General features: G+C 48.9%; 1 protein-coding gene across 1 annotated transcript; it reads right to left on the bottom strand.

Moving 5' to 3' along the window:
* Positions 1 to 1749: 1749 nt before the first annotated feature.
* HSD17B12 (hydroxysteroid 17-beta dehydrogenase 12) lies at positions 1750 to 118015 on the bottom strand. Its single transcript, XM_073658168.1, has 11 exons — positions 117723 to 118015; positions 40962 to 41008; positions 36075 to 36150; positions 24507 to 24617; positions 21009 to 21073; positions 19986 to 20030; positions 15143 to 15177; positions 13455 to 13536; positions 12248 to 12313; positions 4064 to 4213; positions 1750 to 3654 (listed from the first exon to the last, which is right to left on the bottom strand). Exons 1-11 carry the CDS (start codon positions 117889 to 117891, stop codon positions 3547 to 3549), a joined length of 954 nt encoding a protein of 317 aa, XP_073514269.1. The 5' UTR covers positions 117892 to 118015; the 3' UTR covers positions 1750 to 3546.
* Between the last annotated feature and the right edge of the window lie 26164 nt (positions 118016 to 144179).

The following is a 144179-nucleotide window of genomic DNA, read 5'->3' on the forward strand; positions in this document are numbered from 1 at the left end:
CGCCATGGTATACATGGCACTATGATAATAATACGTGTCACTGGGTTTTACTAATCAGAAGAGGTGCCAGGGATACGGACAGGTAGTATGAGGCTCATAGTGATCTGGTCCAGCTGCCATTGGCTACTGGACCAGCGTCGTGCAAATCTTTCTGCTCAATTCTATTTTTGATGTATTTTTGTAGTGTCCTATCCACACACTTTCTTCATGTTCCATGTAGCGTATACATTGCGCTTGTGTGTGGAACATCCGGTGCAAGCAAAGCGGATGTGATTTTGTGCGCCCATTTTGAGCTTTAAAGATGCTGCGAAACTGCGCGTCTTCAGGCGCTTCCCCTGAATGAAATTGCATTTAAAAAAAATAATAAAAACACAATAATCAGAACAGGCGGGTATCAAATATTTTGGGGTGGAAAACATGTAGAAAAAAGCTGTAGTGTTTCCACACACGGAAGCATGGCGTTGCACAAAAAACTGCAGCGTGTATGCAATGTGTGAATATGTGCACTCATAACGGCGGGATGAGCTGTATATCATAACTATCATTATCTTTAAGCAATTCTGTTTTTTTTTTGTATTTTTAATGCCCGCTGAGCTTTTCTTCGTATCGTTCCCTGCTTGGTGGAAAGTGCCGGCGTTACGTGCGTGGTTATGATTATGGGGATAAATGTGTATATATTTTTTTTTTGTGCTGGTATTAAAATAAAAAAAAATGCTGTAAAATTAGTTTAATAAACTCTGTTTTATCACTTTTAGTCCCACTCTGGGATCTGCTGATGTTCTATATTGCCATTGTATAACCAGATATAACAAATTAAAGCCGGCCACCAGTGAGCCGACAGGTAAAGACATGGCCATAATATAGATGGCTTAGAGCTGTGGTCCCTTGGCAACAAATCTGCGTCCCACATCTCAGTGAACCCTTCTCTGTTTAACCCACTAGATGAAGCAGTCACTCCCCAGGGGCTCAACTGAGTATTCATACCATCTGTGTTTTTTTTTTTTTTAAAGGGCAGTGAAGGGGGATCACAGTCATCCCTCGTGGTCTGGGGCAGTAAAGGGGGATCACAGTCATCCCTCGTGGTCTGGGGCAGTAAAGGGGGATCACATAGTTATGTCAGGTGCAGTGACGGGGGAATCATGTGAGCGTCCCTGGTGGTCTAGTGAAGGAGCTCATGTAAGCATCTCTGGTGGTGTAGGGCCATGAAGAGGTTAATAACAGATTCCTATTAAACCAGGAGACAAGCTGCAGTAAGAGGCAGCCGCCCAACTTGTACCCGTGTAAACATGGAGCACTGCTGTCCCTCATAGTTCTGATTGGCGGGGGTCCCGGAGTATCCCTTTAACAATATGGCTATAAAGGGGATCAGTTAGAAAATCACTTTAAGGAGTGGATGTGCACAGTTTTCTCTAATAAGGGCGTGGAGTTGGGTCAGGAGCCTGCACGGCCGGTGTGAAGGCAGCCTTATACATACGCTGGAAACCTGCAAGAGTGGAAAAACATATCTCACAGCTGAGCGTTTGTCACAGTTGTATCCACAGGAGACAATAGTCTTTATTCACATTGATAGATCAAGGTAAGATCATAGAGACAGACGACCGTGCGAGGCTTCTCCCCTGCACCGGGGGCCAGCAGTATGCACAGCCGGCAGCCATATCCCTTCACCTCCAGCATTACCGGCCGCTGTGATAACTTCCCATAGACGTGAAGCAGCAGCAGACGACGGATACAAACCAAGGACGCGACATATTGCCAGAAACTTACTTTATTAGTATAAAACTGAATCTCCCCAAGTCTTTACAGACGACAACTTGTTCCTGGTGACTCCCGACAGCGGCGGGATTGTCACCGTACAACAGACAATGACCGGCCGCTCGCTCTGTCCCAGTGTCCGAATCAGGACAGGAAAACACGATGATGGGAGGAGGAGGACAGGAGGATCGCCAAAACTGTACGAGAAAGAAACTGCGGCCATATCCACAGCGACCAATCAGGATGCAGCATTCTTATTCCCAAAGGAATTTGCAGTTGGACTGTGATTGGTTGCGGGGAACGTGCGCCATTTTTTTTCTTTTGCATTGGTTTTGATCATTTTACTCCAATGTAATGCAACGGGACTTAGTCTCGTCTAGTGCAAAAATGTACCGCAGTCAGGAAGGTAGGATGCCTTATAGCAGTGGTAGAACTACAAGTCCCATAATGCTAGATCTTATACACACACAAGAGACAGTTATACAGAGAAGAGGCCGATAGTAAAAGAGGATAATGCCGAGACAAACTGCACAAACTAAACGTTCCCCAAAAAAAGTTAGGTCCCAAAGTTTTTTTTTTTGACCTATGACATCTCTACCCTCCGCTGTATTACTCAGGGGTCCAACAGGGGCAATTTTCAGCCGCCTGATTGGTTCTGGCTATTTGTGCTCCCTCCAGATTGGACCCTAATAAAGCAGCGGTTCTGCAGAACTGTTTTGAAACTACAACTCTCAGCATTTAGATTGGATGATCAGGTCCCGGACCACCAGGTGTCCTCTCCGGTCATCGGCTCATCCACCATCGTCCTTCTAGGTAAAAAAATGGAATAATGTGCAATTATGACACCAATCCCTTACAGCTTATGGCGAGTAATACTGAAAATCACATGGGGGGGGGGGGCAGGGTCGCAGACATGAAGGGGGTTGCAGATTTTGGTTTGACATGAAATATATGGGTGAGACACAAAGGATAAACTATACAGGGACTTGTATTTGTCCTGAGGGTTCAGCGTCCACACACAAATTAACCACGGCCGATTATAATGTGGATCAGCATCAAACGGCCGACGTGTGGAATGTGAATCTGTCGCCCATTTGCTTTATGCTGTGGAAATTTCGGCACGGCCTGGATGAGATTTGTTAAGAATTTACCCACCTTACTGCTACTGTAATACAATGTGGATATCCCACCTTCAAATCCGGAGTGTATCCGCCGTGTGTGAACATAACCCAAGTCTAAAAAAGTTGATAAAAATGGAGGATTTCAACCAAAATGATGACAATTTAGCAATGAATGAATGAATGAATGACCCACCCCCTAAGCGAAAAGTCTGTGTCCGGCCAAAAGGTCACACAATGGAGGGGATGAGGCGGATGCACAAGGGGGGACCTGTGCATGTTGTGAGACCCGACGCGCGCCATGTATCATGTAAACGGTTGGGTTTAATATTGATCTTTGGATAAAATCCTTTGGAAATTCAGTAAAAATATGAGGGTTACTGCATAGATTATTAATAGTTAATGTCACCAGAGCTTTAGCAGCTAGTTGTTAAAGGGGATGTGTTGTGCATTAGGTATAAGGCAAAACTACAACTCCCAGCATGTCAGCGGGAACACCCCCTCATGTCAATCCTTTAAAGCAAAACATTCAGGAAAAAAAAACTAAACAACAAAATCCTAAAAACATTCTGGCGCAAGTTAGTCTGAGGGTCTAATGACGGGGTCCTCGTGTTGCCGTCAGTCGTTAGAGACCTGAGGATTCGCACCGATTTGGTAGTAATGGAGGAGCGTCTCTCTAGTTCTTCTTTGCTCTCTTCAGGAAACGAGCGCGCAGCCCTTTGTTCATGTTCATGGCGAGCTTCGTGGAGAGGCAGGCGGGGAGCAGCGATCCGGTGAGCCAGCCCTGAGGAGAAAAAACACAGACGTGATGGGGAGCGGGCAAAAATGCCACAAAATATATCAGCTCTCCACATTCTCAGAATCAGGAGGTGTAGATGTTATAAAGGTCCATAAAACGAGCGTGTGCTGCAAGTGGCGCAGTCCCATCACTGCAGATTATGTGAATGATGGGTACCTGCTGGCACAGGACATGGCAGGGGTGGGCATAGGGATTACTCAGGGTATAAGCCCCTCATAATCACATTATTAGAGCTCGAAAAGACTTCATCTGGTTTAACCCCATCCTGTCACGGCCATTTTTCACTTTTGCATTCTTTCCTCCCCTTCTTCCAAGAGCCGTAACTTTTTTTCCTCCATATGACGGTCGGTGTGTTGACCGAAAAATTGCAGTTTTATATTGAGTATTATCATACCATGATGGCGTGAGGCAGGAAGCCATTAGTCCGGCTCTGTAAGCCCACCGTGTTCAGCGCGGACCTCACGTAGTCTTCTGGTCTAGGCTTGTCCCACGTTGCTTTGCGGATTCCACTCATTTTGGTCGCCACATAGAATGGAAGAACGCTCTGCAGACAGGAGAAAAGGCACAGGATGTCAGGACGGGGACTTTTGTGAATGTTGGGTCCTTTTATACTGGTTTGACACACTTTGCTATATGCATCTATTTAATATGAACGTCTTATACAACCCTAAATCGGGAGGGACCTGGCCCTTACTGCCTCCTGAATGTATGTCTAATGCATCATACCAGCCCTGTGTTATATAACAGGACGGACTAATGTAGTCGCGCTGTAGTTATATGCTGCGGCCACTAGATGGCAGCAGAAGACTGCTAAGGCCACGGCTGACCTCCGCATACTCCTTTATGTGTCGTGACATGCAGGGGTCGGAGGGCGACAGGGCCCCGGATCGGACCACAGCTTGGATTCGTTGGTAAATGATTGTATACACTGAGGGTATACAGCACAATACAACACTTTATTCCAGATTTATGGAAGGCGTGGTCTGACCACAACGCTGCAGACAGACCACCTATATGCTTTTGTACGCTTATTAAGGGGCAATATTCTACAGAGCTGTGTTTTTCTGACATTAGCCCCACATGGGTGTGCTGTGCCGCCGTGGACCCTCTAATCCGGGCGGTGAGGAGTGACTGCAGCGTGGACGTCAGGGACCCCTCTCCACCTGGTTTCCCAGTAGCAGGATGCGGGACAGTCAGCCCTGAGGGTCTAGGACCCCGTACAGAAGGGAGGTCAAACTCAAATACACACAGAGCCAAAATTAAAAACTTGGACAAAGTCGCAGGTCAACCTTGATATTTATTAAAAAAAAATGTCTGCAATTGAGAGTTTATTTCTTATCAAATATAATGATGAAACTTTTCAAGTGGAAAGAATTAAAACTTACTTTGTTCGTGGGACACGTCCATTAAGTTTAATAGATCTTAGAATAAAATTAGCACATAATCATAAATGGGGCATGGGGCATAGTGGAATAATATAATGTGTTATACAAGAGCAGTAAAAGGCACGTGGCCCAATGGCCTAATATAAATATATAATAACAAAAGTATAAAAGGTACCTTGAATTAATAAGTAATACAGATAATAAAGTATGATGCCAACAAAAGTGCCCCCCAAACACAGTATGATACCCCCACACGCACAGTATGATGACCCTACTGTACCCCCCCAGCAAAGTATGGTGACCCCAACACGGTATAATGGGCCCCACAGAGTCCTCCATACGGTATAATGGGCCCCACAGAGTCCTCCATACGGTATAATGGGCCCCACAGAGTCCTCCATACGGTATAATGGGCCCCACAGAGTCCTCCATACAGTATAATGGGCCCCACAGAGTCCTCCATACAGTATAATGGGCCCCACATAGTCCTCCATACAGTATAATGGGCCCCACATAGTCCTCCATACAGTATAATGGGCCCCACATAGTCCCCCATACAGAATAATGGGCCTCACATAGTCCTCCATACAGTATAATGGGCCCCACATAGTCCTCCATACAGTATAATGGGCCCCACATAGTCCTCCATACAGTATAATAGGCCCCACATAGTCCTCCATACGGTATAATGGGCCCACAGAGTCCTCCATACGGTATAATGGGCCCCACAGAGTCCTCCATACGGTATAATGGGCCCCACAGAGTCCTCCATACGGTATAATGGGCCCCACATAGTCCTCCATACGGTATAATGGGCCCCACAGAGTCCTCCATACGGTATAATGGGCCCCACAGAGTCCTCCATACAGAATAATGGGCCCCACAGAGTCCTCCATACAGAATAATGGGCCCCACATAGTCCTCCATACAGTATAATGGGCCCCACATAGTCCCCCATACAGTATAATGGGCCCCACATAGTCCCCCATACAGAATAATGGGCCCCACATAGTCCCCCATACAGAATAATGGGCCCCACATAGTCCCCCATACAGAATAATGGGCCCCACATAGTCCCCCATACAGAATAATGGGCCCCACATAGTCCCCCATACAGAATAATGGGCCCCACATAGTCCTCCATACAGTATAATGGGCCCCACATAGTCCTCCATACAGTATAATGGGCCCCACATAGTCCTCCATACAGTATAATGGGCCCCACATAGTCCTCCATACAGTATAATGGGCCCCACATAGTCCTCCATACAGTATAATGGGCCCCACATAGTCCTCCATACAGTATAATGGGCCCCACATAGTCCTCCATACAGTATAATGGGCCCCACATAGTCCTCCATACAGTATAATGGGCCCCACATAGTCCTCCATACAGTATAATGGGCCCCACATAGTCCTCCATACAGTATAATGGGCCCCACATAGTCCTCCATACAGTATAATGGGCCCCACATAGTCCTCCATACAGAATAATAGGCCCCACATAGTCCTCCATACAGAATAATAGGCCCCACATAGTCCTCCATACAGTATAATGGGCCCCACAGAGTCCTCCATACAGAATAATGGGCCCCACATAGTCCTCCATACAGAATAATGGGCCTCACATAGTCCTCCATACTGTATATTGGCCCCACATAGTCCTCCATACAGTATAATGGGCCCCACAGAGTCCTCCATACAGAATAATGGGCCCCACATAGTCCTCCATACAGTATAATGGGCCCCACATAGTCCTCCATACAGTATAATGGGCCCCACATAGTCCCCCATACAGAATAATGGGCCTCACATAGTCCTCCATACAGTATAATGGGCCCCACATAGTCCTCCATACAGTATAATGGGCCCCACATAGTCCTCCATACAGTATAATGGGCCCCACATAGTCCTCCATACAGTATAATGGGCCCCACATAGTCCTCCATACAGTATAATGGGCCCCACATAGTCCTCCATACAGTATAATAGGCCCCACATAGTCCTCCATACAGTATAATGGGCCCACAGAGTCCTCCATACGGTATAATGGGCCCCACAGAGTCCTCCATACAGTATAATGGGCCCCACAGAGTCCTCCATACAGAATAATGGGCCCCACATAGTCCTCCATACAGAATAATGGGCCTCACATAGTCCTCCATACTGTATATTGGCCCCACATAGTCCTCCATACAGTATAATGGGCCCCACAGAGTCCTCCATACAGAATAATGGGCCCCACATAGTCCTCCATACAGAATAATGGGCCTCACATAGTCCTCCATACTGTATATTGGCCCCACATAGTCCTCCATACAGTATAATGGGCCCCACATAGTCCTCCATACAGTATAATGGGCCCCACATAGTCCTCCATACAGTATAATGGGCCCCACATAGTTCTCCATACAGTATAATGGGCCCCACATAGTCCTCCATACAGTATAATGGGCCCCACATAGTTCTCCATACAGTATAATGGGCCCCACATAGTTCTCCATACAGTATAATGGGCCCCACAGAGTCCTCCATACAGTATAATGGGCCCCACAGAGTCCTCCATACAGAATAATGGGCCCCACATAGTCCTCCATACAGAATAATGGGCCTCACATAGTCCTCCATACTGTATATTGGCCCCACATAGTCCTCCATACAGAATAATGGGCCCCACAGAGTCCTCCATACAGAATAATGGGCCCCACATACTCCTCCATACAGTATAATGGCCCCACATAGTCCTCCATACAGTATAATGGGCCCCACATAGTCCTCCATACTGTATATTGGCCCCACATAGTCCTTCCATACAGAATAATGGGTCCCACATAGTCCTCCATACTGTATATTGGCCCCACATAGTCCTCCATACAGTATAATGGGCCCCACATAGTCCTCCATACAGTATAATGGGCCCCACATAGTCCTCCATACAGTATAATGGGCCCCACATAGTCCTCCATACAGTATAATGGGCCCCACATAGTCCTCCATACAGTATAATGGGCCCCACATAGTCCTCCATACAGTATAATGGGCCCCACATAGTCCTCCATACAGTATAATGGGCCCCACAGAGTCCTCCATACAGAATAATGGGCCCCACATAGTCCTCCATACAGAATAATGGGCCTCACATAGTCCTCCATACTGTATATTGGCCCCACATAGTCCTCCATACAGTATAATGGGCCCCACATAGTCCTCCATACAGTATAATGGGCCCCACATAGTCCTCCATACAGTATAATGGGCCCCACATAGTTCTCCATACAGTATAATGGGCCCCACATAGTCCTCCATACAGTATAATGGGCCCCACATAGTCCTCCATACAGTATAATGGGCCCCACATAGTTCTCCATACAGTATAATGGGCCCCACAGAGTCCTCCATACAGTATAATGGGCCCCACAGAGTCCTCCATACAGAATAATGGGCCCCACATAGTCCTCCATACAGAATAATGGGCCTCACATAGTCCTCCATACTGTATATTGGCCCCACATAGTCCTCCATACAGAATAATGGGCCCCACAGAGTCCTCCATACAGAATAATGGGCCCCACATACTCCTCCATACAGTATAATGGCCCCACATAGTCCTCCATACAGTATAATGGGCCCCACATAGTCCTCCATACTGTATATTGGCCCCACATAGTCCTTCCATACAGAATAATGGGTCCCACATAGTCCTCCATACTGTATATTGGCCCCACATAGTCCTCCATACAGTATAATGGGCCCCACATAGTCCTCCATACAGTATAATGGGCCCCACATAGTCCTCCATACAGTATAATGGGCCCCACATAGTCCTCCATACAGTATAATGGGCCCCACATAGTCCTCCATACAGTATAATGGGCCCCACATAGTCCTCCATACAGTATAATGGGCCCCACATAGTCCTCCATACAGTATAATGGGCCCCACATAGTCCTCCATACAGTATAATGGGCCCCACATAGTCCTCCATACAGTATAATGGGCCCCACATAGTCCTCCATACAGTATAATGGGCCCCACATAGTCCTCCATACAGTATAATGGGCCCCACAGAGTCCTCCATACAGAACAATGGGCCTCACATAGTCCTCCATACTGTATATTGGCCCCACATAGTCCTCCATACAGAATAATGGGCCCCACAGAGTCCTCCATACAGAATAATAGGCCCCACATACTCCTCCATACAGTATAATGGCCCCACATACTCCTCCATACAGTATAATGGGCCCCACATAGTCCTCCATACTGTATATTGGCCCCACATAGTCCTCCATACAGAATAATGGGTCCCACATAGTCCTCCATACTGTATAATGGGCCCCACATAGTCCTCCATACAGTATAATGGGCCCCACATAGTCCTCCATACAGTATAATGGGCCCCACATAGTCCTCCATACTGTATATTGGCCCCACATAGTCCTCCATACAGTATAATGGGCCCCACATAGTCCTCCATACAGTATAATGGGCCCCACATAGTCCTCCATACAGTATAATGGGCCCCACATAGTCCTCCATACAGTATAATGGGCCCCACATAGTCCTCCATACAGTATAATGGGCCCCACATAGTCCTCCATACAGTATAATGGGCCCCACATAGTCCTCCATACAGTATAATGGGCCCCACATAGTCCTCCATACAGTATAATGGGCCCCACAGAGTCCTCCATACAGTATAATGGGCCCCACAGAGTCCTCCATACAGTATAATGGGCCCCACAGAGTCCTCCATACAGTATAATGGGCCCCACAGAGTCCTCCATACAGTATAATGGGGCCCACAGAGTCCTCCATACAGTATAATGGGCCCCACAGAGTCCTCCATACAGTATAATGGGCCCCACAGAGTCCTCCATACAGTATAATGGGCCCCACAGAGTCCTCCATACAGTATAATGGGCCCCACAGAGTCCTCCATACAGTATAATGGGCCCCACATAGTCCTCCATACAGTATAATGGGCCCCACATAGTCCTCCATACAGTATAATGGGCCCCACAGAGTCCTCCATACAGTATAATGGGCCCCACAGAGTCCTCCATACAGTATAATGGGCCCCACAGAGTCCTCCATACAGAATAATGGGCCCCACAGAGTCCTCCATACAGAATAATGGGCCCCACATAGTCCTCCATACTGTATATTGGCCCCACATAGTCCTCCATACAGTATAATGGGCCCCACATAGTCCTCCATACTGTATATTGGCCCCACATAGTCCTCCATACTGTATATTGGCCCCATATAGTCCTCCATACTGTATATTGGCCCCACATAGTCCTCCATACTGTATATTGGCCCCACATAGTCCTCCATACAGAATAATGGGCCCCACAGAGTCCTCCATACAGAATAATGGGCCCCACAGAGTCCTCCATACAGAATAATGGCCCCACATAGTCCTCCATACAGTATAATGGGCCCCACATAGTCCTCCATACTGTATATTGGCCCCACATAGTCCTCCATACAGTATAATGGGCCCCACATAGTCCTCCATACAGTATAATGGGCCCCACATAGTCCTCCATACAGTATAATGGGCCCCACATAGTCCTCCATACAGTATAATGGGCCCCACATAGTCCTCCATACAGTATAATGGGCCCCACATAGTCCTCCATACAGTATAATGGGCCCCACATAGTCCTCCATACAGTATAATGGGCCCCACATAGTCCTCCATACAGTATAATGGGCCCCACATAGTCCTCCATACAGTATAATGGGCCCCACATAGTCCTCCATACAGTATAATGGGCCCCACATAGTCCTCCATACAGTATAATGGGCCCCACATAGTCCTCCATACAGTATAATGGGCCCCACATAGTCCTCCAAACTGTATATTGGCCCCACATAGTCCTCCATACAGAATAATGGGCCCATATAGTCCTCCATACTGTATATTGGCCCCACATAGTCCTCCATACTGTATATTGGCCCCACATAGTCCTCCATACAGAATAATGGGCCCCACAGAGTCCTCCATACAGAATAATGGGCCCCACAGAGTCCTCCATACAGAATAATGGCCCCACATAGTCCTCCATACAGTATAATGGGCCCCACATAGTCCTCCATACTGTATATTGGCCCCACATAGTCCTCCATACAGTATAATGGGCCCCACATAGTCCTCCATACAGTATAATGGGCCCCACATAGTCCTCCATACAGTATAATGGGCCCCACATAGTCCTCCAAACTGTATATTGGCCCCACATAGTCCTCCATACTGTATATTGGCCCCACATAGTCCTCCATACTGTATATTGGCCCCACATAGTACCAAGCATCGAGGGCCAAATATAATCACCCTGAGGGCCAGAGTTTGACATGTGTGCTGTAGACTAACGGCCCATTAAAAAGCGCCAATACTGGAGAATTACTAAAGTGAAAAAAACAGACCGGAGCCGTTCCTCCAATGTCGGCGCTGGGTCTCCCAGTGGTCACCTGCTCTTGATAGGTCACGTGACTGCTGCAGCTAATCGGTCGCTGATTGTCTGCAGCCTTTAATATTCCATCAGAGCAGAATAATAGGTTTTCTACATTACCTGTTTTTCTTTATTATGTCTGATAATAATTTTACTTTTTACTATTTGCTATTACTGGATGATCCCATTAATGAAATTTAAAAAAATGCATTAAAAATGTAATAATAATAAACTCTTATTATAATAAAGTGTTCTCTTGTGCACCGATATCCACGATCCGGTGACAATGAAGAAGGAATTTCCCAGGTCGGTGAGTCCGGTTTTGGTCGACGCCACTAATTCTTTTTATAGGATTTGTGTGTATGGGAAACGATCTGACGAGATGATCCCCATCTAGGAAAGCGGCCGGCGGCCACTGATCATCTTCTAAATACTGAGGACGTCACGACAGTTGTCAGTCATTTTTTGTATCTTATGCTGATGATCATTATATGGGGGGAGGGTCACTAAAAACCGCCCCCCCCCAAAAAATAATAAAGAAAGACTGAGCTGAAAAAAATGCTCAAATTAAAAAAAATAAATAAAAAATGGAATAATTTAGACCAACTGGAAGCCGAGGACGTCACGCACTCCTGTGCTTGAGAACGTGATCTCCTAGTTGCCAAGACAGCCGCAGTTGCCGTGGAGACCACACAATAACAAGGATCCTCGGCAGCGACGCGCTTCGCTCACCTGCACGGTGACTCCCTTACTCTTGTACTCGGCGTGCAGACCCCGCGAGAAGAAATCCACAAAAGCCTGAACAACGACATGAAGGAAAAGAGGGGAAAAAAATGGTCAGAGGCGAAAATCTCATGTGATGATACGTTAGCAGAAAGCACTACAACTCCCAGGAGGCACAAGAAAAAATGCCTTACCCAATCTATAAGGAAAGCTTCTTCCCATGAATATAACCCCCGACCCTGCCTCCATCAGGATGAAGGACCGTGCACACAAGACCCGACAGCCCTGACATCGCCCATGGCGAGCCAGACCCCACTGAACCCCCGCCATGGCGAGCCCTAACCCTGCCAAACCCCCGTCATGGCGAGCCCTACCCCACAAAACCCCCGTCATGGCGAGCCCTACCCCACAAAACCCCCGTCATGGCGAGCCCTACCCCACAAAACCCCCGTCATGGCGAGCCCTACCCCACAAAACCCCCGTCATGGCGAGCCCTACCCCACAAAACCCCCGTCATGGCGAGCCCTACCCCACAAAACCCCCGTCATGGCGAGCCCTACCCCACAAAACCCCCGTCATGGCGAGCCCTACCCCACAAAACCCCCGCCATGGCGAGCCCTACCCCACAAAACCCCCGCCATGGCGAGCCCTACCCCACAAAACCCCCGCCATGGCGAGCCCTACCCCACAAAACCCCCGCCATGGCGAGCCCTACCCGACAAAACCCCCGTCATGGCGAGCCCTACCCCACAAAACCCACGTTATGGCGACCATAGCCATCCGAACCCCTGTCATGGTGAGCCATAGCCCACAAAACCCCCGTCATGGCGAGCCCTACCCCACAAAACCCTCGTCATGGCGAGCCCTACCCCACAAAACCCACGTTATGGCGACCATAGCCATCCGAACCCCTGTCATGGTGAGCCATAGCCCACAAAACCCCCGCCATGGCGGGTGTTGGCTGGGGTATGGCTTGCCATGGTGGGGGTTTTGTGGGGTACGCCCTCCGAACCCCTGTCATGGCAAGCCATACCCCACAAAACTCCCATCATGGCGAGTCATAGCCCTCCAAAGCCCTGCCATGGCGAGCCATACCCCACAGGACCCCCGCCATGACGAGCCCTACCCCACCCAACACATTCACCATGGCGAGCGATGCTCCAACAAACCACATCCATTGTGCCCTAGGACATTTTCGGACGCAGCTCCCCCGCACCTTAGTAGCAGAATACACCGTAAGAAGCGGGATCGGGTACATGCCGCTGGCGGAGGAGATATTCAGAATCACACCCTTGGACCTGAAACACAGAAATATTATACACTAATACACAGCTTCACAGAGGGAGATTGTGCAACACATCTCCTCGTCATCCAATAATCTGGAATATCCGATAATTCACCGCCTGCTATAAAATACTAATCTAATGCTGAAGTCTACAGGCGCCTCATACATCAGATGCGAGTCCAGAGAGACTCGGCCACTGATACACTCAACATAGAAAGGGCAGCAAGAAGAAGGAAAAGTGGGGGAATTATGGATCTGGAAAGGATGGAAAATGGGAACAAGATTTTCACAGCCTCTGGATTATGAGCCACGTGCAGAAATCCCAGCTCCTCCAGCCTCGGCTGCTATCACTGAGGTTATTAATGGTCGTCTGAGGAAGGTTCTGCCGCTGAATGCACTGGGAAAAATCATCAAGATCCGCTGCTGGCAGCTTCTTTATAATCATCGACCAATGATATCCCAGATATGCTCGATGGAAGACAAGTCCGGAGACTTTACAGCCATGGAGCAGGCTTTGGCCACACAGGCGGCTCACAGTAGTACAAGCAACATGCGGCCTCATATCTCTGAGTCACGTGAGGGATATTTGGGTTAAGTGTACTTGCAGCTCCATTTTTAGGCTTTGTGTCTATTCGATGGACCTGCTAAGACTCGAACCAATCACGAGAACGCTGCTCTATTCAAAGGGCAGACACCGGACCCTCCTCTTATAATTAGGGAGACTCTCTGTTATACCAGATACTCACAGCTCATTGTGGTATAACCCCTTTAAATGATAACATTCTGGCTCCCTGCAGTCACCACTACAGGTAGCCCATAGTATGCAGTGATGCTGTGAGCTCCCCCTAGAGAACAGAACTTGTATTTATCTCAGAATTCTTTAATCAGAAATAAAATGAAGCCCAGACTTCTGTATAGATATAAGAAAATAAAAGGACATGTAGAGAAAAAAAAATTTGTTTTTCCGAGTTGTTCAGAATTCGGATACTTTCCTTACGATAGGTCATCAATGTCAGATGGGTGGGAGTCCGACACCAAAGGGAACACAACCTGGCACTGGCTCCCATGACTCGATATCCCTAGGCCCGTAGGATTGGGCACTGGGGGTCAACAGATGAAGGTCAGAGCCCTGCCCCCGTCACTATGGTGGGCAGTGACCAAGAAACGTGAAAGTCAATGACCTCCATTGTCCCTGCAGAGGGCGCTCTCCGTGCATCGCTGCTTTGTTTACTTGCTGCCATCTCTACAATGGCTGAAATGCTGCAGCCTGACGGCAGGTAATCCCGAAAGATCCACCCACTCCCCTTCACTGTAATTCCCCCCTAAGAATAGAAAGCTGTTGAGACTATTGATGACTCAGACCCAGAGGTTTTTTTTTTCTTTTTTAATTCTGTTCTAACAAGAAAAATCACCACCGAAGCGATGAGGAGAAGTGAAGGATTCCACGATGCCGATGACTCACCTCCGTCCTCATGACTCACCTCCGATCGCTCCATCCGCACCAACATGGAGGCCGCACGCATTACTCACCAGAATGAACGCTTCAAAGAAAAGGATTCTCCCCTATAAATAATAATGAGGTCCTGTCTGGCTACTGCTTATTTACCGGAGTGACTCACCTCGCCAGCATCCCGGGCAGCACCAGCCGTGTCATCTACAAGAGAGGAGGACAGCAGTGAGGAGAGGACAACACGGGGGACACAGGAGGGGAGACAAAACAACACTAACACAAGGTCAGAATGGTGAGCGCAGCTCTGGAGTAGAATACAAGTAATGTATGTACACAGCAGAATAGTGAGTGCAGCTCTGGAGTATAATACAGGATGTAACTGAGGATCAGTAATGTAATGTATGTACACAGTGACTGCACCAGCAGAATAGTGAGTGCAGCTCTGAAGTATAATACAGGATGTAACTCAGGATCAGTAATGTAATGTATGTACACAGTGACTGCACCAGCAGAATAGTGAGTGCAGCTCTGGAGTATAATACAGGATGTAACTCAGGATCAGTAATGTAATGTATGTACACAGTGACTCCACCAGCAGAATAGTGAGTGCAGCTCTGGAGTATAATACAGGATGTAACTCAGGATCAGTAATGTAATGTACACAGTGACTGCACCAGCAGAATAGTGAGTGCAGCTCTGGAGTATAATACAGGATGTAACTCAGGATCAGTAATGTAATGTATGTACACAGTGACTGCACCAGCAGAATAGTGAGTGCAGCTCTGGAGTATAATACAGGATGTAACTCAGGATCAGTAATGTAATGTATGTACACAGTGACTGCACCAGCAGAATAGTGAGTGCAGCTCTGGAGTATAATACAGGAGGTAACTCAGGATCAATACAGGATCAGTAATGTAATGTATGTACACAGTGACTACACCAGCAGAATAGTGAGTGCAGCTCTGGAGTATAATACAGGATGTAACTCAGGATCAGTACAGGATCAGTAATGTAATGTATGTACACAGTGACTGCACCAGCAGAATAGTGAGTGTAGCTCTGGAGTATAATACAGGATGTAACTCAGGATCAGTACAGGATCAGTAATGTATGTACACAGTGACTGCACCAGCAGAATAGTGAGTGCAGCTCTGGAGTATAATACAGGATGTAACTCAGGATCAGTACAGAGGTTGTATGAAAAATTCCTTTTCCCTAGCATCTGATAATCCATAAAACATGGACGTCAAGCATTATGACTGCAATCTAAGGTTTTTCTCTCATTGATCACGGATTAAAGGGCAAGTTCGGTACTTGGACAACCCCATCTTAAATTAAAAAATGCCCTAGGTAAAATAAAAACAACATACGCCTAACGGACTGGTATTGTTCCAGTGATGTTGGCGTTGTGTCTGCCAGAGCTCGTGTAACATTATTATTATGTCACGTGAGTGCTGCAGCCTATCAGCGGCCAATGATTGGCTGCAGTGTTCACAAATCACTAATCAGAAATGTTTTTGTTCAAGGGAACGGAGACCGCTGCAGCCCATCAGTGGCCGCTGATTGATTGCTATGTCACATGAACGCTGCAGCCCATCAGCAGCAAATAATTGCAAAAACAAAATTTAGAACCAGGGAAGTGAGAGCGCTGCAGCCCATCAGCGGTAGCAGATCTCCTGCACTACTTGAGTGATAAGTCATGTTAGTCCCAGCACATATAGGGCCGACATCGCTGGGATGGCACTGGTCCGGGAGGGGAGTGTACGAGTTCTTTAGGAACTTCATTTAGGAAGATGCGTGTCCAAAAAAAAAAAAAATCTCAAGGCCAAGGTTTTTCTATTGTAACTGATCTTTATATTTGTCTAATAACCGGTGATCCTAATGAGACGGCAGCACAAGCTTGACATCGCCGGTATCAAGGAAAGGAAAAACACCCGCTCGTAAACGCTTGTGTAAAACAGAGCAAATGCTGAGGTATTCCTTTCCATGTAAGATCATGGAGAAGCAAAAAATGAAGAAAAAAAAAAAAAAAAAAAAAAGATGCTGTCCCCCCCAAAAAAGTGAGGGGGGTGCGAGAATGAGAGGCAGGCTGGGATCGGTGCTGGAGCCAGACGTGGAGACGATGGGAGGGGAGTGGGTGATATGCACTGTGTGGGCGGAAGCTGTGTGGGTGGGTGAGCGCTCGCTGCGTAGGCGTCTGTTTCAGACATTCCCCTGAACAACACCAACTAACAAGGACGTCTTCCTCCAGTAATAGGGAGTGCGGGGATTAGGAAACCGGCTTCATGATGCCGCGGAATAACAAAAAAGCACAAAAACGGGAACAAAAAACAGGAAACAACTTTATAAAAATATAAAAAGAAAATTACGAAAAAAAAAAATATCCGACAGTTTGGACTGGAAAATGGTGTGATGGCAAAACACAGGAGAAAGCAGATGGTTCAGGGAGAGAGGGAAACACAGACGGCGTCTGAGAGCAGCACCGCGCGCCGTCTGTTTGGCGATATTCCTGGTGCACACGGGAAAAACACAGGAGCAGCTCCCGCTAATTTGCCCCCTTCTCCTCCAGGAGAATTTACACTGTAATCTGCAAACTGCACAGATATAGGTTTGGATTTTGCTTCCAATTTTATTTCGGAAAATAGATTGTGAATTAAAAAAAAAAAAAACACATTACTCCCCCAGTCCGGTCTGTTCTCCATACAACATGGCCTCCTGCAGTGATGACTGGCTGCAGCGGTCACATTGTCGTCATCACAGAATTATTTACTTGAACAAATTCTGATGCAAAATCCGCAACAATTAGGGGTTGTTGCAGATTTTGACTTGCACCCAAAAAGGGGAAAAATCTGCAACAATTCACGACATACATTGACATGCAGTGTACTTAAAATCTGCGTGTCAGCGTGTGCACGGATATCTTACTGCAGCACTTTCCTCCTATTGTACAGTCTACATCACTGATTTTCTACTTGAAAATCTGTACTAAGTGTGAATGCACACCACATGTTTTTCTAGTGGGCGATCCCACTAAGTTTTCCCAAGAGGAAGGCACTTCAGGAAACGGCAGCATTTTTCTTCCTGAACTGTTTTTTTTGCCATTTTCTTCCTGATTTTTTTTTTCTCGTTGTTTTGTCGGTCTACATTTTTTTTAGTCTTCTCATTGATTGAATTGAAAAGTACAAAGCATCTTCAGAGCAGATGAAGAATGGACCGGTCACTTCTTTTAAACGCTTGGCGTCTTTGGAAAAGTGAAATGGTTAGAAGTTGCTAAAAAAAAGTCTGAACATGTGAACAGTGAGTTGTTTTTACAGAGAAATGCAGATCTTTTTTGCATTTTAGCTAGTTAAATGTGGTGAGCACATACTCTGGTGACCGTAGCGTGAAGGCGGCCGTACATCTGGGAGCTGTCGGCTGAACCGCCCCTTATAATGTTACCCTCGGCTCGGCATTTCAATAGGGAGAGGGGAGTGAGTGGCTGCAGACGGACGGATGTGACATATCCCGAGAACAGACCGGAAGAGGGGTCCCACAGATGGTCCAATTACAGACCGTGACACATGGACGTGGGAATAAGCAGTCTCTCCTCTGACCCCCTCCAGACCCCACTGTCCACTTCCAGACCCTCTCTGGCACCAGCACTGTCTTTACATACTGGATCTGGAATAACGCTATAAACGATACCCGTCTTGTAGAGATCTGATGTGCCAAGGCTGAGAAACAAAGCTTTGAAGCCACATGCAAATTAGCCTGGAAGTGTATTGGAGGCGGGCCAATACCCTGAGTAGATTGACACGCCCCCTGTGAACCTCCAAGCTAATTTTAATGTGGCTTTAAAGCTTTATTTCTCATCGGATCTCTATAAAACAGGTATAAGTCCCACTGTTGGACTAGGACCCATACTGATAGTTTCAGGTGTAAAATCGCCCTGAAAAGTTCACCTCCATGTCCCTAGTGTAAGCGACCCTAAGAGTATGTATAATAGTAGATTATATTATAAAAAACATATACACATACACACATATACAGTACAGACCAAAAGTTTGGACACACCTTCTCATTTAAAGATTTTTCTGTATTTTCATGACTATGAAAATTGTACATTCACACTGAAGGCATCAAAACTATGAATTAACACATGTGGAATTATATACTTAACAAAAAAGTGTGAAGCAACTGAAAATATGTCTTATATTCTAGGTTCTTCAAAGTAGCCACCTTTTGCTTTGATGGCTGCTTTGCACACTCTTGGCATTCTCTTGATGAGCTTCAAGTGGTAGTCACCGGAAATGGTCTTCCAACAATCTTGAAGGAGTTCCCAGAGATGCTTAGCACTTGTTGGCCCTTTTGCCTTCACTCTGCGGTCCAGCTCACCCCAAACCATCTCGATCGTATCCACCAGACTTCTGCACAACACAACTGATGGTCCCAACCCCATTTATAAGGCAAGAAATCCCACTTATTAAACCTGACAGGGCACACCTGTGAAGTGAAAACCATTTCCGGTGACTACCTCTTGAAGCTCATCAAGAGAATGCCAAGAGTGTGCAAAGCAGTCATCAAAGCAAGAGGTGGCTACTTTGAAGAACCTAGAATATAAGACATATTTTCAGTTGTTTCACACTTTTTTGTTAAGTATATAATTCCACATGTGTTAATTCATAGTCTTGATGCCTTTGATGTGAATGTACAATTTTCAAAGTCATGAAAATACAGAAAAATCTTTAAATGAGAAGGTGTGTCCAAACTTTTGGTCTGTACGGTATATATAATGTATGATAGATAGCGAGATAGATATATCTCTCTATACACATACACACGCACCCACATATAATATAAAAAATAATAATATAAATAATATAAAATAATAATAATAACTATATATTATATATACACGTGGCCAGGACACTGCACAGGATGACCCATATCCGTATTCCCTATTCCTGGGAGAGCTCTATGCACACAGATTTAGGCAGCAAAATGGATCAATTAGTGAGCTCTTTACTTACCTTACAAACAGACGTGACGTTCACGGTGATCATCTTGTCGAGAGTCTGAGAAAACAAAGCGAAATACAATAAGGAAAAAAAAATCTGCTTTAAGAAAGTGAGACTGTAAAAAGTACAACCTGGTCACCTGTCATCTCTACAATACTTATTATTTACGGACATCTTTATTACACGGTGCTCCTGCCATCATGAATACATATACACCAGGGCGAGTCTCTGGCTAAGCAGCACATCTTCTCCCGAGCGGCTCGCTCTCTAGTGCTCCGCCAGGCGGTTCATACACGACATATTGTGAAAGTGTTGGTTATTATTCGAAATCCTTGTGGAAATTTAATGGATGGGAATTCTGGACGTGTACTGAAGTGTTGCTGTACCCTGAAAAATGCAAAATAGGACACCCGGCAGCACGTATTCTGCAGCACAGTGTCTTTTAAGGTTGCAAAGAACAAGCCTGGCACAGGTGTCTGATGGCATCCTGGTGCGAGTGCCCGGAGGTCTAATGACAGCGAGCTCCTACTCTAGCATCTCTGATCAGGGGGATATCAGATCCCGGCTATTCAAAGCTTTTGTAAACGTTGCCCCCGTTTGCCTTCTACAGCCTCTGTGTTGCACTGTCTTTCGCTGACTGCGAGTGAAGTGAGAATCTGTCAGTGAGCTCGTTCTAGAGAGCTTTGTAACTTTTTTTTTTTAATCAGCCTTTTACTGAGCTTCTCTCAGCTGATATACGACCACAACAAAAGGAGATCAAAACTTTCATGTGGTCATAAATCAGCACAGAAAAGCTCAGTAAAAGACAGATAGGTATAAAAAATCCCCATCACAATGAGCTCACTGACATTTTGTCAGTTACCTCATTCTGCAGCCAGCAACAGACAGTGGAACATGCAGGCTGAAGATGGCATTCAGAAGCAAAATATTAAGCCCCAACTACATGCATTTAAGAAAAAATAAAAAAAAGGATCCCTTTTTTAATGGCCTGAACATTAAAAGGGTCAATATCCTTCTGCCTGGAGGACTACTCACATTATCCAAGTCAGGAATATCAAGAAAATACTCCGGATATTCGTAAGAAACTCCCACGTTGTTTACTGAAAAGAAGAAAAAATAAAAAGGAGATTTAATGTAATCTACAGGAATGAGGAAAGAAACAGACACTGATATATAATATATATTCCACCTCCAGCCACGGTCACAACGTCCGTGTCGGATGTCACCGACCCCTACTCCACAAGGACAGAGCAGCCACGGAGGACTAGTCCTGCCCGTACATTACATGGCCGGCCTTCGCTGGCCTCCCGGGGTTACAGATCCCGGACCTGTGGAGATCAGCTGATCGTCCGGCCGGCTTTAGCCTTTACTGGACATCTCCTTTAAGGAGAACCTCTTGTGAACGCTTTGTTTGTGTTACAAACTACGGAACCACGTTGAGACAAAAAGGGTAAAAAGAGCAGAGACTGGGCTCCTCCATGAAGCCCGGGAGACTTTGTGACAACATGATCTGCTAGAAATGGGTAATGAGTCCACGGCGATGAGACAAATACTCACCTACAGGCCAGCGCCCATCCTCCATATTTTGCCACCCCGACCATCCTCCATACTGTAGACCGCGTCCATCCTCCATACTGTAGACAGCGTCCATCCTCCATACTGTAGACAGCGTCCATCCTCCATACTGTAGACAGCGTCCATCCTCCATACTGTAGACAGCGTCCATCCTCCATACTGTAGACAGCGTCCATCCTCCATACTGTAGACAGCGTCCATCCTCCATACTGTAGACAGCGTCCATCCTCCATACTGTAGACAGCGTCCATCCTCCATACTGTAGACAGCGTCCATCCTCCATACTGTAGACAGCGTCCATCCTCCATACTGTAGACAGCGTCCATCCTCCATACTGTAGACAGCGTCCATCCTCCATACTGTAGACAGCGTCCATCCTCCATACTGTAGACAGCGTCCATCCTCCATACTGTAGACAGCGTCCATCCTCCATACTGTAGACAGCGTCCATCCTCCATACTGTAGACAGCGTCCATCCTCCATACTGTAGACAGCGTCCATCCTCCATACTGTAGACAGCGTCCATCCTCCATACTGTAGACAGCGTCCATCCTCCATACTGTAGACAGCGTCCATCCTCCATACTGTAGACAGCGTCCATCCTCCATACTGTAGACAGCGTCCATCCTCCATACTGTAGACAGCGTCCATCCTCCATACTGTAGACAGCGTCCATCCTCCATACTGTAGACAGCGTCCATCCTCCATACTGTAGACAGCGTCCATCCTCCATACTGTAGACAGCGTCCATCCTCCATACTGTAGACAGCGTCCATCCTCCATACTGTAGACAGCGTCCATCCTCCATACTGTAGACAGCGTCCATCCTCCATACTGTAGACAGCGTCCATCCTCCATACTGTAGACAGCGTCCATCCTCCATACTGTAGACAGCGTCCATCCTCCATACTGTAGACAGCGTCCATCCTCCATACTGTAGACAGCGTCCATCCTCCATACTGTAGACAGCGTCCATCCTCCATACTGTAGACAGCGTCCATCCTCCATACTGTAGACAGCGTCCATCCTCCATACTGTAGACAGCGTCCATCCTCCATACTGTAGACAGCGTCCATCCTCCATACTGTAGACAGCGTCCATCCTCCATACTGTAGACAGCGTCCATCCTCCATACTGTAGACAGCGTCCATCCTCCATACTGTGCCCCCCCACCCTCCATACTGCACCCCCCTTCCCATCCAATATGCTCCCCCTGCCCATCCTCCATACTGTGACCCCTGCCCATCCTCCATACTGTGCCCCCCCAGCCATCCTGTACACCCCCTGCCATCCTCCATACTGCCCACCCAACCTCCATACTGTGCTCCCCCACCCATCCCTTAGCATCTAGCACAATGCAGGTAAATCCCCAGGTGTATAGAAATCCATGGAGTTGCAATTCACAGTCCACAAAGTGTTCGCCCCGATGTGCTGTCTCCACAAGTCATGACAGGGGGATGACATTCGCTGAACACAACATGGACTGACCCATAACCGATGCAATCAGCAGCCACCTCTATTGTCCGGCTTGTAGCGGCCATCAATAAAGCTGCAGGCAAAGTCTAAGACCGGCCATGGCACCCAGAGGATAGACAACTCGCACTTAAGACTGCGCCATCTGTCCATGTGCTGGGCAAATCAGAGTCACCGGCCATGTTCTATAATGTGGTACAGCACTAAGGCTGCCATAGGCCTCGGATAAATTAGCAACTATTCCTCCAGGACCCCTACTTAATACAGCTGAGTCTTCATGTGTTCTCAATAGGAAGAGAGGAGTAAGCTGCTGCCAGACCCCCCTCAGCCCCCTCCATGACCTACAGACATCTGTCCCACCCTCCAAACCCCTCTTAAGGATTGGGCATGTTGAAATCCAACATGCCTGATCTTTATTTTCCTGACATCTTCCATATTGATGGTCAGCAGAAATCCTTCTCCATCTGCCCCATGTGTATTTTTGCCTGCAGACCTTCATCTGATATCACAATACACCTGGCAGAGACATCAATGTTGAGATCAGGTTCCTCTCTTTTTGCCTTTAGAGCACGTAATGTTGGGGATGATATTGGGGGCCAATATTCCTTTTATTTACCCCTGAATTAGGTGCCCCCATTTTTATATGCATCATTAAGGAGCGTTTAACTAAAATCCCGGGACCTGAAGGCCCTGATTAAATGGACCCAAAACCCGAGAAGCCCATTGCAAGCAATGGCTGTGCCTCCCTCTCCGAGAAGGGGGATTGCACTCTCCTATGTTGTATCCCCCCCAGTATTGTCCGCGCACGTACACACTGCGGACACTAGATGGCAGCAAACACCAAGGAGCAGAGAAGCCTTTTTTCCGCAGGATGGAGACGCTCGCTGCCAGATGATCTGAACTCACCAGACGATTCCCCAAAGCTGAATGAGTGCACAAATGCAAAACGGACAGTAAATCGGCAGCGACGGAGGGATCCGGCTGCGGGACGGCGGCTGAATGCGCCTCTAGGAGTCACGGTGAAGAACTTATTGATTTAACTTACATGTACCCCCCAAAGAGTGATCGGGCTACACCCCAATACATCCTATTACACAGATTAGCTCACAGCCCCGGGGTCCGATACTTAAGGTGGACCACCAAGCCTCAGCCGGTGTAGTTACATGACCTGACGGTATTATTATTACCGCTAGTCATGGACATGAATGCAAAGTGCCGAGGTGGTAGAAACCGCAGCTTTATGACAAGGACATTATGTACAGCGAGTACGTCACACGGAGGAATCCCACCTATGATCTCCAAAAGGTTTGTTTTTTGGCAAAAAAAAAGTTGTAGATTATTTTGGTGTACAATGAATTCATATAAACTCCTGAGATAATCAGTCACCCGCTACCAGGTGCATTGAGGGTCGTCCAGGAATGGTAAAACCAACGTCGGGTCGATCACACTCATCCTCGCCTGTTACACCTCCTATCAGTCACTTACCCAAGACCCCGATCTCCAGACCCTTCAGTCCCACCTCAATGCGGTCGTAGATTCCTGCGGGGTTCCCAAAATCTGCGGCGATCACCTTGGTCTCCACTTTAAATTTCTCTCCTGGAAAAGAAAAAAAAAGTAGTGTATTAAAGATGGGGTTCCCTGACTCGCTAGTAAAGTCCCTTGATAATCATCTGATCATATAGTATTCCCTTTTTTGGGACCCCCAGCAATCAGCCATAATCTGGGGGGAGACCTGGCAGCAAGTGTTTCATTTCCCGGCAGGGTTGTCGGTACATTGTCAAACCGGACAGGTCGTCCAGGTGGGGAGACGCTGTGTGACCGCTCGATCACACGGATGAGGGGCCGATCCCCCTCCATCCAATCTATAAAGTGCAAGTATCATGGATTTCATAACATGGACAATACTGTGAGGTGACAGGTAAGGCGGCCAACACTGGTCTCCTAATGCCATCCTATACTCACATACAAGGTTGTGTCCGGACCCTACAGCCCCCACACACATTATGGCCCCCAACAGACAGTAATGGAGGGGTCCTCACTGCGGCACGTAGCAGCTCTGGACCACAGACTGTCCTTGCAGAAAATGGAAGTAGCTGCAGCACAGAGTATTTCAGGAATGAAGCAGAGAGAATCTCCAAGCGTATACATCAAAGGCTTCCCAGACTATGGGCCTGTGCCCAAAAGATTAAAAAAAAAAAAAAAGTTTACTATGCACCAGGCAGTAACACAATTACAATACAGAGGCCAAGAGAGTCCTGTGGGCCTCCGTTTGCTCCCCGCAGGGTGAATGCACACATCCTGTGTATGAGAGAGGGCCCGTAAACACAGATGCCAGTTATCCTCCCATAGAAGTCAATGGAATCCGTCCAGTTCCTCCAGACTCCATAGACTTCCAGGTCTTCCCTTGTGTATGCCGGCCGCCGTGTGCTCACGGTTTGATAGTCAATTAGATATTTATGGCTGGATGATACCTTTAAGTGGCCGTAGCTTTGTAACCATGACTGACCCCTATACAGACGGCACAAGAGGCACGCGCTAGATCAGTCATTCATTAAAGTGCGGCCACTAAATCCCGGCATAAAACATGAATGACATACGAGTCCTGACGGCCAGATGGCTGCTTGAATGAAAAAAAATATATAATAATAATTAAAGACGAAGGGGAAAAAAAAAAGGATAAGAATATTTGTATCTGTAAGGACACGGGGTATGTGAGGACAGCGTCTGCTGCACCGTGACTCACCGCTCGCTGATCGTGCCGCTGCCGCTCGCCCAGCGCACAGGTTTTCCATGTAATCATTCTCGGGGAGTCTCGGGGGTTTGGTGAAGCAAAGACCGAGCTTCATACACGATTAAACCCCTGCAGGTCTCCATGGAGGGAAAGGTTAATCAGAGACCCCCCCTTATGGTCAGGGAGTGCAGGAAATATATACGTGCACACCGAGCAGCCAGAGCACTACGGCCCCCGGCGGACATCGCAGGGGTCATCCTTACTGTGCGGCCTCCATGGATCGGACTCCAGCATGTCCCACAGATGATCTCCTGGTTACCTTCCTCCATTTCTGGCCGGGGCACGATCCTGCTGAAGAGGCCATTAGTGAGCGCACGTGTTCTGTACGTGGCCCTGCCATCACCCAGCAGGTCGTTGCCCCATCACACGGCCTCCGCCGTCTTCGTCCCACAGAGCGTCCAGGTGCCATCTCTTCCCCAGGTAAGTGCCGTCCACATGATGGAAAAGGAAACAAAGCGTCCGACCCGGCCGCCTGCCTCCATGGTCCAGGTCTGAGGAATACGTGACCATTGTAGGAGCTGTCCATGGTGGGCCGGGGTCAGCACAGTCGCTCTAAAACATGACAAAGCCCCAAAGAGCTGCACGGTCTAATACCGCCCTATCAACACCAACAGAAACCTCATCAGTAATATATACTATGGCCGCCCTCCTGTGGGATCGGACCAGACTGACTAGCCTTTACTACACGGAAAACCCTGCAAGAGCCGGCGCATCCCCGGGACAGCCCTACCCCCACAAGAGCTGCCGTATACCGTGGACACCCCACAAGAGCTGCCGTACACCGGGGACACCCCACAAGAGCTTCCGTGTACAGGGAACGCCCCACAAGAGCTGCCGTATACCGGGGACGGCCCCACAAGAGCCGCCGTGTACAGGGAACGCCCCACAAGAGCCGCCGTATACCGGGAACGCCCCACAAGAGCCGCCGTATACCGGGAACACCCCACAAGAGCCGCCGTATACCGGGAACACCCCACAAGAGCCGCCGTATACCGGGAACACCCCACAAGAGCCGCCGTATACCGGGAACGCCCCACAAGAGCTGCCGTGTACAGGGAACGCCCCACAAGAGCTGCCGTGTACAGGGAACGCCCCACAAGAGCTGCCGTGTACAGGGAACGCCCCACAAGAGCTGCCGTACACCGGGAACGCCCCACAAGAGCCGCTGTACACCAGGAACGCCCCACAAGAACTGCCGTGTACAGGGAACGCCCCACAAGAGCCGCCGTACACCAGGAACGCCCCACAAGAGCTGCCGTACACCGGGAACACCCCACAAGAGCCGCCGTACACCGGGAACACCCCACAAGAGCCGCCGTACACCGGGAACACCCCACAAGAGCCGCCGTACACCGGGAACACCCCACAAGAGCCGCCGTACACCAGGAACGCCCCACAAGAGCTGCCGTGTACAGGGAACGCCCCACAAGAGCCGCCGTACACCGGGAACGCCCCACAAGAGCCGCCGTACACCAGGAACGCCCCACAAGAGCTGCCGTACACCGGGAACACCCCACAAGAGCCGCCGTACACCAGGAACGCCCCACAAGAGCTGCTGTACACCAGGAACACCCCACAAGAGCCGCCGTACACCAGGAACGCCCCACAAGAGCTGCCGTGTACAGGGAATGCCCCACAAGAGCTGCCGTATACCGGGAACGCCCCACAAGAGCCGCCGTACACCAGGAACGCCCCACAAGACCCGCCGTACACAGGGAACACCCCACCACAGAGCTCTATGTGCTACATCAGGCCATACAGATAATTTGGTGGTGGAGGGAGAGGGGGGCAATGGCTATGTTTTGATAGTCAGAAGTAGCAAGAGCACAGAGTACTTCAGGAAGACATTGTCCTGGTCTTATATGAAGATGGGGCCCCTTATATAATTTTTTGTGAGTACAGGGTTATGCAAAATGGCATCAAGTGTGAGGTTTGAAGGACCAGATAATATTAAAAGCGCAGAGTATTTAAGCAGCAAAGCTTGACAATATCGGAGGGGTGTGACGCGTTCACTCGGGTAATGATGCTACTGAAGGCCGGGCACCTGCAGTCCTACAAGCAGCCTACGACACAGTGATGGCACATAGACTATCCTATGTACCTGTGCCTGGAAATGGGAGCTGCCGAGTACTAAAAAGGGAAATCAATAATGATTATTATTATTATTATTGTCCACCACATGTCAGATCTGGAAATGCTCCACGTTTTACTATATAGCAGATTTTAGCAATATTCAGGCTAGAGAATGAAAGAAGCTCCACGGACAGATCCGGGCGTGAGGTCGGGAGTGAATGTCACCTCCGGGCAGCACGTCACCGCCATGCAATGGCTTTGTAGTGACCTCAATGATCTCTCAGGAGGCTGAACAGAACTAGGGCAAGTAACTGGGCCTCCGTGTTCCCGCAGAGCGCGGCCCGCCATTCTCCCCAGCGAAGCAATCCAAAAACTGCATTATGTATCTTCCGCAGAGTCCCTGGGGGGCCGGGGCTCTGTGACGCAGCAGACACGTCTCCGGGCACTCAGGCGGATAAAGTACTTTCAGAGCCATTCCTCAAACTACGGTTGCCGTGGTGGTACGGAGGCACGCAGCGGACAGGCTGCTGACCAGGGAGGAGACATGAAAGCGATGGTACGGACGCACGCAGCGGACAGGCTGCTGACCAGGGAGGAGACATGAAAGCGGTGGTACGGACGCGCGCAGCGGACAGGCTGCTGACCAGGGAGGAGACATGAAAGCGGTGGTACGGACGCGCGCAGCGGACAGGCTGCTGACCAGGGAGGAGACATGAAAGCGATGGTACGGACGCACGCAGCGGACAGGCTGCTGACCAGGGAGGAGACGTGAAAGCGATGGTACGGACGCACGCAGCAGACAGGCTGCTGACCAGGGAGGACACGTGAAAGCGATGGTACGGACGCACGCAGCGGACAGGCTGCTGACCAGGCAGGAGATATGAAAGCGATGGTACGGACGCACGCAGCGGACAGGCTGCTGACCAGGGAGGAGACATGAAGGCAATGGTACAGACGCACGCAGCGGACAGGCTGCTGAACAGGGAGGAGACGTGAAAGCGATGGTACGGACGCACGCAGCGAACAGGCTGCTGACCAGAGAGGAGACGTGAAAGCAATGGTACGGACGCACGCAGCGGACAGGCTGCGGACCAGGGAGGAGACGTGAAAGCGATGGTACGGACGCACGCAGAGGACAGGCTGCTGACCAGGGAGGAGACGTGAAAGCGATGGTACGGACGCACGCAGCGGACAGGTTGCTGACCAGGGAGGAGACGTGAAAGCAATGGTACGGACGCACGCATCGGACAGGCTGCTGACCAGGGAGGAGACGTGAAAGCGATGGTACGGACGCACGCAGCGGACAGGTTGCTGACCAGGGAGGAGACGTGAAAGCAATGGTACGGACGCAAGCAGTGGACAGGCTGCTGACCAGGGAGGAGACATGAAAGCGGTGGTACGGACGCGCGCAGCGGACAGGCTGCTGACCAGGGAGGAGACATGAAAGCGGTGGTACGGACGCGCGCAGCGGACAGGCTGCTGACCAGGGAGGAGACATGAAAGCGATGGTACGGACGCACGCAGCGGACAGGCTGCTGACCAGGGAGGACACGTGAAAGCGATGGTACGGACGCACGCAGCGGACAGGCTGCTGACCAGGGAGGACACGTGAAAGCGATGGTACGGACGCACGCAGCGGACAGGCTGCTGACCAGGGAGGAGACATGAAGGCAATGGTACAGACGCACGCCGCGGACAGGCTGCTGAACAGGGAGGAGACGTGAAAGCGATGGTACGGACGCACGCAGCGAACAGGCTGCTGACCAGAGAGGAGACGTGAAAGCAATGGTACGGACGCACGCAGCGGACAGGCTGCGGACCAGGGAGGAGACGTGAAAGCGATGGTACGGACGCACGCAGAGGACAGGCTGCTGACCAGGGAGGAGACGTGAAAGCGATGGTACGGACGCACGCAGCGGACAGGTTGCTGACCAGGGAGGAGACATGAAGGCAATGGTACAGACGCACGCCGCGGACAGGCTGCTGAACAGGGAGGAGACGTGAAAGCGATGGTACGGACGCATGCAGCGAACAGGCTGCTGACCAGAGAGGAGACGTGAAAGCAATGGTACGGACGCACGCAGCGGACAGGCTGCGGACCAGGGAGGAGACGTGAAAGCGATGGTACGGACGCACGCAGAGGACAGGCTGCTGACCAGGGAGGAGACGTGAAAGCGATGGTACGGACGCACGCAGCGGACAGGTTGCTGACCAGGGAGGAGACGTGAAAGCAATGGTACGGATGCACGCATCGGACAGGCTGCTGACCAGGGAGGAGACGTGAAAGCGATGGTACGGACGCACGCAGCGGACAGGTTGCTGACCAGGGAGGAGACATGAAGGCAATGGTACAGACGCACGCCGCGGACAGGCTGCTGAACAGGGAGGAGACGTGAAAGCGATGGTACGGACGCATGCAGCGAACAGGCTGCTGACCAGAGAGGAGACGTGAAAGCAATGGTACGGACGCACGCAGCGGACAGGCTGCGGACCAGGGAGGAGACGTGAAAGCGATGGTACGGACGCACGCAGAGGACAGGCTGCTGACCAGGGAGGAGACGTGAAAGCGATGGTACGGACGCACGCAGCGGACAGGTTGCTGACCAGGGAGGAGACGTGAAAGCAATGGTACGGATGCACGCATCGGACAGGCTGCTGACCAGGGAGGAGACGTGAAAGCGATGGTACGGACGCACGCAGCGGACAGGTTGCTGACCAGGGAGGAGACGTGAAAGCAATGGTACGGACGCAAGCAGTGGACAGGCTGCTGACCAGGGAGGAGACGTGAAGGCGATGGTACGGACGCACGCAGCGGACAGGCTGCTGACCAGGGAGGAGACATGAAAGCGATGGTACGGACGCACGCAGCGGACAGGCTGCTGACCAGGGAGGAGACGTGAAGGCGATGGTACGGACGCACGCAGCGGACAGGCAGCTGACCAGGGAGGAGATGTGAAAGCGATGGTACGGACGCACGCAGCGGACAGGCTGCTGAGCAGGGAGGAGACATGAAAGCGATGGTACTGACGCGCGCAGCGGACAGGCTGCTGACAAGGGAGGAGACATGAAAGCGAAAATCCAAAAGGACAATTCACAATTACCAAAGACGCTCAGCCCTTCAAAAAGGGGGAATACAAATATATTTTATTTATAATTTTTTTAAATTATTAATTTCCTAATTTTTTTTATTTTTTTTTGGGTAGCCAGATTCTCCAGGTCAGTAAGATTTTGGCGATACCAAAACTTCGATAGTTTCTTCTTTTGATAATTTAGTGGCTGAAAAAGATTCAGAGCTTTGTAAAAAAAATATATATATATATACACACACACATATATATATATATATATATATATATATATATATATATATATATATATATATATATATATATATATATATATATATATATATATATATATATATATATACACACATATATACACACACAGACACACATATATATATATATACACACACACACACACACACACACACATGTACACAGTACAAACCAATAGTTTGGACACACCTTCTCATTTAAAGATTTTTCTGTATTTTCATGACTATCAAAATTGTACATTCACACTGAAGGCATCAAAACTATGAATTAACACATGTGGAATTATATACTTAACAAAAAAGTGTGAAGCAACTGAAAATATGTCTTATATTCTAGGTTCTTCAAAGTAGTCACCTTTTGCTTTGATGACTGCTTTGCACACTCTTGGTCTCCAGATTGGCACGAAACTCGGGGTGCACGGCCGTCTGGGACGAGACGAGGAAGAAAGTGCAAAGGCTGTAGGGTAAGAAGAGGTGATTGATGACAATCATAATTAATGGGGTTGTCCCCCTTTTGTTTTCTTAGATGCATGCATTTTTATAATGGGGTTTTATTAAAAAAAGCACCCTTTGCTTTCTGTAGTGATGCACTGTGCACAGACCAGATCAGAAAGTAACTACCTCTTGAAGCTCATCAAGAGAATGCCAAGAGTGTGCAAAGCAGTCATCAAAGCAAAAGGTGGCTACTTTGAAGAACCTAGAATATAAGACATATTTTCAGTTGTTTCACACTTTTTTGTTAAGTATATAATTCCACATGTGTTAATTCATCGTTTTGATGCCTTCAGTGTGAATGTACAATTTTCATAGTCATGAAAATACAGAAAAATCTTTAAATCAGAAGGTGTGTCCAAACTTTTGGTCAGTACTGTATGTATATATATATATTATATCTATCTCATATCTATCTATCACAGGGGACTTGAAACTCTGGCTATTTGATAACAGCATTGACAATAACCCAGATGGCGATGACTAATAAGCAGACAGAGCGATCGTAACCAGTCGGCACCCCACGATGGCATCGCGGGAGGAATGCGGTCCAGAAAAGTCACATAATGCAATAATAATGCACCTCTTAAATACCAATGTGAAAGCCTGACAGCGGCATTTAAGTGGTTAAACAGCAGAGAAATGCGTTTATTTAGAAAAATAAGTTTTCTAGTGCAAAACATCACAAACTCCTACATTTTTCAGTAATCCTCATATAAAACAAAGGCTCAGAGCAAAATCTACAAAAAAATAAAAACATTATTATTATTGATACAATTTTAATTTTACATTAAACTTGTCAATAAGATCAAAACTGATAGTTAACCCCTTCAGTCTGGGCTATTTTGGGGAAAACTTTTTTTTTTAACACTCCATGAGCCAGACAATTTTTCAGTCTGACAAGGACTTTTTTTTTCCCACAGATGAGTTGTATTTGTCTTGGGGGAAATATACAGTAACATATTAACAGACCATGGTTAACTCCTTATGGACCTGAGAATTTTCAGAATCTTTTTACTTCCTTGATGCTGCAGAGTATGGGATCCAACCAGAATCAGTCTCCTGCCCCCTCTGGCAGCTGACATAGTCCCTTTCTTATTTTTCCTGCACGTGGCGTTTTCTCAGCTATACCCCCACAAAGAGCTAAGGCGCTGCTCCTTCCCTGAGAAGCAGGTAAAAAGTCAATTTCTGGCATCACTATACAGCGACCTGTCTGTGCGGAGAGTGACTGAGCATGTGCGACCACCCGCACTCATCTCATTAGGTGGACGTGCACTTTGCTATACACTATGTACACCAGGTGGCGCCATACTATGGAAGCAAATGTCATAACTCTTCATTGGACCAGTGTGTACAGTGCAAACGTTGCTCATTTTTCATGACCTATGCAATAACTATGACTTTTAATGGTGGAGGAATATTCTAAAGGAGTTTGTATTGTCACTTCCAATTAAAAAAGTTAAATATATTTGCGAGTTGCTATATGTAATTTCTTGTGTAAAATCCACTTTGGTACGCCGCACGTGTGCGCGTCGTGTGTGTCCAGGGCGCATTATAAATAGTAAAGCAATTTCATTGAGCGTTCAGTAAATCTGGATCAGCGGCGGCAGCGCTGATTTATGGGATTTGCAGGGTCCCTTCCTGCAGATGTCATACAGCTTCTGGAATCATGAAGTTCTGGGCACGGACAGATTATCCAGTCTTGTTGCTTTTCCTTTTTTTTTCAATCATTCATTAAAAAAAAAAAAATGAGGGCAAAAGCTTCCCGCTCTCCCATCATGCCCCTCTTCATTCAGAATAAAGCAGGCGGGAGCATTGTGTGCTCCATTCATGCAGAAATAGGGATCAGAGGCTCGGGGGCTTCGATTAAATGTGCACTTCTTAAAGGGGCAGACGCAGCTAGATCTGAAGCGGGAATAAGTCAAAGGTTACTTAGCGAGGTTTCTAAACTAGCTGGGTCCGTTCCTCGTCAGTGACGACATCGGTACAGATTGTGCTCACCGCTCTGAACACCCTTCATCTTACAAAACGATCGCATCATCTGGACCCCAAAAGTCAGACCCTCATTAAAGATGCACAGCACTACACCAGCGCTGTGTCCCCCTCATTCTCCGGATCGGTGGGGACCCCCCGCTAATCATAAAGTGCTAGCGGTATGCCATCCCTTTAAGAGATGGGAAAACTCCCTTTAAAGGGGGATTCAATATTGAATCGAACGATGGGTGGGTGACCACTAGGACCACCTTCTAAACACTGTGGCACAGGAATAATGCACCTATTATTTTTTTATTTACATGTTTTTTAATGGAAACAAGCTCCTTTCTGGAATTATCGGGAGAGTTTTCTTTTTTTTGGAAGTGTTTTCTGCAGCCTTCTGATCAAATTATCGCAGGTTCAAGTTCCTGAAGGGAACTAAGAAATATGGAAAAAATGTAGCTGCAAAATGAAATTATATATACTTTAAAAAAAAATAAAAATTTTATACAAGTTTAAAATCACCCTTTTTTTTTTCTTCGTGACATGTCAGTCTCTACTGTAGTTCTGGAATTCTGTTCATGAACCCGGAAGCTTGGGATGAACAGGCTGGTGTGAGAAGCTCTGCCGCAGCATAGTCAGGACCTTCAGAAACATTAGGAAATTGTATGAATAAGTCTCCAAATAAAAAAAAAAAAAAGCAAAAATGAGTAATTGTGCAGCGCTGTCCCTTTACCATGTACAGGGGAGTGCGCAATCTTGTGATGACTCAGGACCAACCGTAGGGATGCATCTGGGATCCTGGAAGAGGCCGGCGGAAAGGATATTGGATGTTACCGGCCACAGCAGATTTGCTAAAGGAAGACTGTCCAGAAAACTGTCCATCCACCTACGGGATCAGAGGGGGGGACCGGTCACGCGCTGCGTCCTGGGGGGAGATTCTCCTCTTCCTGCAGTCAATAACTTTCAGCTGACTTACACAATAGCAATCACACTGATGGGAATGTGTCAGGCAGAAGCTTATATGGTGGGCAAATAATATCAGCAATTACACCGTGCACCCCAAATTCACACACACTAGGTCAGGGCTCTGGCTGGACCAGTAAAGAATGGTCACAGAGTTGTTCTGAAGCCACTCCTTTGTTATTTTAGCTGTGTGCTTAGGGTCAGTGTCTTGTTGGAAGGTGAACCTTCGGCCAAGTCTGAGGTCCAGAGCATTCTGGAAGAGGTTTCCATCCAGGATATCTATGTACTTGGCCCCATTCATGTTTCCTTCAATTGCAACAAGTCTTCCTGTCCCTGAAGCTGAAAAACACCCCCATAGCATGATGCTGCCCCCACCATGTTTCACTGCTGGGATTGTATTGGGCAGGTGATGAGCAGTGCCTGGTTTTCTCCACACATACCACTTCTAATTATCACCAAAAAGTTCTATCTTCGTCTCATCAGACCAGAGAATCTTATTTCTCATAGTCTGGGAGTCCTTCATGTGTTTTTCAGCAAACTATGTAGGCTTTCATATGTCTTGCACTGAGGAGAGGCTTCCGTCGGGCCACTCTGCCATAAAGGCCCGACTGGTGGAGGGCTGCAGTGATAGTTGACTTTGTGGAACTTTCTCCATCTCCCTACTGCATCTCTGGAGCTCAGCCACAGTGATCTTGGGGTTCTTCTTTACCTCTCTCACCAAGGCATTTCTCACACGATTGCTCAGTTTGGCTGGATGGCCAGGTCTAGGAAGCCTTCTGGTAGTCCCAAACTTCTTCCATTTAAGGATTATGGAGGCCACTGTGCTCTTAAGAACCTTGAGTAATGCAGAAATTCTTTTGTAACCTTGGCCAGATCTGTGCCTTGCCACAATTCTGTCTCTGAGCTCCTTGGGCAGTTCCTTTGAGCTCATGATTCTCATTTGGTCTGACATGCACTGTGAGCTGTGGGGTCTTATATAGACAGGTGTGTGCCTTTCCAAATCAAGTCCTATCAGTTTAATTAACCACAGCTGGACTCCAATGAAAGACCATCTCAAGGAGGATCACAAGGAAATGGACAGCATGTGACTTAAATATGAGGGTCTGAGCAAAGGTTCTGAATACTTATGACCATGTGATATTTCAGTTTTTCTTTTTTAATAAATTTTCAAAAATTTCTACATTTCTGTTTTTTTCAGTCAAGATGGGGAGCAGAGTGTACTTTAATGAGAAAAAAATGAACTTTTTAGAATTTACCAAATGGCTGCAATGAAACAAAGAGCGAAAAATTTAAAGGGGTCTGAATACTTTCCGTACCCACTGTATCTCCATGGTCACAGACTACAAGCTGTAGTCTGATCCTGCACTCATGTGTTAGGAGAGGCAATGCCGCACTCCCTGATGCTCAGCAGACTCACTTATAGACTTGGCAACCTCGTCCAGCTTCTCCTGGGTCCGGCTGATCAGGACGATGCACATTCCACGTCGGCCCAACTAGGAAAAAGAAAAAAAATATATATATATATTACGGGTCAAGGTTTGGATTTTTCAAATTAATTTACAAATTTCATCTTCATATCTGGGGTTTTACCAGTGACAGGGGGCTGCTCTGCTCCTCCAAATTTGCCATGTCAAGGTCGCTTGACCACTGAGGGTCTCAGTGTTGACATTGGAGGAACGGCGCCAGTCCAGGAGGTAAGTACCGTAAATCTTATTTTTATCTTACAGAGGGTAATTTAGCTAATGTTCTCCAGTAGTGAACAACCAGTTTAATTATTGTAGTATATGTAGTATGAGTGACTGAAAGCTCAAGTCTACAAGGAAAGTTAATTAGAAAAAGATTTTAAAAGAGCTAAATAAATAGAAGGCTGCAGCCCATCAGTGGACAACCCTTTAAGTGTCCATCAGAAGAAAAACATTTATAAAATAAAAACAAACAAACATAGTATTACACTCTGGCGGCTGCAGCCGATCAACAGCCGCTTATAGGCTGCAGTGGTGACTTAACATAGAAGTGTCCTGCGACCATCAGGAGACTCCTCGCCGGTGAGAAGTACAGGTTCTTCTCACAAAATTAGAATATCAAAAAGTTAATTTATTTCAGTTCAATACAAAAAGTGCAACTCCTATATTATATAGAGTCATTACACACAGAGGGATCTATTATATAGAGTCATTACACACAGAGGGATCTATTATATAGAGTCATTACACACAGAGGGATCTATTATATAGAGTCATTACACACAGAGGGATCTATTATATAGAGTCATTACACACAGAGGGATCTATTATATAGAGTCATTACACACAGAGGGATCTATTATATAGAGTCATTACACACAGAGGGATCTATTATATAGAGTCATTACACACAGAGGGATCTATTATATAGAGTCATTACACACAGAGGGATCTATTATATAGAGTCATTACACACAGAGGGATCTATTATATAGAGTCATTACACACAGAGGGATCTATTATATAGAGTCATTACACACAGAGGGATCTATTATATAGAGTCATTACACACAGAGGGATCTATTATATAGAGTCATTACACGCAGAGGGATCTATTATATAGAGTCATTACACGCATAGGGATCTATTATATAGAGTCATTACACGCAGAGGGATCTATTATATAGAGTCATTACACGCAGAGGGATCTATTATATAGAGTCATTACACGCAGAGGGATCTATTATATAGCGTCATTACACACAGAGGTATCTATTATATAGCGTCATTACACGCAGAGGGATCTATTATATAGCGTCATTACACGCAGAGGGATCTATTATATAGAGTCATTACACGCAGAGGGATCTATTATATAGCGTCATTACACGCAGAGGGATCTATTATATAGAGTCATTACACGCAGAGGGATCTATTATATAGAGTCATTACACACAGAGGGATCTATTATATAGCGTCATTACACGCAGAGGGATCTATTATATAGAGTCATTACACGCAGAGGGATCTATTATATAGAGTCATTACACGCAGAGGGATCTATTATATAGAGTCATTACACGCAGAGGGATCTATTATATAGAGTCATTACACACAGAGGGATCTATTTAGAGTCATTACACACAGAGGGATCTATTATATAGAGTAATTACACACAGAGGGATCTATTATATAGAGTCATTACACGCAGAGGGATCTATTATATAGAGCCATTACACGCAGAGGGATCTATTATATAGAGTCATTACACGCAGAGGGATCTATTATATAGAGTCATTACACGCAGAGGGATCTATTATATAGAGTCATTACACGCAGAGGGATCTATTATATAGAGTCATTACACGCAGAGGGATCTATTATATAGAGTCATTACACGCAGAGGGATCTATTATATAGAGTCATTACACGCAGAGGGATCTATTATATAGAGTCATTACACGCAGAGGGATCTATTTCACGTGTTTATTTCTGTTGATGTTGATGATTATGGCTTACAGCCAATGAAAACACAAAAGTCATTATCTCAGTAAATTAGAATACTTTATAACAACATCTTGAAAAATGTTTTTAAAATCCGCAATGTTATCCTACTGAAATGTATGTTCAGTAAATGCCCTCAATACTTGGTCGGCTCCTTGTGCATCAATTACTGCATTAATGCGGCAATGTGGCATGGAGGCGATCAGCCTGTGGCACTGCTGAGGTGTTATGGAAGCCCAGGTGGCTTTGATAGCAGCCTTCAGCTCGTCTGCATTGTGGGGTCTGGTGTCTCTCATCTTCCTCTTGACAATACCCCATAGATTCTCTATAATAGATTCTCTATGGGGTTAAGGTCAGGCGAGTTTGCTGACAATCAAGCACAGTGATACTGTTGTGTGTAAACCAGGTATTGGTACTTTTGGCCGTGTGGACAGGGGCCAAGTCCTGCTGGAGAATGACATTTCCATCTCCATAAAGCTTGTCGGCAGAGGAAAGCATGAAGGGCTCTAAAATGTCCTGGTAGACGGCTGCGCTGACTTTGGTCTTGATAAAACACAGTGGACCTCCACCAGCAGATGACATGGCCCCCCAAACCATCACTGATTGTGGAAACTTCACACTAGACCTCCAGCAGCTTGGATTGTGGCCTCTCCACTCTTCCTCCAGACTCTGCGACCTTGATTTCCAAATGAAATGCAAAATTTACTCTCATCTGAAAACAAAACCTTGGATCACTGAGAACTTTCCAGGTCTTTTTCTCCTTGGCCCAGGTAAGACGCTTCTGGCGTTGTCTATTGGTCATGAGTTGCTTGACACAAGGAATGTGACACTTGTAGCGCATGTCCTGGATACGTCTGTGTGTGGTGGCTCTTGAAGCAATGACTCCAGCAGCAGTCCACTCCTTGTGAATCTCCCCCAAATGTTTGAATGGTCTTTTCTTAACAATCCTTTCCAGGCTGTGGTTATCCCGGTTTCTTGTGCACCTTTTTCCACCACACTTTTTCCTTCCACTCCACTTTCCATTAATATACTTGGATACAGCACTCTGTGAACAGCCAGCTTCTTTACCAATGACCATTTGTGGCTTACCCTCCTTGTGGAGTGTGTCAATGACTGCCTTCTGGACATCTGTCAAGTCAGCAGTCTTCCCCATGATTGTGGAGCCTACTGAAACAGACTAAGGGACCTTTTTAAACACTTAGGAAGCCTTTGCAGGTGTTATTGGTAATTATTCTAATTTATTGAGAAAATGACTTTATTGGCTGTAAGCCATAATCATAAACATTAACAGAAATAAACACGTGAAATAGATCCCTCTGTGAGTAATGACTGTATATAATATAGGAGGTTCACTTTTTCTATTGAAGAACAGAAATAAATTAACTTTTTGATGATATTCTAACTTTGTGAGGAGCACCTGTATATCTTTTTTTTCATTTTATGGGGGAAATGTGCCTGTTAGGCAGAGATTTTCAGTAATGGACAACCCCTTTAAGTATTGTAGCATAGAATACAAGTGATGGCAGGTTCAAGTCCCCAAGGGAAGTTACACCGGATCTGTCAGCAGGTTTTTGTTATGTAATATGAGAGCAGCATGAAGTAGGGACAGCGATTCTGATTCCAGTGATGTGTCACTTAGTTTACTGGGCTCAGCAGTTGTGATAGAATCACAGTTTTTTCTGCTGCTGATCTAGCAGAGCTCCTAATGCTCAGCTCTGCATAACCCCACCCACACCACTGATTGGCTGCTTTCTGTGTTTAACCCCACCCACACCACTGATTGGCTGTTTTCTGTGTACACTCTATATTGACAGGAAGTTGCTAATCAGTGGTGGAGGTGTGCTTGAACCAGGAGGCAGGAGACACCTAGTCCTGCAGTGATAATCTCCTGCTGATAAAACACTGACTGTATTAAAACAGCAAAACACAACCTAGTAAGTGACACATTGCTGGAATCAGGGTCTCTGCCCCTACATCAGGCTGCTCTCACATTACATAGAAAAAACCTGCTGACAAATTCCCTTTAATTGAAAAGCTTTTAAAATCATAAAAATATCTGAGGTGGCATTTTGGTCATCTTGCATCCCAAGAAACATGCAATCAAAGCATCAAATATAACACAAAATGAAACAAAAATGTCAGACCGCACAAAAAAAATAAATAAAATAAAATCAAGCCCTTGTACAAAGTCTTCAGAAAAGTAAAAAAAACTCAAAAAAAAAGTTGCACCTCTCAGAATATGACGATGCAAAAACAAAATGTTTTGTAAAATATTATTTTTCGTGTGCAAAAGTAGTAAAACATAAGAAAATACCCTAAATAAATCGCTGTGATCGTATTGACCCAAACAATAATGCACAGTGAACGGTGTAAATAAAAAAATAAAAAACCAAAAAGTGCCCATTCTGCTGATCAGTGAAGTTCCCAGTAGTCGGTCTCCTACCGATCAGCAAATATCCCGCATATAAGCGATAACTTGTTTTCACTGGACTGCCCCTTTAAGATAAAAAATGGGCGACTTAACTAATAGAGTAAACAATAGGTCATTTTTGGATGACACATAACCTTTAAGTTAGAGAGGAATGGAATACAGGCCAAAACTACACTTAAAGGGGCAGAGCACTTTAATCCCCCAGCACCAGGACCACCAGCATGCAGATCTTCCCCTTTTTGTATGCGGTTGTCTTCCTGACAGGGTAAGTTATGGCCGCTGCAGGGAAAATGTACTTTTACATGATGATTTTTTTTTTTTTTGCGCCAGTTTTTGTGAATGCAGCCTCGCAGACCTCGACGACTACAGACATGTTCCTAGGTAGTGAGCGCAGGACGCCTCTTACCTCTTCTGCATACGCTTTTCCAATCCCGTCAGTGGCTCCAGTGACAACTACAGAGAGAACAAAAAAAACAGGATGAGACTAACTTATCCAAAACGAATATATATATATATATATATATTATATATATATATATATATATATATATATATATATATATATATATATATATATATACATACACACACACACATACAGTACTGACCAAAAGTTTGGACACACCTTCTCATTTAAAGTTTTTTCTGTATTTTCATGACTTTGAAAATTGTACATTCACACTGAAGGCATCAAAACTATGAATTAACACATGTGGAATTATATACTTAACAAAAAAGTGTGAAACAACTGAAAATATGTCTTATATTCTAGGTTCTTCAAAGTAGCCACCTTTTGCTTTGATGACTGCTTTGCACACTCTTGGCATTCTCTTGATGAGCTTCAAGAGGTAGTCACCGGAAATGCTCTTCCAACAATCTTGAAGGAGTTCCCAGAGATGCTTAGCACTTGTTGGCCCTTTTGCCTTCACTCTGCGGTCCAGCTCACCCCAAACCATCTCGATTGGGTTCAGGTCTGGTGACTGTGGAGGTCAGGTCATCTGGCGTAGCCCCCCATCACTCTCCTTCTTGGTCAAATAGCCCTTACACAGTCTGGAGGTGTGTTTGGGGTCATTGTCCTGTTGAAAAATAAATGATGGTCCAACTAAACGCAAACTGGATGGAATAGCATGCCGCTGCAAGATGCTGTGGTAGCCATGCTGGTTCAGTATGCCTTCAATTTTGAATAAATCCCCAACAGTGTCACCAGCAAAGCCCCCCCACACCATCACACCTCCTCCTCCATGCTTCACGGTGGGAACCAGGCATGTAGAGTCCATCCGTTCACCTTTTCTGCGTCGCATAAAGACACGGTGGTTGGAACCAAAGATCTCAAATTTGGACTCATCAGACCAAAGCACAGATTTCCACTGGTCTAATGTCCATTCCTTGTGTTCTTTAGCCCAAACAAGTCTCTTCTGCTTGTTGCCTGTCCTTAGCAGTGGTTTCCTAGCAGCTATTTTACCATGAAGGCCTGCTGCACAAAGTCTCCTCTTAACAGTTGTTGTAGAGATGTGTCTGCTGCTAGAACTCTGTGTGGCATTGACCTGGTCTCTAATCTGAGCTGCTGTTAACCTGCGATTTCTGAGGCTGGTGACTTGGATAAACTTATCCTCAGAAGCAGAGGTGACTCTTGGTCTTCCTTTCCTGGGGTGGTCCTCATGTGAGCCAGTTTCTTTGTAGCGCTTGATGGTTTTTGCAACTGCACTTGGGGACACTTTCAAAGTTTGCCCAATTTTTCGCACTGACTAACCTTCATTTCTTAAAGTAATGATGGCCACTCGTTTTTCTTTACTTTGCTGCTTTTTTCTTGCCATAATACAAATTCTAACAGTCTATTCAGTAGGACTATCAGCTGTGTATCCACCAGACTTCTGCACAACACAACTGATGGTCCCAACCCCATTTATAAGGCAAGAAATCCCACTTATTAAACCTGACAGGGCACACCTGTGAAGTGAAAACCATTTCCGGTGACTACCTCTTGAAGCTCATCAAGAGAATGCCAAGAGTGTGCAAAGCAGTCATCAAAGCAAAAGGTGGCTACTTTGAAGAACCTAGAATATAAGACATATTTTCAGTTGTTTCACACTTTTTTGTTAAGTATATAATTCCACATGTGTTAATTCATAGTTTTGATGCCTTCAGTGTGAATGTACAATTTTCAAAGTCATGAAAATACAGAAAAATCTTTAAATGAGAAGGTGGGTCCAAACTTTTGGTCTGTACTGTGTGTGTATATATATATATATATATATATATATATATATATATATATATATATATATATATATATATCTCCCCAAATAAATAACAATCCCCGTATAACTATCCACAACACAAACAGACTAGAAGAAAGACTCCTCTCCGACCACTATTGGTCCAAAGTGTCAGGTTTCATTGCTCCAAATCCCGAGAAGGGCAGAGTGTAAGGAGCAGAGTCTAGCTGCATGTGGCCTCCACTAGAGGGCGCTCCGGAGCCTAATGAGGAGAATGTGCCGGATTTCTCGCCTCAATCATTAGTTTTGCCCTTTTTTTTTGAATGAGTGAAAATTTTGATTGTAGGCATTATTATTCCCCATCATGCAAACCACACTCTTTTTGTGTACGACACTCCCCTTTGTATGAAAAATCAGTGTCTAAAACACACAGTGCACAACATGCTGCTGGTCTAAGCTGTCAATCAAGTAGCCAGCAGCGCCACCCCCTACCTAGCGGTGCTCTGTCAGCGTGTCTAGTGATTGACAAGCGCTGCAGCCAATCAGCGAGCTCATGTTTCTATATTGGTAGAATTGCTGCGCTCAGTGTTGTAGACAATAACTAGACGCCAGCAGAGGAGATTCAACACTGGATCTGAGAAAGGTGGTTGTAAAAAGTAAAGTTTAGGAGGGGGCAGTTTTACAATGAATTGAGCTTATACGAAAAATCTCTTCTTAAATGGGCCAAACCCTTTAAAATGTATGTAGAGAGCTCCCTCTAGTGGTGACTGAAGAGAAGCAGAATATTTAAAAAGAGCCGTCTTGGGGGAGAAAAAAAAAAAAAAAATCAATGAATTCAGTCTAATGCCAAGAAACAAAAATGTGCCTTTCTAAGGTAGGGGGGTCAGACATCTTATGGTTTATATAATAAAGGATTAAACAAGTAGGGAGCAAGTGACTGATGTGATAGACGTGGAACGCCGGAGCCTGCTGGAACTTGTAGTACTGCGAGATACAAGTGTCTTCGATACACGAAGCCATGGGTGCAGCCTGTGACACATTCCCCATTGAGAAGTAGCGTCTGTCATCGTGGGTTAAAAATATTCTACTCTCTTTGTCCTCAACTTTCTGGGAACAGATATTTTTAGCAGCTACCCAATCAACCATCGAGAAAAAAAAAACCTGGAGGAACACTGAAAGCCGACAGAATATTTTTAGCTCGTCATGTCTCTTCCTTAACCTGCCCGAAATCTGAAAGAGCCCAGAAACGAGGCACGATTCACTTGCAGATGCAAAACAGGTCCCTTTTTTTTCGGTGACCCCCCCCACCCCTCTCTTTTCCCCTCCTGAACACCTGAATAGAGCAAACACTTGATTGATTAAAGATTAATACTGCCGCAAACCCGTGACAGCTGCCGCTCCTATCAGTTCTGTAGGGAAGGGAGAATGGAGGTCAGATCTGGGGGGGGGGGGCGCTCGATGGCGGAGGAGGAGGAGAGGGGTCCGGGAGCGTGCGGGAGAAGAGGGATGACAGAAAACTTACATCAGTATTTCTCTTGGGGATCCATTACATAGAAAGAAAATTGCTATTTCAATTCCCCTTTGTTGCTATAAATAGCAGCCCCAATTGATTCAAGGAAACAGGGCACCGGCTTAGCAGAGCCGAATATAGAAAGCGCTGAATTCCCCCAGACTGAATGCTAACGCGGCCCAACAGATGCCAGCTCACATTTACCAAAGAACAAAAAGACGAGACGTATGCGGGCTGCACGCTAATCAGACGGAGCAACGCCCCGCACCTCTACAGAGGAAGAGGTGAAAAACCAACATGGCGGGAAGAGAGGAGAAGGGAACCCATTCTGCATCCGTAACTCTACCTCCGACATGTGCAACAGCCCCTCCGCTGGGTGAACATGGACCATCAGCCCTAGGAGCTTTCCCCGAAACACGACCCACAATATCCCAACATCCTTTATGGTAAAACAACTTGCCCCCCTGTCAGTAACACTGTACCCCTTACCAATCACAGGGTGCGTCTTACCACCATAGAGGATCAACAGATGATCCGTGGACCCCCCCTAAAGTCCGCAGGCACCAGGAACCCAAAGCTCGTATTTTACAAAGTTTGGCAAGAAAGGTGAAGCCAAAACGCATCAGTCCTTCCTTATTAGTAATGGGGAAGTGGATGAAGACCCCTCTTCAGGGCTTTTCATCTATTAAATTCACACCAACTTCCAAAATGTCTTCACAACTCAGAGAATCCCCTAGTGACTATGTGGATTGTTGCCGTTATCATTAAGGTCTCCTTCTTTACAGTTCAGAGTCTGAGAATTTGTTGAACTATTTGCTTTTACTCTTTGAGCGGCCGGCGGCCATCCCCATCCCCATCGGTAATGGATTCTTCAGACATGACTCCAAGGACAAAAGTTGTGCAAGTTTATGAGATTAGAAGAGGGTGGGGGGGGGGGGCAATTATTACAGTTGTTGCTTAGTAAAGAAAAACTTTTTCTAGTTTATGCGAGTGTTCTCCTACACTACAAAGGCCATCGCCTCTAGGGTGGATTTCACAACTTTTTTTCGGGTCCATCAACATTTTAAAGGAATCTACCTTTCGTTTCGAGAAGGCTGAAGAATTGGACTGTGATACACGGACGTCCGTCTCCTGGGCAAAGTTGCCAAAAGTTGCCGCTGCATTGAGGAACGAGTTAAAAAAAAAGTTAGACTGGGATTATCCTTAAATTAGTTGCTGTTCACCTTCCACTACTGTTGCATTCAGACGGACCAGCTTTGGGGTAAAACTTTAATAACTCATCTAACCTAAATTATGTTCAGTCTTAGCAGCAAAAATTAAAACTATCCCAGTAACCGGTTTCTAACGTGGCGTCACTGATTAACTGATTTAGTGCCCATTTTACGGACTACCCCAGCTTCATGCCGCTGCCCTTTCACGTCAGCTGTAGAAAGGTGATCGCCGCTTCGCAAACACTTCACCTATTAATAATTTGGCAAAGCAGGACAGTAAAAAAAAATTGCGTATGGAAAATTACGCCCCCTTCCCTGATCCTTAGGGAGAATTAAGCTTCCCCCCCCCCCACCGAACCCTAAACTCAGAATGGACAAAAAGGGCAACGACGTCAGCAGCGACGTCCGGGGAGACTGAACCGTGTGACGTCAAGCATGGCTGAACTGAGAAAACGTACAATACGTGAAATTGAAGGACCCCTCTCCCCTCCTGGGGTAAAAAAAAAAAGGGGGTCACAGAGAAGCGCACTGGATGCACAGGTTAATGCGATGGAAAGGAGCAGGACTCTGGAATATTTATGAAAACGGATGGCCTGTCACACAGACACTGATGAATATTTTTACAGGATAAAAATGGCAACGCAGAGTCTAAAAATAAAACACTCTGTTTCAGACCTGTCTGGCTGCGCTACGCCGCTGGAATACAAACGCGCTCGCTCCCTCTCGCTGGCACGCTCTCTAGATAGGATAGGAGGGGGACGAGGAGGAGGAAGAAAGAAAAGGCTGCGAGAGAAGCGACAGATCGCACCGAGAAGACAAAGGTTTCATAGTACAGTTTTCTATCAATGTACGAGACTGGAGATAAAGTCACAAGCCTCACCTAATCCTCAAAATGACCCAATGTCTACCCCTGCTCCGTGGGGTCACACACCTCAACTAATCCCCAAAACTACCCAATGCCTGCCCCTGCCCCATGAGGTCCCGCACCTCAACTAATCCCCGAAATGACCCAATGTCTGCCCCTGCCCCATGAGGTCCCGCACCTCAACTAATCCCCGAAATGACCCAATGTCTGCTCCTGCCCCATGAGGTCCCGCACCTCAACTAATCCCCGAAATGACCCAATGTCTGCTCCTGCCCCATGAGGTCCCGCACCTCAACTAATCCCCGAAATGACCCAATGTCTGCTCCTGCCCCATGAGGTCCCGCACCTCAACTAATCCCCGAAATGACCCAATGTCTGCCCCTGCCCCATGAGGTCCCGCACTTCAACTAATCCCCGAAATGACCCAATGTCTGCTCCTGCCCCATGAGGTCCCGCACCTCAACTAATCCCCAAAATGACCCAATGTCTGCTCCTGCCCCGTGAAGTCACACACCTCAACTAATCCCCGAAATGACCCAATGTCTGCCCCTGCCCCGTGAAGTCACACACCTCAACTAATCCCCGAAATGACCCAATGTCTGCTCCTGCCCCGTGAAGTCACACACCTCAACTAATCCCCAAAACTACCCAATGTCTGCTCCTGCCCCATGAGGTCCCGCACATCAACTAATCCCCGAAATGACCCAATGTCTGCTCCTGCCCCATGAGGTCCCGCACCTCAACTAATTCCCAAAATGACCCAATGTCTGCTCCTGCCCCATGAGGTCCCGCACCTCAACTAATTCCCAAAATGACCCAATGTCTGCTCCTGCCCCGTGAAGTCACACACCTCAACTAATCCCCAAAATGACCCAATGTCTGCTCCTGCCCCATGAGGTCCCGCACATCAACTAATCCCCGAAATGACCCAATGTCTGCTCCTGCCCCATGAGGTCCCGCACATCAACTAATCCCCGAAATGACCCAATGTCTGCTCCTGCCCCGTGAAGTCACACACCTCAACTAATCCCCAAAATGACCCAATGTCTGCTCCTGCCCCATGAGGTCCCGCACATCAACTAATCCCCGAAATGACCCAATGTCTGCTCCTGCCCCATGAGGTCCCGCACATCAACTAATCCCCGAAATGACCCAATGTCTGCTCCTGCCCCGTGAAGTCACACACCTCAACTAATCCCCAAAACTACCCAATGTCTGCTCCTGCCCCATGAGGTCCCGCACATCAACTAATCCCCGAAATGACCCAATGTCTGCTCCTGCCCCGTGAAGTCACACACCTCAACTAATCCCCAAAATGACCCAATGTCTGCTCCTGCCCCATGAGGTCCCGCACATCAACTAATCCCCGAAATGACCCAATGTCTGCTCCTGCCCCATGAGGTCCCGCACCTCAACTAATCCCCGAAATGACCCAATGTCTGCTCCTGCCCCGTGAAGTCACACACCTCAACTAATCCCCAAAACTACCCAATGTCTGCTCCTGCCCCGGGAAGTCACACACCTCAACTAATCCCCGAAATGACCCAATGTCTGCCCCTGCCCCATGGGGGTCACACACAACAACTAATCCCCAAAATGGCCCAATATCTGCCCCTGCCCCGTGAGGTCCCGCACCTCAATTAATCCTCAAAATGACCCAATGTCTACCCCTGCTCCATGGGGTCACACACCTCAACTAATCCCCAAAACTACCCAATGTCTGCTCCTGTCCCGTGAAGTCACACACCTCAACTAATCCCCAAAATGACCCAATGTCTGCTCTTGCCCCATGAGGTCCCGCACATCAACTAATCCCCGAAATGACCCAATGTCTGCTCCTGCCCCATGAGGTCCCGCACATCAACTAATCCCCGAAATGACCCAATGTCTGCTCCTGCCCCGTGAAGTCACACACCTCAACTAATCCCCGAAATGACCCAATGTCTGCTCCTGCCCCGTGAAGTCACACACCTCAACTAATCCCCAAAACTACCCAATGTCTGCTCCTGCCCCGGGAAGTCACACACCTCAACTAATCCCCGAAATGACCCAATGTCTGCCCCTGCCCCATGGGGGTCACACACACCAACTAATCCCCGAAATGGCCCAATATCTGCCCCTGCCCCGTGAGGTCCCGCACCTCAACTAATCCCCGAAATGACCCAATGCCTGCCCCGTGGGGTCACACACCAACTAATCCCTGAAATGACCCAATGTCTGCTACTGTCCGGTGGGGTCACACACACCAACTAATCCCTGAAATGACCCAATGTCTGCCCCTGCCCCGTGGGGGTCACACACCTCAGCAAATTCCCGAAATGACCCAAAATGTCTGCTACTCTACCGTGAAGTCATACTTGGCAGAGCCCCAAAATGTCTGCTATTGCTCCGAGGAGTCACACTAGGCCAAACCCCGAAATGTCTGCTCCTGCCCCATGGGGTCACACTAGGCCAAACCCCGAAATGTCTGCTCCTGCCCCGTGGGGTCACACTAGGCCAAACCCCGAAATGATCCAATATCTGCTCCAGTGAGAGAATGAGATAATGGTCATCGTCTTCATGGTGGTCGTCTTCAGCCCCCGCCATAGCCAACCAATTACGGTTTACAACCACAATAAAGGGTTTTTATGGGATTTAAAATTAAATTATATAATCCACAAATCGCACCACTCCCTCTTTTGGGCTGAAACTGGTATTCCAACCAAAATCTCAACTACCAAATTGGAAGCAACACATGGATGGGATAGAGGGATTCCCCCACATTCAGGATTCCCCATCTATCAGCCTGCGGCTCTCTCCCATTAGCACGACCTGAGAACATAGCGATGCGAGATACTCCGACAGCCCGACATGCACGCCGACCATAGAAATCCTAGGACATCAGGGTATCCCCTCTCCGTTTTTACTGCGAAGGCAGCCACTCATGTACGGTGTGTCTCCTAAGTTTAGTGTGGTGTGGGTGTACGATCACCTAAGGTTTAGGCAAAACCCCTTGATTTTATAATGACCTGTGAGTAAATTAAGAGTGTGGTGCTGTCGTTTATTGGCAGCTTTTCAATTAGTTTTATATTGGCTTGGCGGGTCTGTATATAGCGTACGCAAGTCACTGGGGAGGTGCTGGAGTGTGGTAGTCACGGCACCCATCATGCTGCTTCATCTAACACCCCCCCCCCCCAGTGTCAATGGCGGATGTGCTCTTCCTCTGCCTCCACCTGCACACTCTGCGCATTCGTCTCCGTCGTGAGGCATACGTCTCCGTCGTGAGGCATACGTCTCCGTCGTGAGGCATACGTCTCAGTTCGAGTGTTCTGGTGGAAGGAAAGGAACAGGCAAGGGCAAGAAGATATTGCTGCACCCGCGGGCCTTTATGTAAGACATGATTAAGTTGATATAGGTTCTGTCTTCTAGATGGAAAAATGGACGATTATAATAAATGTATGTTGGGAAAACTATACAAATGCTACTGGCTTACTCCTAAAATTCTGATGCCAGGTTCCATTTAATGGAAAGAACACCGACATACTGGACCACCCACCGCAATAAAACTGTGCTGATGACCGGTGGGGCATCCAATTTCCGGACCCCATATATGTAAACACCCACAATATATTTGGAGGAGGAGGAGGGGGAAGAAAGTAACATTATTTTGAGGGGGTAATCATATCCCCCAAAAAAATAATAGAAAGTATAAAAAAGCAAAAACCTCAATATTAAAGTTTACGTCACAACTCGGGCTCATTCGGATGTCAGTGATTCCTGTCGTAGTAAAGTAAGGACCGATATTCATCAGCGATTCGGATCAGATTTTCGCTTGTCTCAGTTTCTACCATCGGCGACTCATGCAAAAAAATAAAATAAAATTGCAAAACTTCTGTTAATAATGGAGAATAGAAGCTCTTGCAATTCTTGCGGAGCCATAGACTTGCATTGGAGCATTTGATCCGTGACTCAGGACAGGTCTCCATTTTCTTTTCTTTACGGACCCCACACGGATGTATGGACAACCTCATGCGTTATAAATTATCTGCAAAAAAACGGAAGTCTGAGCGAGGCCCCACGGTGACATTCCTTTAATCGGACAACATTAATGATTAAGACACCTAGAATCTGACTTTACGTTATTTTCTACGGACGTCCAATAATCCGGCTTCGAATTAAAAATAATTCTATTGTAGCGGGTTTTTTTTTTTTTTTTACACGTCGAACACAATGTGCTGATCGAGGGTTAACCCTCGGAGGATACAGAGACTAGATGGAGGAGCGGGTAGGAATAATAATATAAAGTCACATCGTCTTGAACATCATTAATGCGCTGGGCGCAGGGAGGGGAGATCGTGAGACGAGGAGGCACGCGCCCTGCAGCTCCCGCGCCCCTGCTCGACGGATCCAGCCCAGATACACGAGGGGACGATTTTAGGTTTTATTACAGATCTGCTTTGGAACCAACATGGCAAATATTTCATTGATAAATCAGGAACTTATTTTGCACCTGTGCAAAACTGCAGAAAGGAGCGTCGCGGCCTGATAGGCTGGAGAGCGCCAATCAGCGTGGAGCGTGATGCTGCTTCTGTTGTCAGGGCAGGATTTTCCTATCTCTCCAGCACCCTCTATTCTGCAGAGAACCGGATTTTTTTTTTTTTTTTTCTCCTCTGCTGGAAGAGAGACGCCTGTGAAATCCCGGAGACTGGATCACACATCGGCGAGCGGAGCCGGGAAGGAAGATGCTGCTGTGCAGCAAACTAGGGCTCTGCTTAACTGCAAAAGTAAAAAACTTGCAAAAGCAAAAAAACAAGCAAAATGTAACAAAATAAACCATAAAATTATTTATAAAAAAAAAAAAAAAAAAAAAAAGCTTTTATCCCTCAATTGCTGCCATTACACTTTTCTTTGCACTAGTCATTAGGGGGTCTCCTAGTACCATGTTGATATGTCGCTATAAGAAGCGTTTTGCACAGGTTTCCCCCCGGAGGAGATCAGAGCAATCTCCGATCCAGGCCATTTAACCCTCCTTTCAAAACGTCAAAATTAGGGGGTCCGAGTGCAGTCAGCCCTGGGGAGCCCGCTTTTAGGGCACACGCGGAAGACAGTCTGCAGATTTTCCAGCTGAGCAGAATGGTATACATAGGTTTGTGGGTAAATATTTAGTATAACTTGTAATGTAGTGATTGAAATCCCCGATGTTTGTATGCAAAAGTCCAGTGGGCAGTCCTACTGATTGACAGCTATCTCTGCAAGCACAGTTATACAGGAAAGACTGTCAATCACTGAGTAGGACCGCCCACGGGACTCTTGAATACAAGACCAGGGATTGCAATAAATGAACGACAAGTTTTGCAGAAACTTTTCCCACAACTTTTCTCTAACACCCTAACACCCTGCGTGCAGACTGGATACTGTTTTCAATGACAGGATCCGTTTAAGTTCTGATAGAGGTTTAGTTCACTTGACTGCAAGAATACTGCTGCACAATATAATATAGCTATAAAACTGCGGAAATTACAAAAAGATTCAAACTGCAATGTGAACAGAGACTTGAGTTGCCATACACATGAGATAGGAGCCAGCTGAGCTCTTTCTTGCCCGACAGCTAATCCTCCCAATGCTCCATACACATGCACGAGCGCTCGTCTGAGCATACATGTGTACTCTATGAGGAGAGGAGCATAAACTGCTACAAGACCCCCATGTCTCTTCCAGAGTACATACGTTACCTATGCTATATTATTATACTCCAGAGCTGCACTCACTATTCTGCTGGTGCAGTCACTGTGTACATACATTACTTATCCTGTACTGATCCTGAGTTACACCCTGTATTATACTCCAGAGCAGCACTCACTATTCTGCTAGTGGAGTCACTGTGTACATACATTACATTACTGATCCTGAGTTACATCCTGTATTATACTCCAGATCTGCACTCACTATTCTGCTGGTGCAGTCACTGTGTACATACATTACATTACTGATCCTGTACTGATCCTGAGTTACATCCTGTATTATACTCCAGAGCTGCACTCACTATTCTGCTGGTGTAGTCACTGTGTACATACATTACATTACTGATCCTGTGTTACATCCTGTATTATATTCCAGAGCTGCTCTCACTATTCTGCTGGTGCAGTCACTGGGTACATACATTACATTACTGATCCTGTACTGATCCTGAGTTACATCCTGTATTATACCCCAGAGCAGCACTCACTATTCTGCTGGTGCAGTCACTGTGTACATACATTACATTACTGATCCTGAGTTACTTCCTGTATTATACTCCAGAGCTGCACTCACTATTCTGCTGGTGCAGTCACTGTGCACATACATTACATTACTGATCCTGAGTTACATCCTGTATTATACTCCAGAGCTGCGCTCACTATTCTGTTGGTGCAGTCACTGTGCACATACATTACATTACTGATCCTGAGTTACCTCCTGTATTATACTCCAGAGCTGCGCTCACTATTCTGTTGGTGCAGTCACTGTGCACATACATTACATTACTGATTCTGAGTTACATCCTGTATTATACTCCAGAGCTGCGCTCACTATTCTGTTGGTGCAGTCACCGTGTACATACATTACTGATCCTGAGTTACATCTGGTATTATACTCCAGAGCTGCACTCACTATTCTGCTGGTGCAGTCCCTGTGTACATACATTACATTACTGATCCTGAGTTACCTCCTGTATTATACTCCAGAGCTGCACTCACTATTCTGCTGGTGCAGTCACTGTGTACATACATTACATTACTGATCCCGAGTTACATCCTGTATTATACTCCAGAGCTGCACTCACTATTCTGCTGGTGCAGTCACTGTGTACATACATTACATTACTGATCCTGTACTGATCCTGCGTTACATCCTATATTATACTCCAGAGCTGCGCTCACTATTCTGTTGGTGCAGTCACTGTGTACATACATTACATTACTGATCCTGAGTTACTTCCTGTATTATACTCCAGAGCTGCACTCACTATTTTGCTGGTGCAGTCACTGTGCACATACATTACATAACTCAGGATCAGTAACATCCTGTATTATACTCCAGAGCTGCACTCATTATTCTGCTGGTGCAGTCACTGTGCACATACATACATTACTGATCCTGAGTTACATCCTGTATTATTCTCCAGAGCTGCACTCACTATTCTGCTGGTGCAGTCACTGTGCACATACATTACATTACTAATCCTGAGTTACATCCTGTATTATACTCCAGAGCTGCGCTCACTATTCTGTTGGTGCAGTCACTGTGTACATACATTACATTACTGATCCTGTACTGATCCTGAGTTACATCCTGTATTATCCTCCAGAGCTGCACTCACTATTCTGCTGGTGCAGTCACTGTGTACATACATTACATTACTGATCCTGAGTTACCTCCTGTATTATACTCCAGAGCGGCACTCACTATTCTGCTGGTGCAGTCACTGTGTACATACATTACATTACTGATCCTGTACTGATCCTGAGTTACATCCTGTATTATACTCCAGAGCTGCACTCACTATTCTGCTGGTAGAGTCACTGTGTACATACATTACATTACTGATCCTGTACTGATCCTGAGTTACATCCTGTATTATACCCCAGAGCTGCACTCACTATTCTGCTGGTGCAGTCACTGTGTACATACATTACATTACTGATCCAGAGTTACATCCTGTATTATACTCCAGAGCTGCACTCACTATTCTGCTGGTGCAGTCACTGTGTACATACATTACATTACTGATCCTGTACTGATCCTGAGTTACATCCTGTATTATACTCCAGAGCTGCACTCACTATTCTGCTGGTGCAGTCACTGTGTACATACATTACATTACTGATCCTGAGCTACCTCCTGTATTATACTCCAGAGCTGCAGTCACTATTCTGCTGGTGCAGTCACTGTGTACATACCTTACATTACTGATCCTGCGTTACATCCTATATAATACTCCAGAGCTGCGCTCACTATTCTGCTGGTGCAGTCACTGTGTACATACATTACATTACTGATTCTGAGCTACATCCTGTATTATACTCCAGAGCTGCACTCACTATTCTGCTGGTACAGTCACTGTGTACATACATTACATTACTGATCCTGTACTGATCCTGAGTTACATCCTGCATTATACTCCAGAGCTGCGCTCACTATTCTGCTGGTGCAGTCACTGTGTACATACATTACATTACTGATCCTGTACTGATCCTGAGTTACATCCTGTATTATACTCCAGAGCTGCACTCACTATTCTGCTGGTGAAATCACTGTGTACGTACATTACATTACTGATCCTGCGTTACATCTTGTATTATACTCCAGAGCTGCACTCACTATTCTGCCGGTGCAGTCACTGTGTACATACATTACATTACTGATCCTGCGTTACATCCTGTGTTATACTCCAGAGCTGCGCTCACTATTCTGCTGGTGCAGTCACTGTGTACATACATTACATTACTGATTCTGAGCTACATCCTGTATTATACTCCAGAGCTGCACTCACTATTCTGCTGGTACAGTCACTGTGTACATACATTACATTACTGATCCTGTACTGATCCTGAGTTACATCCTGTATTATACTCCAGAGCTGCACTCACTATTCTGCTGGTGCAGTCACTGTGTACATACATTACATTACTGATCCTGCGTTACATCTTGTATTATACTCCAGAGCTGCACTCACTATTCTGCAAAGTAAATTCCACTTAAAACGAATAAAGCATGCATTAATTTAGATGTCTGATAGTCGGAGACTTAAGGAAATTCCACAGTATGTTCAGAGCTGGGAATTAGAATAAGGGATTCGGATATACAGAGGACCCCTCGTGTTTTGCCCCTGACCCGTACACTGGACATTACCCGGCTGTACTCGCTTCGTATCACTTTCTACCAAGTTGTTCTGGAAAAGTACAGACCCGATGACCTCCGCTCACATCCCAGGAAGCGCAGAGATACAGAAAGAGCCCGTGGCCAGTAAATGGGAATAAGTAGAGAGTAATCTGCATCTTCTCCCTCACGCTCCCCCACCTATTCCCCCCTCGCCGCACGTGTACGAGCCAATGCCAGCGTCACATGAGCGGCCTCTCCAGGGCTCAGTCACATCAAGTCACCGTTTACACATGAGGGCAGCGCTCAGTGAAGAGATTACATCCAGCCCAATGTTCCCCCGCTCATGAATGGCGCCCACTCCAATTGATAAAAAGCAAAAGGCAAAAAGAACTATTCATAATTCTGCTCTGATGCACATCAGAAAAAAAAAAAAGATTTCTACATAAGATGAACACGCAAAGGAAGAAAAGTGCAGAGAAGGGACACCGACTGCACTCAGGTGCCCGTACTGCCCCCATAAGGGGAAAATGCAGGAAGACATAATAAAAGTTTTAAAAAAAATTTTTTTTACATTGTTACTTTTCTAACTTTTTTTTATATTATTTTATTTAAAAGGGATTAATTTTTTACACTACTACATTTCGTCTTGTGTCAGAATGACAAAGGCAGTTAGGAAAACACGTAAGGTAAAGCCCGCGCTGGTCGGATAGGTCGCAGATAGAGACGAGTGATTCAATACGCGTCGCCCTGGTCCGGCGTCCCGTCTCATCCGGCGAGGCAGCGGGCAGCAAGTTCAACGCCTGGCATCAATGGCGCTTTCTGGTGACTAGGTCTAGCGGGATATCATGGTATCGAGGGGTCTAGTAACCCCGAAAGGTGGTAAGGATGAGGGGCTTAAAAGTGAAGACTGGCTGCCATCGAGGACCGGACTTGACGCCGGTGACCAGGGCAGCGCAAATCAAATTGCTCTTTAGTTGCGGATTTTACTTCCAAGCAGGTAAAATCCTTCTTCTCACACATAATGGATCTACCTTGAACTTCTCGCTATGTGCAAGAAATGCGCCACAAAATCCATGTGTTATACATAATACTTCTTAGAGGAGCTGGTCTAAGACTTTAATATTGATGACCAGTCTCAAGTTCGGAGCCATTCCCTGGAACCGGCGAGTTTGGGCAACAATTCAGACAAAAGTAGGACAGACCCAAAGAAAATAATGTAATTTTATCAAAACTGACAATGCACGTCCGACCTAAACCAAAGCTTCCTATGACACGTTTACTTGTAGATGACATAAGGCTATTGCCAGTCATTTATGTCCCTCCCTGCCGAGGGTGAGAGTCCGCACACGCTGTGACACGCTGCTGTGCAGGGTGCAGCCTCCAGCCTCTCTCGTGCCCCAGACAGGCCTCTAACTCTCCGGTGTGATCCCATACCATACGGTTATGGATCTGACCTTACCAAAAATGACCCGTGTGGTGTCTAGAAAACGCATAATGGGCCATAAATATGTAGTAAACAAAGCTGCTGACAGATTTCTACAGCTGTAGAAACTGGATGATTCTCTTCCATAAAACAAATTATAGGGGGGAGTAAGTGGAGGAAAACATAAGAACGGACTAATGGTGCATTCAGGCAGCTGTATAAATGGGGCCGCAATGCGTGGACTGGCCAGCTCTCTCCCAACTCCAGCGTGACAGCTGGATAGAAATATATGAAGTTGTCACGCTCAAGTTGGGAGAGTCCCGACCAGTCCACGCATTGCGGTCCCATTTATACAGCTGTCTGAATGCACCCTTAGTCAGTTCTTATGTTTCCCTTCAATGACTCCCCTCTATAATTTGCATTATAGAAGAGAATCATCCAGTTTGTACAGTTGTAGAAATCTGTCAGCAGCTTTGTTTACTACATATATATGGTCCATGATGCATTGCCCAGATTGCGTATTGGAACGAGTTTATGAGTTTGCGAGATACTGAAGAGGTGACTAGTCCCGGTTTCTATGCCTAATCTGCCTTGATTGAGGTCCTGCCTGGAACAGCGAGCGCCGGCTGCAGGCACCAAGTGAGACGCCAATACGTGACTCCCCACATTGTTAAATCGGAATCTATTAACTCATTATTGGTGCAAAGTAATTCAGCCAAAAGGTGGTGAAAGGAAGAGAAAGATATCCAACAGTCCGGCAGACGGAAAACAGATAAATTTGGCGCAGTTTCTGCCAGTCCCATCTAGTTTTAGTAAGTCATGAATAAAGTAACATATATATAACTGAAGACAACATGAATATCAATGGTAACGGCTCCACAGACAAGTACAGCAATGGCGCCCCCTCTGGAGGACTCAGCACATCCTATTACACCCTGAATGATCTCCATATAAAACTATGTTCCCTGCAGTAAACACGAGGGGGGTAATATTTTAATAACCACGGTTTGGGCCAATAAAATAAGCTGAATTGCTAGAGGGTGGGGGACACATTCTAAAAGCACCACATTAAAGGGCTATTAAAAGCAAAAAAAAAAAAAAAAAGCAGAACCAATAAACCAAAAGGATCTATAAATGGAGCAATATGGATGTCCACCTGTTCTGCTCTTATGGGAATCAGCAATAATCATGGATAAACCCCAGGGGGTCACTGGTCAGAAAAGCAGAAAACAAGACGAGAAGGTCGTATCCTGAACGGAGATCCCATTTTACATTCAAGGCCATGTAACAGCCATTAGATGGCACTAGAGAGCTCTAAATACAGAGCTACCAAGCTGTATCAGAAGCGGAGCGGCAGCCGCCATCTCTCCCTGTGACATCATTATGATTAATACGACCATAAAAGCCGAAAGGGTCCGAGGTCATCAAATCAGAGGGGGTCCAGCAGCTGATATTACCAGCTCCTGTGTGCAGATCGGGAGCAGCACGACGGTGCACGCTGTAGAGGTCCGTTCACTTCCATAGGAGCCGAGCTGCAGAGCATGACAACGGCCACTACACAGTGTATATACAATATAGCTGTCCCTATAATAGTGATGATTTCTTGGGATTGCTTTTCATAGTAAATTCATCAGCCTGGAAGCCATAATATAGCAGAATCATGTCCGCAATTTGAGCCCTGTACACAAATTAAACAAGATGGGATAAAAATCTGCAAAACTTTGCCAATAAAAAGGTTTAATCACTTTAGGATAGGTGCGTGTTTATCCTCTGTGACCTCTTCCCCTATTAAACGGTCCAAAATAGGATTTAGCACTGCATCCTATTCATGTTAATTCCCCTACAGAGGGATGACACGGCCACCTGTGCAGGAAGCTGCGGTATAACTCCATGGCAATGAATGTGGCACAGGTTGCTGAACATCGAGGTGACCAGGAGCTCTGCTACAAAGTGCTAAACTAGCTCTACAACCCCTTAATTATCCGGATCATTGTGCATAACCCAGTGATACCAGTTGGTAATAAACATTAAAAAGTTTTTCTGAAATAGTAATAGGTCAAAACTTGCTGATCACTGGGGATCTGACTGCCTAAACATGAGACACTATCCCAAAAACAGGTCTCTGCAGCCCTGTCTTGTGTGGAGCATAGGTGCACATGCTCAGCCTCCGCTCTGTTAATTGTCTATGGGACAGGTGGAAACGGTCGCGCGCTCCAGTCATCCATAGACAATGAATAGAACAGAGGTTGAGCACACGCGCCCCGGCTCCATACTAGGCGGGCCCACGGCCCCATACTCGTGACAGCGCAGGGATCCAGCTGAGAGACCTCCAGTGAGTACCTACTTATCCACTTACTGATTTTATGGGAATACTACTTTAAAGGATAAGAGCAAAGCAAAATGATTTCACATAACTAGAATCATAAGCAATCACAATGAGAGGACACCACTTGCTTATTTACAAATAAGATTAATTTACACAAGACTGGAAAACCTGAAGACAGAGAGCACTGCTAAGAGCTGCTATGTACAACAAAGGTGGTTATTGCTGCATGCAAGCCCCATCTGTTCCATCAGTCAGTTATTCACAGTATGGCCTTCAGATGGCAGTACTGTGACTAGTGCAGTGACCATTACATAGAAGTCCATAACAGGTCATCAGTCTGATCCTCCTCCTGTACCCATAGTCTGCAGTAATGAGGAGACCTCGCTTATATCACAGGTCATCAGTCTGATCCTCCTCCTGTACCCATAGTCTGCAGTAATGAGGAGACCTCGCTTATATCACAGGTCATCAGTCTGATCCCCCTCCTGTACCCATAGTCTGCAGTAATGAGGAGACCTCGCTTATATCACAGGTCATCAGTCTGATCCTCCTCCTGTACCCATAGTCTGCAGTAATGAGGAGACCTCGCTTATATCACAGGTCATCAGTCTGATCCTCCCCCTGTACCCATAGTCTGCAGTAATGAGGAGACCTCGCTTATATCACAGGTCATCAGTCTGATCCTCCCCCTGTACCCATAGTCTGCAGTAATGAGGAGACCTCGCTTATATCACAGGTCATCAGTCTGATCCTCCTCCTGTACCCATAGTCTGCAGTAATGAGACCTCGCTTATATCACAGGTCATCAGTCTGATCCTCCTCCTGTACCCATAGTCTGCAGTAATGAGGAGACCTCGCTTATATCACAGGTCATCAGTCTGATCCTCCTCCTGTACCCATAGTCTGCAGTAATGAGGAGACCTCGCTTATATCACAGGTCATCAGTCTGATCCTCCTCCTGCACCAATAGTCTGCAGTAATGAGAAGACAGCGCTTATATCACAGGTCATCAGTCTGATCCTCCTCCTGTACACATAGTCTGCAGTAACGAGGAGACCTCGCTTATATCACAGGTCATCAGTCTGATCCTCCTCCTGTACCCATAGTCTGCAGTAATGAGGAGGCCTCGCTTATATCACAGGTCATCAGTCTGATCCCCCTCCTGTACCCATAGTCTGCAGTAAAGAGGAGACCTCGCTTATATCACAGGTCATCAGTCTGATCCTCCTCCTGTCCCCATAGTCTGCAGTAATGAGGAGACCTCGCTTATATCACAGGTCATCAGTCTGATCCCCCTCCTGTACCCATAGTCTGCAGTAATGAGGAGGCCTCGCTTATATCACAGGTCATCAGTCTGATCCTCCTCCTGTGCCCATAGTCTGCAGTAATGAGGAGGCCTCGCTTATATCACAGGTCATCAGTCTGATCCCCCTCCTGTACCCATAGTCTGCAGTAAAGAGGAGACCTCGCTTATATCACAGGTCAACAGTCTGATCCTCCTCCGGTACCCATAGTCTGCAGTAATGAGGAGACCTCGCTTATATCACAGGTCATCAGTCTGATCCTCCTCCTGTACCCATAGTCTGCAGTAATGAGGAGACCTAGCTTATATCACAGGTCATCAGTCTGATCCTCCTCCTGTACCCATAGTCTGCAGTAATGAGGATACCTCGCTTATATCACAGGTCATCAGTCTGATCCTCCTCCTGTACCCATAGTCTGCAGTAATGAGGAGGCCTCGCTTATATCACAGGTCATCAGTCTGATCCCCCTCCTGTACCCATAGTCTGCAGTAATGAGGAGACCTCGCTTATATCACAGGTCATCAGTCTGATCCTCCTCCTGTACCCATAGTCTGCAGTAATGAGGAGACCTAGCTTATATCACAGGTCATCAGTCTGATCCTCCTCCTGTACCCATAGTCTGCAGTAATGAGGAGACCTCGCTTATATCACAGGTCATCAGTCTGATCCTCCTCCTGTACCCATAGTCTGCAGTAATGAGGAGACCTCGCTTATATCACAGGTCATCAGTCTGATCCCCCTCCTGTACCCATAGTCTGCAGTAATGAGGAGGCCTCGCTTATATCACAGGTCATCAGTCTGATCCTCCTCCTGTATCCATAGTCTGCAGTAATGAGGAGGCCTCGCTTATATCACAGGTCATCAGTCTGATCCCCCTCCTGTACCCATAGTCTGCAGTAATGAGGAGATCTCGCTTATATCACAGGTCATCAGTCTGATCCTCCTCCTGTACCCATAGTCTGCAGTAATGAGGAGACCTCGCTTATATCACAGGTCATCAGTCTGATCCCCCTCCTGTACCCATAGTCTGCTGTAATGAGGAGACCTCGCTTATATCACAGGTCATCAGTCTGATCCTCCTCCTGTACCCATAGTCAGCAGTAATGAGGAGACCTCGCCTATATCACAGGTCATCAGTCTGATCCTCCTCCTGTACCCATAGTCAGCAGTAATGAGGAGACCTTGCTTATAATCACAGGTCATCAGTCTGATCCTCCTCCTGTACCCATAGTCTGCAGTAATGAGGAGACAGCGCTTATATCACAGGTCATCAGTCTGATCCTCCTCCTGTACCCATAGTCTGCAGTAATGAGGAGACAGCGCTTATATCACAGGTCATCAGTCTGATCCTCCTCCTGTACCCATAGTCTGCAGTAATGAGGAGACCTCGCTTATATCACAGGTCATCAGTCTGATCCCCCTCCTGTATCCATAGTCTGCAGTAACGAGGAGACCTCGCTTATATCACAGGTCATCAGTCTGCTCCTCCTCCTGTACCCATAGTCTGCAGTAATGAGGAGGCCTCGCTTATATCACAGGTCATCAGTCTGATCCTCCTCCTGTACCCATAGTCTGCAGTAATGAGGAGACCTCGCTTATATCACAGGTCATCAGTCTGATCCCCCTCCTGTACCCATAGTCTGCAGTAACGAGGAGACCTCGCTTATATCACAGGTCATCAGTCTGATCCTCCTCCTGTACCCATAGTCTGCAGTAATGAGGAGACCTCGCTTATATCACAGGTCATCAGTCTGATCCCCCTCCTGTATCCATAGTCTGCAGTAACGAGGAGACCTCGCTTATATCACAGGTCATCAGTCTGATCCTCCTCCTGTACCCATAGTCTGCAGTAATGAGGAGACCTCGCTTATATCACAGGTCATCAGTCTGATCCCCCTCCTGTATCCATAGTCTGCAGTAACGAGGAGACCTCGCTTATATCACAGGTCATCAGTCTGCTCCTCCTCCTGTACCCATAGTCTGCAGTAATGAGGAGGCCTCGCTTATATCACAGGTCATCAGTCTGATCCCCCTCCTGTATCCATAGTCTGCAGTAATGAGGAGAGCTCGCTTATATCACAGGTCATCAGTCTGATCCTCCTCCTGTACCCATAGTCTGCAGTAATGAGGAGAGCTCGCTTATATCACAGGTCATCAGTCTGATCCTCGTCCTGTACCCATAGTCTGCAGTAATGAGGAGACCTCGCTTATATCACAGGTCATCAGTCTGATCCTCCTCCTGTACCCATAGTCTGCAGTAATGAGGAGGCCTCGCTTATATCACAGGTCATCAGTCTGATCCTCCTCCTGTACCCATAGTCTGCAGTAATGAGGAGGACTCGCTTATATCACAGGTCATCAGTCTGATCCCCCTCCTGTACCCATAGTCTACAGTAATGAGGAGACCTCGCTTATATCACAGGTCATCAGTCTGATCCTCCTCCTGTACCCATAGTCTGCAGTAATGAGGAGACCTCGCTTATATCACAGGTCATCAGTCTGATCCCCCTCCTGTACCCATAGTCTGAAGAAATGAGGAGACCTCGCTTATATCACAGGTCATCAGTCTGATCCTCCTCCTGTACCCATAGTCTGCAGTAATGAGGAGGCCTCGCTTATATCACAGGTCATCAGTCTGATCCTCCTCCTGTACCCATAGTCTGCAGTAATGAGGAGACCTCGCTTATATCACAGATCATCAGTCTGATCCCCCTCCTGTACCCATAATCTGCAGTAATGAGGAGACCTCGCTTATATCACAGGTCATCAGTCTGATCCTCCTCCTGTACCCATAGTCAGCAGTAATGAGGAGGCCTCGCTTATATCACAGGTCATCAGTCTGATCCTCCTCCTGTACCCATAGTCTGCAGTAATGAGGAGACCTCGCTTATATCACAGGTCATCAGTCTGATCCCCCTCCTGTACCCATAGTCTGCAGTAATGAGGAGGCCTCGCTTATATCACAGGTCATCAGTCTGATCCTCCTCCTGCACCAATAGTCTGCAGTAATGAGGAGACAGCGCTTATATCACAGGTCATCAGTCTGATCCTCCTCCTGTACACATAGTCTGCAGTAACGAGGAGACCTCGCTTATATCACAGGTCATCAGTCTGATCCTCCTCCTGTACCCATAGTCTGCAGTAACGAGGAGACCTCGCTTATATCACAGGTCATCAGTCTGATCCCCCTCCTGTATCCATAGTCTGCAGTAATGAGGAGACCTCGCTTATATCACAGGTCATCAGTCTGATCCTCCTCCTGTACCCATAGTCTGCAGTAACGAGGAGACCTCGCTTACATCACAGGTCATCAGTCTGATCCTCCTCCTGTACCCATAGTCTGCAGTAATGAGGAGGCCTCGCTTACATCACATGTCATCAGTCTGATCCTCCTCCTGTACCCATAGTCTGCAGTAATGAGGAGGCCTCGCTTATATCACAGGTCATCAGTCTGATCCTCCTCCTGCACCCATAGTCTGCAGTAATGAGGAGACCTCGTTTATATCACAGGTCATCAGTCTAATCCTCCTCCTGTACCCATAGTCTGCAGTAATGAGGAGACCTCGCTTATATCACAGGTCATCGGTCTGATCCCCCTCCTGTACCCATAGTCTGCAGTAATGAGGAGACCTCGCTTATATCACAGGTCATTAGTCTGATCCTCCTCCTGTACCCATAGTCTGCAGTAATGAGGAGACCTCGCTTATATCACAGGTCATCAGTCTGATCCTCCTCCTGTACCCATAGTCTGCAGTAATGAGGAGACCTCGCTTATATCACAGGTCATCAGTCTGATCCTCGTCCTGTACCCATAGTCTGCAGTAATGAGGAGACCTCGCTTATATCACAGGTCATCAGTCTGATCCTCCTCCTGTACCCATAGTCTGCAGTAATGAGGAGACCTCGCTTATATCACAGGTCATCAGTCTGATCCCCCTCCTGTACCCATAGTCTGCAGTAATGAGGAGACCTCGCTTATATCACAGGTCATCAGTCTGATCCTCCTCCTGTACCCATAGTCTGCAGTAATGAGACCTCGCTTATATCACAGGTCATCAGTCTGATCCTCCTCCTGTACCCATAGTCTGCAGTAATGAGGAGACCTCGCTTATATCACAGGTCATCAGTCTGATCCTCCTCCTGTACCCATAGTCTGCAGTAATGAGGAGACCTCGCTTATATCACAGGTCATCAGTCTGATCCTCCTCCTGCACCAATAGTCTGCAGTAATGAGAAGACAGCGCTTATATCACAGGTCATCAGTCTGATCCTCCTCCTGTACACATAGTCTGCAGTAACGAGGAGACCTCGCTTATATCACAGGTCATCAGTCTGATCCTCCTCCTGTACCCATAGTCTGCAGTAATGAGGAGGCCTCGCTTATATCACAGGTCATCAGTCTGATCCCCCTCCTGTACCCATAGTCTGCAGTAAAGAGGAGACCTCGCTTATATCACAGGTCATCAGTCTGATCCTCCTCCTGTCCCCATAGTCTGCAGTAATGAGGAGACCTCGCTTATATCACAGGTCATCAGTCTGATCCCCCTCCTGTACCCATAGTCTGCAGTAATGAGGAGGCCTCGCTTATATCACAGGTCATCAGTCTGATCCTCCTCCTGTGCCCATAGTCTGCAGTAATGAGGAGGCCTCGCTTATATCACAGGTCATCAGTCTGATCCCCCTCCTGTACCCATAGTCTGCAGTAAAGAGGAGACCTCGCTTATATCACAGGTCAACAGTCTGATCCTCCTCCGGTACCCATAGTCTGCAGTAATGAGGAGACCTCGCTTATATCACAGGTCATCAGTCTGATCCTCCTCCTGTACCCATAGTCTGCAGTAATGAGGAGACCTAGCTTATATCACAGGTCATCAGTCTGATCCTCCTCCTGTACCCATAGTCTGCAGTAATGAGGATACCTCGCTTATATCACAGGTCATCAGTCTGATCCTCCTCCTGTACCCATAGTCTGCAGTAATGAGGAGGCCTCGCTTATATCACAGGTCATCAGTCTGATCCCCCTCCTGTACCCATAGTCTGCAGTAATGAGGAGACCTCGCTTATATCACAGGTCATCAGTCTGATCCTCCTCCTGTACCCATAGTCTGCAGTAATGAGGAGACCTAGCTTATATCACAGGTCATCAGTCTGATCCTCCTCCTGTACCCATAGTCTGCAGTAATGAGGAGACCTCGCTTATATCACAGGTCATCAGTCTGATCCTCCTCCTGTACCCATAGTCTGCAGTAATGAGGAGACCTCGCTTATATCACAGGTCATCAGTCTGATCCCCCTCCTGTACCCATAGTCTGCAGTAATGAGGAGGCCTCGCTTATATCACAGGTCATCAGTCTGATCCTCCTCCTGTATCCATAGTCTGCAGTAATGAGGAGGCCTCGCTTATATCACAGGTCATCAGTCTGATCCCCCTCCTGTACCCATAGTCTGCAGTAATGAGGAGATCTCGCTTATATCACAGGTCATCAGTCTGATCCTCCTCCTGTACCCATAGTCTGCAGTAATGAGGAGACCTCGCTTATATCACAGGTCATCAGTCTGATCCCCCTCCTGTACCCATAGTCTGCTGTAATGAGGAGACCTCGCTTATATCACAGGTCATCAGTCTGATCCTCCTCCTGTACCCATAGTCAGCAGTAATGAGGAGACCTCGCCTATATCACAGGTCATCAGTCTGATCCTCCTCCTGTACCCATAGTCAGCAGTAATGAGGAGACCTTGCTTATAATCACAGGTCATCAGTCTGATCCTCCTCCTGTACCCATAGTCTGCAGTAATGAGGAGACAGCGCTTATATCACAGGTCATCAGTCTGATCCTCCTCCTGTACCCATAGTCTGCAGTAATGAGGAGACAGCGCTTATATCACAGGTCATCAGTCTGATCCTCCTCCTGTACCCATAGTCTGCAGTAATGAGGAGACCTCGCTTATATCACAGGTCATCAGTCTGATCCCCCTCCTGTATCCATAGTCTGCAGTAACGAGGAGACCTCGCTTATATCACAGGTCATCAGTCTGCTCCTCCTCCTGTACCCATAGTCTGCAGTAATGAGGAGGCCTCGCTTATATCACAGGTCATCAGTCTGATCCTCCTCCTGTACCCATAGTCTGCAGTAATGAGGAGACCTCGCTTATATCACAGGTCATCAGTCTGATCCCCCTCCTGTACCCATAGTCTGCAGTAACGAGGAGACCTCGCTTATATCACAGGTCATCAGTCTGATCCTCCTCCTGTACCCATAGTCTGCAGTAATGAGGAGACCTCGCTTATATCACAGGTCATCAGTCTGATCCCCCTCCTGTATCCATAGTCTGCAGTAACGAGGAGACCTCGCTTATATCACAGGTCATCAGTCTGATCCTCCTCCTGTACCCATAGTCTGCAGTAATGAGGAGACCTCGCTTATATCACAGGTCATCAGTCTGATCCCCCTCCTGTATCCATAGTCTGCAGTAACGAGGAGACCTCGCTTATATCACAGGTCATCAGTCTGCTCCTCCTCCTGTACCCATAGTCTGCAGTAATGAGGAGGCCTCGCTTATATCACAGGTCATCAGTCTGATCCCCCTCCTGTATCCATAGTCTGCAGTAACGAGGAGACCTCGCTTATATCACAGGTCATCAGTCTGATCCTCCTCCTGTACCCATAGTCGTCAGTAATGAGGAGACCTCGCTTATATCACAGGTCATCAGTCTGATCCTCCTCCTGTACCCATAGTCTGCAGTAATGAGGAGACCTCGCTTATATCACAGGTCATCAGTCTGATCCTCGTCCTGTACCCATAGTCTGCAGTAATGAGGAGACCTCGCTTATATCACAGGTCATCAGTCTGATCCCCCTCCTGTACCCATAGTCTGCAGTAATGAGGAGGACTCGCTTATATCACAGGTCATCAGTCTGATCCTCCTCCTGTACCCATAGTCTGCAGTAATGAGGAGACCTCGCTTATATCACAGGTCATCAGTCTGATCCTCCTCCTGTACCCATAGTCTGCAGTAATGAGGAGAGCTCGCTTATATCACAGGTCATCAGTCTGATCCTCCTCCTGTACCCATAGTCTGCAGTAATGAGGAGAGCTCGCTTATATCACAGGTCATCAGTCTGATCCTCGTCCTGTACCCATAGTCTGCAGTAATGAGGAGACCTCGCTTATATCACAGGTCATCAGTCTGATCCTCCTCCTGTACCCATAGTCTGCAGTAATGAGGAGGCCTCGCTTATATCACAGGTCATCAGTCTGATCCTCCTCCTGTACCCATAGTCTGCAGTAATGAGGAGGACTCGCTTATATCACAGGTCATCAGTCTGATCCCCCTCCTGTACCCATAGTCTACAGTAATGAGGAGACCTCGCTTATATCACAGGTCATCAGTCTGATCCTCCTCCTGTACCCATAGTCTGCAGTAATGAGGAGACCTCGCTTATATCACAGGTCATCAGTCTGATCCCCCTCCTGTACCCATAGTCTGAAGAAATGAGGAGACCTCGCTTATATCACAGGTCATCAGTCTGATCCTCCTCCTGTACCCATAGTCTGCAGTAATGAGGAGGCCTCGCTTATATCACAGGTCATCAGTCTGATCCTCCTCCTGTACCCATAGTCTGCAGTAATGAGGAGACCTCGCTTATATCACAGATCATCAGTCTGATCCCCCTCCTGTACCCATAATCTGCAGTAATGAGGAGACCTCGCTTATATCACAGGTCATCAGTCTGATCCTCCTCCTGTACCCATAGTCAGCAGTAATGAGGAGGCCTCGCTTATATCACAGGTCATCAGTCTGATCCTCCTCCTGTACCCATAGTCTGCAGTAATGAGGAGACCTCGCTTATATCACAGGTCATCAGTCTGATCCCCCTCCTGTACCCATAGTCTGCAGTAATGAGGAGGCCTCGCTTATATCACAGGTCATCAGTCTGATCCTCCTCCTGCACCAATAGTCTGCAGTAATGAGGAGACAGCGCTTATATCACAGGTCATCAGTCTGATCCTCCTCCTGTACACATAGTCTGCAGTAACGAGGAGACCTCGCTTATATCACAGGTCATCAGTCTGATCCTCCTCCTGTACCCATAGTCTGCAGTAACGAGGAGACCTCGCTTATATCACAGGTCATCAGTCTGATCCCCCTCCTGTATCCATAGTCTGCAGTAATGAGGAGACCTCGCTTATATCACAGGTCATCAGTCTGATCCTCCTCCTGTACCCATAGTCTGCAGTAACGAGGAGACCTCGCTTACATCACAGGTCATCAGTCTGATCCTCCTCCTGTACCCATAGTCTGCAGTAATGAGGAGGCCTCGCTTACATCACATGTCATCAGTCTGATCCTCCTCCTGTACCCATAGTCTGCAGTAATGAGGAGGCCTCGCTTATATCACAGGTCATCAGTCTGATCCTCCTCCTGCACCCATAGTCTGCAGTAATGAGGAGACCTCGTTTATATCACAGGTCATCAGTCTAATCCTCCTCCTGTACCCATAGTCTGCAGTAATGAGGAGACCTCGCTTATATCACAGGTCATCGGTCTGATCCCCCTCCTGTACCCATAGTCTGCAGTAATGAGGAGACCTCGCTTATATCACAGGTCATTAGTCTGATCCTCCTCCTGTACCCATAGTCTGCAGTAATGAGGAGACCTCGCTTATATCACAGGTCATCAGTCTGATCCTCCTCCTGTACCCATAGTCTGCAGTAATGAGGAGACCTCGCTTATATCACAGGTCATCAGTCTGATCCTCCTCCTGTACCCATAGTGTGCAGTAATGAGGAGACCTCGCTTATATCACAGGTCATCAGTCTGATCCTCCTCCTGTACCTATAGTGTGCAGTAATGAGGAGATCTCGCTTATATCACAGGTCATCAGTCTGATCCCCCTCCTGTACCCATAGTCTGCAGTAATGAGGAGACCTCGCTTATATCACAGGTCATCAGTCTGATCCTCCTCCTGTACCCATAGTCTGCAGTAATGAGGAGACCTCGCTTATATCACAGGTCATCAGTCTGATCCTCCTCCTGTACCCATAGTCTGCAGTAATGAGGAGACCTCGCTTATATCACAGGTCATCAGTCTGATCCTCCTCCTGTACCCATAGTCTGCAGTAATGAGGAGACCTCGCTTATATCACAGGTCATCAGTCTGATCCCCCTCCTGTACCCATAGTCTGCAGTAACGAGGAGGCCTCGCTTATATCACAGGTCATCAGTCTGATCCCCCTCCTGTACCCATAGTCTGCAGTAACGAGGAGACCTCGCTTATATCACAGGTCATCAGTCTGATCCTCCTCCTGTACACATAGTCAGCAGTAATGAAGAGACCTCACTTATATCACAGGTCATCAGTCTGATCCTCCTCCTGTACCCATAGTCATCAGTAATGAGGAGACCTCGCATATATCACAGGTCATCAGTCTGATCCTCGTCCTGTACCCATAGTCTGCAGTAATGAGGAGACCTCGCTTATATCACAGGTCATCAGTCTGATCCTCCTCCTGTACACATAGTCAGCAGTAATGAAGAGACCTCACTTATATCACAGGTCATCAGTCTGATCCTCCTCCTGTACCCATAGTCATCAGTAATGAGGAGACCTCGCATATATCACAGGTCATCAGTCTGATCCTCCTCCTGTACCCATAGTCATCAGTAATGAGGAGACCTCGCTTATATCACAGGTCATCAGTCTGATCCTCCTCCTGTACCCATAGTCAGCAGTAATGAGGAGACCTCGCTTATATCACAGGTCATCAGTCTGATCCTCCTCCTGTACCCATAGTCTGCAGTAATGAGGAGACCTCGCTTATATCACAGATCATCAGTCTGATCCCCCTCCTGTACCCATAGTCTGCAGTAATGAGGAGACCTCGCTTATATCACAGGTCATCAGTCTGATCCTCCTCCTGTACCCATAGTCTGCAGTAATGAGGAGACCTCGCTTATATCACAGGTCATCAGTCTGATCCTCCTCCTGTACCCATGGTCTGCAGTAATGAGGAGACCTCGCTTATATCACAGGTCATCAGTCTGATCCTCCTCCTGTACCCATAGTCTGCAGTAATGAGGAGACAGCGCTTATATCACAGGTCATCAGTCTGATCCTCCTCCTGTACCCATAGTCTGCAGTAATGAGGAGACCTCGCTTATATCACAGGTCATCAGTCTGATCCTCCTCCTGTACCCATAGTCTGCAGTAATGAGGAGACCTCGCTTATATCACAGATCATCAGTCAGATCCCCCTCCTGAACCCATAGTCTGCAGTAATGAGGAGACCTCGCTTATATCACAGATCATCAGTCTGATCCTCCTCCTGTACCCATAGTCTGCAGTAATGAGGAGACCTCGCTTATATCACAGATCATCAGTCTGATCCCCCTCCTGTACCCATAGTCTGCAGTAATGAGGAGACCTCGCTTATATCACAGGTCATCAGTCTGATCCTCCTCCTGTACCCATAGTCTGCAGTAATGAGGAGGCCTCGCTTACATCACATGTCATCAGTCTGATCCTCCTCCTGTACCCATAGTCTGCAGTAATGAGGAGACCTCGCTTATATCACAGATCATCAGTCTGATCCTCCTCCTGTACCCATAGTCTGCAGTAATGAGACCTCGCTTATATCACAGGTCATCAGTCTGATCCTCCTCCTGCACCCATAGTCTGCAGTAATGAGGAGACCTCGCTTATATCACAGGCCATCAGTCTGATCCTCCTCCTGTACCCATAGTCTGCAGTAATGAGGAGACCTCGCTTATATCACAGGTCATCAGTCTGATCCCCCTCCTGTACCCATAGTCTGCAGTAATGAGGAGACCTCGCTTATATCACAGGTCATCAGTCTGATCCCCCTCCTGTACCCATAGTCTGCAGTAATGAGGAGACCTCGCTTATATCACAGGTCATTAGTCTGATCCTCCTCCTGTACCCATAGTCTGCAGTAATGAGGAGACCTCGCTTATATCACAGGTCATCAGTCTGATCCTCCTCCTGTACCCATAGTGTGCAGTAATGAGGAGACCTCGCTTATATCACAGGTCATCAGTCTGATCCTCCTCCTGTACCCATAGTGTGCAGTAATGAGGAGACCTCGCTTATATCACAGGTCATCAGTCTGATCCTCGTCCTGTACCCATAGTCTGCAGTAATGAGGAGGCCTCGCTTATATCACAGGTCATCAGTCTGATCCTCCTCCTGTACCCATAGTCTGCAGTAATGAGGAGACCTCGCTTATATCACAGGTCATCAGTCTGATCCTCCTCCTGTACCCATAGTCTGCAGTAATGAGGAGACCTCGCTTATATCACAGGTCATCAGTCTGATCCTCCTCCTGTACCCATAGTGTGCAGTAATGAGGAGACCTCGCTTATATCACAGGTCATCAGTCTGATCCTCCTCCTGTACCTATAGTGTGCAGTAATGAGGAGATCTCGCTTATATCACAGGTCATCAGTCTGATCCCCCTCCTGTACCCATAGTCTGCAGTAATGAGGAGACCTCGCTTATATCACAGGTCATCAGTCTGATCCTCCTCCTGTACCCATAGTCTGCAGTAATGAGGAGACCTCGCTTATATCACAGGTCATCAGTCTGATCCCCCTCCTGTACCCATAGTCTGCAGTAATGAGGAGGCCTCGCTTATATCACAGGTCATCAGTCTGATCCTCCTCCTGCACCAATAGTCTGCAGTAACGAGGAGACCTCGCTTATATCACAGGTCATCAGTCTGATCCTCCTCCTGTACCCATAGTCTGCAGTAACGAGAAGACCTCGCTTATATCACAGGTCATCAGTCTGATCCTCCTCCTGTACTCATAGTCTGCAGTAATGAGGAGGCCTCGCTTATATCACAGCTCATCAGTCTGATCCCCCTCCTGTCCTCATAGTCTGCAGTAATGAGGAGACCTCGCTTATATCACAGATCATCAGTCTGATCCCCCTCCTGTACCCATAGTCTGCAGTAATGAGGAGACCTCGCTTATATCACAGGTCATCAGTCTGATCCTCCTCCTGTACCCATAGTCTGCAGTAATGAGGAGACCTAGCTTATATCACAGGTCATCAGTCTGATCCTCCTCCTGTACACATAGTCTGCAGTAACGAGGAGACCTCGCTTATATCACAGGTCATCAGTCTGATCCTCCTCCTGTACCCATAGTCTGCAGTAACGAGGAGACCTCGCTTATATCACAGGTCATCAGTCTGATCCCCCTCCTGTATCCATAGTCTGCAGTAATGAGGAGGCCTCGCTTATATCACAGGTCATCAGTCTGATCCTCCTCCTGTACCCATAGTCTGCAGTAATGAGGAGACCTCGCTTATATCACAGGTCATCAGTCTGATCCCCCTCCTGTACCCATAGTCTGCAGTAATGAGGAGGACTCGCTTATATCACAGGTCATCAGTCTGATCCTCCTCCTGTACCCATAGTCTGCAGTAATGAGGAGACCTCGCTTATATCACAGGTCATCAGTCTGATCCTCCTCCTGTACCCATAGTCTGCAGTAATGAGGAGACCTCGCTTATATCACAGGTCATCAGTCTGATCCCCCTCCTGTACCCATAGTCTGCAGTAATGAGGAGACCTCGCTTATATCACAGATCATCAGTCTGATCCTCCTCCTGTACCCATAGTCTGCAGTAATGAGGAGACCTCGCTTATATCACAGGTCATCAGTCTGATCCTCCTCCTGTACCCATAGTCTGCAGTAATGAGGAGACCTCGCTTATATCACAGGTCATCAGTCTGATCCCCCTCCTGTACCCATAGTCTGCAGTAATGAGGAGACCTCGCTTATATCACAGATCATCAGTCTGATCCTCCTCCTGTACCCATAGTCTGCAGTAATGAGGAGACCTCGCTTATATCACAGGTCATCAGTCTGATCCTCCTCCTGCACCAATAGTCTGCAGTAACGAGGAGACCTCGCTTATATCACAGGTCATCAGTCTGATCCTCCTCCTGTACCCATAGTCTGCAGTAATGAGAAGACCTCGCTTATATCACAGGTCATCAGTCTGATCCTCCTCCTGTACTCATAGTCTGCAGTAATGAGGAGGCCTCGCTTATATCACAGCTCATCAGTCTGATCCCCCTCCTGTCCTCATAGTCTGCAGTAATGAGGAGACCTCGCTTATATCACAGATCATCAGTCTGATCCCCCTCCTGTACCCATAGTCTGCAGTAATGAGGAGACCTCGCTTATATCACAGGTCATCAGTCTGATCCTCCTCCTGTACCCATAGTCAGCAGTAATGAGGAGACCTCGCTTATATCACAGGTCATCAGTCTGATCCTCCTCCTGTACCCATATTCTGCAGTAATGAGGAGACCTCGCTTATATCACAGGTCATCAGTCTGATCCTCCTCCTGTACCCATAGTCTGCAGTAATGAGGAGACCTCGCTTATATCACAGGTCATCAGTCTGATCCCCCTCCTGTACCCATAGTCTGCAGTAATGAGGAGGCCTCGCTTATATCACAGGTCATCAGTCTGATCCTCCTCCTGCACCAATAGTCTGCAGTAACGAGGAGACCTCGCTTATATCACAGGTCATCAGTCTGATCCTCCTCCTGTACCCATAGTCTGCAGTAACGAGAAGACCTCGCTTATATCACAGGTCATCAGTCTGATCCTCCTCCTGTACCCATAGTCTGCAGTAATGAGGAGACAGCGCTTATATCACAGGTCATCAGTCTGATCCTCCTCCTGTACACATAGTCTGCAGTAACGAGGAGACCTCGCTTATATCACAGGTCATCAGTCTGATCCTCCTCCTGTACCCATAGTCTGCAGTAACGAGGAGACCTCGCTTATATCACAGGTCATCAGTCTGATCCCCCTCCTGTATCCATAGTCTGCAGTAACGAGGAGGCCTCGCTTATATCACAGGTCATCAGTCTGATCCTCCTCCTGTACCCATAGTCTGCAGTAATGAGGAGACCTCGCTTATATCACAGGTCATCAGTCTGATCCCCCTCCTGTACCCATAGTCTGCAGTAATGAGGAGGACTCGCTTATATCACAGGTCATCAGTCTGATCCTCCTCCTGTACCCATAGTCTGCAGTAATGAGGAGACCTCGCTTATATCACAGGTCATCAGTCTGATCCTCCTCCTGTACCCATAGTCTGCAGTAATGAGGAGACCTCGCTTATATCACAGGTCATCAGTCTGATCCCCCTCCTGTACCCATAGTCTGCAGTAATGAGGAGACCTCGCTTATATCACAGATCATCAGTCTGATCCTCCTCCTGTACCCATAGTCTGCAGTAATGAGGAGACCTCGCTTATATCACAGGTCATCAGTCTGATCCTCCTCCTGTACCCATAGTCTGCAGTAATGAGGAGACCTCGCTTATATCACAGGTCATCAGTCTGATCCCCCTCCTGTACCCATAGTCTGCAGTAATGAGGAGACCTCGCTTATATCACAGATCATCAGTCTGATCCTCCTCCTGTACCCATAGTCTGCAGTAATGAGGAGACCTCGCTTATATCACAGGTCATCAGTCTGATCCTCCTCCTGTACCCATAGTCTGCAGTAATGAGGAGACCTCGCTTATATCACAGGTCATCAGTCTGATCCCCCTCCTGTACCCAGTCTGCAGTAATGAGGAGACCTCGCTTATATCACAGGTCATCAGTCTGATCCTCCTCCTGTACCCATAGTCTGCAGTAATGAGGAGACCTCGCTTATATCACAGGTCATCAGTATGATCCTCCTCCTGTACCCATAGTCTGCAGTAATGAGGAGACCTCGCTTATATCACAGGTCATCAGTCTGATCCTCCTCCTGTACCCATAATCTGCAGTAATGAGGAGACCTCGCTTATATCACAGATCATCAGTCTAATCCCCCTCCTGTACCCATAGTCTGCAGTAATGAGGAGACCTCGCTTATATCACAGGTCATCAGTCTGATCCTCCTCCTGTACCCATAGTCTGCAGTAATGAGGAGGCCTCGCTTACATCACATGTCATCAGTCTGATCCTCCTCCTGTACCCATAGTCTGCAGTAATGAGGAGACCTCGCTTACATCACAGGTCATCAGTCTGATCCTCCTCCTGTACCCATAGTGTGCAGTAATGAGGAGACCTCGCTTATATCACAGGTCATCAGTCTGATCCTCCTCCTGTACCCATAGTGTGCAGTAATGAGGAGACCTCGCTTATATCACAGGTCATCAGTCTGATCCTCCTCCTGTACCTATAGTGTGCAGTAATGAGGAGATCTCGCTTATATCACAGGTCATCAGTCTGATCCCCCTCCTGTACCCATAGTCTGCAGTAATGAGGAGACCTCGCTTATATCACAGGTCATCAGTCTGATCCTCCTCCTGTACCCATAGTCTGCAGTAATGAGGAGACCTCGCTTAAATCACAGGTCATCAGTCTGATCCCCCTCCTGTACCCATAGTCTGCAGTAATGAGGAGGCCTCGCTTATATCACAGGTCATCAGTCTGATCCTCCTCCTGTACCCATAGTCAGCAGTAATGAGGAGGCCTCGCTTATATCACAGGTCATCAGTCTGATCCTCCTCCTGTACCCATAGTCAGCAGTAATGAGGAGACCTCGCTTATATCACAGGTCATCAGTCTGATCCTCCTCCTGTACCCATAGTGTGCAGTAATGAGGAGACCTCGCTTATATCACAGGTCATCAGTCTGATCCTCCTCCTGTACCCATAGTGTGCAGTAATGAGGAGACCTCGCTTATATCACAGGTCATCAGTCTGATCCTCCTCCTGTACCTATAGTGTGCAGTAATGAGGAGATCTCGCTTATATCACAGGTCATCAGTCTGATCCCCCTCCTGTACCCATAGTCTGCAGTAATGAGGAGACCTCGCTTATATCACAGGTCATCAGTCTGATCCTCCTCCTGTACCCATAGTCTGCAGTAATGAGGAGACCTCGCTTAAATCACAGGTCATCAGTCTGATCCCCCTCCTGTACCCATAGTCTGCAGTAATGAGGAGACCTCGCTTATATCACAGGTCATCAGTCTGATCCCCCTCCTGTACCCATAGTCTGCAGTAATGAGGAGGCCTCGCTTATATCACAGGTCATCAGTCTGATCCCCCTCCTGTACCCATAGTCTGCAGTAATGAGGAGACCTCGCTTATATCACAGGTCATCAGTCTGATCCTCCTCCTGTACCCATAGTCTGCAGTAATGAGGAGGCCTCGCTTATATCACAGGTCATCAGTCTGATCCTCCTCCTGTACCCATAGTCTGCAGTAATGAGGAGACCTCGCTTATATCACAGGTCATCAGTCTGATCCTCCTCCTGTACCCATAGTCTGCAGTAATGAGGAGACCTCGCTTATATCACAGGTCATCAGTCTGATCCCCCTCCTGTACCCATAGTCTGCAGTAATGAGGAGGCCTCGCTTATATCACAGGTCATCAGTCTGATCCTCCTCCTGCACCCATAGTCTGCAGTAACGAGGAGACCTCGCTTATATCACAGGTCATCAGTCTGATCCTCCTCCTGTACCCATAGTCTGCAGTAATGAGGCCTCGCTTATATCACAGGTCATCAGTCTGATCCCCCTCCTGTACCCATAGTGTGCAGTAATGAGGAGACCTCACTTATATCACAGGTCATCAGTCTGATCCCCCTCCTGTACCCATAGTCTGCAGTAATGAGGAGACCTCGCTTATATCACAGGTCATCAGTATGATCCTCCTCCTGTACCCATAGTCTGCAGTAATGAGGAGACCTCGCTTATATCACAGGTCATCAGTCTGATCCTCCTCCTGTACCCATAGTCTGCAGTAATGAGGAGACCTCGCTTATATCACAGGTCATCAGTCTGATCCCCCTCCTGTACCCATAGTCTGCAGTAATGAGGAGACCTCGCTTATATCACAGATCATCAGTCTGATCCTCCTCCTGTACCCATAGTCTGCAGTAATGAGGAGACCTCGCTTATATCACAGGTCATCAGTCTGATCCTCCTCCTGTACCCATAGTCTGCAGTAATGAGGAGACCTCGCTTATATCACAGGTCATCAGTCTGATCCCCCTCCTGTACCCATAGTCTGCAGTAATGAGGAGACCTCGCTTATATCACAGGTCATCAGTCTGATCCTCCTCCTGTACCCATAGTCTGCAGTAATGAGGAGACCTCGCTTATATCACAGGTCATCAGTATGATCCTCCTCCTGTACCCATAGTCTGCAGTAATGAGGAGACCTCGCTTATATCACAGGTCATCAGTCTGATCCTCCTCCTGTACCCATAATCTGCAGTAATGAGGAGACCTCGCTTATATCACAGATCACCAGTCTAATCCCCCTCCTGTACCCATAGTCTGCAGTAATGAGGAGACCTCGCTTATATCACAGGTCATCAGTCTGATCCTCCTCCTGTACCCATAGTCTGCAGTAATGAGGAGGCCTCGCTTACATCACATGTCATCAGTCTGATCCTCCTCCTGTACCCATAGTCTGCAGTAATGAGGAGACCTCGCTTATATCACAGGTCATCAGTCTGATCCTCCTCCTGTACCCATAGTGTGCAGTAATGAGGAGACCTCGCTTATATCACAGGTCATCAGTCTGATCCTCCTCCTGTACCCATAGTGTGCAGTAATGAGGAGACCTCGCTTATATCACAGGTCATCAGTCTGATCCTCCTCCTGTACCTATAGTGTGCAGTAATGAGGAGATCTCGCTTATATCACAGGTCATCAGTCTGATCCCCCTCCTGTACCCATAGTCTGCAGTAATGAGGAGACCTCGCTTATATCACAGGTCATCAGTCTGATCCTCCTCCTGTACCCATAGTCTGCAGTAATGAGGAGACCTCGCTTAAATCACAGGTCATCAGTCTGATCCCCCTCCTGTACCCATAGTCTGCAGTAATGAGGAGGCCTCGCTTATATCACAGGTCATCAGTCTGATCCTCCTCCTGTACCCATAGTCAGCAGTAATGAGGAGGCCTCGCTTATATCACAGGTCATCAGTCTGATCCTCCTCCTGTACCCATAGTCAGCAGTAATGAGGAGACCTCGCTTATATCACAGGTCATCAGTCTGATCCTCCTCCTGTACCCATAGTGTGCAGTAATGAGGAGACCTCGCTTATATCACAGGTCATCAGTCTGATCCTCCTCCTGTACCCATAGTGTGCAGTAATGAGGAGACCTCGCTTATATCACAGGTCATCAGTCTGATCCTCCTCCTGTACCTATAGTGTGCAGTAATGAGGAGATCTCGCTTATATCACAGGTCATCAGTCTGATCCCCCTCCTGTACCCATAGTCTGCAGTAATGAGGAGACCTCGCTTATATCACAGGTCATCAGTCTGATCCTCCTCCTGTACCCATAGTCTGCAGTAATGAGGAGACCTCGCTTAAATCACAGGTCATCAGTCTGATCCCCCTCCTGTACCCATAGTCTGCAGTAATGAGGAGACCTCGCTTATATCACAGGTCATCAGTCTGATCCCCCTCCTGTACCCATAGTCTGCAGTAATGAGGAGGCCTCGCTTATATCACAGGTCATCAGTCTGATCCCCCTCCTGTACCCATAGTCTGCAGTAATGAGGAGACCTCGCTTATATCACAGGTCATCAGTCTGATCCTCCTCCTGTACCCATAGTCTGCAGTAATGAGGAGGCCTCGCTTATATCACAGGTCATCAGTCTGATCCTCCTCCTGTACCCATAGTCTGCAGTAATGAGGAGACCTCGCTTATATCACAGGTCATCAGTCTGATCCTCCTCCTGTACCCATAGTCTGCAGTAATGAGGAGACCTCGCTTATATCACAGGTCATCAGTCTGATCCCCCTCCTGTACCCATAGTCTGCAGTAATGAGGAGGCCTCGCTTATATCACAGGTCATCAGTCTGATCCTCCTCCTGCACCCATAGTCTGCAGTAACGAGGAGACCTCGCTTATATCACAGGTCATCAGTCTGATCCTCCTCCTGTACCCATAGTCTGCAGTAATGAGGCCTCGCTTATATCACAGGTCATCAGTCTGATCCCCCTCCTGTACCCATAGTGTGCAGTAATGAGGAGACCTCACTTATATCACAGGTCATCAGTCTGATCCCCCTCCTGTACCCATAGTCTGCAGTAATGAGGAGACCTCGCTTATATCACAGGTCATCAGTCTGATCCTCCTCCTGTACCCATAGTCTGCAGTAATGAGGAGACCTCGCTTATATCACAGGTCATCAGTCTGATCCTCCTCCTGTACCCATAGTCTGCAGTAATGAGGAGACCTCGCTTATATCACAGGTCATCAGTCTGATCCCCCTCCTGTACCCATAGTCTGCAGTAATGAGGAGGCCTCGCTTATATCACAGGTCATCAGTCTGATCCTTCTCCTGTACCCATAGTCTGCAGTAATGAGGAGACCTCGCTTATATCACAGGTCATCAGTCTCATCCTCCTCCTGTACCCATAGTCTGCAGTAATGAGGAGACCTCGCTTATATCACAGGTCATCAGTCTGATCCTCCTCCTGTACCCATAGTCTGCAGTAATGAGGAGACCTCGCTTATATCACAGGTCATCAGTCTGATCCTCCTCCTGTACCCATAGTCTGCAGTAATGAGGAGACCTCGCTTATATCACAGGTCATCAGTCTGATCCCCCTCCTGTACCCATAGTCTGCAGTAATGAGGAGGCCTCGCTTATATCACAGGTCATCAGTCTGATCCTCCTCCTGCACCAATAGTCTGCAGTAACGAGGAGACCTCGCTTATATCACAGATCATCAGTCTGATCCTCCTCCTGTACCCATAGTCTGCAGTAACGAGAAGACCTCGCTTATATCACAGGTCATCAGTCTGATCCTCCTCCTGTACCCATAGTCTGCAGTAATGAGGAGACCTCGCTTATATCACAGGTCATCAGTCTGATCCCCCTCCTGTACCCATAGTCTGCAGTAATGAGGAGACCTCGCTTATATCACAGGTCATCAGTCTGATCCTCCTCCTGTACCCATAGTCTGCAGTAATGAGGAGACCTCGCTTATATCACAGGTCATCAGTCTGATCCTCCTCCTGTACCCATAGTCTGCAGTAATGAGGAGACCTCGCTTATATCACAGGTCATCAGTCTGATCCTCCTCCTGTACCCATAATCTGCAGTAATGAGGAGACCTCGCTTATATCACAGATCATCAGTCTAATCCCCCTCCTGTACCCATAGTCTGCAGTAATGAGGAGACCTCGCTTATATCACAGGTCATCAGTCTGATCCTCCTCCTGTACCCATAGTCTGCAGTAATGAGGAGGCCTCGCTTACATCACATGTCATCAGTCTGATCCTCCTCCTGTACCCATAGTCTGCAGTAATGAGGAGACCTCGCTTATATCACAGGTCATCAGTCTGATCCTCCTCCTGTACCCATAGTGTGCAGTAATGAGGAGACCTCGCTTATATCACAGGTCATCAGTCTGATCCTCCTCCTGTACCCATAGTGTGCAGTAATGAGGAGACCTCGCTTATATCACAGGTCATCAGTCTGATCCTCCTCCTGTACCTATAGTGTGCAGTAATGAGGAGATCTCGCTTATATCACAGGTCATCAGTCTGATCCCCCTCCTGTACCCATAGTCTGCAGTAATGAGGAGACCTCGCTTATATCACAGGTCATCAGTCTGATCCTCCTCCTGTACCCATAGTCTGCAGTAATGAGGAGACCTCGCTTAAATCACAGGTCATCAGTCTGATCCCCCTCCTGTACCCATAGTCTGCAGTAATGAGGAGGCCTCGCTTATATCACAGGTCATCAGTCTGATCCTCCTCCTGTACCCATAGTCAGCAGTAATGAGGAGGCCTCGCTTATATCACAGGTCATCAGTCTGATCCTCCTCCTGTACCCATAGTCAGCAGTAATGAGGAGACCTCGCTTATATCACAGGTCATCAGTCTGATCCTCCTCCTGTACCCATAGTGTGCAGTAATGAGGAGACCTCGCTTATATCACAGGTCATCAGTCTGATCCTCCTCCTGTACCCATAGTGTGCAGTAATGAGGAGACCTCGCTTATATCACAGGTCATCAGTCTGATCCTCCTCCTGTACCTATAGTGTGCAGTAATGAGGAGATCTCGCTTATATCACAGGTCATCAGTCTGATCCCCCTCCTGTACCCATAGTCTGCAGTAATGAGGAGACCTCGCTTATATCACAGGTCATCAGTCTGATCCTCCTCCTGTACCCATAGTCTGCAGTAATGAGGAGACCTCGCTTAAATCACAGGTCATCAGTCTGATCCCCCTCCTGTACCCATAGTCTGCAGTAATGAGGAGACCTCGCTTATATCACAGGTCATCAGTCTGATCCCCCTCCTGTACCCATAGTCTGCAGTAATGAGGAGGCCTCGCTTATATCACAGGTCATCAGTCTGATCCCCCTCCTGTACCCATAGTCTGCAGTAATGAGGAGACCTCGCTTATATCACAGGTCATCAGTCTGATCCTCCTCCTGTACCCATAGTCTGCAGTAATGAGGAGGCCTCGCTTATATCACAGGTCATCAGTCTGATCCTCCTCCTGTACCCATAGTCTGCAGTAATGAGGAGACCTCGCTTATATCACAGGTCATCAGTCTGATCCTCCTCCTGTACCCATAGTCTGCAGTAATGAGGAGACCTCGCTTATATCACAGGTCATCAGTCTGATCCCCCTCCTGTACCCATAGTCTGCAGTAATGAGGAGGCCTCGCTTATATCACAGGTCATCAGTCTGATCCTCCTCCTGCACCCATAGTCTGCAGTAACGAGGAGACCTCGCTTATATCACAGGTCATCAGTCTGATCCTCCTCCTGTACCCATAGTCTGCAGTAATGAGGCCTCGCTTATATCACAGGTCATCAGTCTGATCCCCCTCCTGTACCCATAGTGTGCAGTAATGAGGAGACCTCACTTATATCACAGGTCATCAGTCTGATCCCCCTCCTGTACCCATAGTCTGCAGTAATGAGGAGACCTCGCTTATATCACAGGTCATCAGTATGATCCTCCTCCTGTACCCATAGTCTGCAGTAATGAGGAGACCTCGCTTATATCACAGATCATCAGTCTGATCCTCCTCCTGTACCCATAGTCTGCAGTAATGAGGAGACCTCGCTTATATCACAGGTCATCAGTCTGATCCCCCTCCTGTACCCATAGTCTGCAGTAATGAGGAGGCCTCGCTTATATCACAGGTCATCAGTCTGATCCTTCTCCTGTACCCATAGTCTGCAGTAATGAGGAGACCTCGCTTATATCACAGGTCATCAGTCTCATGCTCCTCCTGTACCCATAGTCTGCAGTAATGAGGAGACCTCGCTTATATCACAGGTCATCAGTCTGATCCTCCTCCTGTACCCATAGTCTGCAGTAATGAGGAGACCTCGCTTATATCACAGGTCATCAGTCTGATCCTCCTCCTGTACCCATAGTCTGCAGTAATGAGGAGACCTCGCTTATATCACAGGTCATCAGTCTGATCCCCCTCCTGTACCCATAGTCTGCAGTAACGAGGAGGCCTCGCTTATATCACAGGTCATCAGTCTGATCCTCCTCCTGCACCCATAGTCTGCAGTAACGAGGAGACCTCGCTTATATCACAGGTCATCAGTCTGATCCTCCTCCTGTACCCATAGTCTGCAGTAATGAGGCCTCGCTTATATCACAGGTCATCAGTCTGATCCCCCTCCTGTACCCATAGTGTGCAGTAATGAGGAGACCTCGCTTATATCACAGGTCATCAGTCTGATCCTCCTCCTGTACCCATAGTCTGAAGTAATGAGGAGACCTCGCTTATATCACAGGTCATCAGTCTGATCCCCCTCCTGTACCCATAGTGTGCAGTAATGAGGAGACCTCGCTTAAATCACAGGTCATCAGTCTGATCCCCCTCCTGTCCCCATAGTCTGCAGTAATGAGGAGACCTCGCTTATATCACAGGTCATCAGTCTGATCCTCCTCCTGTCCCCATAATCTGCAGTAATAAGGAGACCTCGCTTATATCACAGGTCATCAGTCTGATCCTCCTCCTGTACCCATAGTCTGCAGTAATGAGGAGACCTCGCTTATATCACAGGTCATCAGTCTGATCCTCCTCCTGTGCCCATAGTCTGCAGTAATGAGGAGGCCTCGCTTATATCACAGGTTATCAGTCTGATCCCCCTCCTGTACCCATAGTCTGCAGTAATGAGGAGACCTCGCTTATATCACAGGTCATCAGTCTGATCCTCCCCCTGTACCAATAGTCTGCAGTAATGAGGAGGCTTCGCTTATATCACAGGTCATCAGTCTGATCCTCCTCCTGTACCCATAGTCTGCAGTAATGAGGAGACCTCGCTTATATCACAGGTCATCAGTCTGATCCTCCCCCTGTACCCATAGTCTGCAGTAATGAGGAGAGCTCGCTTATATCACAGGTCATCAGTCTGATCCTCCTCCTGTACCCATAGTCTGCAGTAATGAGGAGGCCTCGCTTATATCACAGGTCATCAGTCTGATCCTCCTCCTGTACCCATAGTCTGCAGTAATGAGGAGACCTCGCTTATATCACAGGTCATCAGTCTGATCCTCCTCCTGTAACCATAGTCAGCAGTAATGAGGAGACCTCGCTTATATCACAGGTCATCAGTCTGATCCCCCTCCTGTACCCATAGTCTGCAGTAATGAGGAGACCTCGCTTATATCACAGGTCATCAGTCTGATCCTCCTCCTGTACCCATAGTCTGCAGTAATGAGGAGACCTCGCTTATATCACAGGTCATCAGTCTGATCCCCCTCCTGTACCCATAGTCTGCAGTAATGAGGAGGCCTCGCTTATATCACAGGTCATCAGTCTGATCCTCCTCCTGTACCCATAGTCAGCAGTAATGAGGAGACCTCGCTTATATCACAGGTCATCAGTCTGATCCTTCTCCTGTACCCATAGTCTGCAGTAATGAGGAGACCTCGCTTATATCACAGGTCATCAGTCTGATCCTCCTCCTGTACCCATAGTCTGCAGTAATGAGGAGACCTCGCTTATATCACAGGTCATCAGTCTGATCCCACTCCTGTACCCATAGTCTGCAGTAATGAGGAGGCCTCGCTTATAGCACAGGTCATCAGTCTGATCCTCCTCCTGCACCAATAGTCTGCAGTAACGAGGAGACCTCGCTTATATCACAGGTCATCAGTCTGATCCTCCTCCTGTACCCATAGTCTGCAGTAATGAGAAGACCTCGCTTATATCACAGGTCATCAGTCTGATCCTCCTCCTGTACTCATAGTCTGCAGTAATGAGGAGGCCTCGCTTATATCACAGCTCATCAGTCTGATCCCCCTCCTGTCCTCATAGTCTGCAGTAATGAGGAGACCTCGCTTATATCACAGATCATCAGTCTGATCCCCCTCCTGTACCCATAGTCTGCAGTAATGAGGAGACCTCGCTTATATCACAGGTAATCAGTCTGATCCTCCTCCTGTACCCATAGTCAGCAGTAATGAGGAGACCTCGCTTATATCACAGGTCATCAGTCTGATCCTCCTCCTGTACCCATAGTCTGCAGTAATGAGGAGACCTCGCTTATATCACAGGTCATCAGTCTGATCCTCCTCCTGTACCCATAGTCTGCAGTAATGAGGAGACCTCGCTTATATCACAGGTCATCAGTCTGATCCCCCTCCTGTACCCATAGTCTGCAGTAATGAGGAGGCCTCGCTTATATCACAGGTCATCAGTCTGATCCTCCTCCTGCACCAATAGTCTGCAGTAACGAGGAGACCTCGCTTATATCACAGGTCATCAGTCTGATCCTCCTCCTGTACCCATAGTCTGCAGTAATGAGAAGACCTCGCTTATATCACAGGTCATCAGTCTGATCCTCCTCCTGTACTCATAGTCTGCAGTAATGAGGAGGCCTCGCTTATATCACAGCTCATCAGTCTGATCCCCCTCCTGTCCTCATAGTCTGCAGTAATGAGGAGACCTCGCTTATATCACAGATCATCAGTCTGATCCCCCTCCTGTACCCATAGTCTGCAGTAATGAGGAGACCTCGCTTATATCACAGGTCATCAGTCTGATCCCCCTCCTGTACCCATAGTCTGCAGTAATGAGGAGACCTCGCTTATATCACAGGTCATCAGTCTGATCCTCCTCCTGTACCCATAGTCAGCAGTAATGAGGAGACCTCGCTTATATCACAGGTCATCAGTCTGATCCTCCTCCTGTACCCATAGTCTGCAGTAATGAGGAGACCTCGCTTATATCACAGGTCATCAGTCTGATCCTCCTCCTGTACCCATAATCTGCAGTAATGAGGAGACCTCGCTTATATCACAGCTCATCAGTCTGATCCTCCTCCTGTACCCATAGTCTGCAGTAATGAGGAGGCCTCGCTTATATCACAGGTCATCAGTCTGATCCTCCTCCTGTACCCATAGTCTGCAGTAATGAGGAGACCTCGCTTATATCACAGGTCATCAGTCTCATCCTCCTCCTGTACCCATAGTCTGCAGTAATGAGGAGACCTCGCTTATATCACAGTTCATCAGTCTGATCCTCCTCCTGTACCCATAGTCTGCAGTAATGAGGAGACCTCGCTTATATCACAGGTCATCAGTCTGATCCTCCTCCTGTACCCATAGTCTGCAGTAATGAGGAGACCTCGCTTATATCACAGGTCATCAGTCTGATCCCCCTCCTGTACCCATAGTCTGCAGTAATGAGGAGGCCTCGCTTATATCACAGGTCATCAGTCTGATCCTCCTCCTGTACCCATAGTCTGCAGTAATGAGGAGACCTCGGTTATATCACAGGTCATCAGTCTCATCCTCCTCCTGTACCCATAGTCTGCAGTAATGAGGAGACCTCGCTTATATCACAGGTCATCAGTCTGATCCTCCTCCTGTACCCATAGTCTGCAGTAATGAGGAGACCTCGCTTATATCACAGGTCATCAGTCTGATCCTCCTCCTGTACCCATAGTCTGCAGTAATGAGGAGACCTCGCTTATATCACAGGTCATCAGTCTGATCCCCCTCCTGTACCCATAGTCTGCAGTAATGAGGAGGCCTCGCTTATATCACAGGTCATCAGTCTGATCCTCCTCCTGCACCCATAGTCTGCAGTAACGAGGAGACCTCGCTTATATCACAGGTCATCAGTCTGATCCTACTCCTGTACCCATAGTCTGCAGTAATGAGGCCTCGCTTATATCACAGGTCATCAGTCTGATCCCCCTCCTGTACCCATAGTGTGCAGTAATGAGGAGACCTCGCTTATATCACAGGTCATCAGTCTGATCCTCCTCCTGTACCCATAGTCTGAAGTAATGAGGAGACCTCGCTTATATCACAGATCATCAGTCTAATCCCCCTCCTGTACCCATAGTCTGCAGTAATGAGGAGACCTCGCTTATATCACAGGTCATCAGTCTGATCCTCCTCCTGTACCCATAGTCTGCAGTAATGAGGAGGCCTCGCTTACATCACAGGTCATCAGTCTGATCCTCCTCCTGCACCAATAGTCTGCAGTAATGAGGAGACCTCGCTTATATCACAGGTCATCAGTCTGATCCCCCTCCTGTACCCATAGTCTGCAGTAATGAGGAGACCTCGCTTATATCACAGGTCATCAGTCTGATCCCCCTCCTGTACCCATAGTCTGCAGTAATGAGGAGACCTCGCTTATATCACAGGTCATTAGTCTGATCCTCCTCCTGTACCCATAGTCTGCAGTAATGAGGAGACCTCGCTTATATCACAGGTCATCAGTCTGATCCTCCTCCTGTACCCATAGTGTGCAGTAATGAGGAGACCTCGCTTATATCACAGGTCATCAGTCTGATCCTCCTCCTGTACCTATAGTGTGCAGTAATGAGGAGATCTCGCTTATATCACAGGTCATCAGTCTGATCCCCCTCCTGTACCCATAGTCTGCAGTAATGAGGAGACCTCGCTTATATCACAGGTCATCAGTCTGATCCTCCTCCTGTACCCATAGTCTGCAGTAATGAGGAGACCTCGCTTAAATCACAGGTCATCAGTCTGATCCCCCTCCTGTACCCATAGTCTGCAGTAATGAGGAGGCCTCGCTTATATCACAGGTCATCAGTCTGATCCCCCTCCTGTACCCATAGTCTGCAGTAATGAGGAGGCCTCGCTTATATCACAGGTCATCAGTCTGATCCTCCTCCTGTACCCATAGTCAGCAGTAATGAGGAGGCCTCGCTTATATCACAGGTCATCAGTCTGATCCTCCTCCTGTACCCATAGTCAGCAGTAATGAGGAGACCTCGCTTATATCACAGGTCATCAGTCTGATCCTCCTCCTGTACCCATAGTCTGCAGTAATGAGGAGACCTCGCTTATATCACAGGTCATCAGTCTGATCCTCCTCCTGTACCCATAGTGTGCAGTAATGAGGAGACCTCGCTTATATCACAGGTCATCAGTCTGATCCTCCTCCTGTACCTATAGTGTGCAGTAATGAGGAGATCTCGCTTATATCACAGGTCATGAGTCTGATCCCCCTCCTGTACCCATAGTCTGCAGTAATGAGGAGACCTCGCTTATATCACAGGTCATCAGTCTGATCCTCCTCCTGTACCCATAGTCTGCAGTAATGAGGAGACCTCGCTTAAATCACAGGTCATCAGTCTGATCCCCCTCCTGTACCCATAGTCTGCAGTAATGAGGAGGCCTCGCTTATCACAGGTCATCAGTCTGATCCTCCTCCTGTACCCATAGTCTGCAGTAATGAGGAGACCTCGCTTATATCACAGGTCATCAGTCTGATCCCCCTCCTGTACCCATAGTCTGCAGTAATGAGGAGGCCTCGCTTATATCACAGGTCATCAGTCTGATCCCCCTCCTGTACCCATAGTCTGCAGTAATGAGGAGACCTCGCTTATATCACAGGTCATCAGTCTGATCCTCCTCCTGTACCCATAGTCTGCAGTAATGAGGAGACCTCGCTTATATCACAGGTCATCAGTCTGATCCTCCTCCTGTACCCATAGTCTGCAGTAATGAGGAGACCTCGCTTATATCACAGCTCATCAGTCTGATCCTCCTCCTGTACCCATAGTCTGCAGTAATGAGGAGGCCTCGCTTATATCACAGGTCATCAGTCTGATCCTCCTCCTGTACCCATAGTCTGCAGTAATGAGGAGACCTCGCTTATATCACAGGTCATCAGTCTCATCCTCCTCCTGTACCCATAGTCTGCAGTAATGAGGAGACCTCGCTTATATCACAGTTCATCAGTCTGATCCTCCTCCTGTACCCATAGTCTGCAGTAATGAGGAGACCTCGCTTATATCACAGGTCATCAGTCTGATCCTCCTCCTGTACCCATAGTCTGCAGTAATGAGGAGACCTCGCTTATATCACAGGTCATCAGTCTGATCCCCCTCCTGTACCCATAGTCTGCAGTAATGAGGAGGCCTCGCTTATATCACAGGTCATCAGTCTGATCCTCCTCCTGCACCCATAGTCTGCAGTAACGAGGAGACCTCGCTTATATCACAGGTCATCAGTCTCATCCTCCTCCTGTACCCATAGTCTGCAGTAATGAGGCCTCGCTTATATCACAGGTCATCAGTCTGATCCCCCTCCTGTACCCATAGTGTGCAGTAATGAGGAGACCTCGCTTATATCACAGGTCATCAGTCTGATCCTCCTCCTGTACCCATAGTCTGAAGTAATGAGGAGACCTCGCTTATATCACAGGTCATCAGTCTGATCCCCCTCCTGTACCCATAGTGTGCAGTAATGAGGAGACCTCGCTTAAATCACAGGTCATCAGTCTGATCCCCCTCCTGTCCCCATAGTCTGCAGTAATGAGGAGACCTCGCTTATATCACAGGTCATCAGTCTGATCCTCCCCCTGTACCAATAGTCTGCAGTAATGAGGAGGCTTCGCTTATATCACAGGTCATCAGTCTGATCCTCCTCCTGTACCCATAGTCTGCAGTAATGAGGAGACCTCGCTTATATCACAGGTCATCAGTCTGATCGTCCTCCTGTACCCATAGCCTGCAGTAATGAGGAGGCCTCGCTTATATCACAGGTCATCAGTCTGATCCTCCTCCTGTACCCATAGTCTGCAGTAATGAGGAGACCTCGCTTATATCACAGGTCATCAGTCTGATCCTCCTCCTGTAACCATAGTCAGCAGTAATGAGGAGACCTCGCTTATATCACAGGTCATCAGTCTGATCCCCCTCCTGTACCCATAGTCTGCAGTAATGAGGAGACCTCGCTTATATCACAGGTCATCAGTCTGATCCTCCTCCTGTACCCATAGTCTGCAGTAATGAGGAGACCTCGCTTATATCACAGGTCATCAGTCTGATCCTCCTCCTGTACCCATAGTCTGCAGTAATGAGGAGACCTCGCTTATATCACAGGTCATCAGTCTGATCCCCCTCCTGTACCCATAGTCTGCAGTAATGAGGAGGCCTCGCTTATATCACAGGTCATCAGTCTGATCCTCCTCCTGCACCCATAGTCTGAAGTAATGAGGAGACCTCGCTTATATCACAGGTCATCAGTCTGATCCCCCTCCTGTACCCATAGTGTGCAGTAATGAGGAGACCTCGCTTAAATCACAGGTCATCAGTCTGATCCCCCTCCTGTCCCCATAGTCTGCAGTAATGAGGAGACCTCGCTTATATCACAGGTCATCAGTCTGATCCTCCTCCTGTAACCATAGTCAGCAGTAATGAGGAGACCTCGCTTATATCACAGGTCATCAGTCTGATCCCCCTCCTGTACCCATAGTCTGCAGTAATGAGGAGACCTCGCTTATATCACAGGTCATCAGTCTGATCCTCCTCCTGTACCCATAGTCTGCAGTAATGAGGAGACCTCGCTTATATCACAGGTCATCAGTCTGATCCCCCTCCTGTACCCATAGTCTGCAGTAATGAGGAGGCCTCGCTTATATCACAGGTCATCAGTCTGATCCTCCTCCTGTACCCATAGTCAGCAGTAATGAGGAGACCTCGCTTATATCACAGGTCATCAGTCTGATCCTTCTCCTGTACCCATAGTCTGCAGTAATGAGGAGACCTCGCTTATATCACAGGTCATCAGTCTGATCCTCCTCCTGTACCCATAGTCTGCAGTAATGAGGAGACCTCGCTTATATCACAGGTCATCAGTCTGATCCCACTCCTGTACCCATAGTCTGCAGTAATGAGGAGGCCTCGCTTATAGCACAGGTCATCAGTCTGATCCTCCTCCTGCACCAATAGTCTGCAGTAACGAGGAGACCTCGCTTATATCACAGGTCATCAGTCTGATCCTCCTCCTGTACCCATAGTCTGCAGTAATGAGAAGACCTCGCTTATATCACAGGTCATCAGTCTGATCCTCCTCCTGTACTCATAGTCTGCAGTAATGAGGAGGCCTCGCTTATATCACAGCTCATCAGTCTGATCCCCCTCCTGTCCTCAGTCTGCAGTAATGAGGAGACCTCGCTTATATCACAGATCATCAGTCTGATCCCCCTCCTGTACCCATAGTCTGCAGTAATGAGGAGACCTCGCTTATATCACAGGTAATCAGTCTGATCCTCCTCCTGTACCCATAGTCAGCAGTAATGAGGAGACCTCGCTTATATCACAGGTCATCAGTCTGATCCTCCTCCTGTACCCATAGTCTGCAGTAATGAGGAGACCTCGCTTATATCACAGGTCATCAGTCTGATCCTCCTCCTGTACCCATAGTCTGCAGTAATGAGGAGACCTCGCTTATATCACAGGTCATCAGTCTGATCCCCCTCCTGTACCCATAGTCTGCAGTAATGAGGAGGCCTCGCTTATATCACAGGTCATCAGTCTGATCCTCCTCCTGCACCAATAGTCTGCAGTAACGAGGAGACCTCGCTTATATCACAGGTCATCAGTCTGATCCTCCTCCTGTACCCATAGTCTGCAGTAATGAGAAGACCTCGCTTATATCACAGGTCATCAGTCTGATCCTCCTCCTGTACTCATAGTCTGCAGTAATGAGGAGGCCTCGCTTATATCACAGCTCATCAGTCTGATCCCCCTCCTGTCCTCATAGTCTGCAGTAATGAGGAGACCTCGCTTATATCACAGATCATCAGTCTGATCCCCCTCCTGTACCCATAGTCTGCAGTAATGAGGAGACCTCGCTTATATCACAGGTCATCAGTCTGATCCCCCTCCTGTACCCATAGTCTGCAGTAATGAGGAGACCTCGCTTATATCACAGGTCATCAGTCTGATCCTCCTCCTGTACCCATAGTCAGCAGTAATGAGGAGACCTCGCTTATATCACAGGTCATCAGTCTGATCCTCCTCCTGTACCCATAGTCTGCAGTAATGAGGAGACCTCGCTTATATCACAGGTCATCAGTCTGATCCTCCTCCTGTACCCATAATCTGCAGTAATGAGGAGACCTCGCTTATATCACAGCTCATCAGTCTGATCCTCCTCCTGTACCCATAGTCTGCAGTAATGAGGAGGCCTCGCTTATATCACAGGTCATCAGTCTGATCCTCCTCCTGTACCCATAGTCTGCAGTAATGAGGAGACCTCGCTTATATCACAGGTCATCAGTCTCATCCTCCTCCTGTACCCATAGTCTGCAGTAATGAGGAGACCTCGCTTATATCACAGTTCATCAGTCTGATCCTCCTCCTGTACCCATAGTCTGCAGTAATGAGGAGACCTCGCTTATATCACAGGTCATCAGTCTGATCCTCCTCCTGTACCCATAGTCTGCAGTAATGAGGAGACCTCGCTTATATCACAGGTCATCAGTCTGATCCCCCTCCTGTACCCATAGTCTGCAGTAATGAGGAGGCCTCGCTTATATCACAGGTCATCAGTCTGATCCTCCTCCTGTACCCATAGTCTGCAGTAATGAGGAGACCTCGGTTATATCACAGGTCATCAGTCTCATCCTCCTCCTGTACCCATAGTCTGCAGTAATGAGGAGACCTCGCTTATATCACAGGTCATCAGTCTGATCCTCCTCCTGTACCCATAGTCTGCAGTAATGAGGAGACCTCGCTTATATCACAGGTCATCAGTCTGATCCTCCTCCTGTACCCATAGTCTGCAGTAATGAGGAGACCTCGCTTATATCACAGGTCATCAGTCTGATCCCCCTCCTGTACCCATAGTCTGCAGTAATGAGGAGGCCTCGCTTATATCACAGGTCATCAGTCTGATCCTCCTCCTGCACCCATAGTCTGCAGTAACGAGGAGACCTCGCTTATATCACAGGTCATCAGTCTGATCCTCCTCCTGTACCCATAGTCTGCAGTAATGAGGCCTCGCTTATATCACAGGTCATCAGTCTGATCCCCCTCCTGTACCCATAGTGTGCAGTAATGAGGAGACCTCGCTTATATCACAGGTCATCAGTCTGATCCTCCTCCTGTACCCATAGTCTGAAGTAATGAGGAGACCTCGCTTATATCACAGATCATCAGTCTAATCCCCCTCCTGTACCCATAGTCTGCAGTAATGAGGAGACCTCGCTTATATCACAGGTCATCAGTCTGATCCTCCTCCTGTACCCATAGTCTGCAGTAATGAGGAGGCCTCGCTTACATCACAGGTCATCAGTCTGATCCTCCTCCTGCACCAATAGTCTGCAGTAATGAGGAGACCTCGCTTATATCACAGGTCATCAGTCTGATCCCCCTCCTGTACCCATAGTCTGCAGTAATGAGGAGACCTCGCTTATATCACAGGTCATCAGTCTGATCCCCCTCCTGTACCCATAGTCTGCAGTAATGAGGAGACCTCGCTTATATCACAGGTCATTAGTCTGATCCTCCTCCTGTACCCATAGTCTGCAGTAATGAGGAGACCTCGCTTATATCACAGGTCATCAGTCTGATCCTCCTCCTGTACCCATAGTGTGCAGTAATGAGGAGACCTCGCTTATATCACAGGTCATCAGTCTGATCCTCCTCCTGTACCTATAGTGTGCAGTAATGAGGAGATCTCGCTTATATCACAGGTCATCAGTCTGATCCCCCTCCTGTACCCATAGTCTGCAGTAATGAGGAGACCTCGCTTATATCACAGGTCATCAGTCTGATCCTCCTCCTGTACCCATAGTCTGCAGTAATGAGGAGACCTCGCTTAAATCACAGGTCATCAGTCTGATCCCCCTCCTGTACCCATAGTCTGCAGTAATGAGGAGGCCTCGCTTATATCACAGGTCATCAGTCTGATCCCCCTCCTGTACCCATAGTCTGCAGTAATGAGGAGGCCTCGCTTATATCACAGGTCATCAGTCTGATCCTCCTCCTGTACCCATAGTCAGCAGTAATGAGGAGGCCTCGCTTATATCACAGGTCATCAGTCTGATCCTCCTCCTGTACCCATAGTCAGCAGTAATGAGGAGACCTCGCTTATATCACAGGTCATCAGTCTGATCCTCCTCCTGTACCCATAGTCTGCAGTAATGAGGAGACCTCGCTTATATCACAGGTCATCAGTCTGATCCTCCTCCTGTACCCATAGTGTGCAGTAATGAGGAGACCTCGCTTATATCACAGGTCATCAGTCTGATCCTCCTCCTGTACCTATAGTGTGCAGTAATGAGGAGATCTCGCTTATATCACAGGTCATGAGTCTGATCCCCCTCCTGTACCCATAGTCTGCAGTAATGAGGAGACCTCGCTTATATCACAGGTCATCAGTCTGATCCTCCTCCTGTACCCATAGTCTGCAGTAATGAGGAGACCTCGCTTAAATCACAGGTCATCAGTCTGATCCCCCTCCTGTACCCATAGTCTGCAGTAATGAGGAGGCCTCGCTTATCACAGGTCATCAGTCTGATCCTCCTCCTGTACCCATAGTCTGCAGTAATGAGGAGACCTCGCTTATATCACAGGTCATCAGTCTGATCCCCCTCCTGTACCCATAGTCTGCAGTAATGAGGAGGCCTCGCTTATATCACAGGTCATCAGTCTGATCCCCCTCCTGTACCCATAGTCTGCAGTAATGAGGAGACCTCGCTTATATCACAGGTCATCAGTCTGATCCTCCTCCTGTACCCATAGTCTGCAGTAATGAGGAGACCTCGCTTATATCACAGGTCATCAGTCTGATCCTCCTCCTGTACCCATAGTCTGCAGTAATGAGGAGACCTCGCTTATATCACAGCTCATCAGTCTGATCCTCCTCCTGTACCCATAGTCTGCAGTAATGAGGAGGCCTCGCTTATATCACAGGTCATCAGTCTGATCCTCCTCCTGTACCCATAGTCTGCAGTAATGAGGAGACCTCGCTTATATCACAGGTCATCAGTCTCATCCTCCTCCTGTACCCATAGTCTGCAGTAATGAGGAGACCTCGCTTATATCACAGTTCATCAGTCTGATCCTCCTCCTGTACCCATAGTCTGCAGTAATGAGGAGACCTCGCTTATATCACAGGTCATCAGTCTGATCCTCCTCCTGTACCCATAGTCTGCAGTAATGAGGAGACCTCGCTTATATCACAGGTCATCAGTCTGATCCCCCTCCTGTACCCATAGTCTGCAGTAATGAGGAGGCCTCGCTTATATCACAGGTCATCAGTCTGATCCTCCTCCTGTACCCATAGTCTGCAGTAATGAGGAGACCTCGGTTATATCACAGGTCATCAGTCTCATCCTCCTCCTGTACCCATAGTCTGCAGTAATGAGGAGACCTCGCTTATATCACAGGTCATCAGTCTGATCCTCCTCCTGTACCCATAGTCTGCAGTAATGAGGAGACCTCGCTTATATCACAGGTCATCAGTCTGATCCTCCTCCTGTACCCATAGTCTGCAGTAATGAGGAGACCTCGCTTATATCACAGGTCATCAGTCTGATCCCCCTCCTGTACCCATAGTCTGCAGTAATGAGGAGGCCTCGCTTATATCACAGGTCATCAGTCTGATCCTCCTCCTGCACCCATAGTCTGCAGTAACGAGGAGACCTCGCTTATATCACAGGTCATCAGTCTGATCCTCCTCCTGTACCCATAGTCTGCAGTAATGAGGCCTCGCTTATATCACAGGTCATCAGTCTGATCCCCCTCCTGTACCCATAGTGTGCAGTAATGAGGAGACCTCGCTTATATCACAGGTCATCAGTCTGATCCTCCTCCTGTACCCATAGTCTGAAGTAATGAGGAGACCTCGCTTATATCACAGGTCATCAGTCTGATCCCCCTCCTGTACCCATAGTGTGCAGTAATGAGGAGACCTCGCTTAAATCACAGGTCATCAGTCTGATCCCCCTCCTGTCCCCATAGTCTGCAGTAATGAGGAGACCTCGCTTATATCACAGGTCATCAGTCTGATCCTCCCCCTGTACCAATAGTCTGCAGTAATGAGGAGGCTTCGCTTATATCACAGGTCATCAGTCTGATCCTCCTCCTGTACCCATAGTCTGCAGTAATGAGGAGACCTCGCTTATATCACAGGTCATCAGTCTGATCGTCCTCCTGTACCCATAGCCTGCAGTAATGAGGAGGCCTCGCTTATATCACAGGTCATCAGTCTGATCCTCCTCCTGTACCCATAGTCTGCAGTAATGAGGAGACCTCGCTTATATCACAGGTCATCAGTCTGATCCTCCTCCTGTAACCATAGTCAGCAGTAATGAGGAGACCTCGCTTATATCACAGGTCATCAGTCTGATCCCCCTCCTGTACCCATAGTCTGCAGTAATGAGGAGACCTCGCTTATATCACAGGTCATCAGTCTGATCCTCCTCCTGTACCCATAGTCTGCAGTAATGAGGAGACCTCGCTTATATCACAGGTCATCAGTCTGATCCTCCTCCTGTACCCATAGTCTGCAGTAATGAGGAGACCTCGCTTATATCACAGGTCATCAGTCTGATCCCCCTCCTGTACCCATAGTCTGCAGTAATGAGGAGGCCTCGCTTATATCACAGGTCATCAGTCTGATCCTCCTCCTGCACCCATAGTCTGAAGTAATGAGGAGACCTCGCTTATATCACAGGTCATCAGTCTGATCCCCCTCCTGTACCCATAGTGTGCAGTAATGAGGAGACCTCGCTTAAATCACAGGTCATCAGTCTGATCCCCCTCCTGTCCCCATAGTCTGCAGTAATGAGGAGACCTCGCTTATATCACAGGTCATCAGTCTGATCCTCCCCCTGTACCAATAGTCTGCAGTAATGAGGAGGCTTCGCTTATATCACAGGTCATCAGTCTGATCCTCCTCCTGTACCCATAGTCTGCAGTAATGAGGAGACCTCGCTTATATCACAGGTCATCAGTCTGATCCCCCTCCTGTACCCATAGTCTGCAGTAATGAGGAGGCCTCGCTTATATCACAGGTCATCAGTCTGATCCTCCTCCTGTACCCATAGTCAGCAGTAATGAGGAGACCTCGCTTATATCACAGGTCATCAGTCTGATCCTTCTCCTGTACCCATAGTCTGCAGTAATGAGGAGACCTCGCTTATATCACAGGTCATCAGTCTGATCCTCCTCCTGTACCCATAGTCTGCAGTAATGAGGAGACCTCGCTTATATCACAGGTCATCAGTCTGATCCTCCTCCTGTGCCCATAGTCTACATTAATGAGGAGACCTCGCTTATATCACAGCTCATCAGTCTGATCCCCCTCCTGTACCCATAGTCTGCAGTAATGAGGAGACCTCGCTTATATCACAGGTCATCAGTCTGATCCCCCTCCTGTACCCATAGTGTGCAGTAATGAGGAGACCTCGCTTATATCACAGGTCATCAGTCTGATCCTCCTCCTGTGCCCATAGTCTGCAGTAATGAGGAGACCTCGCTTATATCACAGGTCATCAGTCTGATCCCCCTCCTGTACCCATAGTCTGCAGTAATGAGGAGGCCTCGCTTATATCACAGGTCATCAGTCTGATCCTCCTCCTGTACCCATAGTCAGCAGTAATGAGGAGACCTCGCTTATATCACAGGTCATCAGTCTGATCCCCCTCCTGTACCCATAGTCTGCAGTAATGAGGAGGCCTCGCTTATATCACAGTTCATCAGTCTGATCCTTCTCCTGTACCCATAGTCTGCAGTAATGAGGAGACCTCGCTTATATCACAGGTCATCAGTCTGATCCTCCTCCTGTACCCATAGTCTGCAGTAATGAGGAGACCTCGCTTATATCACAGGTCATCAGTCTGATCCTCCTCCTGTGCCCATAGTCTGCATTAATGAGGAGACCTCGCTTATATCACAGCTCATCAGTCTGATCCCCCTCCTGTACCCATAGTCTGCAGTAATGAGGAGACCTCGCTTATATCACAGGTCATCAGTCTGATCCCCCTCCTGTACCCATAGTGTGCAGTAATGAGGAGACCTCGCTTATATCACAGGTCATCAGTCTGATCCTCCTCCTGTCCCCATAGTCTGCAGTAATGAGGAGACCTCGCTTATATCATAGGTCATCAGTCTGATCCCCCTCCTGTACCCATAGTCTGCAGTAATGAGGAGACCTCGCTTATATCACAGGTAATCAGTCTGATCCTCCTCCTGTACCCATAGTCTGCAGTAATGAGGAGACCTCGCTTAAATCACAGGTCATCAGTCTGATCCCCCTCCTGTCCCCATAGTCTGCAGTAATGAGGAGACCTCGCTTATATCATAGGTCATCAGTCTGATCCCCCTCCTGTCCCCATAATCTGCAGTAATAAGGAGACCTCGCTTATATCACAGGTCATCAGTCTGATCCCCCTCCTGTACCCATAGTCTGCAGTAATGAGGAGACCTCGCTTATATCACAGGTCATCAGTCTGATCCTCCTCCTGTACCCATAGTCTGCAGTAATGAGGAGACCTCGCTTATATCACAGGTCATCAGTCTGATCCTCCTCCTGTACCCATAGTCTGCAGTAATGAGGAGGCCTCGCTTATATCACAGGTCATCAGTCTGATCCTCCTCCTGTACCCATAGTCTGAAGTAATGAGGAGACCTCGCTTATATCACAGGTCATCAGTCTGATCCCCCTCCTGTACCCATAGTGTGCAGTAATGAGGAGACCTCGCTTAAATCACAGGTCATCAGTCTGATCCCCCTCCTGTCCCCATAGTCTGCAGTAATGAGGAGACCTCGCTTATATCACAGGTCATCAGTCTGATCCTCCTCCTGTCCCCATAATCTGCAGTAATAAGGAGACCTCGCTTATATCACAGGTCATCAGTCTGATCCTCCTCCTGTACCCATAGTCTGCAGTAATGAGGAGACCTCGCTTATATCACAGGTCATCAGTCTGATCCTCCTCCTGTACCCATAGTCTGCAGTAATGAGGAGGCCTCGCTTATATCACAGGTCATCAGTCTGATCCCCCTCCTGTACCCATAGTCTGCAGTAATGAGGAGACCTCGCTTATATCACAGGTCATCAGTCTGATCCTCCCCCTGTACCAATAGTCTGCAGTAATGAGGAGGCTTCGCTTATATCACAGGTCATCAGTCTGATCCTCCTCCTGTACCCATAGTCTGCAGTAATGAGGAGACCTCGCTTATATCACAGGTCATCAGTCTGATCCTCCCCCTGTACCCATAGTCTGCAGTAATGAGGAGACCTCGCTTATATCACAGGTCATCAGTCTGATCCTCCCCCTGTACCCATAGTCTGCAGTAATGAGGAGACATCGCTTATATCACAGGTCATCAGTCTGATCGTCCTCCTGTACCCATAGTCTGCAGTAATGAGGAGGCCTCGCTTATATCACAGGTCATCAGTCTGATCCCCCTCCTGTCCCCATAGCCTGCAGTAATGAGGAGGCCTCGCTTATATCACAGGTCATCAGTCTGATCCTCCTCCTGTACCCATAGTCTGCAGTAATGAGGAGACCTCGCTTATATCACAGGTCATCAGTCTGATCCTCCCCCTGTACCCATAGTCTGCAGTAATGAGGAGACCTCGCTTATATCACAGGTCATCAGTCTGATCCTCCTCCTGTAACCATAGTCAGCAGTAATGAGGAGACCTCGCTTATATCACAGGTCATCAGTCTGATCCTCCTCCTGTACCCATAGTCTGCAGTAATGAGGAGGCCTCGCTTATATCACAGGTCATCAGTCTGATCCCCCTCCTGTACCCATAGTCTGCAGTAATGAGGAGACCTCGCTTATATCACAGGTCATCAGTCTGATCCTCCTCCTGTACCCATAGTCTGCAGTAATGAGGAGACCTCGCTTATATCACAGGTCATCAGTCTGATCCCCCTCCTGTACCCATAGTCTGCAGTAATGAGGAGGCCTCGCTTATATCACAGGTCATCAGTCTGATCCTCCTCCTGTACCCATAGTCAGCAGTAATGAGGAGACCTCGCTTATATCACAGGTCATCAGTCTGATCCTCCTCCTGTACCCATAGTCTGCAGTAATGAGGAGACCTCGCTTATATCACAGGTCATCAGTCTGATCCTCCTCCTGTACCCATAGTCTGCAGTAATGAGGAGGCCTCGCTTATATCACAGGTCATCAGTCTGATCCTCCTCCTGTGCCCCACAGCTCATCAGTCTGATCCCCCTCCTGTACCCATACTCTGCAGTAATGAGGAGACCTCGCTTAAATCACAGGTCATCAGTCTGATCCCCCTCCTGTCCCCATAGTCTGCAGTAATGAGGAGACCTCGCTTATATCACAGGTCATCAGTCTGATCCTCCTCCTGTCCCCATAATCTGCAGTAATAAGGAGACCTCGCTTATATCACAGGTCATCAGTCTGATCCTCCTCCTGTACCCATAGTCTGCAGTAATGAGGAGACCTCGCTTATATCACAGGTCATCAGTCTGATCCTCCTCCTGTACCCATAGTCTGCAGTAATGAGGAGACCTCGCTTATATCACAGGTCATCAGTCTGATCCTCCCCCTGTACCCATAGTCTGCAGTAATGAGGAGGCCTCGCTTATATCACAGGTCATCAGTCTGATCGTCCTCCTGTACCCATAGTCTGCAGTAATGAGGAGACCTCGCTTATATCACAGGTCATCAGTCTGATCCTCCCCCTGTACCCATAGTCTGCAGTAATGAGGAGGCCTCGCTTATATCACAGGTCATCAGTCTGATCGTCCTCCTGTACCCATAGTCTGCAGTAATGAGGAGGCCTCGCTTATATCACAGGTCATCAGTCTGATCCCCCTCCTGTACCCATAGTCTGCAGTAATGAGGAGACCTCGCTTATATCACAGGTCATCAGTCTGATCGTCCTCCTGTACCCATAGTCTGCAGTAATGAGGAGGCCTCGCTTATATCACGGGTCATCAGTCTGATCCTCCTCCTGTACCCATAGTCTGCAGTAATGAGGAGACCTCGCTTATATCACAGCTCATCAGTCTGATCCCCCTCCTGTACCCATAGTGTGCAGTAATGAGGAGACCTCGCTTATATCACAGCTCATCAGTCTGATCCCCCTCCTGTACCCATAGTCTGAAGTAATGAGGAGACCTCGCTTATATCACAGGTCATCAGTCTGATCCCCCTCCTGTACCCATAGTGTGCAGTAATGAGGAGACTCGCTTAAATCACAGGTCATCAGTCTGATCCCCCTCCTGTCCCCATAGTCTGCAGTAATGAGGAGACCTCGCTTATATCACAGGTCATCAGTCTGATCCTCCTCCTGTCCCCATAATCTGCAGTAATAAGGAGACCTCGCTTATATCACAGGTCATCAGTCTGATCCTCCTCCTGTACCCATAGTCTGCAGTAATGAGGAGACCTCGCTTATATCACAGGTCATCAGTCTGATCCCCCTCCTGTACCCATAGTCTGCAGTAATGAGGAGGCCTCGCTTATATCACAGGTCATCAGTCTGATCCTCCTCCTGTACCCATAGTCAGCAGTAATGAGGAGACCTCGCTTATATCACAGGTCATCAGTCTGATCCTTCTCCTGTACCCATAGTCTGCAGTAATGAGGAGACCTCGCTTATATCACAGGTCATCAGTCTGATCCTCCTCCTGTACCCATAGTCTGCAGTAATGAGGAGGCCTCGCTTATATCACAGGTCATCAGTCTGATCCTCCTCCTGTGCCCCACAGCTCATCAGTCTGATCCCCCTCCTGTACCCATACTCTGCAGTAATGAGGAGACCTCGCTTATATCACAAGTCATCAGTCTGATCCCCCTCCTGTACCCATAGTCTGCAGTAATGAGGAGACCACACTTATATCACAGGTCATCAGTCTGATCCCCCTCCTGTACCCATAGTCTGCAGTAATGAGGAGACCTCGCTTATATCACAGGTCATCAGTCTGATCCTCCTCCTGTACCCATAGTCTGCAGTAATGAGGAGGCCTCGCTTATATCACAGGTCATCAGTCTGATCCTCCTCCTGTACCCATAGTCTGCAGTAATGAGGAGACCTCGCTTATATCACAGGTCATCAGTCTGATCCCCCTCCTGTACCCATAGTCTGCAGTAATGAGGAGGCCTCGCTTATATCACAGGTCATCAGTCTGATCCTCCTCCTGTACCCATAGTCAGCAGTAATGAGGAGACCTCGCTTATATCACAGGTCATCAGTCTGATCCTTCTCCTGTACCCATAGTCTGCAGTAATGAGGAGACCTCGCTTATATCACAGGTCATCAGTCTGATCCTCCTCCTGTACCCATAGTCTGCAGTAATGAGGAGGCCTCGCTTATATCACAGGTCATCAGTCTGATCCTCCTCCTGTGCCCCACAGCTCATCAGTCTGATCCCCCTCCTGTACCCATACTCTGCAGTAATGAGGAGACCTCGCTTATATCACAGGTCATCAGTCTGATCCCCCTCCTGTACCCATAGTCTGCAGTAATGAGGAGACCACACTTATATCACAGGTCATCAGTCTGATCCCCCTCCTGTACCCATAGTCTGCAGTAATGAGGAGACCTCGCTTATATCACAGGTCATCAGTCTGATCCTCCTCCTGTACCCATAGTCTGCAGTAATGAGGAGGCCTCGCTTATATCACAGGTCATCAGTCTGATCCTCCTCCTGTACCCATAGTCTGCAGTAATGAGGAGACCTCGCTTATATCACAGGTCATCAGTCTGATCCTCCCCCTGTACCCATAGTCTGCAGTAATGAGGAGACCTCGCTTATATCACAGGTCATCAGTCTGATCCTCCTCCTGTACCCATAGTCTGCAGTAATGAGGAGACCTCGCTTATATCACAGGTCATCAGTCTGATCCTCCCCCTGTACCCATAGTCTGCAGTAATGAGGAGACCGCGCTTATATCACAGGTCATCAGTCTGATCCCCCTCCTGTACCCATAGTCTGCAGTAATGAGGAGACCTCGCTTATATCACAGGTCATCAGTCTGATCCTCCTCCTGTGCCCCACAGCTCATCAGTCTGATCCCCCTCCTGTACCCATAGTCTGCAGTAATGAGGAGACCTCGCTTATATCACAGGTTATCAGTCTGATCGTCCTCCTGTGCCCCACAGCTCATCAGTCTGATCCCCCTCCTGTACCCATAGTCTGCAGTAATGAGGAGACCTCGCTTATATCACAGGTTATCAGTCTGATCGTCCTCCTGTGCCCCACAGATCATCAGTCTGATCCCCCTCCTGTACCCATAGTCTGCAGTAATGAGGAGACCTCGCTTATATCACAGGTCATCAGTCTGATCCCCCTCCTGTACCCATAGTCTGCAGTAATGAGGAGACCTCGCTTATATCACAGGTCATCAGTCTGATCCTCCTCCTGTACCCATAGTCTGCAGTAATGAGGAGACCTCGCTTATATCACAGGTCATCAGTCTGATCCTCCTCCTGTACCCATAGTCTGCAGTAATGAGGAGGCCTCGCTTATATCACAGGTCATCAGTCTGATCCCCCTCCTGTACCCATAGTCTGCAGTAATGAGGAGGCCTCGCTTATATCACAGGTCATCAGTCTGATCCCCCTCCTGTACCCATAGACTGCAGTAATGAGGAGACCTCGCTTATATCACATGTCATCAGTCTGATCCTCCTCCTGTACCCATAGTCTGCAGTAATGAGGCCTCGCTTATATCACAGGTCATCAGTCTGATCCCCCTCCTGTACCCATAGTGTGCAGTAATGAGGAGACCTCGCTTATATCACAGGTCATCAGTCTGATCCTCCTCCTGTACCCATAGTCTGAAGTAATGAGGAGACCGCGCTTATATCACAGGTCATCAGTCTGATCCCCCTCCTGTACCCATAGTGTGCAGTAATGAGGAGACCTCGCTTAAATCACAGGTCATCAGTCTGATCCCCCTCCTGTCCCCATAGTCTGCAGTAATGAGGAGACCTCGCTTATATCACAGGTCATCAGTCTGATCCTCCCCCTGTACCCATAGTCTGCAGTAATGAGGAGACCTCGCTTATATCACAGGTCATCAGTCTGATCCTCCCCCTGTACCCATAGTCTGCAGTAATGAGGAGACCTCGCTTATATCACAGGTCATCAGTCTGATCCTCCTCCTGTGCCCATAGTCTGCATTAATGAGGAGACCTCGCTTATATCACAGCTCATCAGTCTGATCCCCCTCCTGTACCCATAGTCTGCAGTAATGAGGAGACCTCGCTTATATCACAGGTCATCAGTCTGATCCTCCTCCTGTCCCCATAGTCTGCAGTAATAAGGAGACCTCGCTTATATCACAGGTCATCAGTCTGATCCTCCTCCTGTACCCATAGTCTGCAGTAATGAGGAGACCTCGCTTATATCACAGGTCATCAGTCTGATCCTCCTCCTGTACCCATAGTCTGCAGTAATGAGGAGGCCTCGCTTATATCACAGGTCATCAGTCTGATCCCCCTCCTGTACCCATAGTCTGCAGTAATGAGGAGACCTCGCTTATATCACAGGTCATCAGTCTGATCCTCCTCCTGTACCCATAGTCTGCAGTAATGAGGAGGCCTCGCTTATATCACAGGTCATCAGTCTGATCCTCCTCCTGTACCCATAGTCTGCAGTAATGAGGAGACCTCGCTTATATCACAGGTCATCGGTATGATCCTCCCCCTGTACCCATAGTCTGCAGTAATGAGGAGACCTCGCTTATATCACAGGTCATCAGTCTGATCGTCCTCCTGTACCCATAGTCTGCAGTAATGAGGAGGCCTCGCTTATATCACAGGTCATCAGTCTGATCCTCCTCCTGTGCCCCACAGCTCATCAGTCTGATCCCCCTCCTGTACCCATAGTCTGCAGTAATGAGGAGACCTCGCTTATATCACAGGTCATCAGTCTGATCCCCCTCCTGTACCCATAGTCTGCAGTAATGAGGAGACCTCGCTTATATCACAGGTCATCAGTCTGATCCTCCCCCTGTACCCATAGTCTGCAGTAATGAGGAGACCTCGCTTATATCACAGGTCATCAGTCTGATCCTCCTCCTGTACCCATAGTCTGCAGTAATGAGGAGACCTCGCTTATATCACAGGTCATCAGTCTGATCCTCCCCCTGTACCCATAGTCTGCAGTAATGAGGAGACCGCGCTTATATCACAGGTCATCAGTCTGATCCCCCTCCTGTACCCATAGTCTGCAGTAATGAGGAGACCTCGCTTATATCACAGGTCATCAGTCTGATCCTCCTCCTGTGCCCCACAGCTCATCAGTCTGATCCCCCTCCTGTACCCATAGTCTGCAGTAATGAGGAGACCTCGCTTATATCACAGGTTATCAGTCTGATCGTCCTCCTGTGCCCCACAGCTCATCAGTCTGATCCCCCTCCTGTACCCATAGTCTGCAGTAATGAGGAGACCTCGCTTATATCACAGGTTATCAGTCTGATCGTCCTCCTGTGCCCCACAGATCATCAGTCTGATCCCCCTCCTGTACCCATAGTCTGCAGTAATGAGGAGACCTCGCTTATATCACAGGTCATCAGTCTGATCCCCCTCCTGTACCCATAGTCTGCAGTAATGAGGAGACCTCGCTTATATCACAGGTCATCAGTCTGATCCTCCTCCTGTACCCATAGTCTGCAGTAATGAGGAGACCTCGCTTATATCACAGGTCATCAGTCTGATCCTCCTCCTGTACCCATAGTCTGCAGTAATGAGGAGGCCTCGCTTATATCACAGGTCATCAGTCTGATCCCCCTCCTGTACCCATAGTCTGCAGTAATGAGGAGGCCTCGCTTATATCACAGGTCATCAGTCTGATCCCCCTCCTGTACCCATAGACTGCAGTAATGAGGAGACCTCGCTTATATCACATGTCATCAGTCTGATCCTCCTCCTGTACCCATAGTCTGCAGTAATGAGGCCTCGCTTATATCACAGGTCATCAGTCTGATCCCCCTCCTGTACCCATAGTGTGCAGTAATGAGGAGACCTCGCTTATATCACAGGTCATCAGTCTGATCCTCCTCCTGTACCCATAGTCTGAAGTAATGAGGAGACCGCGCTTATATCACAGGTCATCAGTCTGATCCCCCTCCTGTACCCATAGTGTGCAGTAATGAGGAGACCTCGCTTAAATCACAGGTCATCAGTCTGATCCCCCTCCTGTCCCCATAGTCTGCAGTAATGAGGAGACCTCGCTTATATCACAGGTCATCAGTCTGATCCTCCCCCTGTACCCATAGTCTGCAGTAATGAGGAGACCTCGCTTATATCACAGGTCATCAGTCTGATCCTCCCCCTGTACCCATAGTCTGCAGTAATGAGGAGACCTCGCTTATATCACAGGTCATCAGTCTGATCCTCCTCCTGTGCCCATAGTCTGCATTAATGAGGAGACCTCGCTTATATCACAGCTCATCAGTCTGATCCCCCTCCTGTACCCATAGTCTGCAGTAATGAGGAGACCTCGCTTATATCACAGGTCATCAGTCTGATCCTCCTCCTGTCCCCATAGTCTGCAGTAATAAGGAGACCTCGCTTATATCACAGGTCATCAGTCTGATCCTCCTCCTGTACCCATAGTCTGCAGTAATGAGGAGACCTCGCTTATATCACAGGTCATCAGTCTGATCCTCCTCCTGTACCCATAGTCTGCAGTAATGAGGAGGCCTCGCTTATATCACAGGTCATCAGTCTGATCCCCCTCCTGTACCCATAGTCTGCAGTAATGAGGAGACCTCGCTTATATCACAGGTCATCAGTCTGATCCTCCTCCTGTACCCATAGTCTGCAGTAATGAGGAGGCCTCGCTTATATCACAGGTCATCAGTCTGATCCTCCTCCTGTACCCATAGTCTGCAGTAATGAGGAGACCTCGCTTATATCACAGGTCATCAGTCTGATCCTCCCCCTGTACCCATAGTCTGCAGTAATGAGGAGACCTCGCTTATATCACAGGTCATCAGTCTGATCGTCCTCCTGTACCCATAGTCTGCAGTAATGAGGAGGCCTCGCTTATATCACAGGTCATCAGTCTGATCCTCCTCCTGTGCCCCACAGCTCATCAGTCTGATCCCCCTCCTGTACCCATAGTCTGCAGTAATGAGGAGACCTCGCTTATATCACAGGTCATCAGTCTGATCCCCCTCCTGTACCCATAGTCTGCAGTAATGAGGAGACCTCGCTTATATCACAGGTCATCAGTCTGATCCCCCTCCTGTACCCATAGTCTGCAGTAATGAGGAGACCTCGCTTAAATCACAGGTCATCAGTCTGATCCTCCTCCTGTACCCATAGTCTGCAGTAATGAGGAGACCTCGCTTATATCACAGGTCATCAGTCTGATCCCCCTCCTGTACCCATAGTCTGCAGTAATGAGGAGACCTCGCTTATATCACAGGTCATCAGTCTGATCCTCCTCCTGTACCCATAGTCTGCAGTAATGAGGAGACCTCGCTTATATCACAGGTCATCAGTCTGATCCTCCTCCTGTACCCATAGTCTGCAGTAATGAGGAGGCCTCGCTTATATCACAGGTCATCAGTCTGATCCTCCTCCTGTGCCCATAGTCTGCAGTAATGAGGAGACCTCGCTTATATCACAGCTCATCAGTCTGATCCCCCTCCTGTACCCATAGTCTGCATTAATGAGGAGACCTCGCTTATATCACAGCTCATCAGTCTGATCCCCCTCCTGTACCCATAGTCTGCAGTAATGAGGAGACCTCGCTTATATCACAGGTCATCAGTCTGATCCTCCTCCTGTCCCCATAGTCTGCAGTAATAAGGAGACCTCGCTTATATCACAGGTCATCAGTCTGATCCTCCTCCTGTACCCATAGTCTGCAGTAATGAGGAGACCTCGCTTATATCACAGGTCATCAGTCTGATCCTCCTCCTGTACCCATAGTCTGCAGTAATGAGGAGGCCTCGCTTATATCACAGGTCATCAGTCTGATCCCCCTCCTGTACCCATAGTCTGCAGTAATGAGGAGACCTCGCTTATATCACAGGTCATCAGTCTGATCCTCCTCCTGTACCCATAGTCTGCAGTAATGAGGAGACCTCGCTTATATCACAGGTCATCAGTCTGATCCTCCTCCTGTACCCATAGTCTGCAGTAATGAGGAGACCTCGCTTATATCACAGGTCATCAGTCTGATCCTCCTCCTGTACCCATAGTCTGCAGTAATGAGGAGACCTCGCTTATATCACAGGTCATCAGTCTGATCCTCCCCCTGTACCCATAGTCTGCAGTAATGAGGAGGCCTCGCTTATATCACAGGTCATCAGTCTGATCCTCCTCCTGTACCCATAGTCTGCAGTAATGAGGAGACCTCGCTTATATCACAGGTCATCAGTCTGATCCTCCCCCTGTACCCATAGTCTGCAGTAATGAGGCCTCGCTTATATCACAGGTCATCAGTCTGATCCCCCTCCTGTACCCATAGTCTGCAGTAATGAGGAGACCTCGCTTATATCACAGGTCATCAGTCTGATCCTCCCCCTGTACCCATAGTCTGAAGTAATGAGGAGACCTCGCTTATATCACAGGTCATCAGTCTGATCCCCCTCCTGTACCCATAGTCTGCAGTAATGAGGAGACCTCGCTTATATCACAGGTCATCAGTCTGATCCTCCCCCTGTACCCATAGTCTGCAGTAATGAGGAGACCTCGCTTATATCACAGGTCATCAGTCTGATCCTCCTCCTGTACCCATAGTCTGCAGTAATGAGGAGACCTCGCTTATATCACAGGTCATCAGTCTGATCCTCCTCCTGTACCCATAGTCTGCAGTAATGAGGAGGCCTCGCTTATATCACAGGTCATCAGTCTGATCCCCCTCCTGTACCCATAGTCTGCAGTAATGAGGAGACCTCGCTTATATCACAGGTCATCAGTCTGATCGTCCTCCTGTACCCATAGTCTGCAGTAATGAGGAGGCCTCGCTTATATCACAGGTCATCAGTCTGATCCTCCTCCTGTGCCCCACAGCTCATCAGTCTGATCCCCCTCCTGTACCCATAGTCTGCAGTAATGAGGAGACCTCGCTTATATCACAGGTCATCAGTCTGATCCCCCTCCTGTACCCATAGTCTGCAGTAATGAGGAGACCTCGCTTATATCACAGGTCATCAGTCTGATCCCCCTCCTGTACCCATAGTCTGCAGTAATGAGGAGACCTCGCTTAAATCACAGGTCATCAGTCTGATCCTCCTCCTGTACCCATAGTCTGCAGTAATGAGGAGACCTCGCTTATATCACAGGTCATCAGTCTGATCCCCCTCCTGTACCCATAGTCTGCAGTAATGAGGAGACCTCGCTTATATCACAGGTCATCAGTCTGATCCTCCTCCTGTACCCATAGTCTGCAGTAATGAGACCTCGCTTATATCACAGGTCATCAGTCTGATCCTCCTCCTGTACCCATAGTCTGCAGTAATGAGGAGGCCTCGCTTATATCACAGGTCATCAGTCTGATCCTCCTCCTGTGCCCATAGTCTGCAGTAATGAGGAGACCTCGCTTATATCACAGCTCATCAGTCTGATCCCCCTCCTGTACCCATAGTCTGCATTAATGAGGAGACCTCGCTTATATCACAGCTCATCAGTCTGATCCCCCTCCTGTACCTATAGTCTGCAGTAATGAGGAGACCTCGCTTATATCACAGGTCATCAGTCTGATCCTCCTCCTGTCCCCATAGTCTGCAGTAATAAGGAGACCTCGCTTATATCACAGGTCATCAGTCTGATCCTCCTCCTGTACCCATAGTCTGCAGTAATGAGGAGACCTCGCTTATATCACAGGTCATCAGTCTGATCCTCCTCCTGTACCCATAGTCTGCAGTAATGAGGAGGCCTCGCTTATATCACAGGTCATCAGTCTGATCCCCCTCCTGTACCCATAGTCTGCAGTAATGAGGAGACCTCGCTTATATCACAGGTCATCAGTCTGATCCTCCTCCTGTACCCATAGTCTGCAGTAATGAGGAGACCTCGCTTATATCACAGGTCATCAGTCTGATCCTCCTCCTGTGCCCCACAGCTCATCAGTCTGATCCCCCTCCTGTACCCATAGTCTGCAGTAATGAGGAGACCTCGCTTATATCACAGGTCATCAGTCTGATCCTCCTCCTGTACCCATAGTCTGCAGTAATGAGGAGACCTCGCTTATATCACAGGTCATCAGTCTGATCCTCCCCCTGTACCCATAGTCTGCAGTAATGAGGAGGCCTCGCTTATATCACAGGTCATCAGTCTGATCCTCCTCCTGTACCCATAGTCTGCAGTAATGAGGAGACCTCGCTTATATCACAGGTCATCAGTCTGATCCTCCCCCTGTACCCATAGTCTGCAGTAATGAGGCCTCGCTTATATCACAGGTCATCAGTCTGATCCCCCTCCTGTACCCATAGTCTGCAGTAATGAGGAGACCTCGCTTATATCACAGGTCATCAGTCTGATCCTCCCCCTGTACCCATAGTCTGAAGTAATGAGGAGACCTCGCTTATATCACAGGTCATCAGTCTGATCCCCCTCCTGTACCCATAGTCTGCAGTAATGAGGAGACCTCGCTTATATCACAGGTCATCAGTCTGATCCCCCTCCTGTACCCATAGTCTGCAGTAATGAGGAGACCTCGCTTATCTCACAGGTCATCAGTCTGATCCTCCTCCTGTCCCCATAGTCTGCAGTAATGAGGAGACCTCGCTTATATCACAGGTCATCAGTCTGATCCCCCTCCTGTACCCATAGTCTGCAGTAATGAGGAGACCTCGCTTATATCACAGGTCATCAGTCTGATCGTCCTCCTGTACCCATAGTCTGCAGTAATGAGGAGACCTCGCTTATATCACAGGTCATCAGTCTGATCCCCCTCCTGTACCCATAGTCTGCAGTAATGAGGAGACCTCGCTTATATCATAGGTCATCAGTCTGATCCCCCTCCTGTACCCATAGTCTGCAGTAATGAGGAGACCTCGCTTATATCACATGTCATCAGTCTGATCCTCCTCCTGTACCCATAGTCTGCAGTAATGAGGAGACCTCGCTTATATCACATGTCATCAGTCTGATCCTCCTCCTGTACCCATAGTCTGCAGTAATGAGGGGCCTTGCTCATGTCACCGCGGAGCTCCTCCTCCCCCATCAGTCACCGCGGAGCTCCTCCTCCCCCATCAGTCACCGCGGAGCTCCTCCTCCCCCTCTCCCATAGCCACACAACAGCACATATTTCCATCAAGAATTTACAGAAATGCCTCCCTACTTCCCTCTGTAGTCAAAGCAGATCACTTCCTCCCCTCTTCTAACTATTGCAGGGACTTTGGGAGGGAATTATATCACTCCTGGTAAGGCAGAATGTAATAATTTGTGCAATCTGTATTTGAATAATAATTGTCTGTCTTTCCAGTTTTGCGATGGCCCTGTCACTTTCTAAATGATGGAAGGAAGTTGGTCAACCGTGTGCCACAGATTTACTACTATTTACACCAGAAAATTAGCGTAAATTATAGGTGAAATCTTCACCAGCTTTTAGATGGCGTCTCAGACCAGAGACGTTCTGTAGCATTACTGACTGGTTGTGTGCAGTGCAACAGCATTTCTTTGGACTTTAGCTGAAGCTTGAGGGCAATGAAAAAGACTATATGTAGCCATAGTGCAAGGGTCCCCTGTGTTAACAGCACGACCCCGGCAGGTGGGTATGGTTTACGGCCACAAAGCTCATAACCCAGTGCAATGTGATGGCACCTATATTACCCAGTCTCCTCCGCAGTCACTGCCGTGTTTCCCTCTCTCCCCCCGGTCCTCCGTCCCTCCTCCCGGTCCTCCGTCCCTCCTCCCGGTCCTCTCTCCCTCCTCCCGGTCCTCTCTCCCTCCTCCCGGTCCTCTCTCCCTCCTCCCGGTCCTCTCTCCCTCCTCCCGGTCCTCTCTCCCCCCCATGTTTCCCTCTCCCCACCATGTTTACCTCCCCCCCCATGTTTCCCTCTCCCCACCATGTTTACCTCCCCCCCGTTTCCCTCTCCCCACCATGTTTACCTCTCTCTCCCTTGGTCCTCCGACCTCCCGTGTTTCCCTCCCCCCCACCAGGTCCTCCCAGCCCCTGTATTTCCCTCCCCCCCCACCATGTTTCCCTTACCCCCCCCAGGTCCTCCCACCCCGTCCCCCCCCCCCGTGTTTTGTCTCCCACCAGGTCTTCTCTCCTCCCATGTTTCCCCTCACACCCGATCCTCCCTCCGCAGTGTTTCCCCCTTTCCGCTCTCCCCCGTGTTTTCCCCTCTCCTCCCTCCCCCCACGTTTCTCTCTCACCTGCAGTCCTCTCACCCCCGATCCTCCCTTTCTCCATGTTTCCACCTCACACACTATCCTCCCTCCTGTGTTTCCCCCCTCTCCTCGCTCCCATTTTTCCCCCTCTCCCCCACCCCCCCCCCATTTTTTCCCCCTCCCTCTCACCGTTTCCCCCTCTCCCCCAGTCCTGCCTTCCTTCCCCGTTTCCCCCTCTCCCACCTCCCTTCCCCCATTTTCCCCTCTCCCCCCCCCCGTTTTTTTCCCTCTCCCCCGGCCCCACCATGTTTCCTCCTCTCCCTCGGCCCCACCAGGTTTTCTCCTCTCCCTCAGTCTCCCCGGCCCTGCCTCTCCCCCCCCCATGTTTCCCCCCTCTCCCCGGTCCTGCCCCCCCCCCCCATGTTTCCCCCTCTCCCCGGTCCTGCCTCCCCTCCCCATGTTTCCCCCTCTCCCCGGTCCTGCCTCCCCTCCCGATGTTTCCCCCTCTCCCCCGTCCTGCCTCCCCCCACCCATGTTTCCCCCTCTCCCCGGTCCTGCCCCCCCCATGTTTCCCCCTCTCCCCGGTCCAGCCTTCCTTCCTTCCCCCTCTATCACCTCTCTTCCCCCTGTATTTCCCCCTCTCCCCCCGCCCCGCCAGGTTTCTCCCTCTCAGTCTTCCCGGTCCTGTCTCCCTCCCCCCCCATGTTTCCCCCTCTCCCCGGTCCTGCCTTCCTTCCCCCTCTACCATCTCCCTTCCCCCTTTATTTCCCCCTCTCACCCGGTCCTGCCTCCCCTCCCCCACCACCCTTCCCCCCAGTTTCCCCCCCTCTCTCACCCGGTCCAGCCTTCCCTCCCCCACCACCCTTCCCCCCCAGTTTCCCCCCCTCTCTCACCTCCTTCCCCCCAGTTTCCCCCCTCTCTCGCCTCCCTTCCCCCCAGTTTCCCCCCTCTCTCGCCTCCCTTCCCCCCAGTTTTCCCACCCCTCTCTTCCCCCCAGTTTTCCCACCCCCCTCTCACCTCCCTTCCCCCCAAGTTTTCCCACCCCTCTCTCACCTCCCTTCCCCCCAAGTTTTCCCACCCCTCTCTCACCTCCCTTCCCCCTAGTTCCCCCCCCCCCGTCACCTCCCTTGCCCCTAGTCCCCCCCCTTGTCACCTCCCTTCCCTGAAGTTTCCCCCCCTTGTCACCTCCCTTCCCCCCAGTTTCCCTCCCCTCTCCTGCCTGCCTACCCCTGTCCCCCCCCCTCTCCCCGGTCCTGCCTGCCTTCCCGTTCCCCCCCTCCCTGGTCCAGCCTGCCTTCCCCTGTTTCCCCCCTCCCTCTCCCCGGTCCAGCCTGCCTTCCCCTGTCCCCCCTTCTCCCCGGTCCTGCCTGCCTTCCCCTGTCCCCCCTTTCTCCCCGGTCCTGCCTGCCTTCCCCTGTCCCCCCCTTTCTCCCCGGTCCTGCCTGCCTTCCCCTGTCCCACCCCCCCTTCTCCCCGGTCCTGCCTGCCTTCCCCTGTCCCACCCCCCCTTCTCCCCGGTCCTGCCTGCCTTCCCCTGTCCCACCCCCCCCTTCTCCCCGGTCCTGCCTGCCTTCCCCTGTCCCACCCCCCCTTCTCCCCGGTCCTGCCTGCCTTCCCCTGTTCCCCCCCCCCTTCTCCCCGGTCCTGCCTGCCTTCCCCTGTCCCACCCCCCCTTCTCCCCGGTCCTGCCTGCCTTCCCCTGTTCCCCCCCTCCCTCTCCCCGGTCCCGCCTGCCTTCCCCTGTTCCCCCCCTCCCTCTCCCCGGTCCCGCCTGCCTTCCCCTGTCCCACCCCCCCTTCTCCCCGGTCCTGCCTGCCTTCCCCTGTTCCCCCCCTCCCGGTCCCGCCTGCCTTCCCCTGTTCCCCCCCCCTCCCTCTCCTCGGTCCCGCCTGCCTTCCCCTGCCCCCCCCCTCCCCGCCTTCCCCTATTCCCCCCCTCCCCGGTCCTGCCAGCCTTCCCCTATTCCCCCCCCTCACTCTCCCTGGTCCTGCCTGCCTTTCCCTGTCCCCCCTCCCTCTCCCCGGTCCTGCCTGCCTTCCCCTGTCCCCCCCCCCCCCCTCTCCCCGGTCCTGCCTGCCTTCCCCTGAACCCCCCCCCTCTCCCCGATCCTACCTGCCTTCCCCTGTTTCACCCCCCGGTCCTGCCTGCCTTCCTCTGTTCCCCTTCCCGGTCCTGCCCGTCTTCCCCCCTCTCCGGTCCTGCCTACCCGTTTCCCCCCTCTTCGGTCCTGCCTGCCTTCGCGTTCGCCCCCTCCCTCTCCCCGGCCCTGCCTGCCTTCCCCTGTATCCCCCCCCCTCTCCCCGGTCCAACCTGCCTTCCCCTATATCCCCCCCTCTCTCCGGTCCAACCTGCCTTCCCCTATATCCCCCCCTCTCCCCGGTCCTGCCTGCCTTCCCCTGCATCCCCCCCCACTCTCCCTGGTCCTGCCTGCCTTCCCCTGTATCCCCCCCACTCTCCCCGGTCCTGCCTGCCTTCCTGTCCCCCCCCCTCTCCCCGGCCCTGCCTGCCTTCCCCTGTATCCCCCCCACTCTCCCCAGTCCTGCCTGCCTTCCTGTCCCCCCCCCCTCTCCCCGGCCCTGCCTGCCTTCCCCTGTATCCCCCCCACTCTCCCCGGTCCTGCCTGCCTTCCTGTCCCCCCCCCCCCCCCTCTCTCCCCGGCCCTGCCTGCCTTCCCCTGTATCCCCCCTCTCCCCGGTCCTGCCTGCCTTCCCCTGTATCCCCCCCTCTCCCCGGTCCTGCCTGCCTTCCCCTGTATCACGCCCCCCCCCCTCTCCCCGGTCCTGCCTGCCTTCCCCTGTATCCCCCCCTCTCCCCGGTACTGCCTGCCTTCCCCTGTATCCCCCCCCCCTCTCCCCGGTCCTGCCTGCCTTCCCCTGTATCCCCCCCCCCTCTCCCCGGTCCTGCCTGCCTTCCCCTGTATCCCCCCTCCTGTCTGCCTTCGCCTGTATCCCCCCTCCCTCTCCCCGGTCCTGCCTGCCTTTCCCTGTATCCCCCCGGTCCTGCCTGCCTTCCCCTGTATCCCCCCGGTCCTGCCTGCCTTCCCCTGTATCCCCCCTCCCTCTCCCCGGTCCTGCCTGCCTTCGCCTGTATCCCCCCTCCCTCTCCCGGTCCTGCCTGCCTTTCCCTGTATCCCCCCGGTCCTGCCTGCCTTCCCCTGTATCCCCCCTCCCTCTCCCCGGTCCTGCCTGCCTTCCCCTGTTTCCCCCCTCCCTCTCCTCGATCCTACCTGCCTTCCTCTGTCCCCCCACCTCTCCCCGTTCCCGCCTGCCTTATCCTGTCCCCCCCCCTCCGGTCCCGCCTGCCTTCCCCTGTATCTCCCCTCCCTCTCCCCGGTCCTGCCTGCCTTCGCCTGTATCCCCCCTCCCTCTCCCCGGTCCTGCCTGCCTTTCCCTGTATCCCCCCGGTCCTACCTGCCTTCCTCTGTCCCCCCCACCTCTCCCTGGTCCCGCCTGCCTTACCCTGTTCCCCCCACCTCTCCCTGGTCCCGCCTGCCTTATCCTGTCGTCCCCCCCCCCCGGTCCCGCCTGCCTTACCCTGTTCCCCCCTCTCTCCGGTGCAGCCCTCCCCTGTCCCCCCCCCCCCCCCCGGTCCAGCCTGCCTGACCCTGTTCTCCCCCTCCCCCAGTCCTGCCTGTCTTCCCCTGTCCTGCCTGTCTTCCCCTGTCGTCGTCCCCCCTCCCCGGGTCCTGCCTGCCTTCCCGTCCCCCCCTCCCCCCAGTCCTGCCTGCCTTCCCTGTCCCCCTCCCTCTCCCCTGTCCTGCTTGCCTTCCCCTGTTCCCCCCCTCTCTCTGGTCCAGCCTTCCCCTGTCCCCCCCGGTCCTGCCTGCCTTCCCCTGTTGTCCCCCCCCTCCCCGGGTCCTTCCTGCCTTCCCGTCTCCCCCTCCCTCTCCCCGGTCCTGCCTGCCTTCCCCTGTTCCCCCCCTCTCTCTGGTCCAGCCTTCCCCTGTCCCCCCCCGGTCCTGCCTGCCTTCCCCTGTTGTCCCCCCCCTCCCCGGGTCCTTCCTGCCTTCCCGTCTCCCCCTCCCTCTCCCTGGTCCTGCCTGCCTTCCCCTGTCCCTCCCCCCCCTGGTCCTGCCTGCCTTCCCCTGTCCGCCCCCCCCCTCTCCCCGGTCCTGCCTTCCCCTGTCCCCTCCTCCTCTCCTCAGTCCTGTCTGCCCCCCCCCCCTCCCCAGGTCCTGCCTGCCTTCCCTCCCGTCCCCCCCTCCCTCTCGCCGGTCCTGCCTGCCTTCCCCTGTCCCCTCCTCCTCTCCCCAGTCCTGCCTGCCTTCCCCTGTCCCACCCCCCCCGGTCCTGCCGGCCTTCCCCTGTCCCTCCCCCCCCTGGTCCTGCCTGCCTTCCCCTGTCCCCCCCCGTCTCCCCACTCCTGCCTTCCCCTGTCCCCTCCTCCTCTCCCCAGTCCTGTCTGCCTTCCCCTGCCCCCCCCTCACCCTGGTCCTGCCTGCCTTCCCCTGTCCACCCCCCCCTCTCCCCAGTCCTGCCTGCCTTCCCCTGTCCCCCCCCTACCCGTCCTGCCTGTCTTCCCCTGTCGTCCCCCCCCTCCCCGGGTCCTTCCTGCCTTCCCGTCTCCCCCTCCCTCTCCCCGGTCCAGCCTGCCTTCCCCTGTCCCCCCCCCCCCTCTCTCCGGTCCAGCCTTCCCCTGCCCCCCCCCACCCCCCGGTCCAGCTTGTCCCCCCCCTCCCCGAGTCCTGCCTGCCTTCCCTCCTGTCCCCCCCTCTCCTGCCAGCCTTCCCGTCCCCCCCTCCCTCTCCCCGGTCCTGCCTTCCCTGTCCCCCACCCCCTCTCCCTGGTCCTGCCTGCCTTCTCCTGTCCCTCCCCCCCCTGGTCCTGCCTGCCTTCCCCTGTCCCCCCCCCTCTTCCCGGTCCTGCCTTCCTTCCCCTGTCCTGCCTGCCTTCCCCTGTCCCACCACCCCCTGGTCCTGCCTGCCTTCCCCTGCCCCCCCCCCTCTCCCCGGTCCTGCCTGCCTTCCCCTGTCCACACCCCCCCCTCTCCTGCCTGCCTTCCCCTGTCCACACCCCCCCCTCTCCTGCCTGCCTTCCCCTGTCCACTCTCCCCGGTCCTGCCTGCCTTCCCCTGTCCACCCCCCCCCCTCTCCCCGGTCCTGCCTTCCCCTGTCCCCTCCTCTTCTCCCCAGTCCTGCCTGCCTTCCCCTGTCCACCCCCCCCTCTCCCCGGTCCTGCCTGCCTTCCCCTGTCCCCCCCCTCTCCCCACTCCTGCCTTCCCCTGTCCCCTACTCCTCTCCCCAGTCCTGCCTTCCCCTGTCCCCTACTCCTCTCCCCAGTCCTGCCTGCCTCCCCCTCACCCCGGTCCTGCCTGCCTTCCCCTGTCCACCCTCCCCCTTCTCCCCGGTCCTGCCTGCCTTCCCCTGTCCACCACCCCCTCTCCCCGGTCCTGCTCTACCTTCCCCTGTCCCCCCCCCCCTCTCCCCGATGCTGCCTGCCTTCCCATCCCCCCCCCCTCCCCGGTCCTGCCTGCCTGCTCCAGCTTTTCCCCCTCTCCCACCTCCCTTCGCCCCGTTTTCCCCCTCTCCCCCTGGTCCTGCCTTCCTTACCGTCCCCTCCCCCAGTTTCTCACCTCCCTTTCCCCAGGTGTTTCCCCCCTCTCCCACTCCTGCCTTCCTTCCCCCATGTTTCCCCCTTTCCTGCCTTCCCCCATTTCCCTTTCCCACCCCCCTCATATTTCCCCCTCTCCCGGGTCCTGCCTTCCTTCTCCACCTCCCCCCACCCCCTTGTGTTTCCCAACTCTCCCACCTCCCCTTGTGTTCCCCAACTCTCCCCCGGTCCTGCCTTCCTTCCCCCTTTCCCACCTCCCCTTGTGTTCCCCAACTCTCCCCCGGTCCTCTGGTGTGTTGTTTTTCCTCCTCAGTGATTGACAGTGATTACAGCCGATGATGAAGCAACACTTCCGGCTCTGGCCTCGGGGAGACACTCACCTGCCCATTGCCCGGTCCTCGGGCCCACCTGCGCTCCACTCCCCAGCACCCAGACCCGAGCGCCTCTCAGCAGGAGCCATGCGGCCCTCACACCCCACCAGGAGGCGGCTATCACACCCAGAGACCAGAAAAAGCCGTCGCAGAGCACGGGCAGCGTCTGTGGGGCCATGTCCAGGCACTGCGTGCTACTGCGCTACCAGACCGGGACCCGGAAGAGCCGCGACCGCACACCGTGTGTAAGAACAAGAATCCTGTCAGCCTGGAGCCACGCCCACCCCGCCTACATCCCGGCATCCCATATGCTGGATTCAACGTCAGTTTTCTAACACCCGCCTCTTTCTCGAGGTTCTTCTTTCTTATTGGACCTAAAATCCATTGCTTTCATTGGCTTATTCTACAATCAGTCACCATGTCCCGCCTTTTATGGCACTTTGGGCTTCTGATTGGATGTCTGTAGTCATGGCGACCACATTTTCTTTTCCCTCGTCACTCTTTCAACGGTTTTGTTCGTTCAAAGGTTCCTATTGGACGATAAGGTCCCGTCGCCTAGCAACCCTGCCTTCACCACCCCCGCACTTCTGCGACTTCATTCACAAAAGGGGTGAGCGGAGCGGTAACCTGATTGGTTGGAAGGTTCTTGTTACTATGACTCGCCTGTGCGCTGATTGGTGGAGCCGATGGAACCAGACTGACTGGGCGGATAGTGCTGGCCAAGGTCTGTGCTCCACTCCTGTGCTGTGTCAGTAACTGTGCCTGCTGTTAGTAATGTGCCTGCTGTTAGTAATGTGCCTGCTGTCAGTAACTGTGCCTGCTGTCAGTAATGTGCCTGCTGTCAGTGACTGTGCCTGCTGTCAGTAACTGTGCCTGCTGTCAGTGACTGTGCCTGCTGTCAGTAATGTGCCTGCTGTCAGTGACTGTGCCTGCTGTCAGTAACTATGCCTGCTGTCAGTGATTGTGCCTGCTGTCAGTAATGTGCCTGCTGTCAGTAACTATGCCTGCTGTCAGTAATGTGCCTGCTGTCAGTAACTGTGCCTGCTGTCAGTAATGTGCCTGTTGTCAGTGACTGTGCCTGCTGTCAGTAATGTGCCTGCTGTCAGTGACTGTGCCTGCTGTCAGTAACTGTGCCTGCTGTCAGTGACTGTGCCTGCTGTCAGTAATGTGCCTGCTGTCAGTGACTGTGCCTGCTGTCAGTAACTATGCCTGCTGTCAGTGATTGTACCTGCTGTTAGTAATGTGTCTGCTGTCAGTAACTGTGCCTGCTGTCAGTGACTGTGCCTGCTGTCAGTAATGTGCCTGCTGTCAGTGACTGCCTGCTGTTAGTAACTATGCCTGCTGTCAGTAACTGTGCCTGCTGTCAGTAATGTGCCTGCTGTCAGTGACTGTGCCTGCTGTCAGTAATGTGCCTGCTGTCAGTGACTGTGCCTGCTGTCAGTAACTGTGCCTGCTGTCAGTGACTGTGCCTGCTGTCAGTAATGTGCCTGCTGTCAGTGACTGTGCCTGCTGTCAGTAACTATGCCTGCTGTCAGTGATTGTACCTGCTGTCAGTAATGTGCCTGCTGTCAGTAACTGTGCCTGCTGTCAGTAACTGTGCCTGCTGTCAGTAACTATGCCTGCTGCCAGTAATGTGCCTGCTGTCAGTAATGTGCCTTCTGTCAGCAATGTGCCTGCTGTCAGCAATGAGCTTGCTGTCAGTAATGTGCTTGCTGTCAGTGACTGTACCTGCTGTCAGTAACTGTGCCTGCTGTCAGTAATGTGCCTGCTGTCAGTAACTGTGCCTGCTGTCAGTAACTGTGCCTGCTGTCAGTAACTATGCCTGCTGTCAGTAATGTGCCTGCTGTCAGTAACTATGCCTGCTGCCAGTAATATGCCTGCTGTCAGTAATGTGCCTGCTGTCAGTAATGTGCCTGCTGTCAGTACTGTGCCTGCTGTCAGTACTGTGCCTGCTGTCAGTGACTGTGCCTGCTGTCAGTAATGTGCCTGCTGTCAGTGACTGTGCCTGCTGTCAGTGACTGTGCCTGCTGTCAGTGACTGTGCCTGCTGTCAGTAATGTGCCTGCTGTCAGTGACTGCCTGCTGTTAGTAACTATGCCTGCTGTCAGTAACTGTGCCTGCTGTCAGTAATGTGCCTGCTGTCAGTGACTGTGCCTGCTGTCAGTAATGTGCCTGCTGTCAGTGACTGTGCCTGCTGTCAGTAACTGTGCCTGCTGTCAGTGACTGTGCCTGCTGTCAGTAATGTGCCTGCTGTCAGTGACTGTGCCTGCTGTCAGTAACTATACCTGCTGTCAGTGATTGTACCTGCTGTCAGTAATGTGCCTGCTGTCAGTAACTGTGCCTGCTGTCAGTAACTGTGCCTGCTGTCAGTAACTATGCCTGCTGCCAGTAATGTGCCTGCTGTCAGTAATGTGCCTTCTGTCAGCAATGTGCCTGCTGTCAGCAATGAGCTTGCTGTCAGTAATGTGCTTGCTGTCAGTGACTGTACCTGCTGTCAGTAACTGTGCCTGCTGTCAGTAATGTGCCTGCTGTCAGTAACTGTGCCTGCTGTCAGTAACTGTGCCTGCTGTCAGTAACTATGCCTGCTGTCAGTAATGTGCCTGCTGTCAGTAACTATGCCTGCTGCCAGTAATATGCCTGCTGTCAGTAATGTGCCTGCTGTCAGTAATGTGCCTGCTGTCAGTACTGTGCCTGCTGTCAGTGACTGTGCCTGCTGTCAGTAATGTGCCTGCTGTCAGTGACTGTGCATGCTGTCAGTGACTGTGCCTGCTGTCAGTAATGTGCCTGCTGTCAGTGACTGTGCCTGCTGTCAGTAACTATGCCTGCTGTCAGTAATGTGCCTGCTGTCAGTAACTATGCCTGCTGTCAGTATTGTGCCTGCTGTCAGCAATGTGCCTGCTGTCAGCAATGTGCCTGCTGTCAGTAATGTGCTTGCTGTCAGTGACTGTGCCTGCTGTCAGTAACTGTGCCTGCTGCCAGTAATATGCCTGCTGCCAGTAATGTAATATGCCTGCAATGTGCCTTCTGTCAGCAATGTGCCTGCTGTCAGCAATGTGCCTTCTGTCAGCAATGTGCCTGCTGTCAGTAATATGCTTGCTGTCAGTGACTGTGCCTGTTGTCAGTAACTGTGCCTGCTGTCAGTAATGTGCCTGCTGTCAGTAACTGTGCCTGCTGTCAGTAACTATGCCTGCTGTCAGTAATGTGCCTGCTGTCAGTGACTGTGCCTGCTGTCAGTGACTGTGCCTGCTGCCAGTAATATGCCTGCTGCCAGTAATGTGCCTGCTGTCAGTAATGTGCTTGCTGTCAGTAATGTGCTTGCTGTCAGTGACTGTGCCTGCTGTCAGTGACTGTGCCTGCTGTCAGTAACTGTGCCTGCTGTCAGTAATGTGCCTGCTGTCAGTAACTGTGCCTGCTGTCAGTAACTGTGCTTGTTGTCAGTAACTGTGCCTGCTGTCAGTAACTGTGCCTGCTGTCAGTAACTGTGCCTGCTGCCAGTAATATGCCTGCTGCCAGTAATATGCTTGCTGCCAGTAATATGCCTGCTGCTAATAATGTGCCTGCTGTCAGTAATGTGCTTGCTGTCAGTGACTGTGCCTGCTGCCAGTAATATGCCTGCTGCCAGTAATGTGCCTGCTGTCAGTAATTTGCTTGCTGTCAGTAACTGTGCCTGCTGTCAGTAATGTGCCTGCTGTCAGTAATGTACCTGCTGTCAGTAACTATGCCTGCTGCCAGTAATATGCCTGCTGCCAGTAATGTGCCTGCTGTCAGTAATGTGCCTGCTGTCAGCAATGTGCCTGCTTTCAGTAATGTGCCTGCTGTCAGTAATGTGCTTGCTGTCAGTGACTGTGCCTGCTGTCAGTAACTGTGCCTGCTGCCAGTAATATGCCTGCTGTCAGTAATGTGCTTGCTGTCAGTAACTGTGCCTGCTGTCAGTAATGTGCCTGCTGTCAGTAATGTACCTGCTGTCAGTACTGTGCCTGCTGTCAGTAACTATGCCTGCTGTCAGTAACTATGCCTGCTGTCAGTAACTGTGCTTGCAGTCAGTAACTGTGCCTGCTGTCAGTAATGTGCCTGCTGTCAGTGACTGTGCCTGCTGTCAGTAATGTACCTGCTGTCAGTACTGTGCCTGCTGTCAGTACTGTACCTGCTGTCAGTAACTATGCCTGCTGACAGTAATGTGCCTGCTGTCAGTGACTGTGCCTGCTGTCAGTAATGTGCCTGCTGTCAGTGACTGTGGCTGCTGTCAGTAATGTGCCTGCTGTCAGTGACTGTGCCTGCTGTCAGTAACTATGCTTGCTGTCAGTAATGTGCCTGCTGTCAGTAACGTGCCTGCTGTCAGTAATGTGCCTGCTGTCAGTAACTATGCCTGCTGTCAGTGACTGTGCCTGCTGTCAGTGACTGTGCCTGCTGTCAGCAATGTGCCTGCTGTCAGTAACTGTGCCCGCTGTCAGTAACTGTGCCTGCTGTCAGTGACTGTGCCTGCTGTCAGTAATGTGCCTGCTGTCAGTAATGTGCCTGCTGTCAGTAACTATGCCTGCTGTCAGTAATGCGCCTGCTGTCAGTAACGTGCCTGCTGTCAGTAACGTGCCTGCTGTCAGTAATGTGCCTGCTGTCAGTAACTATGCCTACTGTCAGTAATGTGCCTGCTGTCAGTAATGTGCCTGCTGTCAGTGACTGTGCCTGCTGTCAGTAATGTGCCTGCTGTCAGTAATGTGTCTTCTGTCAGTAACTGTGCCTGCTGTCAGTGACTGTGCCTGCTGTTAGTGACTGTACCTGCTGTCAGTAACTGTGTCTGCTGTCAGTAATGTACCTGTTGTCAGTAACTGTGCCTGCTGTCAGTAACTGTGCCTGCTGTCAGTAATGTACCTGCTGTCAGTAACTGTGCCTGCTGTCAGTAATGTGCCTGCTGTCAGTAATGTACCTGCTGTCAGTAACTGTGCCTGCTGTCAGTAATGTGCCTGCTGTCAGTAACTGTGCCTGCTGTCAGTAATATGCCTGCTGTCAGTAACTGTGCCTGCTGTCAGTAACTGTGCCTGCTGTCAGTAACTGTGCCTGCTGTCAGTAATGTGCCTGTTGTCAGTAACTATGGCTGCTGTCAGTAATGTGCCTGTTGTCAGTAACTATGGCTGCTGTCAGTAATGTGCCTGCTGTCAGTAATGTGCCTGCTGTCAGTGACTGTGCCTGCTGTCAGTAATGCGCCTGCTGTCAGTAATGCGCCTGCTGTCAGTAATGTGCCTGCTGTCAGTGACTGTGTCTGCTGTCAGTGACTGTGTCTGCTGTCAGTAATGTGCCTGCTGTCAGTAATGCGCCTGCTGTCATTAACTGTGCCTGCTGTCAGTAACTGTGCCTGCTGTCAGTAATTTGTCTGATGTCAGTAATGTGCCTGCTGTCAGTAATGTGCCTGCTCTCAGTGACTGTGCCTGCTGTCAGTGACTGTGCCTGCTGTCAGTGACTGTGCCTGCTGTCAGAGACTGTGCCTGCTGTCAGTGAATGTGTATGCTGTTAGTGACTGTGCCTGCTATCAGTAAGTCAGGGGCTGTGCTCCACTCCTGTGCTGTTAGTAACTGTGCCTGTAAGGCAGGGGCTGATACACTCCTGTGCTGTGTCAGTAACTGTTCCTGCTGTCAATAAGGCAGGGGCTGCAACACACTCCTGTGCTGTCAGTAACTGTGCCTGCTGTCAGTAAGGCAGGGGCTGATACACTCCTGTGCTGTGTCAGTAACTGTGCCTGCTGTCAGTAAGGCAGGGGCTGCAATACACTCCTGTGCTGTCAGTAACTGTGCCTGCTGTCAGTAAGGCAGGGGCTGTGCTCCACTCCTGTGCTGTCAATAACTGTGCCTGCTGTCAGTAAGGCAGGGGCTGTGCTCCACTCCTGTGCTGTCAATAACTGTGCCTGCTGTCAGTAAGGCAGGGGCTGTGCTCCACTCCTGTGCTGTCAATAGCTGTGCCTGCTGTCAGTAAGGGACGGGCTGTGCTCCACTCCTGTGCTGTCAGTAACTGTGCTTGCTGTCAGTAAGGCAGGGGCCGTGCTCCACTCCTGTGCAGTCAGTAACTGGGCCTGCTTTCAGTAAGGCAGGAGCTGGGATACATATAATACTATGATCCTTATTCACAAACATCATACATGCCCCTTATATTGAGGCTGTAGGACCAGCACAGTACCGGGTATCGATACTATAACTAATTCTCAATAGATTTAATACATTTCATCCTAAAATCAGAACAACTTAGTATTCCAATGAGTTCTATAAATAGATCTATGGGACCGCGATGGGTGCTTGTTGTGCCCTCTCCTATACTTGGAGATCTCTGGGACTGCGATGGGTGCTTGTTGTGCCATCTCCTATACGTGGAGATCTCTGGGACTGCGATGGGTGCTTGTTGTGCCATCTCCTATACTTGGAGATCTCTGGGACCATGATGGGTGCTTGTTGTGCCCTCTCCTATACTTGGAGATCTCTGGGACTGCGATGGGTGCTTGTTGTGCCATCTCCTATATGTGGAGATCTCTGGGACTGCAATGGGTGCTTGTTGTGTCATCTCCTATACTTGGAGATCTCAGGGACTGCGATGGGTGCTTGTTGTGCCATTTCCTATACGTGGAGATCTCTGGGACTGCGATGGGTGCTTGTTGTGCCATCTCCTATACTTGGAGATCTCTGGGACCATGATGGGTGCTTGTTGTGCCCTCTCCTATACTTGGAGATCTCTGGGACTGCGATGGGTGCTTGTTGTGCCATCTCCTATACGTGGAGATCTCTGGGACTGCGATGGGTGCTTGTTGTGCCATCTCCTATACTTGGAGATCTCTGGGACTGCGATGGGTGCTTGTTGTGCCATCTCCTATACTTGGAGATCTCTGGGACTGCGATGGGTGCTTGTTGTGCCATCTCCTATACTTGGAGATCTCTGGGACTGCGATGGGTGCTTGTTGTGCCATCTCCTATACTTGAAGATCTCTGGGACCATGATGGGTGCTTGTTGTGCCCTCTCCTATACTTGGAGATCTCTGGGACCGCGATAGGTGCTTGTTGTGCCCTCTCCTACACTCGGAGGTGACACAGATATAGGCATCGCAGTGTTTTCACAATAATGTCATCAGATGGTTGCGATACATAGACGACATTCTCTACTTTGAGTCAAATACGATAGAATCTTGTTCAGAATTTGTGACATCTTTAAATTACGACCTTTGGAGAATTATGTTGACATCTTTTTCATCTAATGTCTAATTACCATTTCTATCAGAACAAAAGCCTTACAAGCTGTAGGGCTATATTAGCATTTGAACACTCAATGTCATATATGCCTTATTTTATCCTTGCCCATTGGCCAAAGAAGCCAAGAATTTGTCACGGGTGTGTTGCCACGAAGATCGTCACGAGTACACAGCCTGACTTCTCGCAGCTGACTTGTTGGTGCTTTGTGTTTTCTCGGCAGTGAAGGAGTTAATTCTCTCTCTCTCTGGGCTAGCTGAGGTCCAGCCTCGCCCAGCTGCAATCAATGCTTCGTTAGTGAGACTCCTTTATATTCCTGCAGGTCTGTTTGTGAGGTGTCGGTGAAAGCTTTTCATTCAGACTTACAGAGCGGATCGTGGTGTTTGGAGTTGCTGAGATAAGTGTATTTGAAAGTGTTATTTCCCTTTCCTCGCTTTATCATTTATCTCCTTTCCCGTTGGTGTTCCCTCTGTTGTAGTTTTGTTGAAGTTGTATGCAAGGTGGTTTTGGTTTTTCCCTTGTACTGTCTCGTTCGTCTAAATACTGTGTGTGGGCATATTATCGCTGGTTCCCAATTGTTGTGATCGGGGTCCTTCTCAGGACTAGATTACTGTGGTGCAGGGATCCTCAGGAGGTAGGGGTTACGCTGGCGGCCTGGACCTCTGTACCTTTAACAGTACCTCCAGGATGAGGGATTAGTCAGGGCCCCAGCTTAGGGTCAGCTTAGGCCCCCTACCTCCAGTATTCTGTGACAGTGTGACATTTTCACCGACCAACTTAGTTTTTCTCCAGCTACCATGGATCCAGTAGCCGGTCTAGCTCAGCAGTTGCAGAGTTTGTCCATGGGGCTGGCGGACGTTAGGTCCAAGGTTTTGCATCCTCTGGAGCAAGCCGGACCAGAACCTAAAGTAGCTCTCCCTGACAGGTTCACTGGGGGGCGGGACAAGTTTTTTGTTTTCCGGGAGGCATGCAAATTGTACTTTCGGCTGCGGCCTCGGTCATCGGGCAGTGAAGAACAAAGGGTGGGAATTGTCATCTCGCTCCTACAAGGGGACCCACAATCTTGGGCGTTCTCTCTTCCCCCTAGCTCCCCAGTTCTCCAGTCAGTGGATAGGTTTTTCGCTGCTTTGGGACTCGTATATGATGACCCAGATCGGATCTCCCTTGCTGAGTCTAAGTTACGTAGGATTCAGCAGGGAGATCGTCCGGCGGAGGAATTCTGTTCGGAGTTCCGTAGGTGGGCCACGGACACCCAGTGGAATGACCCGGCTCTTAGGAGCCAGTTTTGTCATGGTTTATCCGACAAATTACAGGATGTGTTGGCACAGTATGACTCTCCCGCGTCACTGGAAGCCGCTATGGCCCTTGCTATTCGCGTTGACAGACGGCTTCGGGAGAGGTGCGGGATAACTCTACCCCCTGTAATGTCTCCACCTCTTACAAGGTCCCCTCATATGGTGGTTCCCCTGGTCAGTCCGGAGGAGCCTATGCAATTAGGAGGGACATCATTTCGGGGAAGGGGACCGGTGGTGCGCCATAAGACAGGAAGGTGTTTCCTCTGCGGGAAAAAGGGACATTTTATTGGGGGGTGTCCATCCCGCCCCTTGCTGAGTAAAGAGTCGTCGAAAAAACTGTTGATCCCAGGTTGTGTGGTGGACGGCAATCTGGGAGTAGGTATTTCGTCCCTAGGTTCGTCTCAGTTTCTCGTACCGGCGGAGGTGGTGGTGGGTACGAGAACTGAGAGGATATCTGTTCTTCTGGATAGTGGGGCCGGGGCTAATCTGGTTGATGCTCGGTTTGCCCGGGTTCAAGGTATGCGATTGAGTGAGTTGGCTAAACCCATCCCCATATTCTCGATCGATGCCAGGCCTCTCGGTCAGGGAAGTTTTTTGCAAGCTGTGCATGGCGTAAAACTTCAAGTGGGGGCAATACATAAAGAACTGTTGTCTTGCTACGTGTTGGAGGGTCTTCCCACTCCTATAGTGTTGGGCCTTCCTTGGTTAGCTAAGCATAACCCTGTTATTAATTGGCAAACCAGAGAGATAAGCCAATGGAGTAAATTCTGTAATAAAAACTGCATGAACACGGTCATCGGTGCGGTTACTCCTTGGGTCTTACCTCCATTTCTGGCAGACTTTGAGGATGTATTCTCGGAGAATGGGTGTCAGGAACTACCTCCTCATCGCGAGTATGACTGTTCTGTAAAACTGCTCCCTGAGGCCAAGTTACCTAAAGCTAGGTTGTATAACCTTTCTGGTCCTGAGAGGCAGGCCATGAAGGATTATATTTCTGAAAGTCTGGCTAAGGGGCATATTAGACCTTCATCTTCACCGGTGGCCGCGGGGTTCTTCTTTGTTAAGAAGAAAGATGGAGGCCTACGCCCTTGCCTGGATTTCCGTGAACTTAATCGGATTACGGTCCGAGATCCGTATCCGCTCCCACTTATTCCCGATCTCTTTAATCAGATCGTGGGCGCCAAATGGTTCTCTAAGTTGGATCTCAGGGGGGCGTACAATTTGATTAGGATGAAGGAGGGGGATGAGTGGAAGACGGCTTTTAACACTCCGGAGGGGCATTATGAGAACCTTGTCATGCCATTCGGTCTGACTAATGCCCCGGCGGTGTTTCAACACTTTGTTAATGATATTTTTCGCCACCTGGTGGGACAGTTTGTTGTCATATATCTGGATGATATCTTAATTTACTCGCCGGATCTGGTGTCTCATCAGGAGCATGTTAGACAGGTGTTACAGATCTTGCGGGATAATAAACTGTATGCCAAGTGGGAAAAGTGTGTGTTCGCCGTACAGGAACTCCAGTTTTTAGGCTTCCTGGTTTCTGCGTCCGGTTTTCGTATGGACCCTGGGAAAGTGCGGGCAGTTCTTGAGTGGGATCGGCCGGAGAATCTTAAGGCACTACAACGTTTCCTGGGGTTTGCTAACTATTACCGGAAGTTCATTCGTAATTTCTCGTCCGTGGTTAAGCCTCTCACAGACATGACTAAAAAGGGGACGGATTTTTCTAGGTGGTCTGACAAGGCTTGTCAAGCATTCTCCTCCTTGAAAAAATGTTTTGCCTCGGCACCCATACTCATTCAACCTGATGCGTCTCAGCCATTCTTTGTAGAGGTAGACGCTTCCGAGGTAGGGGTGGGAGCAGTATTGTCACAGGGTTCGTCCCCTGGTAAGTGGCATCCGTGCGCCTTTTTCTCTAAAAAATTGTCGTCCGCTGAGAGGAATTACGATGTCGGCAATAGGGAACTCCTGGCCATTAAGTTAGCTTTTGAGGAGTGGCGCCATTTTTTGGAGGGGGCAGTTCATCCGGTCACCGTCATCACCGATCACAAGAACCTGCTATATCTGGAGTCCGCTAAATGTCTGAATCCCAGACAAGCTAGGTGGTCATTGTTTTTTACCAGGTTTAATTTCGTCGTTACATATCGTCCTGGGTCTAAAAATGTAAAGGCGGATGCCTTATCTCGTAGTTTCCCTGGGGCCGGGAATACGGACGACCCGATTCCTGTTCTTCAGGAGGGGGTGGTGGTTTCGGCAGTATGCTCTGAGCTGGAGGAGGAGATATTGGAGGCTCAGGGGGACGCCCCTGTTGGACCTCCGGGGAGACTGTTCGTTCCAGATCAGTTGCGACAAAAGGTGATCGAGGCACACCATAACTCAGTTTTTGCAGGACACCCGGGGAGTAAAGCAACTGTGGATCTCCTCTCGCGTCGGTTTTGGTGGCCTAACTTACATAAAGAGGTGGTAACTTTTGTCGCGTCCTGTGGGGTTTGTGCGCGCTCTAAGACCTCACATACCCGTCCGTCTGGGGCCCTCTTACCTTTGAAGATCCCGGAGCGTCCTTGGACTCATCTGTCTATGGACTTTATTACGGACCTCCCTCCGTCTTCGGGTAAAACGGTCATACTCGTTGTAGTGGACAGGTTCAGCAAGATGGCACATTTTATCGCTCTTCCGGCTCTCCCTAATGCTAAAACTCTTGCGCAGGTGTTCATTGGGGAGATTGTGAGGCTTCACGGGGTACCCTCCGAGGTGGTGTCTGATCGGGGGTCTCAGTTTGTGTCCAAGTTCTGGAAGGCGTTTTGTGCACGGCGGGGGATGCATTTGTCATTCTCGTCGGCTTTTCATCCTCAGACCAATGGTCAGACGGAACGTATGAACCAGAGCTTGGAGACATATCTTCGGTGTTTTGTGTCAGAGAACCAGGAGGACTGGGCTTCTTTCCTACCTCTGGCAGAGTTTGCTCTCAATAATAGGCGAAGCGAGTCCACTGGTAAGTCCCCGTTTTTTGGGGCATATGGTTTTCACCCCCAGTTTTGTACTTTCAGTAGGGGGGGCTCTTCGGGGGTTCCGGAGGAGGAACGATTTTCCTCATCTCTCGCTTCAGTATGGAGAGGGGTGCTGAAGAATCTGAATACTATGGGGAACCGATACAAACGTATGGCTGATAGGAGGAGAGTGTCTGGTCCGGACCTAAGTGTGAACGATCAGGTATGGTTGTCTACCAGGAATATTAAACTTAAGGTTCCCTCCTGGAAACTGGGTCCCAGGTTCATCGGGCCGTACAGAATCAGTTCTGTTATTAATCCGGTGGCATTCCGTCTTGACCTCCCCCCTACGTTTAAAATTCACAACGTGTTTCACAGATCATTGCTTAAGAGGTATGTGGCGCCGGTGGTACCGTCACCTTTACCTCCCCCTCCTGTGGTTGTCAATGGTAACTTGGAGTTCCAGGTATCGAGGGTCATTGATTCACGCTTTAATCGCCGGTCCCTTCAGTACTTGGTTCATTGGAAGGGGTATGGTCCTGAGGAGAGGATGTGGGTTCCTGCGTCGGATATTAACGCAGACCGATTAGTTCGGGCCTTCCACACGACTCACCCGGATAAACCTGGCCCTGAGGGTCCGGAGGCCCCTCGTAGAAGGGGGGGTACTGTCACGGGTGTGTTGCCACGAAGATCGTCACGAGTACACAGCCTGACTTCTCGCAGCTGACTTGTTGGTGCTTTGTGTTTTCTCGGCAGTGAAGGAGTTAATTCTCTCTCTCTCTGGGCTAGCTGAGGTCCAGCCTCGCCCAGCTGCAATCAATGCTTCGTTAGTGAGACTCCTTTATATTCCTGCAGGTCTGTTTGTGAGGTGTCGGTGAAAGCTTTTCATTCAGACTTACAGAGCGGATCGTGGTGTTTGGAGTTGCTGAGATAAGTGTATTTGAAAGTGTTATTTCCCTTTCCTCGCTTTATCATTTATCTCCTTTCCCGTTGGTGTTCCCTCTGTTGTAGTTTTGTTGAAGTTGTATGCAAGGTGGTTTTGGTTTTTCCCTTGTACTGTCTCGTTCGTCTAAATACTGTGTGTGGGCATATTATCGCTGGTTCCCAATTGTTGTGATCGGGGTCCTTCTCAGGACTAGATTACTGTGGTGCAGGGATCCTCAGGAGGTAGGGGTTACGCTGGCGGCCTGGACCTCTGTACCTTTAACAGTACCTCCAGGATGAGGGATTAGTCAGGGCCCCAGCTTAGGGTCAGCTTAGGCCCCCTACCTCCAGTATTCTGTGATAGTGTGACAGAATTACAGAGAAGAATCCAGAAATATCTGTCTGATTGGACTGGCTAAGAGTGGAGTTAACAAGGCTAAGGCATTGACTTACTCGCCTTCACTACACCCAAAACCCCAGCACTCTCCAAACAAATGTTTATCTCATCCTACCTCTTACCTCCCTACCTGACCTCATCTGCAGACCTGCTCCTTGACCTCAGATCCCTCCTACTAAATCACAAAACAAGCCAGCCACTCTCCTTCTCCCATCTCCTCTGCCTCTCTCTCTGCTTCTCCTCACTGCTGGCGATATATCTCCCAATCCGGGACCTCCACAGCTGATACCTCCCATTAATTCTCCTTCCTATCACCCACCACCTGCCAGAAAATATCACAATCTCTCCAACTTAAAATCGTTCCTTTGACCCGCACTCCGCCACTCTCTTTTTCTGGCACTTTGGAACGCCTGTTCCATCTTCAATAAGCTCCATGCCATCCACAACCTTTTTACCTTTGTAACCTATCCTTTCTGGGCCTCACTGAAGCATGGTTGATATTCCTCCAACACGGCCTCTCCCACTGCTCTGTGTTACGATGGCCCTGGCAATAGAAATGGTGGAGGAGTGGGTATTCTTCTTTCAAACAACAGCACCTTCAACCCAATCCCACCTCTACCCTCCCTCATCCTTCCTTTGTCTGAAGTGCATTCTGTCCGTATCTTCTGTCCCTCCAAGTGGCCATCATATACTGACCCCCGGGCCTGACCACTGCCTTTACTGACCACTTCTCCACCTGGCTTCTACACTTTCTCTCTACTGACGTTTCCGCCATCATTATGAGTAACTTCAGCATCTCCACTGACACCCGCCAGCCTGCAGCCTCCAAACTCCTGTCGCTGGCTTCATCCTTTGGTCTTACCCAGTGGTCATCCCCAGCGACTCACATGAATGGACATACATTAGACCTCATCTTCACCTTCCTCTACTCCCTATCTAACCTCACAACCTCACCTCTCCCCCTATCTATCCTTCATCTACTCACTTTCTCATCCCTGTCCTCCTCACCTGCCCCCTATGTCCAGCAACTAGCGCACTCCCACAGAAACTTCGCCTTTCTAGACACTCATACACTCTGACTCTCTTCTACCGCTGTCCTCCATGTCTTCACTCCACGATACAGACAGTGGCACCATTTTCTACAACGCCACACTCGCATTCGCTATTGACTCGGTCGCCCCTCTCGTGCATGGCAGAGTGTGATGAATCATGGCACAATAACCTTATTTAAAAGCTTTGGCAAGTGTACAGGGTTGCGGAGCTGCGCTGGAAGAAAACACACTCGCAAAAATACTTCACCACATTTAGAAAAGCAACTTTTACATTCAGGTGGGCCCTCACCGCTGCTAAACAAGACTACTTCTCCACCCTTGTATTCTTTTATCCCACAAAACCAAGCAGGTATTCAATACCTCTAACTCCCTCCTCTGCCCACCACCGCCCCTCCAACCTCCCTCATCTCTGCTGAAGACTTTGCCGCAAATTTCAAAAATAAGATCAACCAAACAAGACAAGCCTTTACTGTTTAACCACCACAACCCCTTTGTATAACAGACCACTGCTCCTCACCCATAACCTTCCTCCCCACCATCACTGAAGTAGAACTCACTCATTTCCTCTCCAAATTGCACCTCACCACTTGTGCACTTGACCCCATACCATCCCACCTTCTCTCCAACCTCACCACCAAGCTTGTCCCAGCCCTAACCTGCCTTTTCAACCTATCATTAACTTCTTGTACCTTCCCTTCTGCTTTCAAGCATGAAACTATAACACCTATCCTGAAGAAAACATCCCTCAACCTGACCTCTACGTCCAGCTATCGTTCCATATCGCTGCTCCCGTTCGCCTCCAGACTCCTTGAACTTTCCTCCTATCTCTCATCTACCTCACTCTTTGATCACCTACAGTCCAGCTTCCGTCCCTACCACTCCACCAAAACTGCTCTGATCAGAATTAATAATGACTTAGCGCCAAAGCTAACAGACAATTCTCTATACTCCTCGTACTAGACCTGTCCTCTGTCTACCACTTCCTCCTACAGATCCTTTCTTCCCTTGGCGTCAAAGACCTTGCCCTCTCCTGGATCTCCTCATACCTTTCTAACCGCACATTTAGTGTCTCCTATTCCAATACTACCTCCTCACCCGCCCTATCTCTTTTGGTGTCCCTCAGGGCTCTGTTCTGGGACCCCTACTTTTCTCAATCTATACATTTGGCCTAGGACAGCTCATAAAGTCCCATGGCTTCCATTATCACCTATACATTGATGACACTCTTATCTAACTCTCTGGCACAGATGTCATCTCTTTACTGTCCAGAATCCCAGAGTGTCTATCAGCCATATTCTCCTTCTTCTCCTCTCGCTTCCTAAAACTTAACACGGAAAAAACTGAACTAATCATCTTTCCTCCATCTCACTTAACCAGCCTACCCGATCTATCTATTACAATTAACGACACCACTCTTTCCACAGTACCAGAATTCTGCTGCCCCAGAGTAACCCTCGACTCTGCCCTGTCCTTCAAACCGAACATCCAAGCTCTCCACATCTTCTGCTGCCTCCAACTCAAAAATATTTCCAGAATCCGTCCTTTCCTCAACCTTGAATCTACTAAAATGTTAGTTCATGCCTTCATCATCTCCCACCTTGACTACTGCAATATTCTCCTCTGTGGCGTTCCTCCTAACACTCTTGTACATCTCCAGTCCGTCATTAACTCTGCTGCCCAACTAATCCACCTCACTCCTCCTCTGCTTCTCCCCTCTGTAAATCTTTTCATTGGTTCCCAATTCCCCAACGTATCCAGTTTACACTGCTAACCCTGACCCCCGAAGTCGTCCATAATCTGTCTCCTCCATATATCTCCGAACTAATCTCCCGATATCTTCCAACACGCAACCTCTGGTCCTCCCAATAGCTCCTTCTCTCTTCCACACTCTCTCTTCTCTCTTCCACACTCATACGTTCCTCGCCCAATCGCCTCCAAGACTTCTCCCGAGTGTCCCCCATCCTCTAGAATTCTGTGCCCCAACACGTCTGATTATCTACCACAGTCAGAACGTTCAGATGGAACTTGAAGACCCATCTCTTCAAGAAAGCTACAGCCAGCAATGACCAGAGCTGCTGCAACCCTGAACCTACTGTCTCCTTCACCATTAACTTGTAGACTGTAAGCCGGCAAGGACAGGTATCTCTCCTCTCTGTACCAGTATGTTATTGTTAGCTAACAAATCTGAACGTTCTGATGTGTTGGGGCACAGAATTCCAGAGGATGGAGGACACTCAGGAGAAGTCTTGGAGGCGATTGGGCCAGGAACTTATGAGTATGGAAGAGAGAAGCAGCTATTGGGAGGATCAGAGGGTGGGGATATGGTTTCTTGTGCTATGAGTCCAAATTGATATTCTTACTGATTAGCCTTACCCCTACTAGTATTATTGAAAAATTACTTTTCACAAGAATTGCTCTTGTAACTATATAATGTAGCTCTCTTCAGTCCTGCTTTTTGTGGGACATAGAGTATATAGTCAGCATCTTGGACACACGACCCACTTACGAGGAACACTTTAGATTGAATCCTATAAGAGACCATTATATTGGTGAATAATCTCCTCCATGATTTGAACATGTTTTCTTTTTTTGATTACCGTCTACGAATGAGGCCACGAACTTACCCCAGCCCTACACTTTATATGAGGCGGCAGAGCAGATGCTCGGTCACCTCTCCAGTCAAAATCATCCTATACAAGCCAATATCGAAGGGTTTGGCCAACATCGTAATGTGTATGTGGGTGCCAGCCAACTGATTGTAAGGTAAGATGTCTGTTGGGCATGTCCGATTTTGGACTTCTTTGGGCTTTGTTCTCTCGGAGATAAGCTGCCGGCCGAGATGTCCGGCAGTGGCTCTCTCGATCGTCCGACAGCCATCTAATGTGTGCGGCTGGCTTAAGGTGGTTCGTAGCCCAACTCATAAATGTGTGTTTTCTAAAAGTGCTGACAATATGGTTTGTATACTGTAGCAACTTGAGGCTGTTATCACCAGGAAATGTCAGTTGGGTCAACTCTGACCCGAAAGAAGAAAGAATTGCAGGTGGATACAATGTACCATGGATCGCAACTGATGGATTTATACCTTGTTTTACTTTATTATTTTGAAGGCTAATTGTCAATGTCTAGTAAGGGTTTCATCAATGTTAACTGACGCAATTGATCCAAATTACCATTTGTCATTCAATCAACCAGAGAAACACCAGAATTGTCAATTTATTTATGTTATCATTTTTTGTAAACATCAAAACCAATGAAAAAGACCTTGAACATGGTTTTATGCACTTTATTTTACCGTGAGGCTAAGTTCAAGCACTGAGTATTGTGTATTTGGTGCGGAATTTCAGAGTTGATGTGTGTGTACAATACTTATTGCAGATTTTTTCTGTATAGATATTGACCTGCGATGTAATGAACAGTGATTATTGAAAAAATTCTGCAGCAATTTTGCAAGAATATACAGAAGAGAAATTCATAGCAAATTCTTACCAAACCATGTGGACTTGTTAGAAAAAAAAACTTGCTAACCTGGTGCTTCAGGGGCTCTCTTTCCTTGTCACCCGCTGATCAATGTATAACCAGTTATTGGGGCGTTTACTATGGGAACGTGCCAGAGCTTGGCTACTGAAATGGGATGGGTTTTGGCCAGATGAGGAACCTAGTTAACTTTGTCATGGCAGCGCCGGCGCCCCTGCACGTGTCCCCTTCCTCCCCCATGCAGGAACGCCGATGTGTTAACTTACCCGTCTGCGTTCCCTCAGCATGTTTCCTGTGCGCTCTGAATCTGATCCTGTCCGTCCTGTTTACCTGTTCTGTTCCGCCCTGTATGCACCTGATCCTGCCCGTATGGCCGTACCAATACCCGAACACGTTCTGCCTGTGCCTAGTCCTGTTCCTGATCCGTCTGAAGCTGCAGCTGTGTACCTGCTCCTGTGATCCCGTACCTGTGGCTGTTTAGCCGTATCCCTCCTGCTAAACCAGTTCCTGGCTGGTCCTGCTTCCCTGCCCCTTTGAGGGTCGGCTGCCGCCGCTCTGGAGTCCGTCCTGGTGTAGCACCTGACATCCACCTGGGCTCAAGTCTAACGACACCATTAGAAGCTCTAGTGAAGAACCAGGTGTTCGCTTAGTTACACCCCTCCAGGCTCTCTCCAGACCACAGCACAGTGGTTCCACAACCACATGTGTAACACGGTCGGTGGGCAGACATCATCGAAGTGGGGTGATATGGTTGGTGGTGGATGGTTTTGGGGGGGGGAGAGAGGTTCTGAACCTTCCAAGTGGACTCAATTATGTTATTGTCACGGGTGTGCCAACTGTAATAGACAGTCGCTCTGGATCTAGCTGTAGAAGGTCACTGCGCTTGGCATTGCAGACACCTTCTTAATCCTTCCTTTAAGACCCAGCAGCTACCTCCTTCCTGCTGCTGATTGACACACCCTTGCATGGGCGTTAAAAACCCTCAGTTTGCTGCAGGCAATCACCGGTGATACTTCTATGTACAGGCTTGGAACACTAGCAGTCAACTAGTGTCTTCTCTTGTGCCCTTAGAGGACAGTTGGCTTTACTCCTCTGGTGTCTACTACATTAATCCCCTTTGTTTGTCTACCTTGTTGTCTTTAGTTTGTAGTGGGGTCTGACCAGTTCTCACCCCTCCCTATCTAGGGCCAAGCTCTAGGGATATACAGGGTTTAGGGTCCTGCTCGGCGATAGGCTTGGAACCTATATAGGGACAGTAGGGTAGGCAGGGTGATATTAGATCTGCCTAGGGGTCTCCACTCCCCCTTTCCCTAGTGTTTGGGCTTCCTCCCCCTCTTCCCTTCGTGTTGCACTTAGTCTTTCCCACACCTTGCGTGACAGTTATGGCTGGATGTGGGAACTCATACTTTCAAGGCTAAAGGGGCCCGCAGGGAATGACTTATGGAAAAATGCCAAGTTGGTTAACAAGTGCCCCTGAAGTGGTGGCGAAACTGCTATAGGTATACAACCTGAGTAGGTATATTGCTTGTAGAGGTGACGGGCTTGGAGGATCATCTACTTTAATTTAAAAATGAATAGGTTTTGGGGGGGGGTTTTTGACCCCTTATGGGATGGGTTCACTTGGAGACTATTGTTGTTTATATCATTTGTTTAATAAAAAGCCTCCTGTGGCCAATTTATTCCATATTAGTGTGTAGCCTCATTATTTCGGGATGGATCGGAGGGGGTAGAGATGTGGTGACTCGCCAATACCCCTTTGTCTTGAATAGGAACTGAGTTGCTGTTTTCAGCCACACATGAATCATGTTTCATAAATTGAAATTATGGGAAACCCCATTTATTCATGACCATTATTTGACCAAAAATGAATTGGAAGCAAGGATTGAAGGATAAAAATGATCTTTCCAAGTCATTCATTACATGTGACATCGTAGAATACTTTCCTTGACAATATTGCTGATGTCGGGGAATGATCGATAAGATAATACTGCGCTCCTCCTGGTATATCGCTTCTGGCTGATAAATGTGGTTATTTGTTAACAAGTGATAGCAAAGTCCATCCAAGAGCAAAGTGTTCACTACGATGTGTGGGGCTTTAAAAGATGGAAATATAAAATTCACCTAAACACCTTTTATTTTACATTTTTTGTTACATTATTTGCACTTGTTTTTTATATAATTTTTTTTATTGTTGTTTTTGCTTTTGTTTTCAATACACAAATCACTTGTAATACTTTAGAACGACTTTGAATGCAACTAAAGTTTAACCTACTGGTGGGGAACTTCCTGCACAGGGGCCATTTACGGCCCACAACGTCATATGATCGAGCCCTTTATTTTTTTCTTTGTTGAGCGAGTGCACACACATGCTGTGTTCAGTACTGAACACTGCTGCACACGCACGCTGGATTATATCCGACACTGACCAGTGTCAAGATGTTCTTTATGGGTGGATTTAGTGCGCTCTGCACTGCTGTCCTGCTCCTGCTTCCTATGCAGCAGTCTCAGTGTTTCCTATGTTATGTACATACAGCAGTCTCAGTGTCTCCCATGTGATGCATACAGCAGTCCCAGTGTCACCTATGTGATATATATATATACAGCAGTCTCAGTGTCTCCTGTGTGATGTATTTAGAGCAGTCCCAGTGTCACCTATGTGATGCATATACAGCTGTCTCAGTGTCTCCTATGTGATGTATACAACAGTCTCAGTGTCTCCTATGTGATGTAGACAGCAGTCTCGGTGACTCCTATGTGATATATATACAGCAGTCTCAGTGTCTCCTATGTAATGTATACAACAGTCTCAATGTCTCCTATGTGATGTAGACAGCAGTCTCGGTGACTCCTATGTGATATATATACAGCAGTCTCAGTGTCTCATATGTGATGTATACACAGCAGTCTCAGTGTCCCCTATGTAATGTATACAACAGTCTCAGTGTCTCCTATGTGATGTAGACAGCAGTCTTGGTGACTCCTATGTGATGTATATACATATTTGTGCAGGTGTCTCTGAACAGTAGAACAATGCACCACAACTCCAGAGTCTGCTAAATCTTTCTGGAGGTCTTTTGCAGTTAAGTGGCGGTTCTGATTTGCCTCTCTAGCAATTCTACCAGCAGCTCTCACAGAAATTTTGCTTAGTTTTCCAGACCTTATCTTGACCTCCACTGTTCCTGGTAACTGCCATTTCTTAATTACATTTTGAACTAAGGAAAGGGCAAGTTGAAAAGGCTTTTCTATCTTCTTACAGCCTTCACCTGTTTTGTGGGTCTCCACCATTTACATTTTCAGAGTGCTCGGCAGCTACTTAGAAGAATCCATGGCTGCTGATTTTTGGCACAAGGTTAGAGGAGGCTGGTTTTTATAAAGCTGGGAAATTTGCATCACCCGACCTTTCCTAACAATGATAGTGAACAAGCCATAACCCTAACAGGCTAATTAAGGTCTGTAGAAACCCTTAGACTAAGTGCACATTGTGTCTGTGCTATACTGTCAGGGGCATACACTCAGGTGGTATGCACCCAACAGTGGCCATGGTCAGGATGGATGTCAAAGGCGTCTGTCCACCATAGGGACCTATTGCAAAAAAAAAAAAAAAGTATATAGGAATGTACAGTAAAAATCTGGAAAGGTTCTGGAAGGGAACAGATGCAGTTTGCAGTTAGTATTAAAGGGTCCACATACATTTCTTCAGTCACTATGACTGCAGAGTGCTGAATCCTGTTGTGTGCAACATGTCCGGATTCTGCTCGCTTTGCTAGTTTGAGCAGCCATCATTGGACCACAAGTATCTGATTTCTTTATGAGGGCTTGTCTTTTGCTAGACGACTTGTAGTTTTTGAATGACACGATTCATTTTACCATATAATGCACTGGATAGCGGAAAAAAAAATCCAAGTGCAGTAAATTTGGGAAAAAACGCAATACCACTATTAACTCTTTTATTTTTCCGCTGATGAAGCTGTGTGAGCGCTTGGTTTATACGCCCTAAGATGTTTTATTTATACTATTTTGGGGTACATATGACACTTTACTCGCTTTTTTATTGCATTTTTTGGAGGGACGTGCGGCGAATCTTAGTGTTTGATTCTTTTTTGTCCTTTTCTGCTTTTAAATTATTTATATTTTGAAAGATCAGAATTTTCGGACACAAAGATTCCAAGTATGTTTATTTTTTCAATTTCTTTATGTTTGAAGGGGAAAGGGGTGATTTAAACTTTTATTATTTGATTTTTTTTTTTTTTTCATTTTTGCTGCATTTTTTTAGTCCGCAACTTGACCCTTCAATCGTTTGATCGCTCGTACTATATACTGTAATACCACAATATTGTAACAAAAAGGGAAATCACAGAACAAGATGCCAGTTACAGGGGCCTTAAGCAAGCTGCTGAGCCGGGTTCATACCTTCCTTAGCAACATACAGTGGGGAAAATAAGTATTTGATACACTGCTGATTTTGCAAGTTTTCCCACCTACAAAGAATGGAGAGGTCGGTGAGTGACAGAAGCTTAAACTAAAATCCCGAAAATCACATTGTATGATTTTTAAATAATTAAATTGCATTTTATTGCATGAAACAAGTATTTGATCACCTACCAACCAACAAGAATTCTGGCTCTCACAGACCTGTTAGTTTTTCTTTAAGAAGCCCTCCTACTCTGCACTCATTACCTGTATTAATTTAACCTGTTTAAACTCGTTACCTGTACAAAAGACACCTGTTCACACACTCAATCATCACACTCCAACCTCTCCACCATGGCAACGACCAAAGAGCTGTCTAAGGACACCAGGGACAAAATTGTAAACCTGCACAAGGCTGGGATGGTCTACAGGACAATAGGCAAGCAGCTTGGTGAGAAGCCAACAACTGTTGGCGCAATTATTAGAAAATAGAAGAAACACAAGATGACTGTCAATCTTCCTCGGTCTGGGGCTCCATGCAAGATCTCGCCTCATGGGGTAAGGATGATCCTGAGAAGGTCAGGAATCAGCCCTGAACTAAACGGGAGGACCTGGTCAATGACCTGAAGAGAGCTGGGACCACAGTCTCAAACATTACCGTTAGTAACACACTACGTCTTCATTGATTAAAATCCTGCAGGGCTCGCAAGGTCCCCCTGCTCACACCTGTACATGTCCAGGCCCGTTTGAAGTTCGCCAATGACCATCTGGATGATCCAGAGGAGGTGTGGGAGACGGTCATGTGGTCAGATGAGACCAAAGTAGAACTTTTTGGCATCAATTCCACTCACCGTGTTTGGAGAAAGAAGAAGGGTGAGTACAACCCCAAGAACACTGTCCCATCCGTGAAGCATGGTGGGGGAAACATCATACTTTGGGGGTGGTTTTCTGCAAAGGGGACATGATGACTGCACCGTATTGAAGGGAGGATGGATGGGGTCATGTATAGCGAGATTTTGGCCAACAACCTCCTTCCCTCAGTAAGAGCATAGAAGGTAGGACATGGCTGGGTCTTCCAGCATGACAGTGACTCGAAACACACAAGCAGGGCAACTAAGTAGTGGCTCTGTAAGAAGCATTTCCAGGTCCTGGAGTGGCATAGCCAGTCTCCAGACCTGAACCCAACAGAAAATCTTTGGGGGGAGCTGAAACTCAATGTTGCCCAGGGATAGCCCCGAAACCTGAAAGATCTGGAGAAGATCAGTATGGAGGAGGGGGCCAAAATCCCTGCTGCAGTGTGTGCAAACCTGGTCAAGAACTACAAGAAACATCTGACCTCTGTAGCTGCAAACAAAGGTTTCTGTACCAAATATTAAGTTCTGTTTTTTCTGTTGTATCAAATACTTATTTCATGCAATAAAATGCACATTAATTATGTAAAAATCATACAATATGATTTTCTGGATTTTTTTTAGATTCTGTCTCTCACAGATGAAGTGACCTACGATAAAAATTACAGACCTCTCCATTCTTTGTAGGTGGGAAAACTTCCAAAATCGGCAGTGTATCAAATACTTATTTTCCCCACTGTATGAAGATAAAATATGTCATTAAGGAGATAAAGGGGACGTGTTACTTGATATAAATATATACCGTAATTTTTCTTACCTGGTGTAAATGTTGCTATTCTCCTGAATCCGGAGATGTTTTTCTTTAGTTCATGCTCCTCTCAATTCCTGAGATATGGCTCCCTTTTCCCTTTAGTCTTGTTGGCCAAGTGGGTGTGTTCCTCAACTCTTTTTTTCTGGGCGTCTACTTGAGGTCCATACCAACTTGGCTATCAAGACCAGATTAATATACATCGAAGATTGGGCCATATCTCAGGAACAGAGAGGCGCAGGAATGAAAGAAAAACAACTCCGGATTTCAGAGAACAGCGGCAATTACACCAGATAATAAAAATTACATATTTATGGCAAGTAACAGGTCGACTTTCACATGTGGCAGCTACAACTAATGTGATTAAATCACTGTGCACCTCTGGACTTTGCTCTTTTTAACCTTGCTTTTTCACTGCTCTCTATGAACTTTACCACCATTATTACTCTATGTCACTGATTCTTGGTTAGTTGACCACATGGCTACATATATTGTGTTATGGTGCCGTATAGTGGATGTGCATATGTGGTAATCCACCTATGGGTGACGCTTACCTGCTATTTATTGTCTTGTCTCTTTGGCTGCTTTTCAGCATGTGCACACTGAATTTTTTTATGAGTTTTTGGTGCAGAAACTGAGCGGAAACTCTCCAAATCCTCCTCAAAAGAGCAAAATGCCTCAAAAACTTGGAGTTTCTGCCCAGTTTCGGCTCCTAAAACTCATCGAAAGGACTCAGTCTGCACATAACGATGGGGTGAGTCCATGTGGGAAAGAAAAGATGCAGGTTTTACCTGTGAATTTACTTATTCCTCAGCAGATTACAGTAGAAGGCGAGTGGATGAGATTTTAATGCCCATTCAAATCTCTTATACAATGTATACGCTGCAAAAAATATCCACAGCATAAACTGAGAAGAGCTGTGGGTTTGATGCCCATTTATTCTGTTGGTGTAAGTGGGAATTTCACCCTTTACAATGTGCAAATTGTCTCTTCAGAGAGGAAGGGGACTAGAACTCCAGAACTGCTTCCAATAGGTGGTACTAGAGTTCTAGTCCTAATAATAATCTTTATTTTTATATAGCGCTAACATATTCCGCAGCGCTTTACATACATAATCATCGCTGTCCCCATTGGGGCTCACAATCTAAAATCCCTATCAGTATGTCTTTGGAGTGTGGGAAGAACCCGGAGGAAATCCATGCAAACACAGGGAGAACATACAAACTCCTTGCAGATATTGTCCTTGGTGGGATTTGAACCCAGGACTTCAACGCAGCAAGGCTGCAGTGCTAACCACTGAGCCACCGTGCTTCCTCTCTGAAGAGACAATTTGCATATTTAATTTCCCAGAGGAACATGCATGGCTAATAAGCAGTGGCGTACTGCCAATGGCGGCAGGACATGCCACTGCTATGGGACCCGTGAGCCGGGGGGCCCGTGAGCCACAGGGGCCCCGTAGCAGCGGGGTAACGAGGAGGATAAGTGAATATTGGGGGGAGGGAGGTTGCGGAGGAGTGGGGCACACGCAGTAGTGGCTGCTGCAGCTACCACGTGTGCCCGCTGCTAAAGGGACATGAATATTCCCTCTTCTCCACTCCCATGAGTGTGGAGAAGAGGAAATATTCATTCTCTTTAGTAGCGGGCATGGAGGAGCTCTGAGCCGCGGCTCCTGCTGACAGTGCCCGCTACTAAAGAGAATGCATATTCACTCTTCTCCATACCCATAGTCCCGGCGTGGAGAGGAGTGAATATGCCGGCAGCTCACATCAGCGTCTGAGAGCGCACGCTGCTCAGATGCCAACATGAGCTGCCTGGCAAACAAGACACAGCAGCGCTGGAGTAGAAGTGAGGAAGGAAGGTGAGTATAAGTGTTTATTTTTCTGTGTGTGCAGTGATTGGGGTCATACATACCAGGATTGAGGGATGGGGGGCCATGCATACCAGGATTGGGGGATGAGGGGCCCATGCATACCAGGATTGGGGGATGAGGGGGCCATACATACCAGGATTGGGGGATGAGGGGGCCATGCATACCAGGATTGAGGGATGAGGGAGTCATGCATACCAGGATTGGGGGATGAGGGGGCCATGCATACCAGGATTGGGGAATGAGGGGGCCTCACATACCAGGATTGGAGGATGAAGGGGCCACGAATACCAGGTTTGGGGGATGAGGGATGCCATACATACCAGGATTGGGGGATGAGGGGTGCCATAAATACCAGGATTGGGGAATGAGGGACCATGCATACCAGGATTGGGGGATGAGGGGGCCATACATACCAGGATTGAGGGATGAGGGTGCCATGCATACCAGGATTAGGGGATGAGGGAGCCATGCATACCAGGATTGGGGGATGAGAAGATCATGCATACCAGGATTGGGAGATGAGGAGGCCATGCATACCAGGATTCGGGGATGAGGAGGCCATGCATACCAGGATTAAGGGATGAGGAGGCCATGCATACCAGGATTGGGGGATGAGGAGGCCATGTATACCAGGATTGGGGGATGAGGAGGCTATACATACCAGGATTGGGGGATGAGGGAGCAATGCGTACCAGGATTGGGGGATGAGGGGTGACATACGTACCAGGATTGGGGAATGAGAGGTGCCATACGTACCAGGATTCAGGGATGAGGGGTGCCATACGTACCAGAATTGGGGATTTGGGGTGCCATACGTACCTGGATTGGGGGATGAGGGGTGGCATAAATACCACGCTTGGAGGATGAGGGGTGCCATAAATATCAGGATTGGGGGATGAGGGGCCATGCATACCAGGATTGGGGGATGAGGAGGCCATACATACCAGGATTGGGGGATGAGGAGGCCATGCATACCAGGATTGGGGAATGAGGAGGCCATGCATACCAGGATTGGGGGATGAGGGTGCCGTGCATACCAGGATTGGGGATGAGGGGGCCATGCATACCAGGATTGGGGGATGAGGAAATCATGCATACCAGGATTGGGGGATGAGGAGGCCATGCATACCAGGAGTGGAGGATGAGGAGGCCATGCATACCAGGAGTGGAGGATGAGGAGGC

This window comes from Phyllobates terribilis, unplaced genomic scaffold (genome assembly GCF_046119375.1).
Source record: "Phyllobates terribilis strain yellow unplaced genomic scaffold, ASM4611937v1 Scaffold_13__5_contigs__length_258822181, whole genome shotgun sequence".
NCBI lineage: Eukaryota > Metazoa > Chordata > Amphibia > Anura > Dendrobatidae > Phyllobates > Phyllobates terribilis.

Bases quoted from the DNA above. Each gene is read 5' to 3' on its own strand.
- HSD17B12 (XM_073658168.1), bottom strand. From the start codon at position 117,891: ATGGCCCCACAGACGCTGCCCGTGCTCTGCGACGGCTTTTTCTGGTCT. The intron at 36,151-40,961 runs GTAAGAGGCGTC...TCTTTTTCCTAG, and splicing joins GAAAAGCGTATGCAGAAGAG to TTGGGCCGACGTGGAATGTG. The intron at 13,537-15,142 runs GTGAGTCACTCC...TCTGTGTTTCAG, and splicing joins CTGCCCGGGATGCTGGCGAG to GTCCAAGGGTGTGATTCTGA.